This window comes from Vespula vulgaris, chromosome 3 (genome assembly GCF_905475345.1).
Source record: "Vespula vulgaris chromosome 3, iyVesVulg1.1, whole genome shotgun sequence".
Classification (NCBI taxonomy): Eukaryota; Metazoa; Arthropoda; class Insecta; order Hymenoptera; family Vespidae; genus Vespula; species Vespula vulgaris.
This window is the reverse complement of record NC_066588.1, coordinates 9,929,712-10,073,890: the sequence shown is the minus strand read 5'-3', so window position 1 is coordinate 10,073,890 and position 144,179 is coordinate 9,929,712. Positions and strand designations below refer to the sequence as shown.

The 144,179-nt window shown below is 32.7% G+C and overlaps 9 protein-coding genes and 3 long non-coding RNA genes across 20 annotated transcripts in view; 5 read left to right on the top strand and 7 right to left on the bottom strand.

Moving 5' to 3' along the window:
- Positions 1–64,069: 64,069 nt before the first annotated feature.
- On the top strand, positions 64,070–67,762 carry LOC127062097 (uncharacterized). Of its 2 annotated transcripts, none has more exons than XR_007781060.1 (2): positions 64,070–66,729; positions 67,330–67,762. It is a non-coding gene; the product is annotated as an uncharacterized LOC127062097 (long non-coding RNA). The 2 variants fall into 2 exon arrangements; XR_007781061.1 differs by having other exon boundaries at positions 64,070–66,956.
- A 1,457-nt stretch (positions 67,763–69,219) lies between these two features.
- Positions 69,220–88,198, bottom strand: LOC127062098 (uncharacterized). Its single transcript, XR_007781062.1, has 3 exons — positions 87,228–88,198; positions 70,183–70,220; positions 69,220–69,403 (listed from the first exon to the last, which is right to left on the bottom strand). It is a non-coding gene; the product is annotated as an uncharacterized LOC127062098 (long non-coding RNA).
- A 1,211-nt stretch (positions 88,199–89,409) lies between these two features.
- Positions 89,410–91,134, bottom strand: LOC127062190 (uncharacterized). The gene is made up of 6 exons (XM_050989943.1): positions 91,034–91,134; positions 90,773–90,945; positions 90,554–90,702; positions 90,351–90,492; positions 90,157–90,278; positions 89,410–90,072 (listed from the first exon to the last, which is right to left on the bottom strand). The coding sequence occupies exons 1-6, from the start codon at positions 91,039–91,041 to the stop codon at positions 89,632–89,634; spliced, it is 1,035 nt and encodes a 344-aa protein (XP_050845900.1). The 5' UTR covers positions 91,042–91,134; the 3' UTR covers positions 89,410–89,631.
- A 277-nt stretch (positions 91,135–91,411) lies between these two features.
- Positions 91,412–91,847, bottom strand: LOC127062165 (uncharacterized). Its single transcript, XM_050989915.1, has 2 exons — positions 91,773–91,847; positions 91,412–91,680 (listed from the first exon to the last, which is right to left on the bottom strand). The coding sequence occupies exons 1-2, from the start codon at positions 91,845–91,847 to the stop codon at positions 91,456–91,458; spliced, it is 300 nt and encodes a 99-aa protein (XP_050845872.1). The 3' UTR covers positions 91,412–91,455.
- Positions 91,848–93,907: 2,060 nt separating this feature from the next.
- Positions 93,908–121,492, top strand: LOC127062377 (protein big brother-like). Of its 5 annotated transcripts, none has more exons than XR_007781125.1 (6): positions 93,908–94,446; positions 94,712–94,906; positions 114,763–114,836; positions 115,177–115,846; positions 116,953–117,054; positions 117,212–121,492. XR_007781125.1 is itself a non-coding variant. In XM_050990433.1 (3 exons), the coding sequence occupies exons 1-3, from the start codon at positions 94,240–94,242 to the stop codon at positions 100,067–100,069; spliced, it is 762 nt and encodes a 253-aa protein (XP_050846390.1). In that variant the 5' UTR covers positions 93,929–94,239; the 3' UTR covers positions 100,070–103,407. The 5 variants fall into 5 exon arrangements, 1 of the variants encoding a protein (XP_050846390.1); XR_007781124.1 differs by having other exon boundaries at positions 115,177–117,054; positions 117,212–117,748; positions 118,020–121,492; XR_007781123.1 differs by having other exon boundaries at positions 115,177–117,054.
- Positions 94,914–96,873, top strand: LOC127062384 (uncharacterized). Its single transcript, XR_007781126.1, has 2 exons — positions 94,914–95,509; positions 96,553–96,873. It is a non-coding gene; the product is annotated as an uncharacterized LOC127062384 (long non-coding RNA).
- Positions 121,013–128,522, bottom strand: LOC127062365 (katanin p80 WD40 repeat-containing subunit B1). Of its 3 annotated transcripts, XM_050990412.1 has the most exons (16): positions 128,374–128,522; positions 127,956–128,086; positions 127,516–127,860; positions 127,253–127,443; positions 127,019–127,169; positions 126,785–126,942; positions 126,586–126,707; positions 126,309–126,362; positions 126,142–126,158; positions 125,618–125,808; positions 124,919–125,216; positions 124,652–124,834; positions 124,495–124,571; positions 124,331–124,405; positions 122,676–122,795; positions 121,013–122,581 (listed from the first exon to the last, which is right to left on the bottom strand). In XM_050990412.1, the coding sequence occupies exons 1-16, from the start codon at positions 128,405–128,407 to the stop codon at positions 122,449–122,451; spliced, it is 2,280 nt and encodes a 759-aa protein (XP_050846369.1). In that variant the 5' UTR covers positions 128,408–128,522; the 3' UTR covers positions 121,013–122,448. The 3 variants fall into 3 exon arrangements, with proteins under 3 accessions (XP_050846369.1, XP_050846366.1, XP_050846368.1); XM_050990409.1 differs by having other exon boundaries at positions 125,618–126,158; XM_050990411.1 differs by lacking the exons at positions 121,013–122,581; positions 122,676–122,795 and adding an exon at positions 123,832–124,064 and having other exon boundaries at positions 125,618–126,158.
- Positions 128,523–128,656: 134 nt separating this feature from the next.
- LOC127062381 (UPF0598 protein CG30010) lies at positions 128,657–130,238 on the top strand. 2 transcript variants are annotated; one of them, XM_050990443.1, is made up of 5 exons: positions 128,657–128,796; positions 129,214–129,427; positions 129,497–129,545; positions 129,648–129,868; positions 129,942–130,238. In XM_050990443.1, exons 2-5 carry the CDS (start codon positions 129,266–129,268, stop codon positions 130,182–130,184), a joined length of 675 nt encoding a protein of 224 aa, XP_050846400.1. In that variant the 5' UTR covers positions 128,657–128,796; positions 129,214–129,265; the 3' UTR covers positions 130,185–130,238. The 2 variants fall into 2 exon arrangements, with proteins under 2 accessions (XP_050846400.1, XP_050846399.1); XM_050990442.1 differs by lacking the exon at positions 128,657–128,796 and adding an exon at positions 128,892–129,115.
- LOC127062372 (angio-associated migratory cell protein) lies at positions 130,226–132,713 on the bottom strand. Its single transcript, XM_050990422.1, has 8 exons — positions 132,236–132,713; positions 131,842–132,096; positions 131,499–131,755; positions 131,275–131,419; positions 130,968–131,167; positions 130,711–130,875; positions 130,448–130,629; positions 130,226–130,385 (listed from the first exon to the last, which is right to left on the bottom strand). Exons 2-8 carry the CDS (start codon positions 132,020–132,022, stop codon positions 130,313–130,315), a joined length of 1,203 nt encoding a protein of 400 aa, XP_050846379.1. The 5' UTR covers positions 132,023–132,096; positions 132,236–132,713; the 3' UTR covers positions 130,226–130,312.
- Positions 132,714–132,848: 135 nt separating this feature from the next.
- LOC127062378 (glutathione-specific gamma-glutamylcyclotransferase 1) lies at positions 132,849–137,945 on the top strand. Its single transcript, XM_050990434.1, has 5 exons — positions 132,849–133,070; positions 133,155–134,117; positions 135,676–135,711; positions 135,974–136,236; positions 137,134–137,945. Exons 2-5 carry the CDS (start codon positions 133,965–133,967, stop codon positions 137,414–137,416), a joined length of 735 nt encoding a protein of 244 aa, XP_050846391.1. The 5' UTR covers positions 132,849–133,070; positions 133,155–133,964; the 3' UTR covers positions 137,417–137,945.
- A 2,320-nt stretch (positions 137,946–140,265) lies between these two features.
- LOC127062369 (prolactin regulatory element-binding protein) lies at positions 140,266–143,170 on the bottom strand. Its single transcript, XM_050990419.1, has 4 exons — positions 142,710–143,170; positions 142,249–142,628; positions 141,422–142,116; positions 140,266–141,326 (listed from the first exon to the last, which is right to left on the bottom strand). The coding sequence occupies exons 1-4, from the start codon at positions 142,845–142,847 to the stop codon at positions 141,241–141,243; spliced, it is 1,299 nt and encodes a 432-aa protein (XP_050846376.1). The 5' UTR covers positions 142,848–143,170; the 3' UTR covers positions 140,266–141,240.
- A 102-nt stretch (positions 143,171–143,272) lies between these two features.
- The window catches only part of LOC127062363 (mutS protein homolog 4-like), a 5,128-nt gene continuing 4,221 nt past the window's right edge, over positions 143,273–144,179 (bottom strand). The window contains exon 17 of the mRNA XM_050990407.1: positions 143,273–144,179. This exon is cut by the window's right edge and continues 78 nt beyond it. Coding sequence (XP_050846364.1) covers positions 143,382–144,179 — 798 coding nt within the window. The 3' untranslated portion in view covers positions 143,273–143,381.

Below are 144,179 nucleotides of genomic sequence, written 5' to 3'. Positions count from 1 at the left end.
TTTAAGAATATTTTTCTCCGACACGGTAGCACCTAGAGCAACCGGACCGGGGTCATTGGAAAGGGTTCTTCACACCTTCTAGGACCATATTTTTTTCGTCCAGGTCGGACCAATAGGAGCCAAGTTATAACGGTTTAAAAGGAACAAAGGAAAAAAACATTTTTATTAAACAATTTTTTCTCCGAAACGATATCACCTATTGCAACCGGACAGGGGTCTTTGGAACGGGTTCTTTGCGCCCTCTACGACCTTTTTTTTCGTCCAGATCGGATCAATAGGAGCCGAGTTATAACTGTTTAAATGTAACAAAGGAAAGAAATATTTTTATTTAACAATTTTTTCTCCGAAACGATAGAACCTAGAGCAACCGGACCGGGGTCGTTGGAAAGGGTTCTTCGCATCCTTTACGACCATATTTTTTTCGTCCAGATCGGACCAATAGGAGCCGAGTTATAACGATTTAAAGGGAACAAAGGAAAAAAATATTTTTATTTAACAATTTTTTCTTCGAAACGATAGCACCTAGAGCAACCGGACCGGGGTCATTGGAACGGGTTCTTCGCACCCTCTACAACCTTTTTTTTCGTCCAGATCGGACCAATAGGAGCCGAGTTATAACGGTTTAAAGGGAACAATGGAAAAAAAATTTTTCTTTAACAATTTTCTTCTCCGAAACTACAACACCTAGAGCAACCGTAACGGGGTCATCGGAAAGGGCTCGTCGCGCCCTCTACGCCCATATTAGTCGTCCAGATCGGACCAATAGGAGCCGAGTTATAACTGTTTAAAGGGAACAAAGAAAAAAAATTTTTATTTAACATTTTTTTTCTCCGAAACTATAGCACCTAGAGCAACCGGAACGGGGTCATTGGTAAGGGTTCTTCGCCGCCTCTACGACAATATTTTTTTCGTCCAGATCGGGGCAATAAGAGCCCAGTTATAACTGTTCAAAGGGAACAAAGGAAAAAAATATTTTTATTTAACAATTTTTTCTCCGAAACGATAGCACCTAGAGCAACCGGACCGGGTTCATTGGAACGAATTCTTCGCGCCCTCTACGACCTATTTTTTCGTCCAGATCGAACCAATAGGACCCGAGTTATAACTGTTTAAAGGGAACAAAGGAAAAAAAATTTTTTTTTAACAATTTTTTTCTCCGAAACTATAGCACCTAGAGTAACCAGACCACGGTCATTGGGAAGGGATCGTCGCGCCCTCTACGCCAATATTTTTTCGTCCAGATCGGACAAGTAGGAGCCGAGTTATAACGGTTTAAAGGGAACAAAGGAAAAAAAAATTTTTCTTTAACAATTTTTTTATCCGAAACTATAGCACCTACGAGAACCGGACCGAGGTCATTGGAAAGGGCTCGTCGCGCCCTCTAGGCCCATATTTTTTTCGTCCAGATCGGACCAATAGGAGCCGAGTTATAACGGTTTAAAGGGAACAAAGGATAAAAAAATTTTTCTTTAACAATTTTTTTCTCCGAAACGGCGGCACCTAGAGTAACCGAACCGGTGTCATTGGAACGGGCTCGTCGCGGCCTCTATGCCCATATTATTCGTCCAGATCGGACCAATAGGAGCCGAGTTATAACTGTCTAAAGGGAACCAAAGAAAAAAATATTTTTATTTAAGAATTTTTTTCTCCGAAACGGCGGCACCTAGAGTAACCGAACCGGTGTCATTGGAAAGGGATCGTCGCGCCCTCTACGCCCATATTATTCGTTCAGATCGGACCACTAGGAGCCGAGTTATAACGATTTAAAGGGAACAAAGGAAAAAAATATTTTTATTTAACAATTTTTTCTCCGAAACGATAGCACCTAGGGCAACCGGACCGGGTTCATTGGAAATGGCTCGTTGCGCCCTCTACGCCCATATATTTTTCGTCCAGATTGGACCAATGGGAGCCGTGTTATAACGGTTTAAAAGAACAAAGGTATAAAAAATTTTTCTTGAACATTTTTTTTCTCCGAAACTGTAGCACCAAGAGCAACCAGACCACGGTCATTGGAAAGGACTCGTCGCGCCCTCTACGCACATGTTTTTTACATCCAGATCGGACCAATAGGAGCCGAGTTATAACGGTTTAAATGGAACAAAGGTAAAAAAAATTTTCATTTACCAATTTTTTCGTCCGAAACGATAGCACCTAGAGCAACCGTACCTGGGTCATTGGAACGGGTTCTTCGCGCCCTCCACGACCTTTTTTTTCGTCCAGATCGGATCAATAGGAGCCGAGTTATAACTGTTTAAAGGGAACAAAGGAAAAAAAATTTTTCTTTAACAATTTTTTTCTCCGAAACGATAGCACCTAGAGCAACCGCATCAGGGTCATTGGGAAGGTTTCTTCGCACCCTCTACGACCGTATTTTTTTCGTCCAGATCGGACCAATAGGAGGCGAGTTATAACGCTTTAAAGGGAACAAAGAAAAAAAAATTTTTCTTTAACGATTTTTCTCTCCGAAACTATAGCATGTACTGCAACCATACCGGGGTCATTGGAACGGGTTCTTCGCTCCCTCTACGACCATATTTTTTTCGTCCAGATCGGTCCAAATGGAGCCGAGTTATAACGGTTTAAAGGGAACAAAGGAAAAAAATATTTTTATTTATCAATTTTTTCTCCGAAACGGTAGCACCTAGAGCAACCGGACCGGGGACATTGGAAAGGGTTCTTCACACCTTCTAGGACCATATTTTTTTCGTCCAGATCGGACCAATAGGAGCCGAGTTATAACGGTTTAAAGGGAACAAAGGAAAAAAATATTTTTATTTATCAATTATTTCTCCGAAACGGTAGCACCTAGAGTAACCGGACCGGGGTCATTGGAACGCGTACTTCGGGCCCTCTACGACCTTTTTCTTCCTCCAGATCGGATCAATAGGAGCCGAGTTATAACTCAATAAAAGGAACAAAGGAAAAAAAATTTTTCTTTAACAATTTTTTTCTCCGAATCTGTAGCACCTAGAGCAACCTGATTAGGGTCTTTGGAAAGGGCTCTTCGCGCCCTCTACGCCCTTATTTTTTTCGTCCAGATCGGACCAATAGCAGCCAATATATAACGGTTTAAAAGGAACAATGGAAAAAAAATTTCTCTTTAACAATTTGATTCTCCGTAACGATAGCACCTAGAGCAACCGGACCGGGTTGATTGGAATTGGTTCCTCGCGCCCTCTACGACCTTTTTTTTCGTCAAGATCGGACCAATAGGAGCCGAGTAATAACGGATTAAAGGGAACAAAGGAAAAAAGTATTTTTATTTAACAATTTTTTTCTCCGAAACTACAGCACCTAGAGCAGCCGTAACGGGGTCAACGGAAAGGGCTCGTCGCGCCCTCTACGCCCATATTATTCGTCCAGATCGAACCAATAGAAGCCGAGTTATAACGGTTTAAAGGGAACAATGGAAAAAAATATTTTTATTTAATTATTTTTTCTCCGAAACGATAGCACCTAGAGCAACCGGACCCGGGTCATTGGAATGGGTTCATCGCGCCCTCTACGCCCATATATTTTTCGTCCAGATTGGACCAATAGGAGCCGTGTTATAACGGATTAAAGGGAACAAAGGAAAAAAATATATTTATTTAACAATTTTTTTCTCCGAAAAGGAAGCACCTAGAGCAACCTCACCGCGGTCTTTGGAAAGGGTTCTTCGCGCCCTCTACGACCGTATTTTTTTCGTCCAGATTGGACCAATGGGAGCCGAATTATAACGGTTTAAAGGGAACAATGGAAAATAAATTTTTTTTTAACAATTTTCTCCTCCGAAACGATAGCACCTAGAGCAACCGGACCGGGGTCATTTTAACGGGTTCTTCGCGCCCTCTACAACCGCATTTTTTTGTCCATATCGGAACAAGAGGTGCCGAGTTATAACGGTCTATAAGGAACGAAGGAAAAAAAAAATTTTTCTTTAACAAATTTTTTCTCCGAAACTATAAAGCTAGAGCAATCGGACAGGAGTCTTTGGAAAGGGCTCTTGGCGCCCTCTGCGCCCATATTTTTTTCGTCCAGATCGGACCAATAGCAGCCGAGATATAACGGTTTAAAGGGAACAATGGAAAAAAAATTTTTCTTTAACAATTTTATTCTCCGAAACGGTAGCACCTAGAGCAACCGGACCGGGTTGATTGGAACGGGTTCTTCCCGCCTTCTACGACCTTTTTTTTCGTCCAGATCGGACCAATAGGAGCCGAGTTATAACTGTTTAAATGGAACAAAGGAAAGAAATATTTTTATTTAACAATTTTTTCTCCGAAACGATAGCACCTAGAGCAACCGGACCGGGGTCGTTGGAAAGGGTTCTTCGCATCCTTTACGACCATATTTTTTTCGTCCAGATCGGACCAATAGGAGCCGAGTTATAACGGTTTAAAGGGAACAATGGAAAAAAAATTTTTCTTTAACAATTTTCTTCTCCGAAACTACAACACCTAGAGCAACCGTAACGGGGTCATCGGAAAGGGCTCGTCGCGCCCTCTACGCCCATATTAGTCGTCCAGATCGGACCAATAGGAGCCGAGTTATAACTGTTTAAAGAGAACAAAGAAAAAAAATTTTTCTTTAACATTTTTTTTCTCCGAAACTATAGCACCTAGAGCAACCGGACCGGGGTCATTGGTAAGGGTTCTTCGCCGCCTCTACGCCAATATTTTTTCGTCCAGATCGGACAAATAGGAGCCGAGTTATAACGGTTTAAATGGAACAAAGGAAAAACAAATTTTTCTTTAACAATTTTTTTATCCGAAACGGCGGCACCTAGAGTAACCGAACCGGTGTCATTGGAAAGGGCTCGTCGCGGCCTCTATGCCCATATTATTCGTCCAGATCGGACCAATAGGAGCCGAGTTATAACTGTCTAAAGGGAACCAAAGAAAAAAATATTTGTATTTAAGAATTTTTTTCTCCGAAACGGCGGCACCTAGAGTAACCGAACCGGTGTCATTGGAAAGGGCTCGTAGCGCCCTCTACGACCATATTTTTTTCGTCCAGATCAGACCAATAGGAGCCGAGTTATACCTGTTTAAAAGGAAAAAAGGAAAAAAATATTTTTATTTAACAATTTTTTCTCCGAAACGATAGCACCTAGAGCAACCGGACCGAGTTCATTGGAAATGGCTCGTTGCGCCCTCTACGCCCATATATTTTTCGTCCAGATTGGACCAATGGGAGCCGTGTTATAACGGTTTAAAAGAACACATGTAAAAAAAATTTTTCTTGAACATTTTTTTTCTCCGAAACTGTAGCACCAAGAGCAACCAGACCACGGTCATTGGAAAGGACTCGTCGCGCCCTCTACGCACGTGTTTTTTACATCCAGATCGGACCAATAGGAGCCGAGTTATAACGGTTTAAATGGAACAAAGGTAAAAAAAATTTTCATTTACCAATTTTTTCGTCCGATACTATAGCACCTAGAGCAACCGGACCGGTGTCATGGGAACGGGTTCTTCGCGCCCTCTACGACCTTCTTTTTTCGTCCAGATCGGACCAAGAGGAGCCGTGTTATAACGGATTATAGGGAACAAAGGATAAAAAAAATTTTTCTTTAACAATTTTGTTCTCCGAAATGGTAGCACCTAGAGCAACCGGACAGGGGTCATTGGAAAGGGTTCTTTGCGCCCTCTACGACCATATTTTTTCGTCCAGATCGGACCAATAGGAGCCGAGTTATAACTGTTTAAAGGGAACAAAGGAAAAAAATATTTTTATTTAACAATTTTTTTCTCCGAAACTACAGCACCTAGAGCAGCCGTAACGGGGTCAACGGAAAGGGCTCGTCGCGCTCTCTACGCCCATATTATTCGTCCAGATCGGAACAATATGAGCCGAGTTATAACGGTTTAAAAGGAACAATGGAAAAAAATATTATTATTTAATTATTTTTTCCTCGAAACGATAGCACCTAGAGCAACCGGACCGGGGTCATTCGAAAGGTCTCACCGCACCCTCTACGCCCATATTTTTTCGTCCAGATCGGACCAATAGTCGCCGAGCTATAACTGTTTAAAGGGAACAAGGGAAAAAAAAATTTCTTTTTAACGAATTTTTTTCTCCGAAACTATAGCATGTATAGCAACCACACCGGGGTCACTGGAAAGGGCTCGTCGCGCCCTCTACGCCCATATTTTTTCGTCCAGATAGGACCAATAGGAGCCGTGTTATAACTGTTTTAAGGGAACAAAGGGAAAAGAAATTTTTCTTGAACATTGTTTTTCTCCGAAACTGTAGCACCAAGAGCAACCGGAACACGGTCATTGGAAAGGACTCGTAGCGACATCTACGCACATGTTTTTTGCATCCAGATAGGACCAATATGAGCCGAGTAATAACGGTTTAAAGGGAACAAAGGTAAAAAAAATTTTCATTTACCAATTTTTTCTCCGAGACGATAGCACCTAGAGCAACCGGACCTGGTTCATTGGAACGGGTTCTTCGCGCCCTCTACGACCTTTTTTTTCGTCCAGATCGGACCAATAGGAGCCGAGTTATAACGGTTTAAAGGGAACAAAGAAAAAAAAATTTTTCTTTAACGATTTTTCTCTCCGAAACTATAGCATGTACAGCAACCATACCGGGGTCATTGGACAGGGTTCTTCGCGCCCTCTACGCCCATATTTTTTCGTCCAGATAGGACCAATAGGAGCCGTGTTATAACTATTTTAAGGGAACAAAGGGAAAAGAAATTTTTCTTGAACATTGTTTTTCTCCGAAACTGTAGCACCAAGAGCAACCGGAACACGGTCATTGGAAAGGACTCGTAGCGACCTCTACGCACATGTTTTTTGCATCCAGATCGGACCAATAAGAGCCGAGTAATAACGGTTTAAAGGGAACAAAGGTAAAAAAAATTTTCATTTACCTATTTTTTCTCCGAAACGATAGCACCTAGAGCAACCGGACCAGGGTCATTGGGAAGGGTTCTTCGCTCCCTCTACGACCATATTTTTTTCGTCGAGATCGGTCCAAAAGGAGCCGAGTTATAACGGTTTAAAGGGAACAAAGGAAAAAAATATTATTATTTAATTATTTTTTCCTCGAAACGATAGCACCTAGAGCAACCTCACCGGGGTCAATCGAAAGGTCTCACCGCACCCTCTACGCCCATATTTTTTCGTCCAGATCGGACCAATAGGAGGCGAGTTATAACTGTTTAAAGGGAACAAGGGAAAAAAAAATTTCTTTTTAACGAATTTTTTTTTCCGAAACTATAGCATGTATAGCAACCACACCGGGGTCACTGGAAAGGGCTCGTCGCGCCCTCTACGCCCATATTTTTTCGTCCAGATAGGACCAATAGGAGCCGTGTTATAACTGTTTTAAGGGAACAAAGGGAAAGGAAATTTTTCTTGAACATTGTTTTTCTCCGAAACTGTAGCACCAAGAGCAACCGGAACACGGTCATTGGAAAGGACTCGTAGCGACATCTACGCACATGTTTTTTGCATCCAGATAGGACCAATATGAGCCGAGTAATAACGGTTTAAAGGGAACAAAGGTAAAAAAAATTTTCATTTACCAATTTTTTCTCCGAGACGATAGCACCTAGAGCAACCGGACCTGGTTCATTGGAACGGGTTCTTCGCGCCCTCTACGACCTTTTTTTCGTCCAGATCGGACCAATAGGAGCCGAGTTATAACGGTTTAAAGGGAACAAAGAAAAAAAAATTTTTCTTTAACGATTTTTCTCTCCGAAACTATAGCATGTACAGCAACCATACCGGGGTCATTGGACAGGGTTCTTCGCGCCCTCTACGCCCATATTTTTTCGTCCAGATAGGACCAATAGGAGCCGTGTTATAACTATTTTAAGGGAACAAAGGGAAAAGAAATTTTTCTTGAACATTGTTTTTCTCCGAAACTGTAGCACCAAGAGCAACCGGAACACGGTCATTGGAAAGGACTCGTAGCGACCTCTACGCACATGTTTTTTGCATCCAGATCGGACCAATAAGAGCCGAGTAATAACGGTTTAAAGGGAACAAAGGTAAAAAAAATTTTCATTTACCTATTTTTTCTCCGAAACGATAGCACCTAGAGCAACCGGACCAGGGTCATTGCGAAGGGTTCTTCTTTCCCTCTACGACCATATTTTTTTCGTCGAGATCGGTCCAAAAGGAGCCGAGTTATAACGGTTTAAAGGGAACAAAGGAAAAAAGTATTTTTATTTAACAATTTTTTTCTCCGAAACGGAAGCACCTAGAGCAACCTCACCGGGGTCATTGGAATGGGTTCTTCGCGCCCTCTACGACCATATTTTTTTCGTCCAGATCAGACCAATAGGAGGCGAGTTATAACGGTTTAAAGGGAACAAAGAAAAAAAAATTTTTCTTTAACGATTTTTCTCTCCGAAACTATAGCATGTACTGCAACCATACCGGGGTCATTGGACAGGGTTCTTCGCGCCCTCTACGCCCATATTTTTTCGTCCAGATAGGACCAATAGGAGCCGTGTTATAACTATTTTAAGGGAACAAAGGGAAAGGAAATTTTTCTTGAACATTGTTTTTCTCCGAAACTGTAGCACCAAGAGCAACCGGAACACGGTCATTGGAAAGGACTCGTAGCGACCTCTACGCACATGTTTTTTGCATCCAGATCGGACCAATAAGAGCCGAGTAATAACGGTTTAAAGGGAACAAAGGTAAAAAAAATTTTCATTTACCTATTTTTTCTCCGAAACGATAGCACCTAGAGCAACCGGACCAGGGTCATTGGGAAGGGTTCTTCGCTCCCTCTACGACCATATTTTTTCGTCGAGATCGGTCCAAAAGGAGCCGAGTTATAACGGTTTAAAGGGAACAAAGGAAAAAAGTATTTTTATTTAACAATTTTTTTCTCCGAAACGGAAGCACCTAGAGCAACCTCACCGGGGTCATTGGAATGGGTTCTTCGCGCCCTCTACGACCATATTTTTTTCGTCCAGATCGAACCAATAGGAGCCGAATTATAACGGTTTAAGGGAACAAAGGAAAAAAAATTTTACTTTAACAATTTTTTTGTCCGAAACTATAGCATCTACAGCAACCGGACCAGGGTCATTGGAAAGGGCTCGTCGCGCCCTCTACGCCCATATTTTTTCGTCCAGATAGGACCAACCGGAGCCGTGTTATAACTATTTTAAGGGAACAAAGGGAAAAGAAATTTTTCTTGAACATTGTTTTTCTCCGAAACTGTAGCACCAAGAGCAACCGGAACACGGTTATTGGAAAGGACTCGTAGCGACCTCTACGCACATGTTTTTTGCATCCAGATCGGACCAATATGAGCCGAGTAATAACGGTTTAAAGGGAACAAAGGTAAAAAAAATATTCATTTACCTATTTTTTCTCCGAAACGATAGCACCTAGAGCAACCGTACCTGGGTCATTGGAACGGGTTCTTCGCGCCCTCCACGACCTTTTTTTTCGTCCAGATCGGACCAAGAGGAGCCGTGTTATAACGGATTATAGGGAACAAAGGATAAAAAAAATTTTTCTTTAACAATTTTGTTCTCCGAAATGGTAGCACCTAGAGCAACCGGACAGGGGTCATTGGAAAGGGTTCTTTGCGCCCTCTACGACCATATTTTTTCGTCCAGATCGGACCAATAGGAGCCGAGTTATAACAGTTTAAAGGGAACAAAGGAAAAAAATATTTTTATTTAACAATTTTTTTCTAAGAAACTACAGCAACTAGAGCAGCCGTAACGGGGTCAACGGAAAGGGCTCGTCGCGCTCTCTACGCCCATATTATTCGTCCAGATCGGAACAATATGAGCCGAGTTATAACGGTTTAAAAGGAACAATGGAAAAAAATATTATTATTTAATTATTTTTTCCTCGAAACGATAGAACCTAGAGCGACCGGACCGGGGTCATTCGAAAGGTCTCACCGCACCCTCTGCGCCCATATTTTTTCGTCCAGATCGGACCAATAGGAGCCGAGCTATAACTGTTTAAAGGGAACAAGGGAAAAAAAAATTTCTTTTTAACGAATTTTTTTTTCCGAAACTATAGCATGTATAGCAACCACACCGGGGTCACTGGAAAGGGCTCGTCGCGCCCTCTACGCCCATATTTTTTCGTCCAGATAGGACCAATAGGAGCCGTGTTATAACTGTTTTAAGGGAACAAAGGGAAAAGAAATTTTTCTTGAACATTGTTTTTCTCCGAAACTGTAGCACCAAGAGCAACCGGAACACGGTCATTGGAAAGGACTCGTAGCGACATCTACGCACATGTTTTTTGCATCCAGATAGGACCAATATGAGCCGAGTAATAACGGTTTAAAGGGAACAAAGGTAAAAAAAATTTTCATTTACCAATTTTTTCTCCGAGACGATAGCACCTAGAGCAACCGGACCTGGTTCATTGGAACGGGTTCTTCGCGCCCTCTACGACCTTTTTTTTCGTCCAGATCGGACCAATAGGAGCCGAGTTATAACGGTTTAAAGGGAACAAAGAAAAAAAAATTTTTCTTTAACGATTTTTCTCTCCGAAACTATAGCATGTACAGCAACCATACCGGGGTCATTGGACAGGGTTCTTCGCGCCCTCTACGCCCATATTTTTTCGTCCAGATAGGACCAATAGGAGCCGTGTTATAACTATTTCAAGGGAACAAAGGGAAAAGAAATTTTTCTTGAACATTGTTTTTCTCCGAAACTGTAGCACCAAGAGCAACCGGAACACGGTCATTGGAAAGGACTCGTAGCGACCTCTACGCACATGTTTTTTGCATCCAGATCGGACCAATAAGAGCCGAGTAATAACGGTTTAAAGGGAACAAAGGTAAAAAAAATTTTCATTTACCTATTTTTTCTCCGAAACGATAGCACCTAGAGCAACCGGACCAGGGTCATTGGGAAGGGTTCTTCGCTCCCTCTACGACCATATTTTCTTCGTCGAGATCGGTCCAAAAGGAGCCGAGTTATAACGGTTTAAAGGGAACAAACGAAAAAAGTATTTTTATTTAACAATTTTTTTCTCCGAAACGGAAGCACCTAGAGCAACCTCACCGGGGTCATTGGAATGGGTTCTTCGCGCCCTCTACGACCATATTTTTTTCGTCCAGATCAGACCAATAGGAGGCGATTTATAACGGTTTAAAGGGAACAAAGAAAAAAAAATTTTTCTTTAACGATTTTTCTCTCCGAAAATATAGCATGTACTGCAACCATACCGGGGTCATTGGACAGGGTTCTTCGCGCCCTCTACGCCCATATTTTTTCGTCCAGATAGGACCAATAGGAGCCGTGTTATAACTATTTTAAGGGAACAAAGGGAAAGGAAATTTTTCTTGAACATTGTTTTTCTCCGAAACTGTAGCACCAAGAGCAACCGGAACACGGTCATTGGAAAGGACTCGTAGCGACCTCTACGCACATGTTTTTTGCATCCAGATCGCACCAATATGAGCCGAGTAATAACGGTTTAAAGGGAACAAAGGTAAAAAAAATATTCATTTACCTATTTTTTCTCCGAAACGATAGCACCTAGAGCAACCGTACCTGGGTCATTGGAACGGGTTCTTCGCGCCCTCCACGACCTTTTTTTTCGTCCAGATCGGATCAATAGGAGCCGAGTTATAACTGTTTAAAGGGAACAAAGGAAAAAAAATTTTTCTTTAACAATTTTTTTCTCCGAAACGATAGCACCTAGAGCAACCGCATCTGGGTCATTGGGAAGGTTTCTTCGCACCCTCTACGACCGTATTTTTTTCGTCCAGATCGGACCAATAGGAGGCGAGTTATAACGCTTTAAAGGGAACAAAGAAAAAAAAATTTTTCTTTAACGATTTTTCTCTCCGAAACTATAGCATGTACTGCAACCATACCGGGGCCATTGGTAAGGGTTCTTCGCTCCCTCTACGACCATATTTTTTTCGTCCAGATCGGTCCAAAAGGAGCCGATTTATAACGGTTTAAAGGGAACAAAGGAAAAGAATATTTTTATTTATCAATTTTTTCTCCGAAACGGTAGCACCTAGAGTAACCGGACCGGGGTCATTGGAAAGGATTCTTCGCGCCCTCTACGACCATATTTTTTCGTCCAGATCGTACCAAGAGGAGCCGAGTTATAACGGTTTATAAGGAACAAAGGAAAAAAAAAATTTTTCTTTAACAAATTTTTTCTCCGAAACTATAAACCTAGAGCAATCGGACAGGAGTCTTTGGAAAGGGCACTTCGCGCCCTCTACGCCCAGATTTTTTTCGTCCAGATCGGACCAATAGCAGACGAGATATAACGGTTTAAAGTGAACAATGGAAAAAAGTATTTTTATTTAACAATTTTTTTCTCCGAAACGGAAGCACCTAGAGCAACCTCACCGGGGTCATTGGAATGGGTTCTTCGCGCCCTCTACGACCATATTTTTTTCGTCCAGATTGGACCAATTGGAGCCGAATTATAACGGTTTAAATGGTACAAAGGTGAAAAAAATTTTTCTTTAACAATTTTCTTCTCCGAAACGACAGCACCTAGAGCAACCGGACCGGGGCCATTGGAAAGTGTTCTTCACACCTTCTAGGACCATATTTTTTTCGTCCAGATCGGACCAATAGGAGCCGAGTTATAACGGTTTAAAGGGAACAAAGGAAAAAAATATTTTTATTTATCAATTATTTCTCCGAAACGGTAGCACCTAGAGTAACCGGACCGGGGTCATTGGAACGTGTACTTCGGGCCCTCTACGACCTTTTTCTTCGTCCAGATCGGATCAATAGGAGCCGAGTTATAACTCAATAAAAGGAACAAAGGAAAAAAAATTTTTCTTTAACAATTTTTTTCTCCGAATCTATAGCACCTAGAGCAACCGGATTAGGTTCTTTGGAAAGGGCTCTTCGCGCCCTCTACGCCCTTATTTTTTTCGTCCAGATCGGACCAATAGCAGCCGATATATAACGGTTTAAAAGGAACAATGGAAAAAAAATTTCTCTTTAACAATTTGATTCTCCGTAACGATAGCACCTAGAGCAACCGGACCGGGTTGATTGGAACGGGTTCCTCGCGCCCTCTACGACCTTTTTTTTCGTCCAGATCGGACCAATAGGAGCCGAGTAATAACGGATTAAAGGGAACAAAGGAAAAAAGTATTTTTATTTAACAATTTTTTTCTCCGAAACTACAGCACCTAGAGCAGCCGTAACGGGGTCAACGGAAAGGGCTCGTCGCGCCCTCTACGCCCATATTATTCGTCCAGATCGAACCAATAGAAGCCGAGTTATAACGGTTTAAATGGAACAATGGAAAAAAATATTTTTATTTAATTATTTTTTCTCCGAAACGATAGCACCTAGAGCAACCTCACCGGGGTCTTTGGAAAGGGTTCTTCGCGCCCTCTACGACCGTATTTTTTTCGTCCAGATTGGACCAATGGGAGCCGAATTATAACGGTTTAAAGGGAACAATGGAAAATAAATTTTTTTTTAACAATTTTCTCCTCCGAAACTATAGCACCTAGATCAACCGTAACGGGGTCATCGGAAAGGGCTCGTCGCGCCCTCTACGCCTATATTATTCGTCCAAATCGGACCAAGAGGTGCCGAGTTATAACGGTCTATACGGAACAAAGGAAAAAAAAATTTTTCTGTAACAAATTTTTTCTCCGAAACTATAAACCTAGAGCAATCGGACAGGAGTCTTTGGAAAGGGCTCTTGGCGCCCTCTACGCCCATATTTTTTTCGTCCAGATCGGACCAATAGCAGCCGAGATATAACGGTTTAAAGGGAGCAAAGGTAAAAAAAATTTTCATTTACCAATTTTTTCCTCCGAAACTATAGCACCTAGAGCAACCTCACCGGGGACATTGGAAAGGGTTCTTCGCGCCCTCTACGACAATATTATTCGTCCAGATCGAACCAATAGGAGCCGAGTTATAACTGTTTAAAGGGAACAAAGGAAAAAAATATTTTTCTTGAACATTTTTTTTCTCCGAAACTGTAGCACCAAGAGCAACCGGACAAGGGTCACTGGAAAGGACTTGTCGCGCCCTCTACGCACATGATTATTGCATCCAGATCGGACCAATAGGAGCCGAGTTATAACTGTTTAAAGGGAACAAAGGAAAAAAATATTTTTATTTAAGAATTTTTTTCTCCGAAACTATAGCACCTAGAGCAACCGGACCAGGGTCATTGGAAAGGGATCTTCGCGCCTTCTACGCCCAAATTTTTTTAGTCCAGATCGAACCAATAGGAGCCGAGTTATAACTGTTTAAAGGGAACAAAGGAAAAAAAATTTTTCTTTAACAAGTTTTTTCTCCGAAACTATAGCACCAGGAGCAACCGGACTAGGGTCATTGAAAAGGGATCGTCGCGCCATCTACGCCAAAATTTTTTTCGTCCAGATCGGAACAATACGAGACGTGTTATAACGGTTTAAATGGAACAAAGGTAAAAAAAATTATTCTTGAACATTTTTTTTCTCCGAAACATTAGCACTAAGAGCAACCGGACCACGGTCATTGGAAAGGACTCGTCGCGCCCTCTACGCACATGTTTTTTGCATCTAGATCGGACCAATAGGAGCCTAGTAATAACGGTTTAAAGGGAACAAAGGTAAAAAAAATTTTCATTTACCAATTTTCTCCTCCGAAACTATAGCACCTAGAGCAACCACACCGAGGACATTGGAAAGGGTTCTTCGCTCCCTCTACGACCATATTATTCGTCCAGATCGGGCCAATAGGAGCCGAGTAATAACGGTTTAAAGGGAACAAAGGTAAAAAAAATTTTCATTTACCATTTTTTTCCTCCGAAACTATAGCACCTAGAGCAACCTCACCGGGGACATAGGGAAGGGTTCTTCGCGCCCTCTACGATAATATTATTCGTCCAGATCGGACCAATAGGAGCCGAGTTATAACTGTTTAAAGGGAACAAAGGAAAAAAATATTTTTCTTTAACAATTTTCTTCTCCTAAACTATAGCACCTAGAGCAACCGTAACGGGGTCATCGGAAAGGGCTCGTCGCGTCCTCTACGCCCATATTATTCTTCCATATCGGACCAATAGGAGCCGAGTATTACCTGTTTAAAGGGAACAAAGGAAAAAAATATTTTTATTTAAGAATTTTTTTCTCCGAAACGGTAGTACATAGAGCAACCGGACCGGGTTCATTGGAACGGGTTCTCCGCGCCCTCTACGACCAAATATCTTTCGTCCTGATGGGACCATTAGGAGCCGAGTTATACCTGTTTAAATGGAAAAAAGGAAAAAAATATTTTTATTTAAGAATATTTTTCTCCGACACCGTAGCACCTAGAGCAACCGGACCGGGGTCATTGGTAAGGTTTATTCGCCGCCTCTACGACAATACTTTTTTCGTCCAGATCGGGCCAATAAGAGCCCAGTTATAACTGTTCAAAGGGAACAAAGGAGAAAAATATTTATATTTAACAATTTTTTCTTCGAAACGATAGCACCTAGAGCAACCGGACCGGGTTCATTGGAACGGGTTCTTCGCGCCCTCTACGACCTTTTTTTCGTCCAGATCGGACAAATAGGAGCCGTGTAATAACGGATTAAAGGGAACACAGGAAAAAAGTATTATTATTTAAAAATTTTTTTCTCCGAAACGGAAGCACCAAGAGCAACCTCACCGGGGTCATCGGAAAGGGCTCGTCGCGCCCTCTACGCCCATATTATTCGTCCAGATCGCACCAATAGGAGCCGAGTTATAACGGTTTAAAGGGAACAATGGAAAAAAATATTTTTATTTAACAATTTTTTCTCCGAAACGATAGCACCTAGAGCAACCGTACCGGGGTCATTGGAACGGGTTCTTCGCGACCTCTACAACCTTTTTTTTCGTCCAGATAGGACCAATAGGAGACGAGTTATAACGGTTTAAAGGGAACAATGGAAAAAAAATTTTTCTTTAACAATTTTCTTCTCCGAAACTATAGCACCTAGAGCAACCGTAACGGGGTCATCGGAAAGGGCTCGTCGCGCCCTTTACGCCCATATTATTCGTCCAGATCGGACCAATAGGAGCCGAGTTATAACTGTTTAAAGGGAACAAAGAAAAAAAATTTTTCTTTAACAATTCTTTTCTCCGAAACTATAGCACCTAGAGCAACCGGACCGGGGTCATTGGTAAGGGTTCTTCGCCGCCTCTACGACAATATGTTTTTCGTCCAGTTGGGGCCAATAAGAGCCCAGTTATAACTGTTCAAAGGGTACAAAGGAAAAAAATATTTATATTTAACAATTTTTTCTTCGAAACGGTAGCACCTAGAGCAACCGGACCGGGTTCATTGGAACGGGTTCTTCGCGCCCTCTACGACCTTTTTTTTCGTCCAGATCGGACAAATAGGAGCCGAGTAATAACGGATTAAAGGGAACAATGGAAAAAAGTATTTTTATTTAACAATTTTTTTCTCCGAAACGGAAGCACCAAGAGCAACCTCACCGGGGTCATTGGAAAGGGTTCTTGGCGCCCTCTACGACCGTATATTTTCGTCCAGATTGGACCAACAGGAGCCGAAATATAACGGTTTAAAGGGAACAATGGAAAAAAAATTTTTCTTTAACAATTTTCTTCTCCGAAACTATAGCACCTAGAGCAACCGGACCGGGGTCATTGGAACAGGTTCTTCGCGCCCTCGACAACCTTCTTTTTCGTCCAGATCGGACCAATAGGAGCCGAGTTATACCTGTTTAAAGGGAAAAAAGGAAAAAAATATATTTATTTAAGAATTTTTTTCTCCGAAACTGTAGCGCCTAGAGCAACCGTAACGGGGTCATCGGAAAGGGCTCGTCGCGCCCTCTACGCCCATATTATTCGTCCAGATCGGACAAATAGGAGCCGAGTAATAACGGATTAAAGGGAACAAAGGAAAAAAGTATTTTTATTTATCAATTTTTTTCTCCGAAACGGAAGCACCAAGAGCAACCTCACTGGGGTCATTGGAAACGGTTCTTCGCGCCCTCTACGACCGTATTTTTGTCGTCCAGATTGGACCAACAGGAGCCGAATTATAACGGTTTAAAGGGAACAATGGAAAAAAAATTTTTCTTTAACAATTTTCTTCTCCGAAACTATAGCACCTAGAGCAACCGTAACGGGGTCATCGGAAAGGGCTCGCCGCGCCCTCTACGCCCATATTATCGTCCAGAACGGACCAATAGGAGCCGAGTTATAACGGTTTAAAGGGAACAATGGAAAAAAATATTTTTATTTAATTATTTTTTCTCCGAAACGATAGCACCTAGAGCAACCGGACCGGGGTCATTGGAACGGGTTCTTCGCTCCCTCTACGACCATATTTTTTTCGTCCAGATCGGACCAATAGGAGCCGAGTTATAACTGTTTAAAGGGAACAAAGAAAAAAAATTTTTCTTTAACAATTCTTTTCTCCGAAACTATAGCACCTAGAGCAACCGGACCGGGGTCATTGGTAAGGGTTCTTCGCCGCCTCTACGACAATATGTTTTTCGTCCAGTTGGGGCCAATAAGAGCCCAGTTATAACTGTTCAAAGGGAACAAAGGAAAAAAATATTTATATTTAACAATTTTTTCTTCGAAACGGTAGCACCTAGAGCAACCGGACCGGGTTCATTGGAACGGGTTCTTCGCGCCCTCTACGACCTTTTTTTTCGTCCAGATCGGACAAATAGGAGCCGAGTAATAACGGATTAAAGGGAACAATGGAAAAAAGTATTTTTATTTAACAATTTTTTTCTCCGAAACGGAAGCACCAAGAGCAACCTCACCGGGGTCATTGGAACGGGTTCTTGGCGCCCTCTACGACCGTATATTTTCGTCCAGATTGGACCAACAGGAGCCGAAATATAACGGTTTAAAGGGAACAATGGAAAAAAAATTTTTCTTTAACAATTTTCTTCTCCGAAACTATAGCACCTAGAGCAACCGGACCGGGGTCATTGGAACAGGTTCTTCGCGCCCTCGACAACCTTCTTTTTCGTCCAGATCGGACCAATAGGAGCCGAGTTATACCTGTTTAAAGGGAAAAAAGGAAAAAAATATATTTATTTAAGAATTTTTTTCTCCGAAACTGTAGCGCCTAGAGCAACCGGACCGGGGTCATTGGAAAGGGTTCTTCACACCCTCTGCAACCATATTTTTTTCGTCCAGATCGGACCAATAGGAGCCGAGTTATACCTGTTTAAAAGGAAAAAAGGAAAAAAATATATTTATTTAAGAATTTTTTTCTCCGAAACTGTAGCGCCTAGAGCAACCGGACCGGGGTCGTTGGAAAGGGTTCTTCGCATCCTTTACGACCATATTTTTTTCGTCCAGATTGGACCAACAGGAGCCGAATTATAACGGTTTAAAGGGAACAATGGAAAAAAAATTTTTCTTTAACAATTTTCTTCTCCGAAACTATAGCACCTAGAGCAACCGTAACGGGGTCATCGGAAAGGGCTCGCCGCGCCCTCTACGCCCATATTATCGTCCAGAACGGACCAATAGGAGCCGAGTTATAACGGTTTAAAGGGAACAATGGAAAAAAATATTTTTATTTAATTATTTTTTCTCCGAAACGATAGCACCTAGAGCAACCGGACCGGGGTCGTTGGAACGGGTTCTTCGCTCCCTCTACGACCATATTTTTTTCGTCCAGATCGGACCAATAGGAGCCGAGTTATAACTGTTTAAAGGGAACAAAGAAAAAAAATTTTTCTTTAACAATTCTTTTCTCCGAAACTATAGCACCTAGAGCAACCGGACCGGGTCATTGGTAAGGGTTCTTCGCCGCCTCTACGACAATATGTTTTTCGTCCAGTTGGGGCCAATAAGAGCCCAGTTATAACTGTTCAAAGGGAACAAAGGAAAAAAATATTTATATTTAACAATTTTTTCTTCGAAACGGTAGCACCTAGAGCAACCGGACCGGGTTCATTGGAACGGGTTCTTCGCGCCCTCTACGACCTTTTTTTTCGTCCAGATCGGACAAATAGGAGCCGAGTAATAACGGATTAAAGGGAACAATGGAAAAAAGTATTTTTATTTAACAATTTTTTTCTCCGAAACGGAAGCACCAAGAGCAACCTCACCGGGGTCATTGGAACGGGTTCTTCGCTCCCTCTACGACCATATTTTTTTCGTCCAGATCGGACCAATAGGAGCCGAGTTATAACGGTTTAAAGGGAACAAAGGAAAAAAAAATTTTTCTTTAACAATTTTTTTCTCCGAAACTATAGCACCTACGAGAACCGGACTGGGGTCATTGGAAAGGGCTCGTCGCTCCCTCTACGATGACATTTTTTCGTCCAGATCGGACCAAGAGGAACCGAGTTATAACGGTTTATAAGGAACGAAGGAAAAAAAAAATTTTCTTTAACAATTTTTTTCTCCGAAACTATAGAACCTAGAGCAACCGGACGAGAGTCATTAGAAAGGGCTCATCGCGCCCTCTACGCCCAAATATCTCTCGTCCTGATGGGACCAATAGGAGCCGAGTTATACCTGTTTAAAGGGAAAAAAGGAAAAAAATATTTTTATTTAAGAATATTTTTCTCCGACACGAAAGCACTTCGAGCAACCGGACCGGGGTCATTGGAAAGGGTTCTTCACACCCTCTGCAACCATATTTTTTTCGTCCAGATCGGACCAATAGGAGCCGAGTTATAACGATTTAAAGGGAACAGAGGAAAAAAATATTTTTATTTAACAATTTTTTCTCCGAAACGATAGCACCTAGAGCAACCGGACCGGGTTCATTGGAAAGGGTTCTTCGCGCCCTCTACGACCTTTTTTTTCGTCCAGATCGAACCAATAGGAACCGTGTTATAACGGTTTAAAGGAACAAAGGTAAAAAAAATTTTCTTTGAACATTTTTTTTCTCCGAAACTGTAGCACCAAGAGCAACCAGACCACGGTCATTGGAAAGGACTCGTCGCGCCCTCTACGCCCATATATTTTTCGTCCAGATTGGACCGATAGGAGCCGTGTTATAACGGTTTAAAGGAACAAAGGTAAAAAAAATTTTTCTTGAACATTTTTTTTCTCCGAAACTGTAGCACCAAGAGCAACCAGACCACGGTCATTGGAAAGGACTCGTCGCGCCCTCTACGCACATGTTTTTTGCATCTAGATCGGACCAATAGGAGTAATAACGGTTTAAAGGGAACAAAGGAAAAAAAATTTTACTTTAACAATTTTTTTCTCCGAAACTATAGCAACTAGAGGAACCGGACCAGGGTCATTGGGAAGGTTTCTTCGCACCCTCTACGACCGTATTTTTTTCGTCCAGATCGGACCAATCGGAGCCGAGTCATAACGGTTTAAAGGGAACAAAGAAAAGAAAATTTTTCTTTAACGATTTTTCTCTCCGAAACTATAGCATGTACAGCAACCATACCGGGGTCATTGGAAAGGGTTCTTCGCTCCCTCTACGACCATATTTTTTTCGTCCAGATCGGTGCAAAAGGAGTCGAGTTATAACGGTTTAAAGGGAACAAAGGAAAAAATATTTTTATTTATCAATTTTTTTCTCCGAAACGGCGGCACATAGAGTAACCGAACCGGTGTCATTGGAAAGGGCTCGTCGCGGCCTCTACGCCCATATTATTCGTCCAGATCGGACCAATAGGAGCCGAGTTATAACTGTCTAAAGGGAACCAAAGAAAAAAATATTTTTATTTAACAATTTTTTTCTCCGAAACGGAAGCACCTAGAGCAACCTCACCGGGGTCATTGGAAAGGGTTCTTCGCGCCCTCTACAACCGTATTTTCTTCGTCCAGATTGGACCAATAGGAGCCGAAGTATAACGGTTTAAAGGGAACAATGGAAAATAAATTTTTCTTTAACAATTTTTTCTCCGAAACGATAGAACCTAGAGCAACCAGACTTGGTTCATTGGAACGGGTCCTTCGCGCCCTCTACGACCTTTTTTTTCGTTCAGATCGGACCAATAGGAGCCGAGTAATAACGGATTAAAGGGAACAAAGGAAAAAAATATTTTTATTTAACAATTTTTTTCTCCGAAAAGGAAGCACCTAGAGCAACCTCACCGGGGTCATTGGAAAGGGTTCTTCGCGCCCTCTACGACCGTATTTTCTTCGTCCAGATTGGACCAATAGGAGCCGAGTTATAACTGTTTAAACGGAACAAAGGAAAAAAAATTTTTCTTTAACAATTTTTTTCTCCGAAACTACAGCACCTAGAGCAACCAGACCAGGGTCATTGGAAAGGGATCGTCGCGCCCTCTACGCCCATATTTTTTCGTCCAGATCGGACAAATAGGAGCCGAGTTATAACGGTTTAAAGGGAACAAAGGAAAAAAATATTTTTATTTAACAATTTTTTCTCCGAAACGATAGCACCTAGAGCAACCGGACCGGGTTCATTGGAAATGGCTCGTCGCGCCCTCTACGCCCATATATTTTTCGTCCAGATTGGACCAATAGGAGCCGTGTTATAACGGTTTAAATGGAACAAAGGTAAAAAAAATTTTTCTTGAACATTTTTTTTCTCCGAAACTGTAGCACCAAGAGCAACCAGACCACGGTCATTGGAAAGGACTCGTCGCGCCATCTACGCACATGTTTTTTTACATCTAGATCGGACCAACAGGAGCCGAGTTATAACGGTTTAAATGGAACAAAGGTAAAAAAAATTTTCATTTACCAATTTTGTCTCCGAAACGATAGCATCTAGAGCAACCGGACCGGGGTCATTGGAACGGGTTCTTCGTGCCCTCTACGACCTTCTTTTTTCGTCCAGATCGGACCAAGAGGAGCCGTGTTATAACGGATTATAGGGAACAAAGGATAAAAAAAATTTTTCTTTAACAATTTTTTTCTCCGAAATGGTACACCTAGAGCAACCGGACAGGGGTCATTGGAAAGGGTTCTTTGCGACCTCTACGACCATATTTTTTCGTCCAGATCGGAACAATAGGAGCCGTGTTATAACGGTTTAAATGGAACAAAGGTAAAAAAAATTTTTCTTGAACATTTTTTTTCTCCGAAACTGTAGCACCAAGAGCAACCGGACCACGGTCATTGGAAAGGACTCGTTGCGCCCTCTACGCACATGTTTTTTGCATCTAGATCGGACCAATAGGAGTAATAACGGTTTAAAGGGAACAAAGGTAAAAAAAATTTTTCTTGAACAATTTTTTTCTCCGAAACTATAGCACCTAGAGGAACCGGACCAGGGTCATTGGAACGGGTTCTACGCGCCCTCCACGACCTTTTTTTTCTTCCAGATCGGATCAATAGGAGCCGAGTTATAACTGTTTAAAGGGAACAAAGGAAAAAAAATTTTAATTTAACAATTTTTTTCTCCGAAACTATAGCACCTACAGCAACCGGACAGGAGTCTTTGGAAAGGGCTCGTCGCGCCCTCTACGTACATATTTTTTCGTCCAGATCGGTCCAAAAGGAGTCGAGTTAGAACGGTTTAAAGGGAACAAAGAAAAAATAATTTTTCTTTAACGATTTTTCTCTCCGAAACTATAGCATGTACAGCAGCCATACCGGGGTCATTGGAAAGGGTTCTTCGCTCCCTCTACGACCATATTTTTTTCGTCCAGATCGGTCCAAAAGGAGTCAAGTTAGAACGGTTTAAAGGGAACAAAGGAAAAAAAAATATTTGTTTAACAATTTTTTTCTCCGAAACTATAGCACCTACAGCAACCGGACAGGAGTCTTTGGAAAGGGCTTGTCGCGCCCTCTACGTACATATTTTTTCGTCCAGATCCGTCCAAAAGGAGTCGAGTTAGAACGGTTTAAAGGGGACAAAGGAAAAAAAAATTTTTGTTTAATAATTTTTTTCTCCGAAACTATAGCACCTACAGCAACCGGACAGGAGTCTTTGGAAAGGGCTCGTCGCGCCCTCTAGGTACATATTTTTTCGTCCAGATCGGACCAATCGGAGCCGAGTTATAACGGTTTAAAGGGAACAAAGGAAAAAAAAATTTTTGTTTAACAATTTTTTTCTCCGAAACTATAGCACCTACAGCAACCGGACAGGAGTCTTTGGAAAGGGCTCGTCGCGGCCTCTACGCCCATAATATTCGTCCAGATCGGACCAATAGGAGCCGAGTTATAACTGTCTAAAGGGAACCAAAGAAAAAAATATTTTTATTTAAGAATTTTTTTCTCCGAAACGGTAGCACCTAGAGCAAAGGTACAGGGATCATTGGAACGGGTTCTTCGCGCACTCTACGACCTTTTTTTTCGTCCAGATCGGGCCAATATGAGCTGAGTTATAACGGTTTAAAGGGAACAAAGGAAAAAAATATTTTCATTTAACAATTTTTTCTCCGAAACGATAGCACCTAGAGCAACCAGACTTGGTTCATTGGAACGGGTCCTTCGTGCCCTCTACGACCTTTTTTTTCGTCCAGATCGGACCAATAGGAGCCGAGTTATAACGGTTTAAAGGGAACCATGGCAAAAAAATTATTCTTTAACAATTTTCTTCTCCTAAACGATAGCACCTAGAGCAACCGGACCGGGTTCATTGGAACGAGTTCTTCGCGCCCTCTACGACCTTTTTTTTCGTCCAGATCGAACCAATAGGAGCCGAATTATAACGGTTTAAAGGGAACAATGGAAAATAAATTTTTCTTTAACAATTTTCTTCTCCGAAACTATAGGACCTAGAGCAACCGTAACGGGGTCATCGGAAAGGGCTCGTCGCGCCCTCTACGCCCATATTATTCGTCCAGATCGGACCAAGAGGAACCGAGTTATAACGGTTTATAAGGAACGAAGGAAAAAAAAATTTTTTTTAACAATTTTTTTCTCCAAAACTATAGAACCTAGAGCAACCGGACGAGAGTCATTGGAAAGGGTTCTTCACACCCTCTGCAACCATATTTTTTTCGTCCAGATCGGACCAATAGGAGCCGAGTTATACCTGTTTAAAAGGAAAAAAGGAAAAAAATATATTTATTTACGAATTTTTTTCTCCGAAACTGTAGCGCCTAGAGCAACTGACCGGGGTCGTTGGAAAGGGTTCTTCGCATCCTTTACGACCATATTTTTTTCGTTTAGATCGGACCAATAGGAGCCGAGTTATAACGATTTAAATGGAACAAAGGAAAAAAAATTTTTCTTTAACAATTTTTTTCTCCGAAACTATAGCACCTAGAGCAACCGGACCAGGGTCATTGGAAAGGGATCGTCGCGCCCTCTACGCCCATATTTTTTCGTCCAGATCGGACAAATAGGAGCCGAGTTATAACGGTTTAAAGGGAACAAAGGAAAAAAATTTTTCTTGAACAATTTTCTTCTCCGAAACTATAGCACCTAGAGCAACCGTAACGGGGTCATCGGAAAGGGCTCGTCGTGCCCTCTACGCACATATTTTTTGCATCTAGATCGGACAAATAGGAGCCGAGTAATAACGGATTAAAGGGAACAAAGGAAAAAAAAATTTTTCTTTAACAATTTTTTTCTCCGAAACTATAGCACCTACGAGAACCGGACCGGGGTCATTGGAAAGGGCTCGTCGCGTCCTCTAGGACCACATTTTTTCGTCCAGATCGGACCAAGAGGAACCGAGTTATAACGGTTTATAAGGAACGAAGGAAAAAAAAATTTTCTTTAACAATTTTTTTCTCCGAAACTATAGAACCTAGAGCAACCGGACGAGAGTCATTGGAAAGGGCTCATCGCGCCCTCTACGCCCAAATATCTCTCGTCCTGATGGGACCAATAGGAGCCGAGTTATACCTGTTTAAAGGGAAAAAAGGAAAAAAATATTTTTATTTAAGAATATTTTTCTCCGACACGGTAGCACCTCGAGCAACCGGACCGGGGTCTTTGGAAAGGGTTCTTCACACCCTCTGCAACCATATTTTTTTCGTCCAGATCGGACCAATAGGAGCCGAGTTATACCTGTTTAAATTGAAAAAAGGAAAAAAATATATTTATTTAAGAATTTTTTTCTCCGAAACTGTAGCGCCTAGAGCAACCGGACCGGGGTCGTTGGAAAGGGTTCTTCGCATCCTTTACGACCATATTTTTTTCGTTCAGATGGGACCAATAGGAGCCGAGTTATAACGATTTAAAGGGAACAAAGGAAAAAAATATTTTTATTTAACAATTTTCTTCTCCTAAACGATAGCACATAGAGCAACCGGACCGGGTTCATTGGAACGGGTTCTTCGCGCCCTCTACGTCCTTTTTTTTCGTCCAGATCGAACCAATAGGAGCCGAGTTATAACTGTTTAAAGGGAACAAAGGAAAAAAAATTTTTCTTGAACATTTTTTTTCTCCGAAACTTTAGCACCAAGAGCAACCGGACCACGGTCATTGGAAAGGGTTCTTCGCGCCCTCTACGACCATACTTTTTCGTCCATATCGGACCAAGAGGTGCCGAGTTATAACGGTCTATAAGGAACAAAGGAAAAAAAAATTTTTCTGTAACAAATTATTTCTCCGAAACTATAAACCTAGAGCAATCGGACAGGAGTCTTTGGAAAGGGCTCTTCGCGCCCTCTACGCCCATATTTTTTTCGTCCAGATCGGACCAATAGCAGCCGAGATATAACGGTTTAAAGGGAACTATGGAAAAAAAATTTTTCTTTAACAATTTGATTCTCCGAAACGATAGTACCTAGAGCAACCGGACCGGGTTGATTGGAACGGGTTCTTCGCCATCTACGACCTTTTTTTTCGTCCAGATCGAACCAATAGGAGCCGAGTTATAACTGTTTAAAGGGAACAAAGGAAAAAAAATTTTTTTTAACAATTTTTTTCTCCGAAACTATAGCACCTAGAGCAACCGGACCAGGGTCATTGCAAAGGGATCTTCGCGCCTTCTACGCCCAAATTTTTTTCGTCCATATCGGAACAATAGGAGCCGTGTTATAACGGTTTAAATGGAACAAAGGTAAAAATAATTTTTCTTGAACATTTTTTTTCTCCGAAACTGTAGCACCAAGAGCAACCAGACCACGGTCATTGGAAAGGACTCGTCGCGCCCTCTACGCACATGTTTTTTACATCTAGATCGGACCAACAGGAGCCGAGTTATAACGGTTTAAATGGAACAAAGGTAAAAAAAATTTTAATTTACCAATTTTTTCTCCGAAACGATAGCACCTAGAGCAACCGGACCGGGGTCATTGGAACGGGTTCTTCGTGCCCTCTACGACCTTCTTTTTTCGTCCAGATCGGACCAAGAGGAGCCGTGTTATAACGGATTATAGGGAACAAAGGATAAAAAAAATTTTTCTTTAACAATTTTTTTCTCCGAAATGGTAGCACCTAGAGCAACCGGACCGGGGTCATTGGAAAGGGTTCTTTGCGACCTCTACGACCATATTTTTTCGTCCAGATCGGAACAATAGGAGCCGTGTTATAACGGTTTAAATGGAACACAGGTAAAAAAAATTTTTCTTGAACATTTTTTTTCTCCGAAACTGTAGCAACAAGAGCAACCGGACCACGGTCATTGGAAAGGACTCGTTGCGCCCTCTACGCACATGTTTTTTGCATCTAGATCGGACCAATAGGAGTAATAACGGTTTAAAGGGAACAAAGGTAAAAAAAATTTTTCTTGAACAATTTTTTTCTCCGAAACTATAGCACCTAGAGGAACCGGACCAGGGTCATTGGAACGTGTTCTTCGCGCCCTCCACTACCTTTTTTTTCTTCCAGATCGGATCAATAGGAGCCGAGTTATAACTGTTTAAAGGGAACAAAGGAAAAAAAATTTTAATTTAACAATTTTTTTCTCCGAAACTATAGCACATAGAGCAACCGGACCAGGGTCATTGGGAAGGTTTCTTCGCACCCTCTACGACCGTATTTTTTTCGTCCAGAACGGACCAATCGGAGCCGAGTTATAACGGTTTAAAGGGAACAAAGAAAAAATAATTTTTCTTTAACGATTTTTCTCTCCGAAACTATAGCATGTACAGCAGCCATACCGGGGTCATTGGAAAGGGTTCTTCGCTCCCTCTACGACCATATTTTTTTCGTCCAGATCGGTCCAAAAGGAGTTGAGTTAGAACGGTTTAAAGGGAACAAAGGAAAAAAAAATTTTTGTTTAACAATTTTTTTCTCCGAAACTATAGCACCTACAGCAACCGGACAGGAGTCTTTGGAAAGGGCTCGTCGCGCCCTCTACGAACATATTTTTCCGTCCAGATCGGTCCAAAAGGAGTCGAGTTAGAACGGTTTAAAGGGAACAAAGGAAAAAAAAATTTTTGTTTAACAATTTTTTTCTCCGAAACTATAGCACCTACAGCAACCGGACAGGAGTCTTTGGAAAGGGCTCGTCGCGCCCTCTACGTACATATTTTTTCGTCCAGATCGGACCAATCGGAGCCGAGTTATAACGGTTTAAAGGGAACAAAGGAAAAAAAAATTTTTGTTTAACAATTTTTTTCTCCGAATCTGTAGCGCCTAGAGCAACCGGACCAGGTTCATTGGAACGGGTTCTTCGCGCCCTCTACGACCTTTCTTTTCGTCCAGATCGAACCAATAGGAGCCGAGTTATAACTGTTTAAAGGGAACAAAGGAAAAAAAATTTTTTTTGAACATTTTTTTTCTCCGAAACTTTAGCACCAAGAGCAACCGGACCACGGTCATTGGAAAGGGTTCTTCGCGCCCTCTACGACCATATTTTTTCGTCCATATCGGACCAAGAGGTGCCGAGTTATAACGGTCTATAAGGAACAAAGGAAAAAAAAATTTTTCTGTAACAAATTATTTCTCCGAAACTATAAACCTAGAGCAATCGGACAGGAGTCTTTGGAAAGGGCTCTTCGCGCCCTCTACGCCCATATTTTTTTCGTCCAGATCGGACCAATAGCAGCCGAGATATAACGGTTTAAAGGGAACTATGGAAAAAAAATTTTTCTTTAACAATTTGATTCTCCGAAACGATAGTACCTAGAGCAACCGGACCGGGTTGATTGGAACGGGTTCTTCGCCATCTACGACCTTTTTTTTCGTCCAGATCGAACCAATAGGAGCCGAGTTATAACTGTTTAAAGGGAACAAAGGAAAAAAAATTTTTTTTAACAATTTTTTTCTGCGAAACGGTAGCACCTAGTGCAACCGGACCGTGGTCATTGGAAAGGGTTCTTCGCCGCCTCTACGGCAATATTTTTTTCGTCCAGATCGGGCCAATAGGAGCCCAGTTATAACTGTTCAAAGGGAACGAAGGAAAAAAATATTTTTATTTAAGAAGTTTTTTCTCCGAAACTGTAGCACCTAGAGCAACGGTACAGGGGTCATTGGAAAGTGTTCTACGCACCCTCTACGACCATATTTTTTTCGTCCAGATCGGGCTAACTGGAGCCGAGTTATAACGGTTTAAAGGGAACAAAGGAAAAAAATATTTTTATTTAACAATTTTTTCTCCGAAACGATAGCACCTATAGCAACCGTACCGGGTTCATTGGAACAGGTTCTTCGCGCCCTCTATGACCTTTTTTTTCGTCCACATCGAACCAATAGGAGCCGAGTTATAACTGTTTAAATGGAACAAAGAAAAAAAATTTTTCTTTAACAATTTTTTTCTCCGAAACTATAGCACCTAGAGCAACCGGACCAGGGTCATTGGAAAGGGATCGTCGCGCCTTCTACGCCCAAATTTTTTTCGTCCAGATCGGAACAATAGGAGCCGTGTTATAACGGTTTAAATGGAACAAAGGTAAAAAAAATTTTTCTTGAACATTTTTTTTCTCCGAAACTGTAGCACCAAGAGCAACCGGAGCACGGTCATTGGAAAGGACTCGTCGCGCCCTCTACGCACATGTTTTTTGCATCTAGATCGGACAAATAGGAGCCGAGTAATAACGGATTAAAGGGAACAAAGGAAAAAAGTATTTTTATTTAACAATTTTTTTCTCCGAAACGGAAGCACCTAGAGCAACCTCACCGGAGTCATTGGAAAGGGTGCTTCGCGCCCTCTACGTCCGTATTTTTTTCGTCCAGATTGGACCAACAGGAGCCGAATTATAACGGTTTAAAGGGAACAATGGAAAAAAAATTTTTCTTGAACATTTTTTTTCTCCAAAACTGTAGCACCAAGAGCAACCAGACCACGGTCATTGGAAAGGACTCGTCGCGCCCTCTACGCACATGTTTTTTGCGTCCAGATCGGACCAATAGGAGCCGAGTTATAACGGTTTAAAGGGGACAAAGGTAAAAAAAATTTTCATTTACCAATTTTTTCCTCCGATACTATAGCACCTAGAGCAACCGGACGAGGGATATTAAAATCGGCTCTTCGCGCCCTCTACGACCATATTCTTTCGTCCAGATCGGACCAATAGGAGCCGAGTTATGACGGTTTAAAGGGAACAAAGGAAAAAGAAATTTTTCTTGAACAATTTTTTTCTCCGAAATAATAGCACCTAGAGCAACCGCACCGGAGTCATTGGAAAGGGCTCGGCGCGCCCTCTACACCCATATTTTATCGTCCAGATCGGACCAATAGGAGCCCAGTTATATCGGTTTAAAGGGAACAAATGTAAAAAAAAATTTTTCTTTAACATTTTTTTTCTCCGAAACTATAGCACCTAGAGCAACCGGACCTGGTTCATTGTAAAGCTATCGTTGCGCCCTCAACGCCCATATTTTTGTCGTCCAGATCGGACCAATAGGAGCCGAGATATAACGGATAAACGGAACAAAGGAAAAAAAAGTTTTTTTTTAACTATTTTTTTCTCCGAAACTATAGCACAGAGGAAAACGTGAATGAGTTCATTGGAAAGCACTCGTTGCCCCCTCTACACCCATGTTTTTTCCGTCCTGATCGGACCAATAGGTGCCGCGATATAACGGTTTAAAGAGAACAAATGTTAAAAAAATTTTTCTTGAACATTTTTTTTCTCCTAAACTATAGCACCGAGGAGAATGTGAACGGGGTCATTGTAAAGCTCTCGTTGCGCCCTCTACACCCATATTTTTTCCGTCCTGATCGGACCTATAATGGCCGAAGTATAACCATTTAAAGAGAACAAGGGAAAAAAAATTTTTCTTTAACAATTTTTATCTCCGATACTATAGGACTGTATCTCCAAACCAATAGGAGCCGAGATATGGCCATTTTTGTAAGAAAGAACAAATATTTTGGAAAATTAATATCTCGGAATCTGCAACATCTATGGGGACGTTCTAAAGGTCTTTGGAAAGCACTCGTTGCGCTCTATACGCCCATATTTCTCCAGTGGTGTCGGACCAATAGAAAGAGAGATAGGGCGCCATTTATTAAAACAGTTAAGTCCGATTATCTCCCCAACTACGCCACATAGCGAGACCTTATTCAGGCCGTTGTAAAAGCTCTTGTTGCGCCCTCTGCGCAGATATCACGTTCGCCAGGTTCAAGCCAATATGTGAAGAGATATGGCCAATTATGTAAAAAAGAACAAAAATATTTGAGAATTATTATCTCGGAAACTACGCCATCAGTGTGGACGTTCTACAGGTCCTCGGAAAGCAATCATTGCGCTCTATACGCTCATATTTTCTCCGGCGGTGTCAGACGAAGAGGAGAGGAGACAGGACGCCATTCTTGAAAACTGACAAGTTCGATTATCTTGCAAAATACGCCATATAGATGGTCGTTGTTTAGGTCGTTGGAAAGCTCCCGCTTCGCCATCTATACCCATATCTCGCTCGCGAGGATCGGACATATAGCAGCCGAGATATGGTCATTTATGTAAAAAAAAACAAAAATATTTGAAAATTAATATCTCGGGAAACTGCACGATCTATGGGGATGTTCTAAAGGTCTCTGGAAAACGCTCGTGGCGCTCTATACGCACATATTTTTTCCAGCGGTATCTGACGAGCAGGAGGGGAGGTAGGGCGCCATTTATTAAAACAGTCAAGTTCGATTATCTCCCCAACTACGCCACCTAGCTGGACGTTCTTCAGGTCGTTAGAAAGCTCTCGTTGCTTCCTCTACGCAGATATCTCGTTCGCTAACAACGAGCGAATATGAGGCAAGGTATGGCCATTTATGTACAAAAAAACAAAAATATTTGAAAATTAATATCACGAAAACTACGCCACATGTGTAGACGTCCTAAAGCCCGTTGGAAAAAACTCCTTGCGCTCTATACACTCAAATTTTTCCGGCGGTGTAAGACGAATAGGAGGGGAGATAGGGCGCCATTTATTAAAACAGTCAAGTCCGATTATCTCCCCAACTACGCCACCTAGTGGGACGTTCTTCAGGACGTTGTAAAAGCTCTATTTGCGACCTCTACGCACATATCTCGTTCGCCAGAATCTGACCAATATGAGCCGAGGTATGGCCATTAATGTAAAAAAAAAGAAAAATATTTGAAAATTAATATCTCGGAAACTACGCCATCAGTGTGGACGTTCTACAGGTCCTCGGAAAGCAATCATTGCGCCCTATACGCTCATATTTTCTCCGGCGGTGTCAGACGAAGAGGAGAGGAGATAGGACGCCATTCTTGAAAACTGACAAGTTCGATTATCTTGCAAAATACGCCATATAGATGGTCGTTGTTTAGGTCGTTGGAAAGCTCCCGCTTCGCCATCTATACCCATATCTCGCTCGCGAGGATCGGACATATAGCAGCCGAGATATGGTGATTTATGTAAAAGTAAAAAAAAATTTTTTGAAAATTAATATCTCGGAAACTGCGGCACTTAGTGGGACGTCCTAACGGTCGTTGGGAAGACAGCGTTGCGCTCTGTAAACAACATACTTTACGGCACTGATGTACCAATAGGAAGGGAGATATGGCGCCATTTTTTAAGTCAGTCAAGTCCGATTATCTCCCAAACTACGCCAACAAGCGGGACGTTGTTTTGGTCATTGGAACTCTTTCGTTGCGCCCCCAATGCCCATATCTCGCTCGACAGGATCAGACAAATAGGAGACGCGATATGGTTAATTATGTAAAATTACAAAAAAATTTTTCGAAAATTAATATCTCCGAAACTGCGGCACTTAGTGGGTCGTTCTAAAGGTCGTTGGAAAGCATTGCGCTCTATACGCCAATATGTTTTCCGGCAATGACGGACCAATAGAAGGCGAGATACGGCGCCATGTTTGAAAACAGTCAAGTCTGTTTATCTTCCAAACTACGCCACCTACTGGGACGTTCCTTAGGTCGTGGAAAACCCTCGCTGCGCTCTATATGCCCATATCTCGCCTGCCTGGATCGGATTAATAAGAGCCGAAATATGGTGATGTATGTAAAATTACAAAAAAATTAGTTGAATATTAATATCACGGAAACAGCGGCACTTAGTGAGACCTACTAATGGTCGTTGGAAGGAAGCGTTGCGCTCTATACGAACATATTCTTTTCGACAGTGTCAGATCAATAGAAGGGGAGACCTAGCGCCATCTTTGGAAAGAGTAAAGTCCGATTATCTCCCAAACTACGCCACCTACCGGGACGTTCTTTTGGTCGTTGGAAAACTCTCGCTGCGCTCTCTTAGCCCATATATCACTAGCCTAGATCGGACAAACAGGAGCCGAGATTAGGTAACTTATGTAAAATTACAAAAAAATTCTTTGAAAATTAATATCTCGGAAACTGCGGCACGTAGTGGGACGTTCTAAAGGTCCTTAGAAAGCGAGCGTTCCGCTATATACGTTCAAATTATTTCCGGCAGTATCGAACCAATAGGAGGGGAAATGGGGCATCATACTTGAAAGCGGTCAAGTCCGATTATCTCCCAAACTACGCCACCTAGCGAGACGTTCTAAAGGTCGCTGGAAAGCCCTCGTTGCGCTATATACGCTCATATTTTTCCGGCAGAGTAAAACCAATAGAAGGGGAGACCTAGCGCCATCTTTGAAAACTGTCAAGTCAGATTATCCCTCATACTACATCACCTAGTGGGACGTCCTTTAGTTCGGTGAAAACCTCTCGTTGCGCCATCTACCTACATATATCGTCCGCCAGGATCGAACTAATAGGAGCTGAGATATGGCGATTTATGCAAATTAAAAAAAAATATATGCAAATTAATATCTGGGAAACTATGCAACCTAGGGGGACGATATAATGGTAGCGGGAAAACCCATGTGGCGCTCTATTCGCCCATATTTTTCCGGCAGAGTCAAACCAATAGGAGAGAGATAGAGCGCTTTCTTTTAAAACTGTCAAGTCCGAATATCTCTCATACTACGCCACCCAGCAGGACGTTCTTCCGGTCGTAAGAGATCCCTCCTTACGACCTCTATGTCCATATCTTATGATCCAGGATAGGACCAATAGGAGTCGAAATATGACGATTCATGTTAAATTGAAAACAAATATTTGAAAATTAATTTCCACGAATCCGCGCCACCTAGTGGGACGTTCCTAAAGTTGTTGCAAAGCACTCGTTGCACCCTATAAACCTATATTTTTTCCGGCAGTGCATGACCAATAGGAGGGGAGATTGGGCGCCATATTTGAAAACAGTCAAGTCCGATTATCTCCCAAACTACGGCACCTAGCTAGACGCTCTTCATGTCGTTGGAAATCTCTCGTTGTGTCCTCTACGGCCACATCTTAACCGCCAGGATCGGACAAATAGGAGCCGAGAAATGACAATTTATGTAAAATTAAAAAAAAATTTTTGAAAATTAATATCTCAGAAACTGCGCCACCTTGTGAGACGCTCTAATGGTGGCTGGTAAGCCCTTGTTGCGCTCTATAGAGCCATGTTTTTTTCGGTAATGTCGGACCGATAGGAGGGGAGAAAGTGCCCTATCTCATCCCGGATTGTTCAGATAATGCCGAACCAGATATTCACGTATATGGCGCAACGAGGCCTTTCTAACGGCCATTAAATCGCTCGTCTAGGTTTCATAGTTTGAAAGATATAAATTATAAAAGAAATTTTTTTATTTTACAAAAAGCGGCCTATCTCGGCCCCTATTCGTCCTACACTGCGGATCCAAACATCGGTGTATAGAGCGCAAAGAGGGCTTTCCCACGACCTGCAGAACGTACGGCTAGGTGACATTATTTAGGAGATGATTAATTTTAAAGGAATTAAAGAAAGCGCATTATCTCGTTCCCTATTAGGTAGACACTGCGGGATAAGACAAAGGTGTAAAGAGCGCAACGACAACTTTCCAACGACCATTAGAACGTCCGGATAGGTGGCGTAGTTTGGGAGATATAAGTTTTTAAGTAATTTTTAAATATATTACATAAAGCACCCTATCGCGGCCCCTATTAGACCGATCCTGGCGAACAAAATATTGGCGCATAGGGCGTGACGAGTGTTTTTCAATGACCATTACAACGTCCCTCTCAGTGGAGTACTTTGGGAGATAATTAATTTTAAATGTCTTCACAAAAAGCGATCAACCTCGCTCCCTATTAGTCCGACACTGCGGAGAAAAATAGGCTTATAGAGCGCAATGAGAGCTTTCCAACGACCCTTAGAATGTCCTGCTAGGTCGCCTAGTTAGAGAGATATACATTTTTTAAAAATTGAAAAAAAATTTTACATGAAGCGCTTTATCTCGGCCCCTACTTGTACGATACAGACGAGCAAAATATTAGCGTATATGGCAAAACGGGAGCTTTCCAACGACCTTAAGTTCTTGCCGTCAGGGTAGTATAGTTTGTGTGATAATTAATGTTACAGGATTTTACAAAAAGCGCCATTTCGTTCTTCCTGTAGGACCGACCCTGCCGAAAAAACATAGGAGTATAGAACGCAATGAGTGCGTTCCAACGATCTTCAGAATGTCCCGCACGGTGGCTCAGTTTGAGAGATAAAAACTTTTAAACATTGTTTAACAATTTTATATAAATCGCTCTATTTTGGATCCCATTGTTCCGATCAAGGAGAAGAAAATATTTGCGTAGAGGGCATTACGAGCGATTTCCAACAAATTTTAGAACGTCCCACCAGGTGGCGCAGTTTGGGAGATAATTGAACTTGTCAATTTTCAAAGATGGCGCCCTATCTCCCCTCTTATTGGTCCGACACTTCCGGAAAAAATATAGCCGTTTAGAGCGCAAGGAGAGATTTCCAACGACCTTTAGAACGACCTGTGGTGGCGTAGTTTCGCAGATATAAATCTTTAAATAATTTTTTTTTAATTTTACATGAATAGCTATATCTCCGCCCCTATTAGTGTCATCCTGGCGAAGAAAACATGGTGGGAGAGGTCGCAACGGGAGCTTTCAAACGACCTATAGAACGTCTCGCTAGGTAGGATAGTTTGGGTGATAATCGGACTTGACTGGTTTCAAAGATGGTGCCTATCTCCCCTCCTATTGGTCCGACACTACTGGAAAAAATATTGGTCCATAGAACGCTACGACTCCTTTCCAAGGACCTTCGAAACGACCCATTAGGTGGCGTAGTTTCGGAGATATTAATTTTCAAAAAATTTTTTTTAATGTTACATAAATCGCCATATCACGGCTCCTGTTGGACTGATCATGGCGAGCAAGATATGGGCGAAGAGGGGGCAACGAGATCTTTTCAACGAACATCTTGCAAGGTGGAGTAGGTTGAGAGAAAATCAGACTTGACTGTTTTCAAAGCGGAGGCTCTATCTCCCCTCCTATTTGTCCGACACTACCGACAAAATATGGACCTATAGACCCCAAAGCGGTCCTTCCAACGACCTTTAGAAAGTCCCACTACGTGGTCTTAATTTCGGAGATATTAATTTGCAAAAATTTTTTTTTAATGTTACATAAATCGCCATATCACGGCTCCTGTTGGACCGATCCTGGCGAAGAAGATATGGACGAAGAGGGGGTAAGGAGAGCTTCCAAACGACCTAAAGAACGTAACGCTAAGTTACGTAGTTTGGGAGATAATCGGACATGACAATTTTCAAAAATGGCTCCCTATCTCCCCTCCTATTGGTTCGACACTATCGGAAAATAGATGGGCCTATAGAGCGCAAAGCTATCTTTCCAACAACCTTTAGAACGTCCCACTAGGTTGCGTAGTTTGGGGGATATTAACTTTCAAAAATTTTTTTTAATATTACATAAATCGCCAAATCTCGACTCCTATTAGACTGATCGTGGCGAGCAAGATATGTGCGTAGAGGAGGCAACAACGGCTTTCCAACGATCTAAAGAACATCCCGCTACGTGGGGTAGTTTGGAAGGTTATTGGAGTGGTCTGTTTTCAATGATGGGCCCCTCTCATCTCTCCAATTGGTCCTACATTGCCGGAGAAAATATGGGCGTATAGAGTGCAACGAGGGCTTTCCAATGACCTTTAGAACGTCCCGCTGGGTAACGCAATTTCCTAGATATTAATTCTCAAAAATTTTTTTTTTAATTTTACATAAATCGCCATATATCGGCTCCTATTGGTTCAAAACTGGCGAGCAAGATATAGGCGTAGAGTGCACAAGGAGAGCTTTCCAACGACCTACAGAACGTCCCGCTAGGTGCATAATTTGGGAGTTAATCGTACTTGACTGTTTTCAAATATGGCGCCCTATCTCCCCTCCTATTCATCTGACGCTACCGGAAAAAATATGGGCGTATAGGGAGCAACGAGTGCTTTCCAACAACCTTTAGGACGTCCCACTAAGTGTCGTAGTTTCCGAGATATTAATTTTCAAACATTCTTTTTTAATTTTGCATAAATTGCCATATCTCGGCTCCTGTTGGTCCGATCCTGGCGAACAAGATATGGACGTAGAGAGGCAACGAGCGCTTTCCAACGCATAAAGAACGTCCCGATAGATTGCGTAATTTGGGAGATAATCGGACTTGACTGTTTTCAAAGATGGCGCCCTTTTTGTAAAAACATTTAAAATTAAATATCTCTTAAACTATGACAATCAACCAATTCATTTGTACGTCATTAGTAATCTCTTATTGCGGTCTATACATCAGTAAAGTTTTGTCCTTGTCCGACAAATGGGAGGCGTGATATGGTACTTTTTGTAAAATATTTAAAATTAAAATTTAAATTATCTTCTAAAATATAACATGAACCGAATCATTTGTACGTCATTAGGAAGTTCTCGTTAAGCTCTAAATACGTCTCTAAACTTTCGGCCGCGTCGGACAAATAAGTGGCGTGATAGGGTGCTTTTTGTAAAGCTTTTAAAATAAATTATCTTCTAAACACTAACACCGTACCGAGTCATTTATGTCATTAGAACGCTCTCGTCCAGTTGTATGCGTCTATAAAAGTTTCGGAAGTGTCGGACGAATAGGGAGCGAGATAGGGTACTTTTTGTATATTTCTTTAAGATTAATTATCTACTAAACTATAACCTTAGCCGTGGCCTAAGCGTGGTATTAGATTGCTCTCCTTGCACTCTATAAGTGAAAAATGTTTGGACAGGTTCAGATCAATAGAGGGCAAAATAGGGTGCTTTTTGTAAAATTTTTTAAAAAGTTTTTATAATTTTTATTTCCTAATTAATAACTTCAGCTGGGGCATATGGGTGTCATTACATAGCTCTCCTTGCGCTCTATATATGAAAAAAGTTTGGGTTAGAAGGGGATCAATAGGGAACGAACTAGGGTGATTTTGTAAAATTTTTAAAACTTTTTTATCTCCTAAACTATGATCTTAGCCGTGGCCTAAGGGTAGCATTAGATTGCTTTCGTTGCGCTCTATATGTGAACAAAGTTTGAGGAGGTCCAGATCAATAGGTAGAGAAATAGGGTGCTTTTTGTAAACTTTTTAGAAATTTTATATCTTTTAACCTTGAATCGAGACCAAAGGATGGTTTTATACAACTCTCGGTGTGCGCTACCTGACCAAAAAGTATGGGCTGGACCAGCTCTATTGCGGTCTTTTTGTGTAATTAATATAAAATTCATTAAATTTTAATATATCCAAATCGTCGGCAAAGAGCCAGGGTTTAAAGGTGGTTTTATAAAGCATACGGTGCTAGAAATATGTCATAAAAGTATCGGAAGGGCCGGCTCAATATGGGACGATTTAGGCTGCTTAATAAAAATTTCTATATATTTTTATATCTACGAAACTACGTCAGAGAACCGGGACATAAGGGGGGTTTAATGAAGGACACTGTGAGAAAAATATGTGTTAAAAATTTCTGCTGGGCTGGCTCAATATAAGACAATGTAAAGTGCTCATCACAAAATTATTAATTCTTAATATTTCCGAAACTACGGCAAAGAACCGATACCTTAGGATGGTTTTGTAAAGCTCACGTTGCTTGAAATTTGTTGGCAAAAGTTTTGTCAGGGTCGACTCATTAGAGGCCGATTTAGGGTGCTTAATAAGATATTAAAATTTTAATATCTGTTTAACTATGGCAAACAACTGGGGCCTAAGGGTAGCTTTATGAAACTCACTGTTCTCGGAATATTTGATAATAGTTTCGGTAGGGCTAGCAAAATAGTTAGCGATTTAGAATGCTTAATATACAATTATTTAAATTTTAATATCTCCGAAACTACGGGAAAGAACCGCGACTTAAGGGTAGCTTTATGAAGTTCACGTTGCGCGAAATATGTGATAAAAGTTTCAGCAGGACTGGCTCAATAAGGGCCAATTTAGGATGATTGATGAAAAATTATTTAAATTTTAACAACGGCAGATAACGGGGGCCGAAGGGTGGTTTGATAAAGCTCCGGGTGCGAGGAATATGTGATAAAAGTTTCAGCAAGGTCGACTATATAGAACACCATTTGAAATGATATATATATATAAGAAATTAAAAAAATTTTCATATCTCCGAATCTTCGGCAAAGAACCAGGGGCCTAAGTGCGCGGAATATGTGAAAAAAGTTTTTGCATAACTGGCTCAATAAGGGACGATTTATGATGCTTAATAATAAATTCATTAAATTTTAATATCTCCAAAACTACTGCAAATAATCTGAGACTTAATGTGGTTTTATAAAGCTTACTATTCACGATATCTATCATAAATATTTCAACAAAGCCAGCTCAATAGATTTAGAGTGCTTAATAGAAAATTATTTAAATTTTAATATCTACAAAATAACGGTAAAGAACCGGGGCTTAATAAAGCTTACGGAGCACAGAATCTATTATAAAACTTTCAGACAAGTCCGCCTCAATTAAAGATCATTTAAGATGCTTAATAAAAAAATTTTTTTGTTTTTAATATTTCAATTAAAATCGGGGATTCCGGTATTCAATTAAAGTACAAAAGATTCCAGGTGGTTTTGTTAATTTTACGATGCACAGAATCTATTATAAAAGTTTCGGACAGGTCCGGCTCACTTCGAGCAGAATTAGTGTGTTTCCAAAAAAATTTACTAATCCCGTTAAAATTTGGTTTTGTTAAATTTAGGTGTACTCGGCCTGATTTAAAAATTTCGGATAAGTCCGGCTCAATTCAGCATGAGTCAGAATGCTTCAAAGGGAATTAAACGATTCCGTAAACATTCTGGTAAATTCGACTAAGTTCTAATGTTTCTAGGTGGATTTATTAATTTTCTGGTGCACCCGATCTAATTTATAAATTTGACCATTGTCTGCACTTTCATACACTTCCGTGCAACCCATGTACTATTATTCATTTTCGTGAATCTTATAAAAATATATGCACATTTGCACATCATATGCACTCTTGTGCATATTCTGCACTTGTTTACATCTTATACTCTTTCATACACTTTTGTGGTTCCTATACTCTTTTATGGTCTTTTGAGTATCGTATGCACTTTTGTGCACATTCTGCGCTTATATGTACATTTGTATGTCATATACATTGTTGTATAACCTTCATGTATATTACTGTACACTTTCGTACATCCTATTCACTGTTATGCACTCTTTTGTGTCCTTGGTACTTTTATGCACTTCCGTACATAACATGCACTTGTATGCAATATTGTGTATCCTATGCATTTTTATACTCTTTTGTGCATCATATGTACTTTTATGCTTCTTCTGCACTATTATGCATCTTATACACTTTTTAGGCACTATCGTTTATCCTACACACTTTTATGCAATTTCATACGTCCTATATACTATTATACACGTTCGAATGTCCTATAGACTTTCATGCACTTTTGTCCTTTTCTTGCACTTTTATACATATTCGCAGGTCCTATGTATTTTTACACATTTTCATTCGGCTTGTGCAGTTTTATGCACTTTTGTACACTTTTGTGCATTTTATGCATTTTTGTGCATTAAATGCACAAATTTTCACAACGTAAAAACTCCTCAAAGAAAATTTAATTTTCCAAGGACCGTGCTTTGTGAGATGTAACAATTGAAAGTAAAATTCTGGTGACAGCGGTGCAATATTCAAACAAAATGTCAAGCGATCGTACGAATCTAGGTCAATCTAAATCTATCATTGAAATGGAAACGTGCAGCGGTATTAGGCGTTTAAACGACACATACATCTCAGACAAGACATTACTCAGAGGCTTAGTCAAAAAGAACTACTCCTACAAGAACGAGAACGCACAATGCGTGAATGTGAAAACATTTTGAGCAAACGTGACAAAACGACCCAACTCCTGTAGTTCTAAAACAATACGTTAATACTGTAAGAACATAGACCATACTATAGACGAATGCCGAAAAAAACAATGGCACGATAAGAATTCGGGAAACGAGAATACCCCTCCGAGGAAAGGCACAACTTTGGAGGCAAACCAACAGCAGCGTCCAATGATGGCAATAGCAGCAAATGTCCTGTCGATGTCCGCACAATTCACCTGAATAAATATCCGGGTACTCCTTTATCGTTATCAGTCGTTATCATTTCAAAGGACCTAAAACAAAAATCAATATTCTTAGTAGAAACGAATTCCGAACCCAATATTCTTAAAATCAATAGGGTTGACGATTATTTGCTATTTAATAAAACAAACAAACTTAAGCTAAGTGGTATCACGAAAAAAACAATAACGACTTATGGTTCTTGTATTATCGACATCTACGGACATCCCGTAGAATTTCACGTAGTAAAACTTCTTCCCCATCCGAACTCCTTCCTCAACCCTCATGGTGGTATACTCGGAGCAAATTTCTTTAAGAATTCGATTAAGATTTTTTGAAAAAATTTTATCGTGGAAAGAAATAATAATACCGTTTGTAGGGGTAGAACAGAAAACAATCACAGGAAGAACTTACGACGTTGTAAAAATAAAAGTAATCAACGACAAAGTCAAAACAGACTATACTCCGTCTCTGAAATTGGAGCGATGGTATCTACGCCGGTGAAACCATTGTTGGCAGTACGAATGAATGTGCAAGTATTAAGATATTTAACACAAACGAAGAGGATGCGAAAATAGCGATTCCAACGATTCAGTTGGAAGAATTCAAAACGTGCCGAATATGATGTGCCATTCCTAGGATATGACACACACGTGGTCGACACGCAGTGACTTTCCCCAGTATTACTTTTCCTGTGCACATGTTTATTTAAAGAACGATAGTAAAGATCTGATATACATTGATACGCCAGAATTACCTTCGCTAGGGCAAAGTAAACGCACGACCGAATAAATTCCAGATCACCACTCCGTCATCGATAAAACAAGGGGAAATCCAAATTCAAGTAAAACCACAAATCCTATCTCCCTCTCCTTCGAAACCAATCGTCCCTGCAAGACGATTATCAAGGCTCCTGAAAACCGATTCGGTCAAGTGCTTCAACACGTAAAATTAGACTCATTAAATAGCGAAGGAAAGGAAGTGGCGAAATATATGATTAGAGACTCGATCGATTTATTCCATTTACCAGGAAACGGCAATATCAGAGCTACTGACTACATACTGGTCTGAGATATCGATTTCCATCGATCCATAAAGAAGAAATAAATAAATAAATCGATAATCTCATTAAAGACGATGTAATCACCTTATAATTTTCTTTTATGGATCGTTCCTAAAAAAACAGATGTGAGCGGAAATAAAAGTTGGAGACTAGTGATAGACCATCGCATGCTTAATAAAAAGACAATTGAGGACAGTTATCGGTTATATAACGGAAATTTTAGACCAACTAAATAGCGCAAAATACTTCAACACATTCGACTTAACATCTGGTTTCCACCAGATATTCCATGAGTGAAGAAAAATGGTGTTCACTATACCATACGAGCATTGTGAGTTTACATAAATGCCGTTTGGGTTAAAAAATTCGCCATCCACATTTCAGCACCTGATGAATTCAGTATTATCGAGCCTATAGGGGAACAAATTGTTCGTCTACTTGGATGACATAGTCATCTATTCAAGTTTTCTAGACGAACACGTGACGAAGTTTAGAAAGCTATCAGATAGACTCAGAAAAGCAGACTTGAAACTACAACCAGATAAATGTAACATTCTGAGTAAGAATCCAGGATAAATAAAAGCAGTAAAAAAATTTCCGAAGACCACCAAAAACATTAAACAATTTCTAGGACTTGCAGACTATTATCGACAATTCATTTCAACTTTTCATCCATAAGTAAACCTCTTACAAATTTCTTAAAGACATGTCTTTCAAGTGGGAAGAGATACAAGAAAAAGCCTTCACTCACTTGAGAGATCTTTTATGTTAGAAACCATTGCTACAATACCCCGACTTCACAAAATCATTCGTCGTCACGACCGATACTTCAAATTATGCGATAGGAGGCATTCTTAACAAAGGCGAAATAGGAAAGGACCTCCCAATAGTATATCCGTCGAAACTTCTAAATCAGGTAAAATAAAACTATTCAACAGTAGAGACAGAACTCTTAGCTATCGTATACACAGTAAATTACTTCAGGCCTTATATCCTTATTAATTACATCTCTAGGGCGTGACGCATCATGTCCGTCAGCTGTTTCGAATTCTTCCAGTCGAACCGCTGGAATTGTTATTCTTGCTTCTTTTTCATTAGTAGTGAGTATTTTTATATTTGCTTGTCCATTCATATTAGAGACAATGGTTTCACCAGCGTAAATGGCATCGTCTAAATTCAGAGAGAGTATATAACCCGATTTGACCTTGTCATTGCTTACTTTTATCTTTACGATATCGCGATCGTTTTCTCTTTTAGCCCTACAAATGGCATTATAATTCTCTTCCAAGATACATTTTTTTCCAAGAAATTAATTTTGTCTGAATCTCTGAAAAAATCTACCTCGAGTATACCGCTATGAAGATTAGGAAAGGAATACGGGACTATATGGAATTCCACGAGATGTCCACACATGTCGAAAATGCACGAACCGTAAGTTGTAATTGTCTCGTTAGTGATGCTGCTTAATTTAATTTTGTTTATTTCATCGCAAAAGAGATAGTCATCGGCCTTATTAATTTTAAGGATATTGAATCCCGGTAGGGGATCCATATTCACTAGAAATATTATTTCTCCCTTTGTCTTTCGAGGACATAATTACCGATAGCGTTCCCGAATCTTGATTTTTAAGTGGACGGTTCGGATGTTGACAGAACGTCCGTCGTGACTACCGTCGGTCATTATCGGACGAGGTTATCGTTTCACCTCGGAAGTCGCATCTTGCTTCGGAGGAGTGTTCGTATTTTCCGAGTTCTTATCATACCAATTTTTTTCAGCATTCGTCTATTGTCTTGTAGTATCGGCATACTTTTTTTAGACCGTATGAGTAAGACTGGAACCGAAGTGGAGTAGCGAGAGATCAAGGAGTGGGAAGACGGTCCCTGCGAAAACTAATCTGTTATTCCTATTTGCGCTTATGGCATTTGTCTTTATTGTGCCCTAATTTATTGCAATATGTACATGATGTCGATGGCGGATTTGAATTTATCGTACGTGTATTTCTATCCCTGTTTCCTGTTTTATTGCGGTTAAAGATCGTCGGTCTGTCCCGGAGATTTCGCGATTGCCGATATTCTTGGTGTCGGAGTCTGTCTAGTTCTATCTCCACGTAGAATTTCCGTGCTTTGACATTAAGGAGGTCTTCGCACGTGTCGGGAATTATTGTTAACTTATAGTCTCGAAAAAAGCCGTAACAGAAGCAAATTAACTCTACTCGTCATGTACTCGTCGATCTTCTTTAGTTGGTCTTCTGTTAACTCGTGCAATCGGTATCGTTCTTCGTCGCAGATGACTTGACAAAGGTCTTTTATTCTATCTATAAAGTCGAGAATATGTTCGTCTCGCCTCATATAGATGCTGCTTAACTCGTATCGTATCGTATCGTATCGTATCGTATCGAAGCGTTGAGAGTTCTTAACAGATAATGTGGAAATGAACTCATGTTTTAATTTGGATTAAAATAACATAATATATAAATATTCAGTAATTATTTTTAAGAAAACATTCGACAAAATCTTATTTTTATCGCAAATTTATATACTAATTCTTATGTGTCAATTATATTTATTATTTTCAATATATTTATCGTGAAACAAATGCAACTGACGTCGTTTCAAACACAGATCACTGTGAAATGACACAAAATAACTATAGCCATCTTGTCATTCATCCCCTTATCAAGGAAGTTTGTGAAAGGAAAAATGTATATATTAATAACGAACTGTACGTTCAGAGTGTTAAAGAAAGTAGAATAGACATCCTTTATAATGTAATATTCTGTAACTTTGAGTAATATTGGAATCTTGTCCAGTGTATAAAGAAGGGTGATAATTTGGCAGATATTTGCATGTATCATAAGAGAAAGGACTTGCTCAAATGGAGAAAACTAATTTATGTATTTTGAATCTTTTGTTGTAATGTCATCCTTATTGTTTATAATAGATTATTCATGTTTATTTTCATACTCCTTTTCATATTTTTCATTTTCCTTTTCATTCTCTTTCACACACTCATACACTTTTCTCAATTCTTCTACTATCTTCATCTTCTGTATTCCTATCACTAATATACTAAATATCTCCTAACTTCTTTTTCTTTCTTCTGTATATTTTTTATAAGTCTATTTCAATAAACTTCTTTTCTTTCTTCTACTTACAGGCTTCTCTAGTAATCCTCTCACTACACACTTTTGATATGCTTTACTAATTCTACTATCTTATTCCTCATCTTACTTTCTGTCATTTTCTCCATACAGTACTAAGCTATCAGATCTTCAACTCTTACCAGTTCCCTCTTCCAGATTATTAATATATTTACTAAAGATATATTGATTAAAAAGTTGGCAATAAGAATGAATCTACATAGATCACACAATATTCTCTGGTATAAGATATTTAATATGAACAATTATTTCATCTTGTCTGACAATCGATGATTGGTCTTTGAGGAATGGATATATTTAAGGATAAAGGATTCTAGAATGTTTTTATTTAAATTCTTTTATATTCGTATTATTCTTTGTTACTTTATTCTTTCTTACATCTATATTCTTTTTTATATCTACATTTATTCTTATCTTTTTTAGTTGATGTTATTTTCTCCTATACTGTATTTAGTAATCCTTACAAATCCACTTCTATCTTCTGTACACTTTCCAATACACTTAATGACTTCTTCATCTTTTAAAATGCTTTTCATACACATATCTATCAAATTATACTTCAACTCTGAAGTTCTTACTGTTGAAGTACTGAGTATTCACTGTGTCTACTGTTATATTCACAAGTGTATCTTTTATTCTATCAGTAATAGCTGTTTTTTTATCTTTCAGTCTCTGTATTTGTCCACTTACTATTCTACCTATCTTAATCTTCAATACATACAAAATATAGTGTACCATAAAAAATATTTGATTATTAGAATCACTGATTTTACTCATCAGTGTATTCACTATATTAATGTTATTCTTTTTGCTCTTACACACTTTTCTCAGTACTTTCAGTCCTTCTAGTCTGATATTCCATCTGGGGTCATTAATCTTCTCATAGGGAATATCTTGAACTGTCTTTATATACTTCCTCCATCTTGTATTTAATAAATTCCTCTTCTAACTCTTTCATCTGTAATGGCTTAATATCTAAATACTTTTTAATTTCATTCCCCATCTATTTGTATAGTTCCATTGTTACTCAGGTCTCCTCACTCCTGACTGTCTTATGTGATTAAATATAAACGTGTGATTAAATATAAAATTCAAAGACTTGAGTACTTCTACGTGTGTGGTGTTTACATTTGCCAACACATTAACAGTATCTGATACTACTTTGAAAGACTTGTAATGTAGTATATTACATAAACACAATACAATATTCTCATGAACAAAATGCACCAGTTTGTATATCCACTTTTTTACAGATGTCTTGTTATTCCCGATATTCAAAAATATCTTCTTTGTAGCTGACGCATCAGGAATAATAAACGACTTAAGGATAATATCTATAGCGGACTCAAGGGCAGAAATGTTAATCTCGTTTGCCAGTAGAGGAATTAGATCAAGATGCTGTCCTGACTCGAACTTATTCCCAAGGTCTATGTAGCATTCCTGTCTTTCTTTTCAGTTCTTACTTTTTATTTATATAATGAAACCTTTTCTTTATTCATGCAGAAGAAAAGTAAAAATATATTTAAATAAAATAAATAACAAGAATTAGAGACGATAAACATTATCAAATATTATTGAATATTCTCATCAGAATGAATATTTGAGATTGAACTATAAAAATCAATATTATTAACTTTTAAATATATTTATGTACTAAGAAATAAATGGTACACTATCTTTTATACTTAAATATTTAGTAAGAAGGAACTTAGAATAAATCAACTTTATTAATTGGCAATTATAGAGATCTGTAAATATCTTTTTATTTCCAGGAAAATAGAAGGATCTTTCATATTTTCATTCATATTACAATATACAATAAATACATTTATTGATTGAATAAAGAAATACTTTATAAATTGATATGTTAAATAAAATATTTTATAAAGAATTATCAATGCTGTGAATCTTAATTCTTTTATCTTAACAATTCTTATTCCTTTATCTTTAAAAAAGTTGAATCCTTATTTCTTTATCTTAAATGATTAGGATAGAAGCATTTCTTAAACTACTTTATAATATAAGGAAATATTAATTAATTATTAGTTTAATATCTATAACTTAATATTTTTTACTCTTCTCTCTTGTACACTCTTACTTTGAACCCCTTATATGAATCTTGTAAACATTCGCAACCAGAACATTAAATCTACATTGAGTATATTTACTCATACAATAACTGAAGAGGATTATTATCTGAAGGGAATATGAAAGAGTATTAAAGAATATTAAGAGTATTAAAGTATACAAGTTGTTATGGACAGGAGGATACTAGTACAAAGGAGATTAAATTTATAATCGAGTTTAATCTCTTAATTGTTACATGTAATATTAAGAAGATGAAAGAGTTAGTTAATTCTTCATTATTGGATGATCTCAAATACTTGGTCAGGAAGGTTGTTAATAATCTTAAAGAACAGTCTGTTATGGAGTATAATGAGTATAATAGGAAGAATAGGGAATACTATGAGAAAGTCATAAAGGACTGCATGTTTATTGTAATTAAATCAAGTGTTTTCTCATTTAACTTTTATATTTGATTTCATGCAGATGTCTCTTTATATTTCGTCATTAAATTGTTATACATAAATATTTTCTTACCCCTAAAATGATAAGTATAAATTTATTTTAATTTGGGTAAATATTCGTAACGGAATAGTAAAAAGAGCAGATAGACAAAGAGTGGAAAAATACTTTTTAAATTTAGATATGACATTCAAAGACAACTTGCTGGTAGTACAAGATATAGCAGTTATCCAATCCAAGAGAGTAAAGAATCAAAATACCAGGTATATCATTAACTTATACGAGTGTATACTGAAAAGAACAGTCAAAAATTGATACATCTAGTCCAATGATAAAATTTAAAAGGATATAGATCCATATGATAAAATTATAAAGTAAAATGTATGTATAAAAAAAAAATTAATGTATGTATAAAATATAATAAAGTTAAATGTCCAAAATATATATAATTTTTTTAATCCCCAATTTCCAATGGAGTACTATATAATTCTTAACATGATCATTTGCGTGATGATGGAAATCTGAATCTAAGCCATGGTATACATCATCATATTTTATTACACTGTCATGCATTTCATGTGACTGGAAGTTCTTTATTATCAAAATCTTAAAGATTATCCACTACATATTATTTAAGCATAGGAATTTATAAACATACATGTTTTAATAGTAATCAATGAGAAAAAACATGGTACATGTACATGTTTCACAGATGTACACTTAATATCCTCCCTTTCATAGCTGCTATTATTTATTTAGGAGAGCATGAATATATTCGAATATATTCTGACTGAGTCATAGAGAACACCGTATATAACTTAGAGTCTACTAAATAAATTAATAAATTCGACTTCTGATTATAAATTAAATATTATTTGAATAAGAATAAATTTATTTCATATTATACAAAAGAGTAATTAACTTTATTTTGAAGTCTTAAGTAGTCAATTTGCTATAATTCCAGCCGAATTTGTTGACAACTTGTGAGTTTGCTAGTTCAAGATCAGAGCCTCGCCTTCTCTGAGATCTTTATAGTATTACTACTTCTTCTATAGTCTAAAGAAATACTCTTCAGTCTCTTTTTTAAGAGAGATCACTGGATATATGCTTTTACTTATATTTTTTTCAGTTTTTATCATGGTAGCTTGTTACCACACAATTTTAAATTAGTACACAGAGCATTATAACACATTTATAGCTATGTAATTGAGTAAGTTCATTAGCTAATAAGTTGTATTTTCTTACTTTTTCTGTCTCAATTGTACAAAGGAATATTATTTTACATTCTAAATACTGTAAATATATAAAATATCTTTTATGTTTTATTTTCTCAGTTATAAAAGAATATTCTATCAATTTATATTTAATGTATACACTTTGATTATAAATAATAAAAGAATGAAATGATAAATAAAAATAAGCATATAAAATGACTTAGTGACTGCATCATAATTAAATAATATTAAATATTTCTATTAATGAAGAGTAAAAAATACTCTGAAAGAAAAAACTAAGATGAGAAAAAAACAGAGAGAAAGAATACTGAGATAGAAAAAGATACATTCAGTTTAACTGAACCAAAGGAAAATAAACAGAATACGAAAATGGCAAATCTTAAAACATTGCTGGAATCAATAAACATTCTCAAACCAGATTAAATGAAATAGATGAGAACCACTTAGTAATAGGTAATACAAACAAAAGAGTAATAAAAGGAAAAAAACTTTAATTGATACTATTGACACGCCAATAGCTAGAGAAATAGAAAAATACTATAGAATTAAAGAAAGTGATTTGGCTAAGGAAAATACAAAAAGAAAGATATTAGATTTTAATCGTATAAATGAGACCCCATATGATATATTAGACTATGAGATCTTAGATAAAATAAAGCAGTTGGAGATTTCACAAATATTTACCCACCGAATGATATATCGGATATAAAATTATCAAATTGCACAACAAATATATAAAGAAATAACAAAATAACATGAAAAAAATAGAGGAATTTAAACGCAAGAAAGAGATTTTAGACAAATGTAATTATATCAATATTTCCGAAGACGAAATAAAGGAGGCAAGAAGAATCATATGAAAACATAATAAATTAGTGTGCAAGAAACTAGACATAATAGAGCTTCAAATTGAATCTGAATAAGATTAAAATCTATGAGAAGAAAATAGAAATGTAGAAGAATAGGGTAGAATATAAAAGACAGAACAGAGTATACGAATTAAACATAGGAAGATTTTATAAAGGCTTGTTAGCTAAAGGGCCAATTGAATGCAGCATGCATACTGAAGAAATAATCATATTTTTGGACAACATGTGGACTAAAGACAAAGATATAAACAATGACTATTTTGATGAATATGTCTCTGGAAAAGAACAAGAATATTTTTATAGTCTGGAAGAGTTCACTGAAGTGATATCAAAATTATCTAATTGGAAAACAGCCGTCCCAGATAGCATTTTCAATTTTTTTATCAAGAAATTAACTTCTCTGTATATATATCTTTATGGAATTGTGAAAAAATATACATTAAAGAATGTAGTATGGAAAATTAGATTTATAGAGTATCTACTTTCTTAATCCCTAAAGAAAATTGTAAAAGAAAAGAAAATTTTAGGCTAATAACATGCGTGTTTTACTTGTATAATTTGATTATCAAGTACATAACATGAGTAATGCAACTCGAACTTAGCAAAAACAAGTATTTTAAACGAGAATCAATTAGGATTCAATTAAGAACTATGAAAAAGGTACAACGTGCTAAGGATCGGGCCATAATCAACATTACATTGAATAAAGAGTAATTTAATAAAATGAAATCTATGTGGATCAATGTAAGGAAAGGTTTTGATTCGATAGAAGTATTTAGAATGAGTATTTAGAACACAAGTGTTTAGAAAAGTTAAACATTCTAAAATAGATTTATAAATTTATGTTATGTTAAGTTAAGTCATGGAGGAGAGATATTATTACAAAGAACGAAAAAGTACAAGAGAAGATCAGACAAGGAATACTCCAAAAGGATAATTTATCCCCATTATTATTAGTAATATGTATAAACCCTATAAGCAAAAGGCTATACATGCAATTTTAAACTCCAAATTAAGCTTGATGAAAATGAGTTATACTCCAACACTTACTTTTTATTGATGACTTAAAACTTTTAACAGAAAAAAAAAAATTAACATTAGAGGAAATGAATATCTAAATCAGCTATTAATGTAACGAGCCTTAAAGAAGAAGCTGAGTTTATATACAACAAAAGCGAATATAAGTATTTTAGAGTGATAGAGACAAGAGAGTGTTACCATTACAAATATGTTAAATAAGATAAAGACTAAAATATATAAAAGAACTTTAATGCTCTACAAGATAAAAAATAATGGTATTAGGCTATTTATATCAATAAATGATTAGGTTCTCTCGAAATTTAACTATTATATAGACTTGCCCACAAGAAGAAGCAGACAATGAAATCTTTATGATTGAACCACAAAAATTAGTAGACAATTAAATTCTTATGATCTATAAAATACATCTACAGCCCACCTGTAAAAAAGGATTGTATCTACCTTAATAAGAACTTGCATATGGATTAGGAAATATAAAATATAAAAGTAAAATGATGCTATTAAATATTAGAATAAATTTTGAGAATACAAAACAAATTTATAAGAGACAAGCTGCCATTCTAGAGTTCCATAGAAAAAATAAAACACATCTATGACTTATAAAAGAATATCTAAAGCAGAAATATAAATTCAAACAGAAATAGATTATAGGAAAAAAATACTAACATAAATTACCAGTTTACGTAACGACATAAAGATAAAAATGTGGTAAAAAGAAGTTATATAATATAGCTGATAAAGAAAACATGTAAAAAAGAAACTCGACTATTTGGTTGAGAAAGAATAATGTATTTGCATATGTTAAAGGAAAGCTATGCTGGCTATAAGATAGAAATATATTTAAAATCGGTAAAATGAAATGCTCTACTTACCTACTTAACCTATCTACCTAACCTACTTATCTACTTATTTATCTACCTCTTTACGTACCTATTTACCTATCTAACCAACCTACATACCTACTTACCCATCTATCTACGCATTATTTATCAACCTACCTACCTACTTACCCATTATGTACCTACCTACCCGCCAACCTATACACCTTTCTACCAACCTATTTACTTACCTATTTACTACTTATCCTATCTACCTAACTTATCTAACCTGTCTAACTATCTACTTTTCTAACGTAATCTACTAATCTAGCTACCTACTCCAAATATTGATCCAGATAAATTAAATTCGATAATATTACGTCTATAATATATAACAAATTTATTAAAAGTATCTATTATAGATAATATAGAAACCAAATACACTCAAACCAATAAATATTATTGAGATAAGTAAAGAAAATACTGTAGAGTTTCGAGAGCTATATGATATTTTAAACAAAAAATTATTTAGTACTTAATATATTATGAAATTAATCTAAATACTAATCTAAAAATTAATAAACTTTTTGTATAAGTATTTATTAGAGTATCAGATATGCGAGACTGTTATACAATTGGTTTTTCAGTGGGATAGTAAGTTAAATTATGAAACACTTTAATTGACGGCAATAAATCTGAAAAATAAGTCGAATTTATCCCAAAAATTTCATTTAATGATGCAGTTTTTTATTATTTATATTAAAATATAAATTATACATCAAGTATAATTTCTGGATTAAAAATGTTTAATCTTTTTGTATTCAAATTAATATTCGCCATGCTCGAGTTTCTCTTGTACACGATAAATTTTGATGTCTTGAATTATATTTACTAGATAAAGAGAATCTATTAATTGAATAAACAGAATTATGTCGATTATATGCATAACTATTAGCAATTTGACTTGAATTTCCTATATTAGAATGAGGAGGTATATAAGATAGTCTTTCATTGATCCTCTCAAAAATTACGTGTGTTGAAAATGTTTCAATAGGTTTATATATTTTAAAAAAGAACATTTCTTGCACAGAATATTTTATAATCTTCAGATCAAGATTTGGAAATAATTCATGATATAATTGATTTCTGGAAGACATTTAGTGCATATAAGATCTCCAATTTATATTTCTGATTCACCTTCTTCATTTTTTTTATAAAATGATTAAACAAGAAATACCGTACACCTAAATCATTAAATTTGTACTTTTTTATAAAAATTTGCAATTATCTATCCACGAGTTCCTAGGAGTTCTCTAATATTAATGACCATATCGTCGTTTTTTATTAATTCTAATAATTCATCATGTTTAAGACAATATAAATAACTAATTAATTCATAAACTATTCATATCTCATAGTTTACATTCTCTATCAAAATGACCATAGATGAATATCATTATTGTATATTATTGCATTACCATTTTTGTCTAATAATTCGTGACAGGCATTTTAGATAATTCCTTTGAGCATTATATCAAGATTTATCTGAGTATGAATCAATACACATTCTATTTTGATTTTTCTCAGTGAAATTTAATTTATATTCTAAAATAATATTAAAATTCGATTCAATTGACATAAAACAGTAATAGTTACACTTGAGTTCTAAATAATAATTCACTGACTAAATAAATTACATGATTATATATTAAGAGGCAATACACATTTACAATTTTTTCGTAAATTTTCATAGTATAAGTCATAATACTTTAAGTACTTTAATGAAACATTGATTATTTTGTTTATTAAAACAAACAAAAATTACAATTGGAATATAAAAATAATTGACATTTGATATAATATAAATTATGATAATTGCCAATCGTTTTATTAATTATATTATTGTTATATGACATTCTTCTCTTTTAACGTTTCTTTTAATTTTTTATTTCTTTTAATTTCTTTTAAATTTTTTATAAAGATTTTAGAATGACTCCACCTCTTCTTAAGCTTTTTATATTTTATATTATTTATAAAAAAACCTTGATTAGAAATAAACTTGCAGCAGATTATCAAGGGTTACTTAAATTCAGCGCAGCCATGCTCATTGGATTTTGACTCTAGGGAACCATACACGACTGGCCATGTTCTTTTTTTAATCTAGAAGTAATATCCATAGTATTGTTACGTCTACGAAGAACAGGCCTCAGGAAAATAAATTCTCTTCAAGGAGTTCCTGCTAGGTGAGATTAATGTGCTTTTTTTGGCCTTCATCTGCTGTATGCAGTCTATGGCACGGGACTGGACAACGGTGTGCCAGACGGCGTATGCAAACCAATTAAATGACGCCTACCTTTACCTAATGACGAATAGGAATGCTACGATTTATCTCGTTTCGGTGATGAGGATTGGCTGAGGACTCGACGTTGGAATTCACTTTTTTGATTGGTGGATTGAATATTTATCACTGGGTAGGCCGATTCCTTTATCCTCGGCTAAATTGGCTTGATTCAAGAAAAGAGTAGAATTGATTGGCGGTGATTGATTGGTGGAGAAATTGCACAAAAGAACTTGTCGACTGTGCCGCGAAGAACAAATTCCTCCATCGTATTTAAGCAATTTATAAATAGAAGTTGAATTGAGATTTATTCAATTTATTTAAAACAATAACAATGAATATAACTGAAAAAGAATGATGATCAGTTTAAGACAATAGTAATAATTGAGAATCGAATAATAATTGTAACAAAGATTGAGTCGAATAAATCGTATATTGGAATAATAACTAAGTAATAACCTGAGCAATAATGTAGTAATTAGTACAGCGATATGATTTAAACAACAACTGTCGAGATGACATGTGTAGCTGGTTAAATAAGAAACGTTATCTAATCAGCGAGGGGTAATTTGCCGCGATGTCGTCATTGGCTCGTCGAGCTCTCCTCCTAGCTGGCGGCGAAGATGTCCAATGGTGGCTGTCAGTCGCCGTGCCAGAAGGAATCTCTTTAGACACCTCGTCACCACCTAAAGGTAAAGCCACAACGAGCCAATGACGACATCGCGGCAAATCATCTTTCGCTGATTAGTCAACGCTCCCTACTTAACCGGCTGCACACGCCTGTTCTACGATTTTTCTTCTAGTTCTCGCGGTACAAGATTATTACTCCGATATACGATTTATTCGATTCAGTCTTTGTTACGGTTATTCTTAATTATTATTCATTTTTACTTGTTCTTTAGTTATTATTATTGTCTTGAACCGGTCATCATTCTTGTATCTATTTGTTATTGCTATTTTGAATAAATTAAGTATTGTTGAAGCAGTCTACATTAATAATCTCAGTTGTGCCTACGGAAACGACTCATTTTTTTAATTCATATCGAGACGAATCTCAATTTTACTTCTATTTCGTTCGATTACAAGTTGCTTAAACGCGATCAAAGAACTCATTACCGCGACACAGTCGACAAATTCTTTCGTACAATTTCGCCGCCTATCATCTCTACTCCTTCTGGAATCGAGCCAAACAAGTCAAGAGTAATCAACCTATCCAGCGGTAACTACATTCCATCCACCAATCAAAAGAGTGAATTCCAGTGACGAGTTCCCGTCAGCCAATCCTCTTTGCCGAGACGCCTCATGATCTCAAGTAAATCGCAGCGTTCCCTTTCGTTGAACTTAAGATAAGTACTACTTTAGTTGCATACTTCGTTTGGCATATTGTTAGGTACCAGTCTTGTGCCATAGAATTATACCATACCAATTGTGCCATATAATAACCCGGGAGAAAACCATCGTCGTAATGATCTAATTGATCCCTATATTCACTATTTAAACACACTTGCTTACATTACTAAACCTTTGAAGTCCAATCTTCGAACCGTTTCGATAAGTATGTTAAATTCTATGTATAGGTAATAGAGAAGACATCTGCGAGACTTTTCGAAAAACTATAGATTCCATCCGAAAAACAGTTATTGATTACGTCTCTCTATTAACTTAAGACTAAAAATGTTTTTATTTTATAACACATTCAAACCATCGACGCGTATCTATTACATACTAGAAATGTATATTCCCCCTATGGCTGAAAATTATAGATTTTATAAAATACGACCTAATGAATCTTTATACCGTGATCTTAACAATTAACAATAACATTTTCTAAATAAAAAAAATAAGTAAGTAATCGGTAGAGAACAAATCCTGTTTCTTCCTTTATAAAGTATGCCTTTTTTCACGAAGGTCATGTTTTTTTAAATTCTGTGTCAAAAACAATAAGAGTATACAAAAGTAAATATTATATTTTCGTTCGTTATATTTATGTTTTTCATTTATTTTCATATAGTTTGTCCAAATGTCTTGCATATTTGGCAATGGATAATTTTCACTTAAAAAAAAGATATATAATGTTAAGGAACACTTCTAAGGATATCAAAAAGATACCAGTACTAGGTAAAGATGCCAACTAATAATAATGAGATTGTATTTGTTTAATTATCTATTTAATATTATTTTAATATATTGATTTATTTGTTTAATTTTATAAATTATATAAATTAATTAGGAATCTGTTTTTAAAATGTTTGTAATCTGAAGTTAAGTGTAATAGTGCAGTTTGTTTATTGATTATTCTGAAAACAATATTTTATCTATTTTAATTGTAATTAAAATAAAAATATAAATAGTGAGAAATCCCTGGAAGCATGAAATAGAAAAACCAAAAAGATATAAACAAAAACCAATTAAACGATATATTAAATAACTAAGACTTTACACAGGCAGAGGCCAGGCTAACATGACATTTTAAATTAATTAAAAATGTATGAAAATACTAAAATCTTTTTTATAAGTAAAAATCATTATCGTAATTGGCTTTTGTCCTATATTTCAAAAATATTTAAATAATTAAACATTTACACCAAAAATGTTTAATTGCAATACTTATGATTGATGTAATTAAGGTATACAAGCATTTAGAACTCAATAAATTAGCCAAAATTTTCTTAAAGAAATAAACATTTTTTTATTAATTATCACAATTTTCACCGATTAAGAAATCATTAATTTTATATTAAACTTTTTTTCTTGACATATACCTATACATTTTATTTAAAGGATTAAAAGAATCAAATATCATGATTAAATGTTATATTCAAGAAAAATAATACCACTAAATATAAAAATAATTAAGATATCTTCCATTTTAAGTTTTATATCTTTTATATGATATAAGCTAATAGAAGTAAGCATAAGGAGAGAAGAAATTTTACAGATGGTAAAGCCAGAGAAGGCTAGAAATATGATCTTGCTAATGAACTGTTTAATTTACAAATGCAAGACAAATTATTTCTTATATCATAACATGGGATAGGCTTGTTGTTACTTATTACAAAAATTATATACGAATTATATACGAAAAAATATACGAAAGTTAAACTGGTTAAAATAAGTAAAATACAAATTTTAAACATTAACAATCCCTATGATGTTTTGCAAAGTATTAAATTAAAAATTATATCTAATGTGAACATAGCAAACATTAGCATATTATGCATAGTTTGATTGCTAGCGATACTACATGTATCAGCTATATTTAAATCTGTATCATTTTTAAAATAGCTAATATTGGTTGTAGTTAACTCAGGAATTGTAGTTGTTTCATTATCGATATAATTTAAACAAATCTAAATAGAAAATTCCTAAAAAAAATATAGCAAAAATAAGAAATAAAAACTAAACTTAAGCTTAACAAAATTCTGTGTTTTTCAAGATGTTTTACACAAATATTAGATTAAAATTCATGTAGCCAAGCTTATCACATTTACTTATCATATTTACTCATATTACTTTATTGGTTCTTATACAGCAAAAGTATCTTATTTTCTCTCTTTGATAATATATAAATTATCTTTATAAAAAGATGCAGGAAGAAAAGTTGAGTTCATATAATTATGAACCGAATTTTGATCATTTTAGTGAGATGAAATAATATATTGTCACTGGTCTTTCTTTTCATAAAACAATATACAAGAGGAATAATTCGATCTTTACGTGACATTATACAGTATATAATTGCTCAAAACTTGTTAATGAACTTTTTAAGAACTAATTTAGATATAAGAGTGTTGAAAAAATAATTATCTAATTGTCAAAATCAATCCTTGAATCTTATTCTAAAAAATTTTCAAATGTTTTTATCGCAAAAGCTCTAAATATATCGTAATCATTTTAGTCGTATAATTATTTGCTGTTCTATAATGGTGAACGATGTTGTAAATCTTTTCATTACACAAGAAATCGAGCTATCTTTAATTTTATCTTTAGCATCTAAAATCACCATTCTGCTGCTTACATTAGATACCAAAGAAAGTTCTTTCAATTTAGCGCTCAAAACAACATGAATAAATTTCTTAAAATTAGATAAGACATTAATAATAACTACACTTATAGCATTTGTATGTTATCGTTAGAATTTATAAAATTGTAAGAAAAAACCATATAATGCTATCTTTTGTGTACTCAAAATGAAAATAAATATCTTGCCATGTAAGGTTCAAAATAATAAATAATAAATAATAAGAAATAATGAATCATGTAATTCTTTTGTTTCTTTTTATTTTTAACTCCTAAAACTGTGCTGTAAAATGGCCTCTTTTTCCTAGGATTTGAAAAAAATTATCACGAATATTGATATCTAAAATCTTTTTTTCATCATAAAATTTATTTAAATACATGTGTAATCTCATTACTTGTTTCATTCTCGACATATTCATTTTATTCGCTTGATAAGAGGTACTTTTATTAAGATGTTATTATGGAACATATATAAGAACATTTTTAACGACTATTGATTTATTAAGAATAGCTCTTATCTTTCTTTTACGAAAGATCAGAATAAAATTTTTTATATATTTTCTCGAAGGAAAAATATAAAATCAGCTGTCAAACATACCAAAACAGTCTACAGGACTGATCATACAATTCTATCGCATGATATATAAACATCGAATTACTCCTTGTAGTATTTTCACGTTTTTTTTTTTTTTTTTTAAATTAATTTATTAAAATTTTACAAAAAATAATTTTTTCTAAATATAGTAAAACAAGCTAATCAAAACCTTTAGTAAAAAGTATTTTAGAATTATATTTTAAAAATGGGCAAGTTTCCATAAATCACATCACTCTTAAATATAGCTTACAACTATCACTTTTACTGCACGTTATTCTAACATTATTCGCGGCACATCTTATTTTATTAAATTGATAATTCACGTTTTCTTTTTTAAAATTATCCAATGCATATAAGTTTTACTTTTATTTATAGCTTTGATATTTATTTATTTTATAATTTTTTGATACATTTTTAGTAGTAATCATTTTATTGTCTTTACTACATTTTAGATATTTATTGTCAATATATAAATTATGTAAATTATAATGTTTACAATTTTCATCAAAAACAACATCCTTAAAAATATATCTTATACATTTATCATTCCATTTACATTTTTCCTATATTCAGTAAAGATTAATTTCTCTATATATAGTATAGATAATTCTATCTTAATTTTGTTATCTCATATTTTCATACAAATGAGTTTTTTTTATAAATATTTTCTGAGTTTATAGTAAGATATAATTTCTTACTGAAATAGTTTTTTAATATAACTTTGTTTAATTAATTTTTTATGTATATATTTATTAATAATTTTAAAATAATTTTTCTGTATATATTTATTTTTAATATATCTTTCATAAACATTTTAGATTTTAATTGATATTTGAAAACAATATTTTTATATTATTACCATCTAAATTATCAATTAATGTTCAGTAATTCAAGTTTCAGTTCAATTAATTCAGTTCAATTAATTATTAATAAATGTTGGGATTTACAATATACACTAATTTTTATTTATTTTTAAACTACTATAAAATTTTGTATTTTAATTAACTTAAAAAAAATATAAATCTGAAAAAAATAAGCTAATGAACAATAACAAGATAATAAATTTATTTTAATTATTATAAATATATTAAATTTTTAATGGGTCTGACAGATATTAAGTTTTAATTATAGCACGACTTCAATACCTTAAACACCTTATTAACCATACCATATTTTTTAAGTAAAGAAAAAAATACTTTTTACAGTTCTTTCTATATTATAAGTCTTCTTGAATCAAGGAACAAGGCTAATTGATATCATTATTAAAGTTTTCATTTATACATGAATCTTAAGTATTTACAAAATAAAAAGTAATATTTTTTTACATAACAAAAAAAGATATATTCACAAAATAATAAAAAATATATTCACGACCAAAAAAAATATTTTAACTTTTTACAATCACTAAACCTTCATCTTTATTAGCTAAAAATAATTTTTTCTATCTTAATTATAAAGATATCTAGATTTTTATATAACTATATTTAAATTTAGATTTAATTGATGGACCAAGAATTATTTGATATTTGATAACATAACATTTATATACCAACTTTTACAACTGGCATTATTCTTAACTGAAGATTTGATGAAGAATGAAAAAATATTTAAATTAGAATATAAAGATGACTAGAGAACCTAGTTATGAATAGTCAAAGGAGCATAAGTGACAAGTATTGTATCTAGAAGTATATTAAACTGAAAAATTATTACCAATTTAATTAGATAATCTTGAAGTTTATAAATAGTGAAAGCAAAAGTACAATTATACCAAAATTAGAATTAATTTTTTTATGGTAAAGAAATTATCAATCTAAAATCTTGTTTTTTTAGAATGCTATAGGTGGGGCATAGAGAAATGCCAAATTGAATGTGGCCCAATCACTTGAAAAATACTATAAGATTCTTATAGTATAAAACTTCCTCCTTGTAACCTTACACAATCAACGGTACTTAAACCTAGCATAACAATACTCATTGGTTTTGACTCTAGGCGACCATATATTACTAGTCTCATCTTAATCTTAGTACAGATTAAGATCCACAGTAGACAGTTTCAACAGGAATGGTTGGTAAACTCAGGGAAGAAGTATCATCATACTGATCTAATTAACCTCTAATATCCATTGTTTTCATACTCTTTTATATTAACAATCATATCTTTGTACTCGAGACCCCCAATTGTTTCAATAAGGGTGCGTATCTTCTGGAAGGAAAGTATGCGAGACCTTTCGATCCTACTTTGTCTATCCTCTTTTATTTACCTTTCAAATTTCATTTTTTCCATAACTCAAACTGGAATGTTTTTGCCTTATAACCACCTTTAAAGTATCAACGCATATTTACTACTACAGATATGTCCCTTATGGTTGGAAATCATAAATTTCACTAATAAATAATGACCTAACGAATTTTTATATCGAGCTTTTCACGAAAAGTCTTCCTTCTCCCTATCGTATACATTGCACCAGATATTATTACAAATCTTTAATCTCTTTATTTAATGTTATGTTTTTTATTAGATATGCATCAAACCTCTTGGTAGCTTATTACGTGGATTATATTAAAATGAACTCATTTTGACAATTTTTAAGTGTCTCTATTTTTCTTTATTTTATATATCTAATAATATTATAAAACATTGTCTTCTATCTTTGAATACTGGAACTTATATTTTCAAAACTAAAAAATTTTCTTGTCTTATAGCGCATATAATGACTATATCTAGAATAGGATACATTCCCACCTGTTAGCCAAATTAATGCTCTTTTGGAGCATTTGGATATTTATTGAATTTATATAGTTTATTATACTTGATTTTTATTTCATTATATACAGATTTCAGTTAAAGATTGGCTAATTGTTTCACATCATAGTAATTTCTGAATTATATTTTTCTTTTAGAAAAGATAAAATACACGAATATAATATTTTTGCTCTATCCTGTAATATTAGATTAGATTTTGCAGCGACCTAGGATAAAACTAAGCGTTTGTTTGTTAGGTATAAAGTGAATAATAAATTGTTTTATTTCTATAGGAACTTGTTTTTATCATCTTTATGTTAATCAACCTTTTCCAGCTATTTATAGTTTTAAAAATAAAGGGGACCAATGACCTTTATAGTTCTATAAATAACTTTATAGTTCTGTCAAGAGGAGAGTTCATTAGAATGCTAGCTATAAAAGGAGAACTACTAATGATATTTTGTGTCCTTAATATCAGCCACTATCAATAATTATGTCAGAGTTGTGTGTGCACAATAGAATTGTTTTTGTAGACTTTACGAACATATTCATTAACTGAAAAGGCATTCTCTTGCTTTTATGTTCTATATTGATAATCTCTTGTCCAAGTTCGTTCCTAAAAAAGTACAATCTGTCTTTACAAGCTGGTTGATGATGAATTTATTTATGTGAAGCTTGCTTTTTCTCATCTATTATATCTTAGCTAATTACTTGCTCAAATTACTTACAATCTTAATTAACTAAAAGCATTATTTATGCTTCCTTAATAAAAAAATGCCCATAAAAATATAAGTTTATCTACATTAGCTGATTCTTCCAAATAAAATAATGATAAAAAATTATTTTTCAAATTATATTTTTGATATGATGATAAATATAATAATAATTATTTATTTGGAATTTTTAAAATAAACATAACTCAAAATATGATACAAAACAATTACATAAATATTTCTAACAATAAAATGTATGGTTTGATATTTTATAAATTCAGTTATTTAATAAATGAAAATATCTCAATCAAAATCAAAGATATTAAAAGAATTATACTCATAAAACCATATATGTATATTTTCGATGTTCTGTATTCCCTCTGATAATAAATATCCCCAAATTATTTTTCTCAGTAAAAAACCAGCTATTACAGAAAATTTACAATAATAATTAAAAGAATTTTTAGACTGTAAGAGATTATTCTTAACTATTCTAAATTAGATATAAAATTACTATTCTTAATGTCTTTTTACAATATAAAATTAATATTCTTTATAGACAAATCTGCTTCAGATATTGATTTATTATCGTTAAATGAAAAATTTGGGAGCATCATAATTCTATAATCTCGTAGATTATCAAAATCTATCACACTGACTAACTAATTTAAAGAAGCATTACAACCTTTATTCATATCATAATAATAAGGCCAAACAGGGTCACTGTAAACTTTTAAGTAAGCTAAATAAAATTTCCTAGATGTTTTATTATCTATGAGTATTTTATTAAATGAATAATAATTAACTTCATTTTTTATCTTTTCAGGAACACATTTTGATAAATACCATCCATTTTCCCAAACTGCTTTTTTACAAAATTATACTATAATTCTTTCATATATTGTAAATTATTAAAAAATTTATTTAAATAAAGTTTATTTATATCTTCCTTAATACAGTCCATATTAAATACATAAGTATAATCCAAATACTTTTCTATTATTAATTTCTTGATTCTTGACATTGATTTATTACTATTTTTAATGTAATTATTAAATTGAAATGAGGGTTTGAATAAAATCACAAAAAGGACAATAGATATAATCTTCATTTATAAAGACATTTTTAAGATCCCGATATTTACAATTCTTATCAAAGCTGATTTCTTTAAACAATTCTGTAACACAATTGTCCAGGCATTAGCATTTTTGCTTGATTTGCTTTATTAAGCATTTTAAAAATTTAGTTCCTTATTAAAAATACGTTTATTTGAGTTAGGATTTAAACATACACGATTTAGTCTTAATAGTTCTTCTTATTTTTGATTTCTCATGCATAAAATCTTTTTTATTATGTATAATTTCTAATGTTATATGGGTAATATTTTTTTAGCTTAGATATTTAAAGAAAAATATAATGTAAAATAATGTTTAAATCAGATAAATACAATAATTTAGCTATTTAAATATACTTATATAAGATATCTATTACGTCATCTTTAATTTATAATTATAAATGAACTTATATACAATAAAATACTGAATAAATAAGATAAAGAATAAATGGTAGATTTTATATAATTCATTTTTAAGAAATACTATAAATTAAACATAAATTAAATATTAAAAATATTTAGAAAATATTTTTGATAATTTAAAAAATTTTCTATATATACTTTAAAATACAGATAAAGATTCTTTAAAAATTTTATAAAATATTATTTTATTAAATATTTTATAAAATGTTAAATATTTTGGAATTTTGAATTCGTATTAGCAATTTGTTGAAAATTTTATAATTAAATTCCAATTTTGATTTTGTACATATCTTACTAGTATTTAAATCTACGTGTTATCTTATTATAACAACTCAATAGATATAGATAAATTGTGAAGAAACAATGAAGAAACAGTGAAGTTTTCTACTGTTTTTACTCAACGGTAAAAAAATGAATAAGATTATATTTTTTTCATATGGTATGCTTTTTTGTAAAATTTGATGCAAAAAAAGATTTTAATCAAGAATTGGATGAGCGAATTACCTTTAAACAGCTATAAATAATCTTTTAACTTATATCTCCTTTATGTTTCACGTCAGAGTCATTTCAAGTCAAAATAAACAAAATTTTAAGGAGTATCTTATTAGACATAAGCCAAAACTTAGGAAGAAGGAAATAAAAACAGGAGCCGTAGAAGCTGATGAATACTTATGTTTGATGCAGAAAGTAATAAGGGATACAGCGAAATGATCTAAACAACAATAGTCTAATAACAACTTAAGCAGTAATAATCTAAATAATCGTCGAGATTAATACAGCGAAGTGGTTTAAGCAATATCGTCGAGATATGTGCGGCCGATCAAAGGAAGGAATGTTGCCCAATCAAGGAGAAGCAATTTGCCGCGGTATCGTCATTAGTTAATCGTAGCCCTCCCCCTAGTTGACGGCAAAGATTTCCAATGGCGGTTCCGGAGTTTAGCCTCCTGCGTGCTGCTGGGGATGAGGCTCTATGGACCCAACGCACGTGCTCACATCTGTGTTGGCATCTGGTATTTCCTGCTTTCTATTTGTTGGGCACGTTTCTCTTTGTATAATGATAGGAGGCTTAGTGCCTATTTATTATAAACATATGTCTAATCCTTAAATTGGTTAGGATTTTTAATGCCCATTTTAATTCTACGAAAAGGAAGATATTACTTATTTATGGTTACATAGTTCTGTCTTAAGTTGGGTCGACGCAGGACGTAACATAGAACATATCCCTGGGGAAAATCCTCAAGATCTTTTTTATCATATATCAAATTTTGCAAAATACTATAACACTTGCCAAACTGGAAAACAACGAAAAGTAACAGAATCTACAACTTCTTTATCAAACACATGATTAGCACCCACAAAATATTATTCCAAGCCATAAAAACTATCTGCATAAAAGAAGAAGAGATAGAAATATGGTTTTATAAGGGAATCATATATTTAATTTCTAAGGGTAAACATACTGGTGGGAAAGACTTCAGGTAGATTACCTGCGTGTCTAACCTCTATAAGTTGACTATGAAGTGTATAACCAAAATATTACAATTTGACGTAGAAAGTCGAGAATTGTTGGCAGAAAACTAACTAGGTACAGTTAAAAGAGTGTAAAGGGTCAAGAGTAAGCCTTATTAAATCTGATGATTAATAAGGATAATCAAAATATATTTAAAATAGTTTGGATTGATGTTAAAAAAGTCTATGACTCTAGAACATAAATATTTAATTATCTGCCTGGAAAAAATAAGTATGCTAAATTGAATTATAAAATTTTTAAAAATGTATTTAGGAAATGTAAAACTTTCTATAAGGAACAATGGAAAATAATTTTTGAAAAAGAAGATAGAGAGAATATACAAGAAGATAGTCTTTCTCCTTTATTATTCATTCTATATTTAGATCTGTTAAGAGAACTGGATAGGAAATACTCAAGTATTCATATGGATAATTTGTTATACTCTATGATTATATCACCATTTATTGTTTATTGATGATTTAAAAATATTAGCATAAGAAGAACAACATTTAGAATCTATGATAAATGAAACAAAAATGTTTTTTGAATATGTTGGATTAGAAATGAACAAGGAAAAATCAGTAACTAACTCGAAAATAATTGAAGATAGTGCGACTTGTCTACGTAAACTGAAGGACTTGAGTATCTTAACATAACAGAATCAGTACAAAGTAGGATAAATAAGGAAACAATTGATTAAGTAATTAAAGAGTTGATAAGTTCTGTAAGTCTAAGTTGAACGGCAGAAATCTTGTAAAAGCGATTAATGAGCATTCGATCTTACTAATAAATTACTATATAAGGGTGATTAATTTAGAATTTCTGATATATAGCAATATCAATAAATAAATCAGACAGATTTGAATAAGGAATAACATTCACAGATAACTTGAATTTAAAGAAAAGCTGCCCAGAGATGAACTAGGCAGAGGATTCAAAATATAGAATTTAAAAGTGAAATAATGCTGTTAGAACTAAAAACGCAATTAAAACAGAGTTCCTAATCATTCGATCATTAAAAAGAAAAGTAATTTTAAAAATAGATGAGAAATGTAGTATTCATCTATTCCATATAGAAAAGTATGTTTGGATTAAATATAAAATAGAAGACAATATTTATTGGATAACTATATAGGAAGATAATTACCAAAAAGCAACACAAAAATCTCTATAATGATATTAAAAATAAAACGAATCACCCGATGTTATACAAGCTTAAGAACTCTTCTGCCTTTTCAATAAAAGGATCCTTAATATGACTAAAGAAGAGCAATATTAGAGCCATGGAAGAAATAGCGTTATGCTACATATAAGATAGAAATATTTTCATTGATGAGATATAAAATTGGAATCACTGGAGAAGATGGCAATAGTGGAACATCTCGCAATGAGATGCAATAGAATGTTATCCTTTGATTACGCCAGGAGACATACTAAACTGATGAGATGCATACATTTACAATTATGCTTAAAATATGACCTCAAAAAGTTCCAAGAAAATAAAAAATCACAGTGCAGGAAATATTGAGTACTGAAAGTAGAATGGATACAATAAAGACAAATGTCAAAACTCAGAACACTAAACCTGACATATCCGTCTTTGATAATGTAAAAAAGAATATAACTTTAATTGGAGTAGGAATAACATTAATTGGTAGATAATTTACAAACATTGGAAGTAGAAAAGACAAGAAAATATGACCTGCTTACTAATGAATTAGGTCTGTTGTACAGATGTAAAATGTGAATTATTCCATATGTTATAACCTAGAATAGGTTAATTACAGTATATCACAAGAATTGCGTCAAAGCACTTGACATCTAACATTAAGATATACATCCAAGCCCAAGTAATTAAGAAGACCTTGAAGAATATCTCATTTGACTATAAACGAGGACTTTAAGAAGGAAGAAATAAAATAGAAGAACTAGAGATGTTGATGATTAAAACATGTTCAAGACAAGATGTACAATCGTTAATTATAAACTCTACAAAAGAAAATGGTAACTTCATTAAGTTTTATTTTATTTTTGTGTCCAACTTGAGTTACTAGAATCAGATATAGTAAATTTCTTTATAATTTCATTATTTCTATTATTATAATATCTAAATAGTAATCAGTTTCATAATATCAGTTTATGGTTACAATATGGAAATTTCTGATCATGTATCATAAATTATAGTTATGTCTCATGCCCAACAATATTATTTGGGGTTTATTAATAAAAAAGTAAGTGTTAATGGTCACTATCCAATATAGTATCCAATATAGTATTTTTAAATATATCAATTCTTGTTTTGATTGTTAAACGGTAAATAAAAATTCCTGAAGTATTTGTCTAAATAAATTAACAACTTAAAATAATAAATCAAAATTTCACTGGAATTTGGTTGTTATATGTAAATAATTTACAATTAATTATTAAAATTTACAGTCAATTAATTATTAAAATATTAGATAGACGATTCATCAGAACACAATGACTTGATATAGATATAAATGTAGTAATGACGTTTTTGGTAAATTCCGAAAAGAGTATTGCAAGTCCTTTAAATGGTGTCAAAAACCTTATAAATACATTTTTACTTATTTTATTTTGTAGGTTTCTAAAAACTTTACATAAATTATTAAGATCATTATAGAAATTTCAATGGAACAAGTTAGGTGAAATAAAATACAATAACGAGGATAAAAAAATAATATAAATATGTGAAATATAAATAAGGTGATTAAATCGTTAATATAAATGGAACACTTATACTTCGAAATAAAGAAAAATGTCAAAAACATGCGACATTGTTTTTAAAAGTGGCTGAAAAAGAACTTTAATTTAGATAAAGATGATAGAAAACTGTCATCAATGAAAGAATATTTTAAAAACCTTATGGATTTAAATCAAATCCCGAATTTGTTTCATTAAAAAAGGAATAACACAGTTATACTCATGAAGATAATGTTTTAATAGGTATACACTGAATACTGTAGAAACCATTTGTATTTTTATAATACAAATAAATACTATGAATATAAAATTATCCTAGATTACCAAATTAAAATAAAAAATATGAAAAAGGAGAACATTATAGAAAGAACTAAAAAACGAATTTTTTAGACATTTTTACGTATATTTTGTGGTATCTCATCACATTTTTATTCCTTTTACTAATTTTTCAATTTTATTTTCTTTTATGTTAAAAATTTCAAAAATTAATTTTCTTCAAATGTATGTTTTATGAATAAAACTTCTAGGAGAGTTACACACATACATATAAAAGATGCATGAGAAAACTACCTATCATGATTACAAAAATAATCAAAATACTAATACACCTATTAATAAAAAACACTACTAATATTAGTTCGATACTAAAACATTATGTTAAATATATTTTAAATATGGTTACTTCCCATAAAGTTACCTCAATTTGTAACAACAAATCATTATTACACTTTTTATTTTTTTCTTAAAGATTGAGATAGAGTATAAATTCTACTTTTTTTTCATTTAGTAATAAAACATTTTAAACATTTTAAGTTTTTGATTTAATGTCTACTATCACATTTATTATGTTCTCTATGTTCATAATCTTATTCATTATTAAGACATATTTAAGGGTTTTATAATTTAAGTACTCTTTAATAACTTACAACATTCCAAGATATGTTATTCTGATCATCTTTAAATATTTTCGATCATATCATCTACATAAAGTTTTCATGCTCATTTTCTTCTCTTATGAATTAACTCTGTTACATACGAAATTTTATTTTACCTAACAAAAACTGTATTTTCGATTAAATTCGTATTACGAATCCTCTGCAGGAAGTTTGAATGAGAGCTAATTAAGAATAATCTACTGTTGATTTTTATTATAATAAAAAATTAGATAATGAACTGAATTTTCCGAATATAAATATTACAAAGAAATAACCAGAAGGATCACCACTGAGTCAATATCAAATCATACTTTTTATTCTTTTTATTTGAATACAATTACTTTCATTTTATTATAATAAACTATGCTTTACTTATATTTGTCTTATTTATTCTCAGCTTTTTTTAATAAATTTTAATAATTATAATGATTATAAATATCTATAAATATTATATTATGTTTAGAAGATATATGAAGCACCTTATAAAACCTTATATACTTCGAGTTTGTTTTTAATAAATCTTAAATATAAATATTTATAATTTATAAAAATAAATTATTATACCTACGAATTTTATAGTAATAATATTATATAAACAAAGAAAAAATGTTAAATATATTCTATAAATTTTTTTATGTTTAAAATTTTGATACAGCAATACAGGGTGTATTTTCTATTTTCTCAACTAGTTTAGGCTTATCTTCTTTATTTCGTTCCAATTCAGATTTTTGATTTTTTTTATCATCCGTATAATCTTCCTTTTCTTCTGAATCGGCTTTTTGATCTTTTTTATCTTCAGTACAATCTTTCTTTTTTCTGAATTGGTCTTTCAACATTTATTTTCTTCTGAATCAACCTTTTGGTTTTTATTTCTTTTTATTGGCTTTTTAATCTTTCTTTTTTTCTCCACCTTTTCTTCTGATTAGACATCTCTTATTTAGTATGTTTATATTACATAACAGTATTAGTATCTTTCGGCTCACTGATTCTATACCACTTTACTAGTTGCAAATTTAATACTAAAAACAAGCAATAGGATATATTAGATTTATGAGATATATAAAAATAAGCAATAAAATATATAAGTACAGGATGTTCCTTAAATACTTTTAATATCTTGTTTCTACTAATTATAAAATATATCATCAACACAATAATTATTAATATGATAATAAATAATGATGGGTATACTGATAAATCGTTATACTTATTATTAATATCATGTATTTAATTAGAAATTAATATATGAAGAAATAAACGAATATCTAATTTATCAAGTGTATTTTAAAATTTTTGAATTTTTGATATTATATGCTGTATAAAAATTCACTTAAAAATATTATTAATTAACAAAATATGAATAAATACTTATATTTATGACTTATATAATATCGTTATTATTAATAAAGACAAAAAGGAAATAGTAATATTAAAAATAAGTATCATATCAGAAGAAAATCTGAATCAGGTGGAGTTCGTAAAGTTAAATAATGAGCTACATGGATATAAATCTAAAATTAAACTTTATCTATTACAAAGACACTTAAGAGTCTTCCATTGCACTATAAAAAAGGAAAAATATTGTGAACAGTAGCCACAAAAAGGAATCTAGGCACAAAAAGGTAGCCATAAAAAGGTCTAATCATAGCTCAAGAAATTTGTAAATAAATGTACAATAAGTATGAAAACTTACTTCATAAATAAACAATCTATATTTATGATTTATAGAAATCAAAAACCATTCTGCTAAAAAAATTCTATATCATGAGAAAGTCGATATAAGGGTAGAAACTCTTACCTTATCTATGAAATAACGTTGAGAAACTTGACATACTTCTGTTGGACAAAATCAAAAAAAACAATTATGCTAATTAAAGTAAATATTAATAATTTACTAACTGTAATAATAGAAAAATCTAGGAAATATGACTTGCTGTCTAAGGAGCTTGAATTGATGTATAAGTGTAAGACTGATATAATTATGTTTATGTTAACTTGGACTGAATTAAAATAGCTTATCATAAAAACTATGCTAAGCTTTTAAAATTGATATTTATTTTTGAGGCTAATATCCAAATTAAGATATCAAATCTTGAAAGTATATAGACTACAAGTGAGGATTCATGAAGGAAATAGTGCGATAAAGAAGAGTGAATTACTGTTGAGCAAAATAAACCAAGAAAAGTGGATCACTTTAAATTAATCGAACGAAGAAAACAAAATAAGCTTCAATTAAATTTTATTAAATAAATGAATTATAATATAAATTGAAATGATGAGATAATTAAGAAAATTTATTTGAAAATTATTAATTTGGTTGTTCATTAATTAAGTTATATAGGATGTGTATTAGATTTTGCCTGACCTTGGATTGTCTTTCTAGACAAGTTATTAAACTTAGCATTGTAAGTAATAAAACAAATATCTGGTCTAATAATATTCAGAACAGTATTTATAGCAACATTATTTATTTTTTATAATTCTCTTGTCGTTCCCTAGTCTTGTCAATGGTGAATAATATTTATAGTAAAATATTAATATCAAAGAAATAGACAATAACTATGCGCATAATCATATTTACAAATATTTAAAGGAGATATTTATATCACTTACTACTTATCTATGCAACATATCTAGGTAGATAATAGCTCCAACTTAGCAGATGACAAGTAGTTGCCTGACAGCATTACATTCAGAATTTTTTTCTATTGCTTAGAATTGTTAATACTTAGACTTTTTAATGGCTTTTTATCTTTAAGGAATTATCTCTAAGGAATGTAAATGTATAATAATATAAATTACTATATTTATAAATCAGATTAAAAAATGCGTCAATAAATAAGTTTATAAATTGTTATTGTTATATGTTGCAATATGGCAGTTGTTAAAGAATTAAAACTCCAGCTATAGCAAATAGCCGTCGCTAAACGCAAGAACAACATACATTTTTTATATGTGAAATATGTTAAGATCAAATACAAACTTGATTATAGGTGAATTGATTAGAAATTCTCAAAGGTAATTAAGAAAACATTTATAAGTATATCGTCTGATTATAAGCGAGTACTCGTGGAATCAGTATGGATAGCTTAAATACAAGGAACGAATAAATATATCAATGAGTAAAAAAATTTGTTTAGTTATTAATTTACAAAAAAAGTTTATAACAAGAAGTTAAATAAAAATATCACTGAATAAATCATATAATACACAAATTAATGAAAAAAGAAATATAATTTTCGTGAAAACTTGTATCATTCTAACTTTAAAAACTTCTTGTTAAAGTATTTCTTAATTTAAGCATTAATATTTATATTTCAATTTATTTAACAATTTAGTTGTATTTTACTTGCTTAATTAATTAATATAAATTAAAAATATAAAGTTAAAGAACTTTATCATTACTATAGTGTTTTTTTAATAAAATTCAAATTTAAAAGGAATTAGTTTATTAATCAATATAATAATATATTAAAAAGTTTTTGATGAGTAATTAAAATATGGAATTAAATTTGTAATTTATTTGATTTCATATGATTTAATCCTGTGTCTTGGATTTTTTATTCTTTTTTTTTCAGTTTTAATTATGTTTATATTTATACATCAAAATTTTGATATCGTATTATATATTTATAATTGACATTATATAGGCAACAGTTTATTATAATTTTATTTATTATTATGTTATTTAGACATAACAAAGATTTATATAAATACACGTTCTATTTTTTGACTATTCTTAAAAAATTATATCACGACAGTTAATGGATTTTTTTGTAGGTAACGAATTAACTTAATAACAATTCAAAAATATTAAAAAAAAATTTAATACCTACATGAATTCTACTATCATATTATACATATTAGGGATACTAAATACTAACCAGCTTGATTTATATATCAATTTACAAGATGGACATCTAATTGGTAACGCTTTAAATAATAGAATAAATTTCAATAAGAAAATAAAAAAAAAAAAATTAATAATGCGTGAGACTTACTAATTGACAATGAAGAATCTGAAAAATTATTTATAGAAAACTTGATAGTAGAGAATTTTTTCAACTTTATTTTAATCATGGCAAACAAGTATACTTTCAGAAGATATAAATTTTCTTGGACTAGAAGATACAAACAATTATGATATGTTTATTAATAGTCCTTACAAAAATTTTCTAAATAGCTTTGCATTTGAAACTTATAATTTGATCAAAATAGTTTGTCTCTATGAGTAAAAATGAATATATTACAATAATAGAGGAAAAAAGTAATATTTGATAAGAAAATTAAAACTGAAATAAGAGATTCTTATACTAAAAGTGATAATGGTCCTCCAGAAACAAATATAAACAATATTTAGAAGAGAATTTCCTGAAAGAAATTATCTCTGATAAAAAGTTTGTAAGCATAAACTTTATCAGTATGGAGCAGCCAGTTACTAAATCTATACAATAGAAGAAAATGAAAATAAAAAAAAGTTCATTATATTTTAATGAAGATGTTGAAAGTTTAAGATCTCTATTAAATAAAAACAATACAACTCCAAATATCGCAGAAGAGGAAGAAGTTATTAAACTATATTCTGTTACTGCAATTGCTAATAATATAACTTTTAATAATGAAAAAGATTTAAACAGCACAGAAATTTCTCGTAATCTTAATAAGAAATCTAATGCAATCCTTACAACAACTAAAAATTATATAAAAAGTCTAAAACCATTTAAAAATTCTATATTTGATAAAAATGTAGTACATTGCCTGAATATGATTCAAATTATGATATTAATGATTATACTTTTCCTGTAACTAATAGTAATAATCAAACAGTTAAATTTAATTTATCTGATAATTTATATAAAATCTTTCCATACTGTAGATATTTTAATGAATCTAATGGTTTCATTAACAGAACTGATTTTATAGACACTCCAATCAATGCTGTAAATTAGTATGGAGTATAATAATCTTTAGGATTTTGTTTTGTTTTTGGTTTAGTATTACTAGATTTTTGTTTAAGAAAGAAAAATTTGATAAAAATAACCAAAAAAAAAAAAAACCAAGAACGTTTTTAATTATAAATGCTTTGAGATGCTAGAAAGGAATAATTCTTGTGCAGAAACATTACATCCCATTAAAGGTAATGTTTTAAAAAGAAATATATAGTTTATACAGTAATCTCTTCTTATATGATACATTTTTTAAGACAAATTTTGATTAATCTAGTCTATTGTCATAAGTTTCCTTTTATAATAATAAGGATAAGACAACATTTCTTTTTTTTTCATGTTATAACTATAAAGAAATGTTAAGCAGAACTATAGTTCAACAACAAACATTGTGAAATTCTTACTCACTAAAAATCCCTCTTTGCACAACAGACTTAATCTTAATATTACCATATTCATTGGGTTTTGATTTCAGGAGATCATATACTTTTAGCTTTGTCCTAATTTTATCCAGAAGTAATATTCACAGTAAACCATTATAACAGATATGATTGATATAATTTGGAGAAGAGCCTTTATCATGTTGATCTAATCAGCTCCTGACATCCGCAGTTTTACATACACTCTTTTATACTACCAATCACATCTTTGTATTTGAGATCCTTAATCGTTTCGATAAACGTGTACAACTTTTGAAAAGGCAGTCCCATGAAACCTTTTGACCTTACTTTTCTATTAATTATTCTCTTTTAATTAGCTTTCAGATTCTACGAGAATGCGCCATTCATGGTATTCGAACCCATATCTTTTCATAACTCAAACTGGAATGTGCTTACATTACAGCCACCTTTAAATTATCAACCTAATACTAAAGATACGTTCCTCTATGGTTGAAAATCATAGAGTTTATACAAGAATGATCTAACGATTCTTTATACGGACATTTCAGAAAAGGTCATCCTTCTTCTTTGGAAATAAATACAAATAATTGATCGGCGAAAATCGAACTCTGGTTATTTGTTTAAACAAACGATGCTTTTGATTATTATTACTAGCACCTAGTATTTTCTTTTCATATTATAAAATTACTTAAAGTTAAAGAACACTAAAACTGCCAATAATGTAAAAAATTAAACTTTTAGTGTTAGATATTATCACATTATCAGCCTCTAGGAGAGATTGAGAAAGTTAGCATACTTGACTAAGGGATATTCCAGATTAGAAAGATTAGTCATACTATAGTAAATACTGATAGAATAATATAGCTACTTTGAATTTGTACTGAAGTTTCTTTTAATCTAAGAAGAAACTATTTAATAACAAATTATATCCCTAGGATAAAAAAGTAAGATCATAATAAAAACAACAAACAATCAGAAGAAACGGGTGAACAACAAATAATAAACAATATTTATTATTAATTATTATTATTATTAATTGATATTATAATTTATTATTGTTAATTAATATATCAGATTTATATAAGAACTTATTCCCAATCCCAAACTCTATAGATGGACCTGTGTACTCTTAATAATTGCCAATACTTTCTTCTAAGGGCCATATATTAATATCTAGAATATTTCCCCAAGGGAATTTGTTGGATATTCACCAAGAGAAACTAAAGATAAAAAATACATTGTTACCTTTATTTGAGGCATCTTTAGTCACACATGTAATTTTCAAATGTATAGAGTCGGTCAATAAATAAACAGTGGAGGTAGACTTCTAAACAAAATGAGCTATGGAATTGACCCCCTACCCTTTAAATATAAGTACAACACTCCTAGGTCCATACAATTACCAGGCAAAGAACTACACATGAAATTGTTTAAACATTTCGAACAAACAATTCCAATAAGCTTACAGCCAATAAGAATATATCTATTATTTTTCCTTCCAGGCACTTTTTACTTAAACTCCTTTCATTTTATTTCACTCCTAATTCATTATCACTTTCACGGATAGTTTAAGAGAAATCAAGATTCAGTCGCATTAAAGTATTTGCACTCCGAGTCTTACCAACATCATTGGCTATGCTTCAATCCAAAGCATCAATCAAAATCTAAATCGTAACAAGTCAATCTATAACTTTCAGACTCAAATCATCAAGATCTCCTAGTCTTGTTAAACATTACTGGCCATTCCTTTTTCAGAAGAAGTCAACATAATTAACTACATGTAACGAAAGACCCAAAAAAATTTGAATATCTTTATAAAATTGGGTACAATAAATATTTTACTAAACTTGATTTAAAAATTGAATTTAATCAGATCTTATTAGACGAAAAAAGCAGAAATTTAACTAATTTTACGATATTCGGATAACAATATCGACACAAGTGAGTTCCATTCCGAATAAAATCGAGATCAAATCTTTTTCAAAGAGCCATCAATAAGATACTTGACATAAATAATTGCATGATATTTTCATATATACAAAGGATATTGAGGAGAATAACAGAGTAGTACTTGAAGTATTTAATAGATTTCGATATTATGAAGTAAAGATAAATTTTGATAAAAACAAATTTTTAACGATAAAATTTGAGATATTAGAAAACATGATTAAAACGTGATTGAAAATGGAGAAATAAAAATTGATATGAATAACATCAAACAACTAATTGGTCAAAGTACAGAATTAAGTAGTAAAAAAGAAATATAGAAATTAGTAAACATCATTATATAGTATATAAATTTTATACCGGATAGCTGAAAAGTAATCTTTATAACAAAAGTTCTATAAAACGACTGTAGAGAAAAATGATTAAATGATTGTAGATAAATAAAAATAGTACCAGAAATTAAACACGATATACAACACAAAGCACAACTAAAATTATTGGATTTCATAAGAAAGTTCTATTTACATTGAAATGCCTCATTAGATAGAATGGGAGTAGTACTATTTCAAGAACATGAAGTGCTTGACTATTATAGTAAGAAATTCAATTTGATTGGACAAAATTATTCTATAATGGAAAAAAAATGTTTGTTATTGTAAAATCATTGGTACTCTATAAAAATTTAATCCAGTTTTATAGAAATAGATAACAGAAATTGCGTATTTGCAAATAAAGTAATTTCATGGAGAATAGAGAGATGAAAATTGATAATTAATGAATTTAACATCACATTGAAGAGTATTAAAAGTAAAGATAATAATATAGCAGATAGGTTATCTAAATGTTATGTCACTGAAACCGAAGAATGGATAATCATAAAAGATATGATAAAAGATTATATATACGAAGGTATAATAAACGGAATAAAAGAAATTGAAAGAGATGAAAATGGAAAAATAAAAATACGAATAAAGAAAACAGAGGAGTTTATAAGAATGATCCATCAGTACGGAATTTACATAGAAATATCATTCCTATTTCAAAATTTGTGCAAATTCTATAATATAAAAAATATTAGAGAAATGATAAGAAATATAATCGAATGTTATAAGATATGCGTCAAGTGGAAGAATAAGACAAAAAGACATAAATGCAAGATAAAATCAAATCATAAATTTACAGTACTTTCCATCGATGTATTTGGACTATTTGATTTGGATAATTATTAATATAATGAAATCAAAGAAAAAGAATATTGCAGTAAGGTTTTTAATGACGGTCACAACAAATATCTTAATTACAATCTTGGATGCATATATTGATAAAAGTGGAAAGCCAGATATGATAATATGTGTCAATGGAAAGCAGTATACTAGTAAACTATCTACAAACTATTTGAAGAATCAAAATATAAAAAGGATTTACAAAAAGGATTTATGTATCATCCTGCCTTGAATGGTATAAGTACAATTGAATAAAATCGTACCAGAGGTATTAAAAACATATAAAAAAGAACACATTGTAAGAATTGAATGAGTAATTATTAGAAGATTTTTATAAAGGAGTAGAAGTGATACCGACAGTAATTATCAATGGTTACTCAGATATGGAACAAATAAAAAGCCTGTTCATGCCAAACGAATAATATGTTAAAGACGAAAATGAAAATAGGATGATTGAAGAACCTGACAAAAATTGGTGACAAATTGTATATAAAAAATGTTAATAGCAATAAATTGAATGGTTTCTATAAGACATTTTGAGACAGCGAAAATAAGCGAAAGAAACATAAGATAAATGAAAGAGATAAACGGATACACTTTAATGATATATAGATAACTGTGAAAGATGAGATAGAAAAGAAGATTTAAATTTTAAGGAGGGGTAGACTGTGGTATCATACAAGAATAGTGAATGACTCAAGATTTTATATAACTAAGAAAATGACTAATATGTTTGTTAATTCATATTTTAATTTACTATTGTTTGTTTTTAATCTAATTTAGATGTTTAATTAATGTTGAATTTATAAGCTTTTATTTATCACAACAAATAAATCTATAAATAAAAAATTGAGGATCATTTCAGACAATGAACTCAGAATGAAAAAAGCACAGATATCAAACTACAAATCGACAGTACAACAGATCATGCACACGAATGACAAACGACAACTACTTAAATAAAAAAAATAATAATAAAAATATTTTGGAAAACTATTTTGAATATGGCTAAGTCATAACTCATTAAATTACATGCAACAGCTGCCAAGTAATAATTAACTACAAATGGGATACATGAAGACAATTAAGTTTATGAGAAAAGTTTTCGAATAATCTACTTCTTGAGTCTAAATTTCTTAAATTAATTTCTAAATTTCTCCTATCTTCAATTTTAACTTATGAAGTGGCATGTACTTACTGAAGGCTATTATTTACTTAACAACTCTAAGAAATCTCAAATGCTCATTAATCTTCATAGAGTTAATCGAATCAGCACTTATTTTAGAAGTGCCATCAAATAGATTAAGTATCTTTTCAATTATTTGATTACTCGTTGTTTATAATTCTTTGTTGTGAAAATATTCTTATCGAATAAAGATTAGTATGTCCTTATTTTTTTAGTACCCCATATTAATTCTACTAAAGTTCCATCCTCCAAAAATTCATCTGAAATTTGTTTTTTTTTCATTGGTTTCATCATTGTCAACGGTTCGTACCCCACAAGAATAAATGACTGTTCGATACGATTCACAAATTCAACCCAAACACAACACAAAAACCTGCAATTCTAAAACTAATCACTAAAGACACCAATAAATACATCAGAAGTTGAGCTAATGTTCTGAAAATATTAAAAATCGATCTTGCGATGTCCGATACCAAGATATAAATGTGTATTTTCGCAAGGATTCTAGACGTAATCCAGAAGTAACTCGGACGAAAGCCTGACGCAACTGTGTGCCAAGTCAGACAAAACCAATATTTATACACTTTCGCAACCAGTCGCAAAGTTCGAAATAATTACCTCAGATAATATGCTACAGTTTTGAAAATATTACCAATCGTTTTATCAGAATGAAATGCATAAGAAAAATACTATATGGAGTCCGGATTTCTGTCGTAACCCGGACATTAGGGAAAAGAAACACAGACGCAACCCAGAAATGTGCAATTCTGAAACGTATCGCTAAAGACATCAATAAATGCATCAAAAATTGTGGTAAATTTCTAAAAATATTAAAAATCTGTCTGACTAATCTCGGTAGAGAAGTAAAAAGTCTTTTTGGACGTAACGGGAAATAATAAAATAAAGAACAATAATACTTACATTATATTTGAAATTATATATCATTATAAAGAATGTATAATGTGAAATTTACATTATCATTTACACAAATATAGCTGATATTTAACAGATATTAAATGTCGGATATGAAGTAATAATGAATATTGTATTAAAAAAATAAAATAACTAAAAATGAAATAAATGAAAAAAAAAAGATATATAAAAATGTGACATAAAAGGTATATGGGGTTATAGAAGATTAAACAAAAGAGAAAACAAATGCAAACTTGTACTTACGTATGTACGGTATCATTTAGCGTGAATCTTTGATTGTACTTTCATGGTCAATAAAGACATCGAGCCGGATAAGAAGATCGATCAAAGGTGACGTATGCAAAGTGTTATGTTATGTTTTTTCTGTCTTGGAAAGGTGCTGTCAGGCTACACGCATGATTTCACGGATCTTTATCGAGTCGCAAACTCGATATACTATTATCCTGTTCTTCATTTACAAAAAGGAAGAGCGTAAAATTTAAGTAAATGTACATGGACAGAAATCGTCAATTATGCTAATTCAGTTGACATATTAATCACGATAGGACTTTATCATCTGAGCATATGTATGAATAATCGTTATCTTTAGAAATTGTTTCCATTTGAATTAAATCTAATTTTCAAAATAAAATAAATAAATTCTGGGCTTGAATGTACGTTTTACTGCACGTTATCCTTTCTTTTCTACTACTATTACCATTGTTATGATTAACATCATTCTCATCTATGATCAATATCTCCACTCTTAAATACCTTCTATTCAACTATCATATGTAATAAAATGCTCATCTGAATATACTAACTCATATTACGTCCTGGTTACTTCTAACCCGGTACGTAGAATTCGATAGAACAGATATTATTACAAAATAAAAATTATTATTTTAACGATATCCCAGGCAAGAATGAGTAATGGAATACTTTGCGTCTTTGTGAGAATGAAATCATGTAAAAAATTTCTGACTTTCAATTTTTACGAAGACAATGTTTCGTCATCTGGCCGTATCTGAATCTAAAAGGATTTCAGCAATCACTTGGAAGAGATTAGTAGAACCAATCGAAAATGAAGTAAATGATCTTTCTTGACGTTCCCCCTTTTTTAGCGATTAATTCTTTAAATCCTTGCTTTGTCTATGCATCTACAAACAAAAAATTTTCATTTGAGTGGAGACAACCCAAACAAATGTAGAAATGTTGTAACTTCTCGATTATTTTCGCGGCTGGATTGGCTATAAAATATGATAAAACAATTCGGTCACGTACTAATGTGCAATTTTTCTATATTTTCTTTTTTTAATTAAACTTCAGAAATTTTAATCAATAAAAAAATATTATATTTCAATTAATATTTCATATGAAATATTATCTTTTTTGGATTATTCTTGGCTCTGAACAGAATCATTTATATATTATATATACATATTATCGAGTTAAAATTATCTACGAATAAATAGATATCGAACGTCGATATATAACGTAAATGCGTAATTACCTGATTAAAAAAAAATGGGATGATCCTGGAAGAAGTATCCAGGATGTTTCATTATAAAGCGTGCTCTGATAATATTAATGAAGTATACTTACTACAATAAAATTGTCTTAAGTCACTTTACACATTTCCAAATACATCCTTATGCAAAGGGTATTCAATTGAAAATGACACAAAGAAAATACAAGAAAAAAAAGAAAGAGACGTCTAATCGAATGACGTTCTAATCGAATGGCGGCGCAACGTATTCTTGCATATATTTTCAATGAACACCCAAGCTCTTTGTTTGCAGATAGTAGATGATAGAACAAAATGTGAACTATAGAAACTCTTCCATCCCATACTATTTATAAAATGAGAAGACATGTATTGCCGACATCTTATTTTTTATACATCTCTGATATATATGTACGAATATCTTAACATTATTTAATTCCTTTTTCTATATTCTATATATATATATATATATATATATATATATATATATATATATATATATATATTTGTTTTTATATAAGGAACCTTTTTATAAAAGGAACTAGGCAAAATATATACTCAAAGAACAAGGATCCTCGATAGTTTGAACGATCAATGTGAGATTCGCTTATCCGCATCTCCTCTCTAGTATCTATGTTGATTAGCGATTGCTCCCGGAATATTGTGGCCTCTGAGTTGGTGAACTTGGTGTAATTGAATTATTTGTTAAAATTCCGTTGAATTAAAAAGAAAGACATTTGACTTTGATTAGCGCCTTTATTATAATCCTCTCAATATACTCGATATTTCCTATTGTTTCTAAAACATTACATTCTGCTAGAGGAAAAAAATAATGAGGATTCTCAAAGGCATTGAAAAACTTTCGTTCTGTGTTCCGATGAAAAGAAATGAAATAAAAAATGAAAAAAAGAAAAGCTTCTTTCTCGAGGAGTTTCGATTACATGGTTACTTTTCTTGTCAATAGAAAGCAATCATATCGACATAAAACAGGAAACGAGATCACGTCTCTTATGAGGATCGAATATTTTTCGGAAATACTGCAAGAGAAATTAAGAAAAAGAGCATGGAATATAACGTATGTACAAAACCGCACAAAGGAAGTTTCGCGGAGCGAATTGCAATGACTGCTCGAGAGAGCCCCTCTTCCCATTGTTTTTTTTTGTCTTTTAATTTTTTTTTTTTTTTATTCTATTTTATGGATTTGCTGGGTCATACCATAGCACAGATTTATTCAGACATAGTTTCTGCTCATTCACAACAAAAAATGAATCAACATAAATTCAAAAGGATATATTCATGCTCTTGATTCGTTGAATCATTCGTGAATATTTAAAATGAAATTATATTTCAGGAATCACATGCAGAATGTATTTTTATTGTATTTGTATATTTCATTCAATATTGTAAAATTTTCTATTACTTTTTTTCTTCAATCACTGTTATATAATAGTTTTTAATTTTGATGTTTAATGATAAATAACAAGTTTTCATATTGATTTTCAGCTCCTCTGTACAATATGCAATTCTTTTTCGATTGTCCTTCAGCTTTTCGAAAAAATCGCACAACTTTTTTCTCCTTCAAAATAGTGTATTATTTAATATCGATAACGTAATCTTACACGAAATGGGCAAGCAATAACATGTTTTGCGATATCGTTCGTCGACCATGTACAACGTTTTAATTATGTTGTTATGGTTTGCTTTGCATATTTGTCGTCATCGATATTTGCGGTGAATTTACTGAAAGATAGTGATCGTCAATGAGGATGAATCATGTCATAGAAGATTATCTTAAAGCTGCACTTAAATAAATTGAACAAGAACGTATTAAGTAGGCTTAATTATAATAATCAATATAAGATCGAGTGAACCAAGCTTACATATCTTGTTTAAATATCCCTTCCATCTTTTCTTTTTTTGTCGTTAAAATTTCTTTGCATTTTAAAAAATTAAACAACTAAATTAGTTATATTTTTATAAAATACAAAGAACTCTCTTTCTCTCTCTCTCCCCCCATTCCTGAGATGTTCTTTGCTCTTGTCCTTGAAAGAAATGAACAGCATTACAGCTTGCTAGTGACAAAATTCGACAAAATCAAACAAACTCATGGTATTGGAGAACGCGAAATCCATGTATATAACCTCCTTTAATTATTCTAATCCTTTGCACTCAACGTTCCAAAGTTTGGGCTTGATTCAACTATAATTGTAATACGAAAATAATTTTAGTGTCCTTTCAAAGCTTCTTTTCATTCATCTTTGTCATAAATATCCTTTTTTTTTTCATTAAATGGGAAAGTATTATTGATTTATTCTGGAGATTATCAGCCCTTTTTGTTTCCTTTTTCTTTTTTTTTTTTTTTCTTCAATATTCTTTCAAACTCATCTACAATTCTAAAAATTGACAGTAACGCGCATATTTTTTACGATTGGAGGACGGATTAGTTTTGTTCAGATGTCAAGAAAATCCTTCTTTCCATTAGCCAATCAGCATATAAACAAACTCCATAATGTCACATACATTCTTTGAATCTATAATTAATTAATCTAATCGTGAGTTATTCTTTGCATCTCTTGGTTGATTATATATACGAATTATATTTACGAATGATTCTTGTTCTGCTCGGTAACTCCTATGAAAACATTCAGATTTCAGAAAATTTGATTCAGAGGAATTAGAATAGGGCGAGTATAATAATCTCTCCTTCTTTTTACAATTTCCGATTCAGTACAGTGTCTCTCTCTGTTTCCCTCTTTTTATATTGATGTTCTCGCAAGTATAAGCTTTTTTTTTTTCTTTCTTTTACATTCCATTATCCTTCTTTGTCGAATACCAACAACGAAGAAAGAGAAAAAGAGCAAAAGAGATACAAAAAGCAAGATACTTTCTCTTCATAATAATATATAATAGTAGATATATATATTTAGGTAATAATAAAGTGATAATTTAATACACTATTGTTTTTCCATCATTCACAAATAACAAATTATAACATGATATATACAAAAATAAAATCTCCTACATTTGATAAACGATATATGTATAGATATATAGTAATGCTAAATATAAAAAAAAGACATTTAAGGTAGCTCACTCAGGTAAATTATAGCGAGAAGAGAAAGAGGAAAAGGATGAGGAAAAAAGAGTATGTTAAAACAAATAATTTAGAGGTTGAAGCAATCAGAAATTTATTAATTTAATGTATTTTTAAAAAGATAATTAATTAATTTTTCTGTTCCATTATTAAAATATATTATAATCTTTTTATTTTGTTTTATGAAGATAGACAAAAATTGTACTATCTATGTAACTAAAAAGCATCAAAGTTTCATTACATAGATAAATATATAAGAAATATTTATAATATTTAATAAATTTCTTATAATAACAGATAGCAATGCATAATCAATTCCAGTTTTCTAAAGGATTTGATCATACATCAAAAATAATTAAATGTTTGCAGATTAAGCTTGAGTGATAATGTACCATATATTTATAATGGATATCAATAAATATAATACTTTTAGAAGAAATAAATTTGTAATTAAATCTGGAACAATTATTTTAATGTTTATGACGAATCCTCTTGTCATACAATACAAAAATAATTATCATCGGAAGCATTCATAAATGTGACTGACAATTTTGTCATATGTAAATATATTTTGTTGAATATTGAAAATAAAGTTGAAGCTAAATCTAAAAATATTTAATATTCTGAACGTTTTTATTAGAAATAGTAACAATTTGTTCATTGGTTACTACAGTTATAAAATTTGATGTTTTTTTATATTTCTTTTTGTATATCACCATTATTGAAATTCTTTATTTAAAATATAATAAACATTGTAATTATATACAATTTAAGAAAAGAGTAATAATAACTCATGTTTATATATATTGTACCATAAAAATATCTCCATTTCTTTATCATTCTTTTATTCTTCAAATAAGATTTTAAGTCTTGTAAAGATTTAATACGTTTTTGACTTGCCCTGTTTGATCTTAGAAACTTTTAATTTGTTGTGATATTTCCTGACGAGACACTTTTATTAACTTATAGATCTTATTAATGGTGTTACAATATCTGCAATTATAATTTTCAAAATATAATATGGTTTAAAGAATATCTATAGCCTTTTAGAAGTATTGTAGCTATTATAATTTAGAGCTAAAATAATAGAAGTAATGGTTAGTTAATACTAAGTTCATAGGAGCCATTAATTTGACAGATTTTGACCTTTATGAGCAAAATTACAAAAACCATTATTATTAATTTCTTCTAATTTTTGCTTTTATTGATGAAACAAAAAGAATATATACTCAAATTTATTTCTCTTTCAGATTTAATACAGTAAATCTAATACATCTATATAGTACTTTCAAAATTCTGTATGTGTATACCTATTTCTCCAGATATCTCTCAAATTGATAGATTGGCTAATTTTATAGTCAATCATAATAAAGCAACTTTATTCATGAAATTATTTTATCAATAATCAAGGTAAAAATAATAAAAACTCAGATACCGAATAAAAATCATAATTCAATCTTTCAAGTTACCTTTTGATAGTGTTGAACGTAATATCGATAGTACTTAGGTTCATCGGAATAAAGAAAGCATATCGAGTCTTGCAAAGAGATTCAACAATTTCAACCGATCAATTATGTGCCTTTATAGCAATTTTGTAGGCTCAAAAAGCATACTAAGCAAGATCATTGGAAGCTTCATATTTATGGTCCAAGAAATGGGGTCGAACTTTATTTTCAAACATTCAGATTCATACGTTTTGATAAGAAAACATATGACGCTTATGTACAGATAAGTTAGCCCTAATATCCGAAATATAGAATAAATTTATAGACTATAGTCAAACGTTATAAGCCATACGAAAATATTTCAATTGTTGAATAATTGTTTCCTACGAAAGCTTGATGCCATTTTACATAATATATGCTTAATAGTTTGCTTAATATATGCATAAATTTGACAAAAAATGTATTATAAATGGTTTTCCAAATTTGGATAAAAATGGAACCTGATCTTCGACACCTTTGAGGGAATTTGGAGTTTTGAAATTAACCGAACCATATTAAACTATGAAATACAAATACAGATAACTTTTTCACTAGTATATCATCAAAAAAATTACTTACAAGAAAGACAACTTTGGTTAGGATCATCCAGGCAAATAAAAAAAGAGTTATCGAAACCAGCAAAAGCATGCTAAGATAAAATGACTCTGTTTTCCTGCATCATAAATCAGACCACTGCATTCTCACCATTTATCAGAGTAAAATAAAAATAAAAGTGTTGTTAGTAAGCATGAAACATACATTTCCGAGAATTGAGAACAATTACGAATGTATTCCAAAAATAATTAGATTTTACAACGAGATTAAGTTTGGAGTAATGTAATCAATCAAATGGCGCACAAATACAATGTGAAAGCAGAATCTTTCCAATGGCATCTTCAAGTTTTTTACAATATTTTAGATTTGACAGTCATAAATGCCTGGATATTATACAAAAAATGATCCGCTTCTAAAGTATCCATAGAAATTTAATGTTTTAATTGACCGAAAAACTTATCAACAAATACTAGAAAAATGAATGAAGGAATCTTCTTCCATCAATTAACAATTCGTATAGTAAAAGTTTATATAAGTTTATTAAATCTGTTAATATTGTATAAAAAAACTAAGTATGTTAATATATTAATTGTTTCTAAATTAAATCGATCGTTTTTTTAAAGAAAATATATTATTTCCTTTATCTGTTAATTTAATGGGTATCTGTGGAAACTAGTATACAAGAAACGTCTATAAACCTAGTGTTAAAATAACTAAAGCAAAAAAATTATAACTATTACACTATTAATCACAATTCTCAAGTAAATTTAATTGTTTGATTTGCTTTATGGAATTCATCTATATTATTGATGTCAACACCTTTGGAAGTACATAATTTATATTTTATGGGAATGAAGTTTGTAATTTTTATCAGAAACTAGAATGAAACAAATTTAATATAAATAAACTACGGAATAAATTATTGTTACTATTTCTACCAAAAATGTTTCCAATGTTAAGAACTTTTAAATTTATCTTTAATTTTAATTTCAATATTTGACAAAATATCCAATGAAATTATCATTTATAACGTAGTTTATCAATGCTTCTGATAATAAATTTTCTAATAACAAATCAATTTTTTCTTGTATGACAAGAGAATTATGTTGTAAACATTGAAGAGATTGTTCCAGGTTTACTTACAGATTTATTTGTTCCAGTATTAGATTTTCTATCAATAAATGTTTTAACAAAGTAGTTATATATGATACATCATTGTTCAAGCTTAATTAGCAAACATTTAACTAATTTTGGTGTACACTCAAATCCTTTATAATACTAAAAATGATTATACATTTGTCATTTATTACAAGAAATTTATTAAATACTACAAATATTTCTTATACATTTATTTATATAATAAAATGTTCCCTGTTTTTGATGTAATCTTAGAAATAGATAACATAATTTCTGTCAATCTTCATAAAAAAAAAATTATTATATTTTAACAGTAGAGTAGAAAAATTATTAAAAATTTTAAAATATATATTAATATATTCTTTACTGTTTCAACATCCAAATTACATATCTCCTTGGTATGTGAGTTAATAATCCCGCTTTCTTTTATTGAAAGAATTATCGCACATACCTATAAAAAACGCTGACGTCCAGTTATGGTAAAATTGAACCACTTCGCGATACCAATTTAGAATCGATTTTAATTTTAATTGAGAAAGATAATGTTCAAATTTTCTTTTCATATAAAAAAAAGGATGAATATATTTCATATTAATACGATTATTTAAATAATTATTTTACATTAATACTATTATTATACTATTATTAATATTATTAGATTAATTATATACAATTACTTATTAATTACATTATTAATACAAAATTATTTTATTGAAGAAGTTTATAACTAGATACAAACCAAAACTCAAGAAAGAGAAAAAACTAAAATTTTTTTTAGCATTACTATAGGCAATGAAAGACAACAAAAGATTCACAGACACGAAAATTGCTAAAATCAGATCGGATGGACGAAATCGTATATTGATTGGCAACTAATGTCAAACACTAAAGCTTTTTTGAAAATTCGGAAAGCTATATCCTCACTTAAATTTTTATCTTTATATTGGGATTTTGTTTATCAGAATTGATCAAAAATTATGTTTGGAATCATGGTTGGTGTAAATAATGTTTCCAAAATTTTCGTCAAATAAGTTTCATATAATAGCGCCACTTAAAATTAGCAGTAAAGAAAAGCTCTTACTCCCACTACTAATTTTCATGTTAACGCTCGGATATGTGTATTTTCCATAAAGGAGACAATTGCTTTTTTATTGCATAAATCGATGGTCAAATTTTCTGATCCATTTCAGACGCAAGGATACATTTTCGAAAAAAATTATTTACAAAATCTCTATAAATTCTCTATTTATTTGCCTAATAAATCACTTATTTTTTTATTATTCTAATGCAAATTTGCAAAAACTTAAATTGTTAAATAATGATTTTTATTTTAAAAACATCAAGTGTTACGTCTCACGAAGCATGGGCCTCAGCAAAATAAATTCCCTTCGAGGAATTTCTACTACGTAAGATTAATGTGCCTTTTTGGCTCTCATCTGCTATGTGCAGTTCTATGAAATGGAATTGGTATCCAACGGTGTACCAAATGACGTACGCAAGCCAATCAAATGACACTTACTTTACCTTCGGTGAATGTAATGCTACGGTATCTCTTTTTCGGTGATGAAGATTGGCTGATGGGACTCAATGATGGAATCCATTTCTTCTATTGGTGGATTGAATATATTCACCGCCGGATAAGCCGATTCCTTTGTCTCGGCTCGATTGGCTCGGTGTCAGGGAGAGTAGAATTGATTGGTGATGAATTGTACAAACAGTTTGTCGATTGTATTGCGGAGAACGAATTTCTCGATCGCGTTTAAGCGATTTGTAAATAAAAGTGGAATTGAGATTCGTCTTAATTAGAATTGAAAGAGTCGCTTCCGTAGACATAATCGGGATTATTAACTTAGACTGTTTTAATAATGCTCGATTTATTTAAAACAATAACAATAGATGTAACTGAATTAGAATGATGATTGGTTCAAGACAATAGTAGTAATAATCGTAGTAATTAATACAGTGAAATGATCTAAGCAACAAAATCGTAGTAATAATCATAATAATTAATACAGCAAAATAATCTAAGCAATAATAATTGTAGTAATTAGCGCAGCGAAAAATCTAAGAAAAGAATCATCGAGACGGCGTGTGCGGTCTGTTAAACAAGGAGCGTTGCCCAATCAGCAAGAAATGATTTGCCGTGGCGTTATCATTGGCCCGTCGCAGCTTTAACTGGCAAGGGAGATGTTCAATGGCGACTGCAGGCGTTTGAAATGTTACGTGTTGGTGAAGATGAGGTTTTATGGATTCAGCGCACATGTCTCACATCTTTGTTGGCGTCCATTGCCCTCGCTTCCCATTGTTTAGACACGTTTCTCTTTGTACATTGATAGAAGTCTTTATTCATATTTATGATAAAACTTATATCTATTTATTATATTGGTTAGGGTAGGTTCCCATTTCTATTCTACAAAGGAGGAGATATCGCTTATCTATAGTTACATAGTTCTACTTTAAGTCTAAGGTCAGCGTAGGATGCAACACAAGTATTATGAAACATTACAAGATGATGCTCATTCGTGATTTTGTAAATTAACGGATTGTTGTATCGTAGAAAATATTTTCTAGCCAATGAGATTAACGATTTAGATATAGGCTTCACGATTAATTACTAAGTCAATTTGACGATATTTAGTTTTGAACTAAGTAACAATATTTAATGGTGAATGAATCTTAATTTAGCTTCTGGGTTATAAATATTTGTTGATTTCTTACAAAAACATAAGTAATGTATGAATGTTCATATTACATATCTTTAACTTACATACACGCATTCATAATTAGTATATATAACGTATCAGTTACAATTGAAATTTGATTTAGATCAAAGTATATTGAAATATTCATATATTTTATTTAATTTCATAGCATACAATGTTATCGTATTTGTCATTGTCTTGACTAGTAATAGATGAAAAAGAAGAAACTTCTTGATTATTTGACTGATGTGAAAGAGGTCTTAACCAATTATTTATTACAATTCCTGTTTGTAAGTCTTTTAACATTGTTTCAATATTTGGACGTACAACAAGAATTGTTCCTTTCTTTAAATTATCTTTCAAAAATCTCCACATTTCTACTTGTATAGATTCAGGTAAATAAAATTCAAAAGGATTATTCATGACAACTACATCGCTTGTCCTTACCACTTCTGGAGCATCTTCAATCTTTTTATGTAAAATTTCAATTCTATCATTCATTTTATATTGATTTACAATGCTACATTGAAGATCACAAAATTCTTTATTCATTTCAATACCAATTATTTTAATAGCATCTGTATAAACATATGCCTATAAAATATACATTATTTTATATTTACTATAACTATAATATTGGCAATATATACAAATAAAACAGCTTTTCTTTCTACTTACACCATACAAAACTGCACCTAATCGTGATCCAATATCCAATATCGTTTTTCCTTTTAAAGTTGGTAATAAGGTATTAAATATGTAATATATAGCATCTCTTGACATCGAATGCGAAATGAATACTAAAAAATAAATAATGTATATATATCAGAGCAATTTTATAAAAAATAAAGATACTAATTTTATTATTTTACTTAATGGTTTTATATCTCGTGATCCGCAATCGATACAATAATACTTTTGTAATTTTCCATTATCTATTAACTCATTCATATCATCATCATCATAAAGAAATTCATCAACGTGCAATGTTACATTAGATTCACAATCGGAGTTCTATAAAAATATATAATTTTAATGAAACATTACAGACTTTGTAAATTTTAATCATACATACCTCTCCTTTTTTAGGAGATTCTATATGTTCTGTAGATAATATTCCATTAAAGGGAACTCTTTTCCTTATATCATATGCAATTGAATTTAATAAGAAGACAGGATCATCTATAATTGCATCTTCCATATCTTTCCTTAAATCACCTATAGCTGCATGCATTTAAATATTTAATAAAATTAATATACTTCTCAAAATGAATAATTTATCAAAAGTACAAACCTGGTCGACATTGAAATACAGTTTCCATAGGTTTCCATTCTTGCAAAATAAAAGAAAAGAATTGTTCTTGATTTTTTTTGTTTAAATTTCGCATCAAATCGGTAAATTGTTTTTTCGCATCTTCTAAATTAACCGTCATCTTTATGCACAGTAATAATTTATCACTGACGTTTCTAAATTAATTATTTTAATATATTTTATTAATCTTTAATCTATTAGTTCTTTAATAAGGTAGCTGAAAATTAAAAATCGTTAAATTACAAAGTCATGTTTTCTCTCCAAATTATTCAATGCAGTCCGATGATCCCACATTTGAAACATAGTTGTTCAAACATCCACATAAAGGTTACATTCTATCTGAGAACAAAACGATTGTAGCGCCAATTAATCTATTATTCTATATTCTGTAATATTTGCAGAGGGTAATGTCTGAACTTAACTTATCAACTGATATTTTTAATTTCTATACTTCCATTTTGAAGATGGCATTTTTGTAACAATTTTTCTTCATTATTACAGGGGTTTGATAGTATCAACATTTTTTTTTGATTCTTAGATTATATGATAAAATAATGCGATAATAATTATTAAAGAAATTAATATTTATTTCTGAATAATTTAAAAAATACAAGGTACGATACACAATTTAAAACTCGAATATTACGGCAATCTTTTTAATAATTTCAGTGTATTTTTATACATTTCGATTCTTGCCATCTCAATCGTTGATATTCATCCTTGATTTGTTTACGATACATAATGGCAGTAAGTTTTTGTAAAAGAATAAAATTATCCTTCAGAATCTGTGCTTGTCTTTCTCGCTCTAATTGCGCTCGTTTTGCATTGAAAATAACATGAGATCTATTTTTGGGAGGACTCATGTCGATAGCTGATTTAATTTGCCTTAACTAAAAATATAAAAAACAAAAGTACAGAAAAATACGTTTTGTCGGCGTAATTTAAATGATTATTTTCCTTTTAGATTATAAAGTATACTGACCTTAAACTGATATCGTTTACAATGATCATCTTGTCCGGCAATTACCGTTTTACGAACTTTCTTTATGATCAACATTGCGCGTCTCTCGAAATTCGTCTGGAATGTTTATTCGATATAGATAGCTCGAACGAAGTTTCTCTAGCAACGAACACGTTCTATCGATTTTGATGCTTTCGTGAACATTTCGCACAATTTTACCAAATGAAACACATTCTTTATATTATACAAAAGAAATATATATATATATATATATATATATATATATATATTATTGTGTGTGTGTGAAAATTATTAACATTTATGTACATTAACAATAAATCAATGTTCAGGCATTACAATTTTATACATATGTAACTTTCTTAAAAATTCTTTTATTTACTATTATCATTTAAATACACAGATTCATATTTATTTTACGAAGTATATTTAATTTATATCTTTCATTTCTTTTTAAGTACTTATCTACGGATGTAGTATTTAATAATATGTCGATTCGTAACGTGATATACCGAAAAAATGAAAGCTGCTTTCGTTGTTAGAGAAGAGTGGTGTATAAACAGCAGGACAAGGGAGAAGAATAGAGGGAGAACGAGCCATGTTTTGTTATGCTGTCTTTCGAGTATCGTTAGGGGGAGATGATACATTCAATGGCGTATACATATATACGTGTATAAATTTCTCGTAACGTCCGAATACGTATGTGTTTTTATATATGTATAAATGGTACCTACGCAATTCTCTCGAGTGTTTCTTTTTAATCTTACACTGTAGAGAATGATAGAATTGGCGAAACTTATGGACCAATTGAATAAGCCAAGAGACGTAAAGGAATATCGCAATGTTTTTTTGATCTACCTAAGAGAAAGAACGTTTAACGAATGTGTATATAATAATACGTGTATACACAAGATGTAGCACGCGCGCGCGCACCACAAACACATCAGTTACAATAGATATACATCTTCTTTTGATGGATTATTCGTTTATCTTGTAGGTATAAGATATTTTTGTTTTTTAATTTCTATATATTGTATCTACATAAATTTATTGTCACCGTGTTATAAGTGTAGAATAATGTGTAAATAAGATTTATTATTTATTTAAAAAATAACAGTTATATAACATATTATTGTTCTATAAATAAATTGTTCTGAATACGTTTCTTCAAAGATAAAAAAATAGTCGTAAACTCATAAAAAAAGGTACAAAACATTATAAAGAATAACGGAATTTTAGTTGTTGTAGGACGAATGTTTTGATATTTGTTACAAAAATGACAGAAAAGAACTTTAATTGGGATTTTACTCTATCGACGAGGAAAATGTTAAAATATCCATCGCTAGAAAATCCAATGTGAAAAACATTGTACGAAATTTTCATCCAACTTTCAGGTAGTAGTTTCTTTTTTGCTCATTTTTTGTTTACCTATATTTGTATCTATTATTTGTAAAAATGTAGTTTGAAGTTCTTTTGATTGATGATATTTTTCGGAAAAATTTCATCGAACTTACCATCACTTCAATGAAAATGATTTAAAATAAAAACAATTAAATATATAGGAATAAATAATTCGAAAATTCATTTGTAAGTAAATGCTTAGTAATATTTTAATACCAATAATTATCCTTTCAAATGGATAAGATACACAATACCGTTTCTCCTGAATATACACGGTACTGTGCACAACCCAACACATGTACGTAGAAAGTTAGGAAAAAATAAAATACCACTATTTATTACTTTTACTTTTACCAAATTTGTCCATATAATTGTAACATTAAACTTTTTTCACATTTCAAAATAACAAAAGTGCTTTGTCTTGCAAACCTTTCGTAGAGGGACACTTCATAAATTAAAGCATGAGTGCATATTACACACACACACACACACACACAAAAGAAAATATATATACACATATATACAAGAAAATATATATATATATAAGAAAAGGTGATGTATGAACATCATGCGTGTACGTGCATGCGTAACAGTTCAGATTCATATATAATACAATGTACAAAGAGGAATATAATATACACATACATACATATAGATGTAATAATGGTAGGGGAACATCTACGTAGTTTCGCGAATCACGAAGTAGTTGAGTGGGGATGGATCGAGAGGCTGGTCGGTAGGCGTGACTTAACATGAGCTCTCCGAAAGTAAGAGGGGACCTTTTTCTATATAAAGTTTTGTCAGTCTCCACTGGGACGTTGTATAGTTTGGAGCTCTGTAACGAGTCAAGACAAATTGGATATTATACTTTCGATCGTGTTACTCGATAAGAAGAAAAGTGACGTTATCGTAATTATAAACGTTCTTAACAAGTTTTTCCCAATCCGCGAAACTCGTTTGTTTATGTGAGCTGTTGATAAAGCATAAATAAAAAATTCGTTGAAAAAGAACGTACGGACAAAGATAAGAAGTAAAAGTATAATAAAAAAAGTGAGGATACAGCCTGTGCATGTACGCCGAAAAAATGATGCACGCAATGAGCGAGCATGCGGGTGGCGCGGCCGGTCTCGGCGTTGGTGTTCTACCCTTTGATGCAATGGCACTTTATGAGCAACCACGACCTCGTTATGCGTTAAAAATGCCACGCGTTGTGCCTGATCAGAAGGCCAAGTTTGAAAGCGACGAGCTCTTCAGAAGACTCAGCCGTGAGAGCGAGGTAAAATTCGATTCATCTCAACATTCAATGTCTTTTTATCGTCGAAGTGTATGGACGAATTTGTTTATTTCTTTTGTTTTTATGTTAACATTTGTGACGTGTTTATGTAAACTAAACGATCGATAGTATTTACATAAAAAATTTCGATACATGAATGTTATTGTAGTCAAACTTTTCGTATATATAATTCCTTTGAAAAATGAATCTATCTCGTCTTCTTGATATACAACTATTTGTAACAATAGAATTGAAATTATTATTACAGGTAAGATACACCGGGTATCGTGATAGGCCGATGGAAGAACGTCAAGTGCGCTTTCAAAATAGTTGCCGTGAAGGCCAAGTAGAGATAGCGTTCGCAGCGACCGGTACAAATCTACAACTGGTCTTTGGTAACGCTTGTGGGACTTATCCTCCTGATCGAAGAGAGGATTGTGATTTTGACAAAGAACACGGCAAGGTAAGAATTCTTAATCCTAATATTGGAATCTATTTTCTTCTTTAACAACAAAATCCAAATGTTTACTTACTAATAATAGTTGTATAGAAGATTATTATCCTCTAACGTTTCTTCTAACAAAGACTTTTATCTATTTTCGAATCGATTAACGATCTATAGCATTTAAAATAATTTATTATTTTTTTCGGCAATGATGTCATCGTGTCACGATTACCAAATACCCGACATATTTACTTCGAAAAAGCGTTTCCTTTACTCTATAATGGATTGTGGCTATAATTGGATACACTCAGTATCTAGTCGAATTTGTCTTACTGTTCCAACAATTCCAAGAACAATTTTATTTTTCAAGTTTCGGAGGTTTACCAAAGAAAATTCACCGAGTTTTATAGGACCCTCTTTTTTTTATTTCTTATCCTTTTTTTTTCTTCTTGCCTTTTCGAATTCTCTTTGTCCTTGTGTCGTACGATGCGTACGTGCGTATAGTTAGAGGGCGGGAGGCAATATTCCAGCTTCGCCATTGCGATCGATAGCATCCCCGGACCGCCATTTTCTTGTTATACTTGCAGATTTTTAAGGACACACCTTTTAATCCGGCGACAAGTAAATATGTAAAAATTTTTATTCATGGAATATTTTTATTCAATTAATGATAATTCTCTCAACGAATTCTCAATTTTCTTATGATTACACTTTCTTTTTTGACAAATGGGATTGGTATATTTCTTTCTGCTTTTTTTTTTTTTTTTTTTTTTTTTTTTTTTTTTTTTAAAGGAGTACTCTGACATGGGCAAATATCTTCGAAAATTTAACAGTCGTTCGTTAATTTGGATGGTCATAAATCTATGTGACACACGGCGCATTCTTTGAATCGTACCTCTCGAGTGTCGTCGGGACATTCGAGAGTCATTCAGTGAACGCAGACTGCTTTTTCTATCTTTTCTGTTGCATTGCATTTCATTGCCTTCAAAGAATAATTTAAAATATCAACAAAACATATTTTATTACGAACTTTAATTAATTTCACAAGATTATGAAAATCGTACCATTTAAGACCTTTTATATTATATTTTATACAAACTAATTATCAGAAATAAAACCTTAATTTTTGTAAAACTTCTAATTATATGTTCAAGTTTTTCCTAAAAATAAATTAATTCGTTATAAGTTTTTTTTATATAACAGTATAGCACACGATTTAAGTAATCGTACTCGTGATTATAAATAAAAAGAACAAAATAAAATTATGAAATTCTGTTGTATTAATAACAAAAGGAAACGTTTAGAAATATTAAATTTGATTAAATAGATATGTAGTAATGTTAATATATATTATAAAAGACAAGAAGATATAAATATTCGATACAGAATAATTATTAAATAACATCTTCATATTAATATTTATTTCAATAATTCATTGTATTTAATGATAATAATACTTCATCTAATAGAGCGTCGAAGTAGATGATATGAAAAAACAATTATCATAGTTATTTATATCGCTTATTTATATCAATTGTTTCAAACAAAGAATGCGTTTTGTGTGCTTATCGTTAAAAGCAAATTTGAGAAGAGAGTTTCGAGAACTCATTAAAGAGATTGAGAAAATGATTCATTAGATATTCCACTTGGTACTTTCTCACTAGCTGCAACGTCCTTTGGCAGAGACCGAAATCGCACGACTACTCACTGCTCCGTGTTTTGTTTTATTCGGACAATGAAAACGCAAGAAAAGAAAGAAATGGCAGCATAAAGAGCGGCGTAGGGCGACACGTGCCTTTGCGTATTGTTTTCGGGTTGTCCTGCAGAGGAGCAGTAATTACGACAGAGATTCGCGATCTCTAGATGAAGTACGATAATATGAAGAGTGTAGGTCCTTTTATCGTATAGGTTTTCGGTAAGAAAAATAACGATAAAAATTCGATGATAGATGTAAAAAAGTCTCATTAAAAATTTAAAACAATTAATACGTTTTTTGCCATTGGGTTCATTATCATACAAAATGTCTTCAAAATTTCTTTAAACCTTTAATGCATGATTTATATTTTAGAAAATGTTAGAAAAGAAATATACTTTCTATTAAGCAAATTTAAAGCGGAAATAATGGAAAAATTATCCTTTTTTTTTTATCAAATTTATTGGAAAATTACATTGTTTTACACGTTATCAATATTGAATGTTAATATGTTACATTTTTGCAGATATATGCATTTAAGGATTAATGACATTTACAAATATATAATAGTTGCAACAAGAATAAGACTTAGCATCTATAATAAATATGATAGTGAAATTCTCTTCATATTTGTTTACAAGAAATATTATATAAAACATTAGATGGATTTATCGATTTATAGAAATCTAGGCTTTTTTTATATTTTTTTACAATTCAACAATCAAATGTAATGTCAAACACAAGTAAAAACTCATAAAAGAGGAATTTTAGTAATTACTTTTTATCTCTCGGAGAAAAATTAAAAGTGAAAGTTTACAGTTTTGTCATCTAGGACTCGTTGTTCAATAAAATTCCAAAAATACAAAAGAGAAAACATACAAAAGAGGAGAAAAGTTTTGTTAGGGTCTCTACTGACCATAGCAATTTTTTGTTGGCCTTTAATTTTTTAAGGGATTTATTCGGAAGAACTGACGAATGTTCGGCCTTTTATGCAGGAAGTGGACCTTGCACAAAAAGGTACCTAGGTAACGCCTACCGAGAAACAAAAGAAAGAACCGTCGTAGGACTAGCCAGTCGTTTATCTTCGTACGTTTAAACCATATTGTTGCTCTTCTCCCTTTAAAATTTTTCTCCCTCATATGCGCGCGCGCACGCACGCACACGCACACACACACACACACACACACACACACACACACACACACACAATCGGTCTACAATTTTTCAACCCTTTTCTCGTAGCTGATTCGTATTACGATGCGTGCCTTCTCTTTTTTTTGGCAGACCAATGCAAATTAGCCGAATGAAAGGGTTGACGTTCGAAGATACGCGTCGTTCCGCTGTTAAACGTTACAGTTTAAATATCGTCACTATTATTTGCTTCTAATGGGTCACGCCCATGCAAGATAGACAGAGAAAGAGAAAGAGACAGCGGTGTTAAAGGAATATAAAAAATCTCGTATATCGCGTGAGAATATAACAAGGGTCGAGAAGCTAATATCGCAGGGAGAGTTTCCTACTTTGTACGTTGTAATTTAGTCGTACTTCGATCGTGAATAATAATAAAAGGATAATTTTGTTTTTTTCGATTTTTTTTTTCATTTTTAAATCAAAAGATCGACTTATGACTCGTGATTGATTCATTAGAAGAAACAAGAAATGTTTTTGGAATTCGGCCGTCGCTTTGCTTCAGCGGTATTAAACATTCTTTCTCTTTTTTTTCCTTTCTAATCCAACATACGAAGGTGATAGACTGTTCGATTGTCGTGTAAATCGAAGTAAAACCACCCGTTGTCAGATGCCATGGTTCAATTATAACTTCATATAGAGCGTCCTACGGTGTCGCTCGCATTGTTCGTGTTACGTTACCAACCAGCTGTAAGATTTATTGTGTATTTCATCATTTGTCGTATGTGTTTAACAGGGATATTTTTTTCTTTTTCTTTTTATATAGACATTTTATTAACACTTCTTTTCTCTCTCGTCTCGTTTCTCTCTCTCTCTCTCCCCCCCCCCTCTCTTTTCCTATCATGTCTGAAAATTATAATTATAGAGTTTATGACGGTGAATGGACTCGATTGAAATATAAAATACGGGCGAATATCAAATGAACAATGAAAGATGTTTTTGGAACGTGACTCTGTAAAACAACATGAAAGATGCAACGACGCATTAAGAATACATTTGAACATTTATAACGCTTCTTCTACGATGAGCGATTTCACGGACGGGACCGGAAACCGTACCATTTGTCAAGAAATAAAATAGCTCTCTCTTTTCTCTTGTTCTCTCTCCCGCTTGCATCAGGCATAGGCTGACGGAAGATAATTGCTCGTTTCGGAGTAGCTTATGGACCGACAGTTCGGATTTATCCTCCTTTTCGTCGAACATTCTTTTTCTCTTTCATTAATGTTTTCTTTTATTTTCTTTTTTTTATATATTTCTTTTTTTTGGAAATGACCCTACAAATTACACAGGACTATAGTATAAAAAAAAATACACAAATTATAACTCTGTCTCTTTTGAAGTAATTTGTATTCTATGTCATTTTATAATTTTAGTATATAAAAATTAAAAAGAGAAAAAAAAGAATCTTAATTGAGAAATCCTTGAGCAATATTTTCGTCGTTTATTGTTTCCTGGATGGGAACGTTGAAGATTGGCACGGCCAAACTCGCAATTTTATCTCGCACACCAAGAACGAAGGTAGACCGATGATCGTACCTTCCAATTTGCGTAATCGTTCTTTCGAAATAAGAATCGTTTAAGAATATTAGTGGCGAAAAGGTAAGGGGAAACGTGATCGTGAAAATATATATGTAATCAGTGAAACAATAAAATTTTTTGTCTTCATTTGCAATAATTAAAAACAAAGGAGAAGAAAAGAAACATTTAGTATATCCAAAATCACATCAGAATTAAGTTTCATAATCATTTCACATCAGAATCAAGTTTCATAAACATTCCACCTATTATCATTTCTTTAAAAAAATTTCTTGAGATTGTTTTGTGGTCTTAGATAAAAAAGAAAGTCAGGGAAGAAACACATTCACGAGTAAAGAACGACTAATTTCTGGAAGAAAAGAAGAAAAGAAGTTGACGTGTACCCGTGTTCGTTAAATTTCTAGGTTCACCTAAGATCACACTTGATAATGAACGGCGTATGTGTACGATGGCGAGGATGGATCGATCTTGATAGATTAGACGGTGTTGGTTGCTTGGAATATGACGAAGAACTAGCTGCCGAGGAGGACGCTCATCTTCGCAATCAACTAGAAGTTTACAGTCGACGTGGTCGAGATTTGCACGAAAAGGCTTATAGGAGTGGAGCTGCTCAACCGCCTCATCTTAATCATCATCACCTTCATCATCATCAGGGACATCACGCAACTGGCACCGGAGGTACAGGTACCACCAGTGCCGGAATCGAGCCTCATATGACACATCGGCAAGACCCAGAGATGGAGGTCAGACTGAGAGCGTATTGAAACTCAACCTCTCAGAAATGAATGTGTCAAGGATACAGTGATAAAGTGGATGAGTGATATCGTTAGTTGGCTATATTCGTAATAGTACGAGTCTTTAACTACCTAAGGGATTCATAATTAATCAATGGTGATGATTTATAATCAATCAATGATGATCGTTAAAAGTCCTTTCATCTATAATAAATGTCAAAATAAGATCTCTTAGGTGATAAGATTAAACTAGATGTATTTTGTATATATTATATATACACTATACATCTATGTATATCTAAGAAGAATATTAACAAAATTGTCAACGCATCGCATATTTGTTCGGACTTTTGATTTTACATTAAGATTTTATATAAATTTTCAATAATATTTTATAAATAATTCTCCGTATGCTTGTGGTATATTTCCTTTTACTTATATAGCTTTTTGAAATGTTGTGATGATACGTTTTTCTGTTTAGATTTTATGCGTTGAAATCTACAACGACGAAGGACATACAAATGCTGTCAGGACATGCATGCGTCTAGAACGATAATTATTTTGTATTCAATTAACACTTTTAGTTTCGATCGTGCGTATATAGTTTAACAATATGATTTATAAACATACGACCTCTTTTTCTAAATCCATGACGAGGGTATTCTTGGTACCGACGATCAACGTGAACCATGCAAAAGTACAAAGTAGTAAGCTTCTCGGAAAAGAAGAAGGAAAACGATTGTATTGCATCAGAGGCTACGTTCGACTACGAAATACATGAATCATGATATGTCCACTCGTATATTCCCAGCTTCCTGATGAATCATCATCGCGCATTTTATTTTATTCATTTCATCGGTTCAGCATTATGCTCGTTGGAAAATTTTCTTTTTATTTAGTTTTTCCTTTTTGTTATCTTGTACATATTTGTAAAGAGTTTAAATATAAGTTTCGATGAAATATAATTCTTATTAAATTACAACCTACCGAATATATATATATCTGAACGCAACAAAAGAAGATACATATATCTTAATACAGGTTGACGTAGAGACTGCACTTTCGATGGACGAACAACGCAACAGCGTGCGAAATTTCTTTGGTAGAACGGCAATTAAGTGCGCTTGATGTTGTAAGATGATAATGTACACGTCGGAATTCTTATAAGAAGCCCTATAGATTCCGGATAGTCGATACCAGTTAGGGAACAAGAAAATACGAAACTTCCCACGAGATCGTGCTGTATTTACGAAACTATATTCATGAAAGACAAAGAAGTAGAAGAATAAGAATAAGAAAAGGAGATTTGTGTTTATTGGAATTACCCTGGCACGTTTTGACGACTTTATATGCCCATGTCAAGAGCGTCTTTTTAAAGAATTTTTATCGTTAAACAGCCACTCTCCTTCTTAACTTCCTGTGGTATGTAGATAAACACCATATCGTTATACTCGTATATTTTACTAAAATGAACTATGTATGTAGATACTACTTCATTACGTCGTTAAAGAATGTGCTCGATATAAGAAAGACTGATAAATGGTACTGATCTACATTTCAGTTAATAACGAAAAACTGCGAAGATTTTGATATTTCTTCGCTGCGAATTATTATTATTACAAAATAATGAAATATTTTATATTTTATATAATTTGCTCAGAATACGATACAAATATTATGTTTTATAAGGAAAAAAGATCAATGAAATGGACATTTCATTTCGATGTCTTACATATAGCAAACGTACGACATAGGAATTTCACAAGACTTTATGTCAGCCAAGATTGGACGCTTTAATGCTAACGTTTTGTATTTGTAGCAAACAGTGCCATTGTCCGTAGGAGGTGAGGGGTGAAAAATCCATCACCCGCGGTGTTAGCCCTGTAGCTACTCGTCGCATCTGCCTTCGATTTATTTCCAATCGTAATTGATGATTCTTCCCCCCAGGGCCTTTCGAGTTCTAACAGAATAACTTTGATTCTTTCTTGAAGTAGTTATAGAAAAGAGAGGAGAGAGAAGGAGAAGAAGAAACTGATGAAAAATCAGTCATTGAACAGTATTTGACATAATAAAATTGGAATCTTACCAAGAATAATAAATTATCTTGATCTTATGTCCGAACGTGAAAATTAATGTTTCATCGTAGAAACATCATATTATTCATAATAATGGCGTTTGTTTGACAAGAGCATAGTGAAAGCTTAGAAAGATAGCTTTAATCGAACTTTTATTAGTATTTCACGAACTTACTAAGTTCTTTCTATTTTCACGTTTGTACACATACAAACATTTTTCACGTATATTTAGATAAGCGAAGTCAAGAAAAAGAGGTGTAAGAACATCTGTTCGACGTTATTCTCTTTTGCTCTCTTTATTTTCCTACTTTTTTTCTTCGATCTTCACAATTCTCTACTTGAACATCCAAGATTTTAAAAGATCGTCTTTGGAAAGAAAGATTCGAACAGAAGGAGCTGATACTTATAGTTACTGTCATGTACAAAATAGGAAAATAGAATGTTGGAGGGTTGAAGTAACCAATCTGAAAAGACGAGAAAAAAGATAGCAAAGGATCTATAATCCCTTGATGATACATCACAGGTTGAAGATTACGTAAATCGCTCCCTTCCTGTTACCTACGTGCTGGCTACAAAAAGGATCGAGATTATCCTTGATTGCATTCTTCTGAATTCCAACAAAATTTTGATATACTCATTACGTTTCTTGTATCAAAAGTATTATTCAAGACATAATCCTTTATACTTATACATTTATTATAGCTACGTACCTATAGATATATTTTCTATACCTTTACTTATCTCAATATTTGTTGTTCTGTAAATGAGAACGCAAGAAAGATTATATTTTTGATTTTAGGAAGCGTCAGGTTATCATTAATTTTGTTGACTACCCACATGTACATGGACGCGTCCGTAAACACAATACTAAAGCACACAGGAGGGCTCTGAGGCTCTGTCCCGTTGAGTTCTGTGTGCCAACAAGCTAAATGCGTTTCACGGATGGCCGCCTTCGATTAATGTAGATTCTACCGGTTAGATTCAACATATTGTAGGAATGGATAAAATTCGAAGGTTCGTTATAAATTGTCTGTGCTTCGAAAATTTTCATGAACGTATATGTAACATATATAATATATAGCAGAAATTTCAAATATGCTATATCCTGTCCAAAGACAAACGTTTATTTCGTGTAATTATTTGGAGTAGATGAGAAGTGGAAGAAGCTAATTACAAGTCAGTTAAATGTTCGCAAGCATTGTGCGTGTGAGAAGCACCTGTGTATTCGATAGTATAATTTACGAATGTAACAGCCCGGCAATTAGGTAATAAATAGTAAGAGAGGATCGTTCACCCCTGTCTCTTTTTCTCCTTTCGTTACGTCTACGAGCACTCGTTCGAATCGTCGGGGAGAGTGAATTAATAAAACGACCCTATGGCTCTGCACGTTTCACAGATGTGCGTTACTTGAAGGGGTATTTCTTTTATTTTATTACAAATAGTTAATGGAATAGTTTGCATACTTTGACTAATCAAGCGATAAAGAATATTGCATTCCTCTCGACAAGTTTCACATTTTTACTCTGAAGGTTTATTAAATCTAAATAAACATATCTACAAAAAAAAAATGATAAATGGTTATAAAATTTATCATTTTATTATTGAGGACAATTAAACATTAGTTTATTTTCTTTTTATATGTTGAAAATTATAATATATGAAAATTATATAAATTAGAAATACGTAGAGGTATGTAGATACGCAAGTATTTCTTCGAACAAGACACGACTCTAATTCGGATATTTAAATTTGAGGTTCCGCCCCCGTTAAATGCAAAACAACCGTAACACTGCTAGGAAAAACCATAAATCACGATAAACGTGCACGTGCTACCCCTTTGTTCGTACATAACCAAAAGAAATCTATTAACGTTCTAAGTGTTATTAACGTTCATCGTTTTTTAAAGAGATAAGGCAAATGTTCGAAGGAGCTAATAAGATTATAACTAATATTAAGTCTCGAATTTACAAATGAAAATTTGGAATTGTATAACGTCGACTACATTTATTCAATCAAAAAATGTGAGATGTTTTTTTCGGAAATATTCATAAAGAAAATATTCGAATAGAGAAGAGGAGAAATAGAGAGAGAGAGGAGGGAGGGAGGGGGGAGAGATCAGTACAATGTTAGAGGATATGAATATTCGAATCTGCAGGACACGTGCCGTTCGTCGAATCGGTATTCAGGACAGCAGGGGGTGGTTGGGGCACATTGGTAAGGTTCTCACTGGCAACGGTCCCTAGTCGACCTTTGCGCTCGGTGTCGCAACAGCTTCAGTTCTATACTAAACCCTCGGTAATTGCCAGCATCACGGGGGATCAGCGATGATCGCGGGAGGACAAGAAGGACGCCACGCGACTTCACGATTTCGCGCGAGAGCATGTTTAATTACACGTCACGTATGTGAGTCTAGAGACATCGACGACATCTCTATTATTCTACGTCGCCTATAGTTCTCTTTAGAACGGTCCCTATATCACTTCCTATCCTCGTATTTTCATTTTTAGCGAACAAACTTTGAGCAACGACGTTGGATGGATAGCATTTTATTCAATGCGAGTTACAAGGGAAGACAATGTGTATGAGACATATGCGATGACGAGACCAAACGACAAGTCGTTAAGTTGGAACATCATCTGGCCTCGTCATCATAACTTGACCTATTTGATGAATCAAGTGCATTTTTAAAACAAATGGCTTTGAATATCTAATCGATATATTATCAGAAGATTTTTTTTGCTTTTTATAAGTGATTGATTATTTCTAAAAGGAGAGAATGGAAAGAGGGTGATAATCAGCACAATCATAGTCCCATGTATAAAATAATTGATCAGTCAACGCTTCAAATAAAAAGTCGGAAAGTCATAGGCATTCTGACGTATAAATGGGCAGAATTTGGCAGAAAACAGCTCAGGTATAGCCTGGTATATATGCTCGTATCGCATTACGAGGGTTTCTCTGTCTGATCGAGCGACACAAAGTCCAGCTCCTCCGTTGAAAAAGGAGCATTAAGTTCTTCGTCAGTACTCCTGATGACCGGCTGTCAATGCGAGCTCAGACTTCCCTTCCGAAATGAATGAAACGCTTTGGCAGTTCGTTTACAGGCGGGGGCGGTGAGCAGTATTATGTTCCATTCGTTCTTCTCATTCCACGTATAGATATATACGGGAGGGTCAATATTGTACGAGCGATTGAGCGTATCCCCGGCTTTTCTGTTTACGTTTCTACTCCTGCACACTGTGAGCTAGCAGGTCTTGGAAATTAGTGCCAATTAGATTCGTATGGCGATTTCTATTCGGCTTTTTCATTAATGACTTATTCGACAACGATAGCTATTATGTATTGTTTATTATTGTACATTACTTTTTTAATTGTTCTACAGAAATTTTGTAGTTTTATAATTCCGTCGTTAATTGAGAGTGATAAAAAGATGATAATAGAATGATTTTTTTACCTCTACTATGATTTATTCGTAGCTATACAAAAATTATATAATGTAAAACTTACAGTATAACTTATACTAATGTAACTATATTAGATACTAATTGTATTTGTAACTTTTATATTCGGCGAAAATTTATTTTCAGATATGAATTAATAAATAATTTTAGGAAGAAAAAAACTTAAAAAATACAAATATATGAAAATGGCAGTTCAAGATTGCATTAAATGAAATATCGCATGTTACTTTGTCAAATACTTACGACAACTGAGAAAAAATATTTCTACATTAAAATAACACCGTTGTATAATAAAATGTGACAGAGCAAAGTTCTCGAAGCATAATTCCAGAACGTATGTTGTTTCACACTGACTGCATAGACGGCAGATCGAGTTATCACAAGTCCAATCATGCGCAATCTAATCCGATCAATCGTAGGCTATCCATTACCGTAATCCACTTTACGTTGCTCTTATTCGCAGGGTAAGGGTGTGAATAGCGAGAAACTACATGCAAATCGTCGGGAATACATAAGATGTCAACTTCGATCGAAATTTCATTTCAATCCATAATCAGATGAAACGATTTATATTGATAAAACAAAAGAAATATCAAGATCAAGATCGTTTTGAATTATCTCTAATAACAGTTATCGATTTCTCAATCGGTTTCACAATTTTTATTCATTTAAAGTTTTCGCGATGTGAACACGTAAACGTAGTATTATCATGTGACATTGATTTGACGTAATTGGTACCAGGAAGGAGACGAACGGGGCAGAAATGATTGGGATAAGCCGGTATAAGCTGGGATAAGCAGACCGTGGATTTGCTGCTAAGCGAGGGTCGGCAGAATTTCGACGTACTTTTCTAACGGAAGGGAGTTCCTCGATTGTTTAGCTCGATCCGGGCCGGATCTTCCAATAAGTCTTCGGATTTTATTCCAAGCTATCTGCTTATCAAGTGATAATATTCGTGTGTTCGTAAACTAAAAAAAAGTAATTTCACTAAAAATAAAGTAGATTTCAAATTTGTTAGATATCTAAATATTAGATCATATTTTAGAATTGAGACAATTATTACGAAGCTTTGAAAATTTATTTTAAATAAAAAAATATGTTTTAGATACAAACACATTACAGAATCATTTATTTCAAAAGTGTACTAGTTGAATAGTCTAAGAAAGATTAAAATTTTTTGTTATTTCAATTTAGCATCGATCGACAAAAGAGAAGGGAGCGAAAAGAAGACGAAGAATAGGAGATAATGTACTTTGACGATGCGTAGATCTTCTATTCGTAGGCGTTCAAATATACCATACAACGAGTGGGTTCCGATGTAATGCGAAGATCAAACACTCAGTAAACCCGGGATTCTGCGTTAGCCTGTGAGAATGGACACCTGAATACGCGAGCTAGAATCCGCTTTAAGCTTGGTAGATTTCCTATTTTCAAATCGCAATACGTTTCAAGTCTTTTGGCACGTATGTACTTATATTTGAAGAATAATTAAATTGGATATAACAGAATATAATAAAATAATATTTACATTTTTATTTGAAATTACATATTGTTATAAGAAATGTATAATGTGAAATTTATATTATCATTTACACGAATATAACTGATACATTAACAAATATTAAATTTTGGATATTAAATATCAGATATGAAGTAATAATTAATTTTGTATTAAAAAAAATGAAATAATACAGATATAAAAGTTATATGGGGTTATAGTTGTACGGAATTAAACAAAGTATATATGGGGTATAAGTTATATGGGATTAAACAAAAGAAAAAACAAGTGCAACCTCGTACTTACATGTACGATATTATTTAACATGAATTCATAAATCTTTGATTTTAATTTCATCGTCAATAAAGACGGATAGGCTAGTCGGATAGGAAGATCGATCAAGAGTGACGTATGCAAAGAGTTATGCGTTATGTTCTTTTGTCCTGGAAGGGTGCTGTCGGGCTACACGTGTGATTTCACGGATCTTTATCGAGTCGCGAACTCGATATACTACTACCCTGTTCTGCATTTACAAAAGGGAAGAGCGTAAAATTTAAATAAATGTACATGGACAGGAATCGTCAGTTATGCTAAATCAGTTGACATACTAATCACGACAAGACGTTACCACCTGAACATACGAATGAATAACCGTTATCTTCAGAAATTGTTCTCATTTGAATTAAATCTAGTTTTCAAAATAGAATAAATAAATTCTGAGCTTCGGTAACATAGATACTATTGTAAAATAAAAATTATTATTTCAAATTATTATTATATCTCTAGCAAGAATGAGCAATGGAATACTTTACGCCTTCGTAATGAAATCATGTGAAAAATTTCCGTTCCTTTCACTTTTCACGAAGACCCAACGGTTCGTCAGCTGCCCGTACCTGAATCTAAAAGGGGTTGAGAAATCACTTGGAAAAGTGGTAGAACCAATTGGAAATTAAATAAATGATCTTCCTTGTCGTTGCCTTTTTTTTCGATGATTAACTTTTTAAGTTTATGCATCGAGTAACGTTTATATATCTGCAAAAAAAAAATTATTATTCGAATCAAGTTAATAAGTTTTTTAACGAACGTACTTAGAAACGTTATGAAGATTTTATTCACAATTTTCTCAATTGTCTTCTCGACCGGTATGGCCGCAAAATATGATGAAACTAACCGCAACAATTCGACCACATAATCGTGATGTACAATTTTTCTAACTTTTTTATATTTTCTTTCTTTTTTTTTTTTTTTTTTTTTATTTAAACTTCAAGAATCTTAACTAATAAGAAAATATTATGTTTCAATAGATATTGCATACGAAATATTATCGAATTATTTGTGAATACGATCATTTATATAGGTATTATCAAATTAGGTAAAACAATCAATGAAAAAATTAGTTTCGAATGTTAACGTATAACGTAAACTCATAATTAATCGAGTAAAAAGAGAACAGGGTGATCCTGAAGGACATATCCGGGACGTTTCATTGTAAAACGTGTCCCAGGTAATGCCAATGTATAGGTATACCTATGGCTGAGATCGACTCGAGTCACTTTACACTTCCATTTACGCTTCCAAATAAATCCTCGTACACGGGGTATTCAATCGAAAACGATACGAACGAAAGAGGAAAAGGAGAGGCAAGAGACGTCGTTCTAATCCAACGGTGGCACAACGTATGCTCATGTTTTCAATGAACGCCCGAACTCTCTCTCTGTTTGCAGACAGTAAATTATGGAGCACAATGTGAACTATAGAAACCCTTTCGTCCCTTACGATTTATAAAACGAGAAGACATCTATTGCCGACATTTTTTTTTACACATCTTTGATATATACCTACGAATATCTCACCTTACTCAATTTTTCTCTCTCTATTTCTCCTCCCCCCCCTCTCTCTCTATATATATATTTTTTTTCTTAATAAAAAAGATCTACGCAAAATGATGAAATTCAAAAATTAACATTAAACACATACACACGCGCGCGCGTACATATACATATATTTGGGAGGACAAGGACCCTCGGAAGTTCAGACGATCGATACGAGATTCGCTTGTCTGCGTCTCCTCCCTAGTATCCATGGTGATGTAGTAATGGCTTCCGGAATGTCGCGGCGCCTGCGTCGATAAACCTGGTGTAATTGGATTTTTTTTTAAAGCTCCTTTGAATCAAGAAGGAAGATGTATGATTTCGGTTATCACCTTTATCGTAATCTTCTCAATATATTCGATATTTCCCATTGTTTCTAAAGCATTCATTATCTGTATATCATTTTGTTGAAGAAAAAAAGATTTCGCATAGATTTTATAGAGAAAAAAATAAGAAGAAAAAATTAGAACATTATTTATCAAAGAAGGAAACGAACGTTTTAAGAAACGAATATCTTCACGATGAGTGTCGAAAAGCATACGTCTCTTTTCCGGGTAACACAATTATCAAGATGCTGCGCTTTTACCAAGCTCTCTCTCTCTCTCTCTCTCTCTCTCTCTCCCTCTCTCTCCCTCCCTCTTTCTCTCTCCAAGCAGGAAGAAGTCCTGTCGAGACCCTTACAACGTGAATTACATTCACTCGCTAGGCTCTTACGCGTTTCGTATTCGGGGGCACGAACGGGGCACGACCCACTGAGCGTCAAAGCGAGTTAACGTCGAATAAATCAAAATAAAAGGGGAAAGAGAGGGGGTAGGCACAAAATCTCTGTAGGGTGACAGACTAGAAAAATCGGCCGACCCGTGCGAGAGAAGTCGTCTGAAAGAGTTACCTGTGAAACGTTCTCTTGAAATCCTACATATTTCTACTCTTTTTTTCTCATCTAGTTTGTCTCTGCTGCTGCACGTGCACGAAACTTCAAATTTGTGTCAATGAAGAGTGATGAAGAGCGATGAAAAAAAGTTATTTAATCGTTTAATTTCCGAATCGTTTTTTGAGATTGTCTCGAACAGATCGCGTCTTTTTTTTTGCTACTTAGAAAAAGGGTGCCGATAAGCGATAATTGATTTTACGCCCCCTGATTTATGATCACGTATGACACAAAACGACGATTTTGGGGTAAAAATCGAGCGAATCTAACCCCATCACTCCCCGTATATTCTCTAGTTGTACCTATCGACATGTGTTACCCGTTCATCTGTTGAATCGAGTCCCATGTTATAAGGGTGGACAACGAATTTCCATCTTTATCGACAAAAATGAGATCTTTGTTCGCGTAAGGCGTCACGCTGTAAATATCAGCGGACAGGAACGGATTCCCTATCGGTTTCTATTATAATAACAATCGAAAATTAATGTAACATAGGTTATTGTATAATGTTGGAAAAAAGTATCTTATCCGACTCGTACTGGTTTATTGTAAATTATTTCATGAAAATCTAGTCCATTTATGTCTTAGAATTTAATTCAAAAATTTATTTGTCATAATATTTTTAACAACACAATCCCATATAACTCAGAACATTGATTTAATTTTCTCACGTTCGTCATTTTTCGGCCATTATACGAAGAATATCAGTTTCGAACGGATAATACCCCTTTTATCGGGTATAACCGATAAACGTCAGAACGTCAGAGGCCAAAATGGTACTTAAGCCGATTCGGGACTTCTATGATCTTATTCTTGTTTACTTATATATATGAATAATATTGAAAAGATTTGTATGTAGATGTATTGTACTCTAGAAAATCATGCATTATATCGAATATGGGAAAGTCAAACAACCGGTAGGAAAAACGATATAATAATAGATACAAACAAAGTCTTCACACATTTGATTTCCTTTCGTTTTTCTCGATAAACATTTTTTAAGAAGGAAGAAAAATTTCTTCGAAGAGTATATCTAGATGCTTTTCTTTTCATTCGACTCCATACTTTTTTCACTATCTAAATCTCGCAAAGAACGGGCTTGAAAAAGTATCCGTTTCATCCGACGGGAGATAACACCATCTGCTCTCTTTGCCAAGTATAGACGAATACTCATTGACAACGTTAGCGGTATCCTTTGAAAATAAGATCATCGTTCTCGTATCCATTAAACATATTCTGTTTCTCTTTTCTTTAAAATACTCTTTTCTTCGTTTTTTGTTTTCTTTGATTTAACTATAATTATATAATAAAAATATTCAATATCACATTTCATATATTATCAAGTATAGATAAAGATTAAAAGAGAGATAAAATAAAGATATTCAAGAGTAGATAAAGATTAAAAGTTTTATTAAAGAGATCATCTAAGTTAAGGAAAGAAAAATTGACCTAGACTAAAAAAAGAAAGTATTCAGTATCGTTATACAAACTTAGTTCAAATGTGTTTCTGGTACGTACTTTCATTTCTCGCTCGTTCTGCTCTCGTTTCTAACATTATCCTTGCTCTTTGAAATATTTCGAAAGAAAGAAGTTATGAATGATACAAAGTTAATAAAGTAACGTTAATTAAATGTGAAATATTATGTAATCGACATTACATGTTTTCTTTTTTTTTTTCATCATTATGATTAAAAATGAGCATTCTAATACGAAATTATTCGTTAGATACTTTTTTCTATTTTTATTAGGAATTCGATTTTTAAGGACATTTTTCAGGTATCACACGTCATGATCATCTCCTGTTACGGTTTTCTAGCTATAAGCTATTGGTTACGCGAAAACGTACTTGGATATCTATTCGTGCATAAACGTTCGCTAGCATAAACGTATAAAATCACGACATGCATATATGATCGATAGGCATTCATAGCTCTTGATCCGTATAATTCTCCCGCACAAGAGGATACTATGACTGCATTGTCTGGCTGTCGACTCCTCGTATATCGCAATTTTGACCGATCCGTTTTACGCTTTATTCGAAAAATAGATATTTTCGCATATCTACCTGCTTCCCTTCTTTATGTCACGATCTTTGATCGAGGAAAGAGAAATGTCTATTCGAGTATCGATTCCATTCGGATATATCAACCCCGCTTCCGTCGGAAAAAGTAAGAAAAGAAACAGAGCAGGAACGCTTAAAAATGGGAAAGGATAACTTTTTTATATCTTTTAAGTGTTAATATGTCAAAATTTGAAATGTGTGCAATTTAGCGAAAGATCAAGATAGTTTAACGAATTCTTATTTTTTTTTGTTTTGTTTTGTTTTGATGGATTCTTTTAACGACTTTCTATATCTATCATCTTTATCAAGAAACGATTATAGTCATCATGAAGTAACTTTGGATTTTATGAAAGTAGAAAGAGCTCAATAAATATAAATAACTAATATGCATCTTGCACGATCATTTCCAATAATAGAGACGTTGCATGAAAGCGTAGGACTATTTGCCAATAAAGCTTTGTCTTCTTCTACATTCGTTCTGCATTCGGGACAACCCTCGAAAGGCCACCGAAAGGGCTTTTGGTCGTGAATGATGGCAAGGGCAACGACGAACGAAGTCGAAGAGGATAAGAACGAAAGGAATGATGAATAAAGGAAGACGGGTGGATATGAACAGAGAAAGAAAGAAAAAGAGAGAAGAACACCTCGAACGGTTGGCGTGAGGGGAAGTCGTTTCGTCAATGGCCACCCTATGTATAGCTGTATATCACAATACAGAACACTAGAAAGAGAAAAAAATTGCCAAAGAAGAAGTCCTATTTGACCTTATTCAGGAAGATTTTCTAGGTGTAAATAGCAATAAAAGGACGTCTGTACTCTCTACCTGCTGGACACTTTCTTTGCTGTCAACGGCCACCTTTTTTGTTCTGAAAGATTGAAATGTAACATTGACGCATCGTCGACCTACTGAGGTCGATGGACAATCGAAACTCGAGAATTTCGATACACTTTAACACATCTTTCTAAGAATTTTGTCCTTTTTGACCGATTCTTCGACATCTTTCAAAAAAATGTCTTTTCAAGGAAAATTCAGTTATTTATGACTTTTTTTATTATGTAGATATTCGGGATGTGTTTATCCTGATAATATTGAAACAATATGATTAAACTTCACAACATTGTAAAGTATTTTTCGAAAAATGTAAGAGGCGCCGATCCCACTTGGAACTTCATTTGGTATAAAAGAGCCTGTATGAAATTTAGCACCTAGAAGACAGTTACGATGCGCATCAGAAACGTTTCTTCTTAGACGGTTGTAAACCGCTAATTTCACAGTCGTTTAAGAGACGATAACTCATAGAGATTTACAATACGTTTTAGTAATAACTGTTCGCTCTCGACACGATATTCCATTAATATTCAGAAAAGTATAGTTTATGGGAATAATTTTTCGAAAGATTTAATGATTTTAATGAAAACTAACAAATCTTCGAAAGAGATAAATTCCATTGATTTTTTTCGAGTTTCGCCGATTACAAAATACTACATTCTATGAAGTGAGAAGAACTGTGACGATTCCACGGGTGGTCTTCGAACAACAACCCTTCAGGGTTCTTGTAAAGTAGTAGCAACAGTCGAGCACCTCTTTAACACTCTACTCTCTCTCTCTCTTTTTCTTCAGTTCGTGATCGAACGGTACGATGATGGCTCAGCTTGACGTCAAAATAACCAAATGTCAACAGTGCGTTGCGTTCCTATAGGGTTCTCGATCGAATTATAGGTGAGCAAGGACTTCTCGATGGGATGTACGAAGTGGCCCCGTCGCGAGCTTTCTTCTCTCAATTAAGCGCGACAGTGTCGAGAGAAACGTATGCAGCTGCCATTTAAACGCCCATCTACACGAGATTTAGTTTTTGCCCACGCGTTCATGAGAAACGGAGAGAAGAAGAAAGAAAGAAAGGGAAAAATACATATGGGTTTTGCTTTTGCAGAGGTAAGACGATAGGGAAAAAACCAATTTGATAGGCAAACTCGACCGCCTACTTTAACGGACGTACCGCCAATTTTCGATAGAAGGTCAATTTCGTGAAATGCGTAAGGTTGACCAAGCAATGGACATTGTCCAGATAGTACCCCAGTGTAGCTACGTTCTCACGAACAAAGGAAGGGACAAACCTTTAGAAGCCTTTCAATTTACAGTTTTGGCTCTCTCTTTGGAATCTGCCTATCTAATTAATCGTTCGCATCATCTTACAGATTATATGGATCGGTTTGTTCATGCAAAAATTTGTTACGAGATAATATTTTCAGATCATTTCCGGTCAAGTAGGCACCATTTTTAATTGATTGAACTCGGAGATAAATAAAGCGTCGAAAGATACGTGATCGTCGTACGATCTTTACGATCTTTCTCTAAACACCAGACATCCTTTACAAGAGACCAAGAAACGTGTCGCGGCGTCTGTCAAAGCGACATTTTATGCCTGCCGCTTCCACCCATTCGTATACATATAAACTTGCCAGGAATTCAAACAATTTTCGTCGCACTAAAACCATACTTCTGTTTATAATAATAGTTATCTCGTATGGTCTATCTCTGTTTGTTTATTCTCTTCTAGCAAGTATAGATTTGACCTCTCTGACTTGCTTGTGAACATCATTCGGGAATTAATGAGATTCTCGTTATTTGTTGATAGATTCGTAAGAAATGTTGTCCCTTTTCTAAGACCTCGATGTAGTCTTTCAAGAATTTCTCAATGTAATCATATAACACGAGACTCTAACTCGATAAACTTCTCTTGTAAATAAAAGCTATTTAATTTTTCTTTATTCGTTATTTTTAAGACATATATATATTTAGGATAGTAAAAGTTATCAATGATTTTTAGATCATTGATATCATGAACAATCACTATAAACGGTTTTTCTACGGACGCCCTGGGAACAGGATTGAAAAGAAAAGGTAGGAATAAGAACTGGTCGGTACGATGACATCGAGATTTTTATGATTCCGCCCAGATAGCGGGACGAATGGAAGACGATTAAATCGATTGATTTAACATGAGTCATTGTCGAAGCAAAAACCAATGAAATAGTGAACTAGCTTTGAAGTAAAAGCGCCGCAAAATAGAAGGGATCTGGCGTGAAAGTTAAGATTAGATGATGTGTAAATGAGAAACCAAATTTTAAGTAATTATGATATACCAATGGTTGTTAAAAACGAATAATATATAAATATTTATTAACGAAGAAGAGACAAAAATGGATATGACTTTTTCTTAATTGATCTTTTTCTTAAACAGGGTTTTAGTTAAACTCTTTCAAAGTTCTTGCAAAGTTTTTCAAAGGATGTCCTATTTTAATGGTTCCGCACGAATACTGTTATATCCATGCAATTTGCTAATGAGCATGAAACTTTTTAAAGAAGACGCTAGCGTGAAATTGTATCTCATGAAAGAGGGGAAACAAGAACGGGTACGTCGTCGCTAAAGTCGGGGGTGATTTTGACGAGAGGGTGCATCACCTGGTAGAACCATCTATCACACGATACGAAAAGGAAGAGGGGACTCCAAAGAAAGTGAGAAACAGAAAGAACATGGACACACGGACACATGCGCACAAAGACGTCTACTAAGCGAGGGAGGAACAAACGAAAGGGACGTATCCACAATTTGTCCTCGTCACGTTTAACGTGGCTGCCTTCGGGAAAAGGGCTAAAAGGGGTTGGAGCTGAACGATAGAACCCTGGCGTTCGCAGTTATAACCTTGTTACATCCACTGTATATTGCAGCACACACCTATCTTACACTCTCACAGCCTGTCCATTAACTTCTCGTCGTAGGATATTAACATTTTGTACATCACTGAAAGAGAGAGAGAGAGAGAGAGAGAGAGAGAAAGAATATAAAGAGAGTAAGAGGAAAGGATATGCATGATCGTAAAACGCAGCCGGTGTTGGATGCTCGCCTACATGTAAGTTCAGACAAATTTTTTACAGTCAAACCTTATGTGGAATCCTTTGATTTGAATATTATTACACAATAATGACGGTTTAGTAATTTATTTGCCAATTTGTTTTACATTTTATCCTATATAAGAAATTTGTTATCAATCTAGGGAATGTGATTTATTACATTAATAATAATTTTTTTTTATTATTTTATTCTTTTTTATAAAAAGTTACAGGAATAAAATAAACGTAAACATAGGAAAATCTAAGGATATCTGAACTATATTGTTTTACGGAGAATAATTTAGTTATATACTTTTATTATATCAAGTTGATAAAAAATATCTATCGACTACCGCCCAGTTATAAGGTATAAAAAAATTATAAAATAAGCCTGAAGTATAAATAAAATATAAATTTTTACAAAACGAATTTTTTTAAATAAAAAGAAAATTACAGACATCTACATGATTCTTCGAATCGCTTAATTACTTTTTTTACTTTAATTACTAATTTTTACTTCGCTTAATTATTAATTAAGTCACACATTTTTTCGATAGAATTCACGAGTGTCGTCTTTAACACCTATGTAAAAATTAGTAGACCCAAGAATTTGATATGTATTCAAGAGAAATGCGAAACTCAATGTGACGTGATAAGTCTCGACAGGCAATTAAGCCTGTCGCTGTAATTCCCTAATTCTCATAATAATCAAACCGATGCTGCCATTGTTCTTGTACGGGCTATTGTCTTAGCCGCACTTCGTACTTTTGTGCCACCCATGCAATATGCCTCTTTGTTCTCTATAATCAGCCGTTACACGTCTTTCAGTTCAAGTTTGCATTAAACCGCTTAAATGGCAGGGTGGTCTGGATCTTTTTCCTATTAAAAGATCGGGATAAAATTAATTTTTAATGGTATCTGGCAACTTATAAAAAATAAAATATCAAACTGGTCCGATTAAAATATTCATCATTGATCAAAAAAATATTGACTAATTAGTAATAACAAATAACATCAATTAAAGGATTCTCCAAAGGTTTTCACGAACATGTGTTTCTTACCAAAAATAGAAAACCATTTTATACTGATTTGTCACATCATGTTTGGAAAATAACTGCCCCTTAAGAGCTCGCATCGGTGGTCCTCGACATTTCCTGGAGAGGATCTCGAAGGATCGAGGATGCAGATGTTTATTTTGACGCAATGGACTAAGCTCACGACTTTTCGAGTGAGTAAATATATCTCTTTTGCTCATTCTAAACTCTATTATTTGTTATTGTGATAGTTATATATATTTCGAAATTCACGGTACGATTAACACAACGAGTAGACAAACTTATTTCTCGATATATTTTCACGAACTTCTTTGCAAGATTCTCTTTTAGGAGGATACTCAAAGCTATTGAGAAACTTTCGTTCTGCATTCCGACAATTTTACCGGATTGACTCGCACGTTCTCAGCCAGACAATGAGCATCCTTCGGTAATATGTGCAATCCTCACGATATAAGAGCAACAGTATCGGCAGCAATAGCAAAATAAAGTAAAAAGAAGTAACGAAAGAAAGGAAAGCTTCCTTCTCGAGGAGTTTCGATTACACGGTTACTTTGGTCTCGTCAATAGAAAACGGGCATACAGAAAGAAAACAGGAGACGAGATCACGTCTCTTATGGTGATCGCGCGTTCTTCAGAAACACTGCAAGAAAAGAAAAAGAAGAAGAGCATGGAGTATACCGTGCGTGCAAAACCGCACAAAGGAAATTTCGCGGAGTGAACTACAACGACTACTCGAGAGCCCCACCTTCTCATTCTTTCTTCTTCGTCCTTTTTTTTGTCTTTTCTTTTTCACGTTTTTTCTGGCTGGTACCGCAACACGAATTTATTCTGCCGTAGCCTCCCTCATTTCGGACTTCAAAGAAAAGGGTAATGTAAATCTCTATAAACAATTTTAAAAGGAAATATTTATGCTTTTGATTTGTAGATATTCGTAAATATTTAAAATGTTTTAAAATTTATTTCAAGTAAACTTTTATTTCAGGAATCACGTACAGAATCTATTTTTATTGTATTTGTATATTTCATTCTATATCGTACTACTACTTTTTTCAATTATTATTGGTACAATTTTTAATTGTGATATTTAACGATGAATAGTAACAAGTTTTCTTAATGATTAGCAATTCTCTTTTGATAGTCGTTCAACTTCTCGAAAAAACCACACAACTTTTTCCCCTTCCCGATATCGATTCAAGACGGCGTATAATTCGATATCGATAACGTAATCCTATACGAAAATGGCACACGCAGCAACTCGTTTTGCAATATCGCTGGATCGACCACATGCAACGTCACTCAAGGATCTTTTCTACGGTCATGTTGTAACGGTTTACCTTGTACATTCGTCATCATCGATATTCGCGACGGACCTACCGATGCATAGTGATCGTCGATGCGGACGAATCGTGTCACGGAAGATTATTTCGAAGCTGCACTTCATCCAGAAATAAATCAAACAAGAATGTTCTAACTGAAGTTAAGAATAATAATCAATACGAGGTCAAGTAAACCAAGCTGTATCTTGTTTAAATATCACTTTCACCTTTTCTTTTTCTCTGAATAAAACTGTTGTTCTTAAAATTAAATATGATCGTCGAATTAAATATATTTTGACAAACTAGGAAGGACCGTCGCACTCTCTCTCTCTCTCTCTTTCTCTCTCTCTCTTTCTCTCTCTCTCTCTCTCTCTCTCTCTCTCTCTCTTTCCTAGAGATGTACTTTATCTCTTGTCCTTGAAAGAAGTCGATAGCACGTGCTAGTTTATACCCGCTTGCCAGCTGCAAATGTCGTGACAAGATCCGGCAAAATCGAGCAAATGCATGGAATCGGAGAACGCGAGACCCATCTGGCGCGTGCGTGACCTCCTTTAATTATCTTAATTCTTTGCACTCAACTGTTCCAAAGATTGCTTCGAGCATCGTTCAACTATGGGAATTCAAAAATAATTTCAACGTCCTCTCGAAACTTCGTTTCATTCATCTTTGTCATAAATATTCTTTATTTCTATTCGACGGGGAATACTATCGATTTACTATGGAGGTCCTCAGCCCTTTTTTTCTTTTCTTTTTCTTCTCCTTCTTTCAACACTCCCTATCAAGCCTGTCTACCGACCCCATTTCTAGGGGTTGGTAGAAACGCGCACACTCTCTGCGATCGGAGGGAGAATTCGCTTTGCCCGGCTGTCTAGAAAATCCTCCCTTCCGTTAGCCAATCGGCATACGAGCACGCCCCATGACGTCATACACGTCCCTTCAGCCTATAATTAGCCAATCCGATCGCGAGTTATCCTGCGCAGCCCTTGGCTGATTATATTTACAAGCCAATGATTTTTGCACTACTCGGAAACACCTACAAGAACGTTCGGATTTCAGAGGGGTTAGAAGAGAACAAGCACAATGGTCTTCCCCTTCTTTTTACAATTTCAGATTCCGTACCATGTCTCTCTCTCTCTCTCTCTCTCTCTCTCTCTCTCTCTCTCTCTGTCTCTCTCTCTCTCTCTATTTTCCTCTTTTTGTATTGATGTTCTCGCAAGTATAAGCATTTTTTTTGACATTCCATCATCCCTCTCTGTCAAGTACCAACAGCAGGAAAAGGAAAAAAGAAAAAAACAAGAAGAAAGATACTCCTCTCTTTTTATATTAATATACAAATATTAGATATATATTTAGATAATAACATAAGTTACGATTCAACATATTTTTGTTTTTCCATCATCTACAAATAAGATAAATTGTAACATGATATTTTATATACAATATATATCTTCAGGTATAAAGTAATACTAAACATAAAAAAGAATTTTCAAGGTGGCTTTCAAGAAGATAAATGATAGCGAGAAGAGAAGAAAAAAATTATCGATCTCTTTTGAAGAAAGATCTCTCGAAGATAGCGATTACATGAAGCAAATAGGTAAGGGGAGTAGAAAACGGAATTTTTAAAGAAGATAGGAAAAAGAGAAGAAGGTTGGACGGCTCTCGACACAATATAAAATAAGGAAGCTGGTATGCACGTGTATTGGTAAGTATCGCTTTCCGAGTTTTGGGATAATCCGCTTAGGCTAGTCTACGGTTCCGTCAATGCGTCGTCATCGTGTTTAAACGTATTGTTAACGTGTTTTGTGAGAAAACAGCATTTTCGTCGCTCGAGGTGATGGCAAAAAAAGGACTTAACTTATCTTCGTCATAACAGATACGAAGAGGAAGAGCCGGTTCTTTTTTCACGAGGAAGGATTCCAAAGATCAGTCTAATACTTCTCTCAAGTCTCATACACCTGATTCCTTAATTCTTCGTTTGTTGAAATATTTCAAAGAGATTCGTTCATCACCAAATACCGATATATACCTCTGTATATTTTTGTTCCCGTTTTGACGGTTCGTTGACGATGATGATGATGATATCATGTTTGTCCCATTTTGCAGCGAGAGGGAGAGGGGGGAAGAGAGAGGGGGGAGGGAGAGAGAGAGAGAGGAAGAGAGAGAGAGAGAGAAACAGAGAAAAAAGGGTTACCGTAACCACCCTGAAAAGGACCCATATAATCTCATGAATACATAATCCAGATGCAAACAGCCGCCACGCGCACCTCGTTTTAAACGGTCACGATATTTCACGGATTATAAGGATGCAACACGAAAGGATATTTACACTTCGCTTGCACGATACATGTATTTATATATAACATTAGTAAGGATCGATATTTTGCGTTATGTTTACAAAGTATATATTCTGGAAGATCATAAATTGTGAGTATTTAAAATTTTGACAAATACAAAGCAGAAATGGGATTTCAAATTTACTAAAGCGTTCGTATCTAAGATAGCGTAGATTTGAATTACGAAAAAGAATTCAATCGTTGATGCAAATAGAGATAAATCTAATCCTTCAACCTTTTTTTTTTTACTGAGCAAAGTAAACTTCGATAAGGGTACTCTTACGATAAAAAAGTAGGCGTTGATCGATGAGTATACAGATTGGATCGTTCTCTCTCACGATCAAAAATAGAAAAAAAAAAACGGCTTTCTACTTCGTTGCATGTATCAGTATTTTGCCAACATGTGAGACACATAAAAACGAATTTTTTCATTAATAAAAGTTTCAATCGGGAGGATCAAGGAAACATAGAGAATCTCTTAATTTCTTTGTAAAGAAAGTTATTATTTTTGCTGTAATCACACGAAGACATATTTTCGTTTATTTCATTTCTACAGCAATTATTCGCTTCTTTTTTAAGAAAAACTTTTAACCGAAGGAAGTACGATAAAATCGAGATTGCATAACATGCAGGAGCGCTTTAAAATATTTACTTTATCATTTTACAAACGCATACATGCAGACACACACACACGTATAAGGACGCTCTAATCATTCTCTCTCTTTCTCCCCATTTTCTTTTAATTCTTTTCTTTACTTCTTTTTTCCGACTTATAAAAATATATTGGACGGAAGCCGCGACATGATTCTTTATACTTTTTAAGAAAAGAATAAAGTCGTTGTTAGGTACAGCGATCGGTATTTGAGCGAGGGTCTCTGTCCTCCCGTCGGAGATCATCCGTAAATAAAAGAAATAAACTCGTGTGAAACTTGAGCAAAAAAAAACAAAAAAATGAAGAAGAAGGAAGATATAGATCTACGCTGATATTGCACAATATAATTATTTACACGGTATATAGCGATTTTTCACACCTCGCTTCGTATGTACATAAGAGGACAGAATTTTTCTCATTATTGTTAAGATTAATATTGCAGGAAACGCGTCTTCTTTCTTTTTCTTGCAATAATATTAGAGTTCCATTTCATATAAATAAGGTTACGTAAATTACTGACATAATTACAAATATTTTAGAGATACCTATAATTAGAACCCTTTATTAGTAAATGAGCGTAAATAGCTCTTGCAAAAATACAATTTTTATTAAACTAGCTAAGAAAGTTGTTACTCTTTTAATATTCGTTATGACTCGTTAACTTTCTCTCTTTCTCTTTTCTTTTCTTCTTGTTAATCATCATTTATTATAGTGAATTCACCAATGAAGTCACGCAGTATCGCATTTCTTTATCATGAATGAATAACTCACTGCACCCTTCATTCAGTCAAAACTGGCAAGAAACCGAGGACACAAAGTGTCGAAAGTAAGTGTAAAACTATTAATCGTTCTTTCATACAGACGTTCTCTTCGATTTTTTAATAAAACATATTCAAGTACGCAAAATAGAAGCAGCATTATTCGATTTTTTTGTCACTTTGTTTCGTGTTAATTGTTTACAATACTCTTACGTATGATCTTGATCGTTAATTACACGATCAATATAATTCAGTCAATTTTGTTAACAGATATCTCCCATGATTCTCGATACTGTATTCATCACGACACCGGAAGAAAACAAGGACCAAAGGCAAAGATACAAAATCCAAGTGCTCCGTATTTTAGCTTCAGCAAGATGTAATTACAAGAAGCAGGCACTTCAAGAACATGATTGTCTACCTCCTTGGCCCTTCGCCATCGCGAAAAGTGATCGATGATGATGTTATTCAATAGAGTTCATGTACGTCTTAGACGCTGTCGTTTTCGTCACTCGAGACTTCTGATGAGGACACTTAATTCTCGGAAGGAAGCTCCTAGTTTACCCGGAGCTGATTGTTTTTTCAAAAGAATGCTACGTATCGTAGACAATTTCTCGTAACAAGAGAGGCACTTTTGATATCTGTAAAAACAAAATATAATGTGTTAATACATTCATATATATTAAAAAAAGACTTTTTTAGTATATCTTGATAGAAAAAAAATATGTTACTAACCGTTCTTCTCGAGAAACATCGACGCCTATCGTATGAAGAGGTGCTTCTACATTTGACTTTATCACCGAAGCAAAATTACGTAAAATAAGTCTCAATGCCGATAAACCTACGGTTATGTATCTGAAAGAAAATGCTTCTTTTAATTCAATCGTTATAAGATTTATCTCTTTTATAGTCAGTTAACGAAGCATGATCAAAAATGACACGGTTTAAAAAAAAAAATTCGAAGATGTGGGAGCGAGAGAACGCAAGAGCGAGAAAGTTGCGTTACGGCTACTAAGGTGTTACAAAATGAGTTATTGGACCATAACGATCCCAATAAATAACGAAAGCTACCAAAGACTCGTCCAAGCAATTCGACGTGCTTCCTGTTAGCCGACGATAAAGGGTTCGAGAGAACTCCCGTTTGAATCGGCGCAACGAATCATAAGCGAGCCCATAAATGCAGGACGCAACGAAACGATTATTTCTAACGCTTAACTTCACGGACTTCAAGAAATCAAATGCTATTCATCGAATTTTTCAACAAAACTAATTTTGGTATATTTCGTTTATGACATCATTCAATTTCATTTTATCTTTATTTTATTCTTTTCTTTCTCAATTATTCATTTACGATCGGTTTGTTATTAGTACATTAGAATCTTTTTCTTTTACACACACACATACACTTTTCTTTTTCTTAGGAAGATAGAATGTAGATAGTAAGCGAAAAAAGCAAAGGGAGATTGAATAAGAAATTGGAAAATGGAGGAGGAGAAGTTCACCCCTATGACACGTGTACCCAAAAAGGTTTAGATTTTCATCGTATTATTTTTTTTCTCGCATTTTTTTTCTCTACCAAAAGCAAAACCGAATATCGTATCGAATGAATCATGAAAATTAACAAGTATTTACATACAAATTGTGTCGTCTAATATTATCAAAATATGTATATATACATTTTTAGTCTTTTAAATATTCTCTCTTTCTCTCTCTCTCTCCCTGCCTTTCTCTCTCGTTTAATGTTGACCATATTAAATTAAAATTCAGTAATTGAAATAGAAATGAGATTTTAGAATGTAAGTAGATAGATGATTTTTACGTCTTACTTTATTTCATCTCAAAAAGAAACGCTTTTTTAGGGCTTAAAAAAAAGATTGAATACTCAAAGAGATACGTGATAGTTATTGTAATTTATCGAGGGAAAAAGCACGTTGATTGACAAACGAAAATCTATTAACATATGCACGCACGTTTAGCACTTCAAATTTCAATTGAACGAACAATGCGATTCGCAACACCAGGATTGAAATTCAAATTTGCATCTGTCAGTATCTTTCATTGTCTTGGCTAATTTGGCATACCCTCCTTTCTTACTGCACGCTTCGATCCGATGTCCCTGTCTCACTAAATTAGCCATTCCCATAGAAAGCAATAATAGTATACGTAAGTTCTATTGATTCTAACATAATGCTAAAGTATAGGTCCTTATGACATATATGTATTATTTAGTTTTAGGTTTAAGTGAATGGATTTATTTATAAGAAAATTTGAACACAGAGTTTTTTGATTTCGTAAAAAAAATCAAAGTTCTTTTTATGATATATGATAATGTAAAATATTTAATTCCAAAAATTATTTTAAAAAGTAAACTAATTTCTAATAATACTCACATCTCATATTTACTTTGAACAAGTTCAGCAATAGGACCAAGAAGTAAATTACACAGATCCAAATTCCAGATAGTTCTGTAAATAAAAGATCATATGCGTGAAGAAAGATTAATAGGAATAATAATTTCTGCTTGAACGTTCTTTATATAAATAATATTACTTACGGTTTCAACGTTAATATACCCAGGAGATCAACAATAATCGCAAGATCATTCATTGCCACCGCGGAATCTATGGCCGACTAAAATTTTAAGGAGTTTTACATTTTATTGTATATCATGTTTTCTATTACCATTTCGAACATATGACAATAAAAAATACCTTAAGATCTTTATTATGCCAAAGCGAATAAACAATTTGTAAAGAACGATGTCTACTCGTGAGTACTGCCATCATTGGTTCGTGTCCGCGCATCATACTATTTAATACTTCTGCTTCTGACATCTCCGCAAGTACTCCCATTTGTGAATACGCTAATCCAGTAGATCCTGCATAACTACTTTTCTGCAAAACATTAATACATTAAATAAGAAACATTCGTTATAATTAGATCAATAAGCGATGAAAAATAAAAGATATAAAACTTACTGGTAAAAAAGTTTCTACGTCTAAACCAAAAGGCTTATCAGCACTCATTGGAACAAATTCTTCCTTTTCAATATCATCAATCGGTGATCTCAACTGAGTAACTGTATCCACTTTAGGCGTTGGAAGTACTTGTAGTTTATTGTTCTTCTTCGATGTTGACGTTCCTGTAGTCGCTGTATTTCGTGCGGACAGTGAAGCAGAATTAGCGAAATTTCTATTTAACGACGTTGACCTTGATTGCGCCGTGTTTGGTCTATTTAATGCAGGATCGGAGGGACTATGTCTTATATTATTAATTCTGCAAAATATAATATTATATAAAATATAAATATGCAAGCTACGATTACTAAAACGATTCGTTTTACATCAAAGACGTGCAAACGTCGGAGTAAAAATGATTCTCCCACTATCATTATTCAATTGTTTCCACTCAAGTGTACTTACTTCAACGTTTTCAAATGTTATAATTCAGATGCAAATTTTTCATATGTAAACGAAACATAATAATATCGTGCATAATAATGTAATACAGTAACAACAATAAAAAGTGTTGATAGTGTTGATAGTAAAGTATTGATAATAGAAACAAGAATTGGCTAACAATAAGGAGAAACAAAAGGAAGAGTCAGAATAAGGCTCAATTACCTTCGTTAACAGACCTTGCACATCTTTGTTTCACATACAGAGATGTGTACTTACTGTACAGGATAATCACTTTCATAGCCTTGCTCACTCTCTCTACAACTGTTTTGGCGCTTCAAGTAATGCTTAGGAGAATCTGGACTGGGTACTCTATTTTTTAGCTTTCCATCATCCATAACAGGAATGACAGCCGCCATTGGTGCCACTCTTGGTGTTAATGTCGAGTTTGACCTTTGTGGCCCCAAAGGCTGTGATGGTATTGTTTCATTAGCTTGCACAGCTCTTTTTCCAGGAAAAGGAGTAATGTTTTGTTTAAGCGGTGGTATAGAAGCTAAATTTTTTGAAGATCTGTTTAGCATATTATTTGCTTGTAAATTTGCTCGAATTTGACTCGTTGTAGTAATTACATTCCTTTGTGTTGGTGGTGATGATCTTATTGGTTGAACACGAACTGGCACGGGTTTTGTTAGTGATAATGTTGTAACAGTTGGAGATGGAGATAATGATGATGGTATAGATGACATTTCATTTGATTCTACTGTACTTATATTTGATATAGATGTACATAGATTTTGTAGTACCTGTGGCTGCGAAGGATCTGAAATAGACATTTTCCAATCAATATTATAATCATTTTTATTTTTTTTTATATAATATTCGTGTAATATTTGTAATACAAAATTAGGAAAATGTAGATCAAATATGAGTTAAAATAACAGAGACATGTAGGAAGCTTTTACAGACTCACCTACATCTTGAGGCTCTTGGAAAGCCTCTGGTTCTGGTGGAGGTGTGCGAGACACTGAAACATATCATCAGAGCATGCCCATTCACAAACGACATTCCATATTATCTAAGTTATATATATATATATATATATATATATATATATATATATATATATATATATATGAAAAATGCGGCTGATAAGTATGCTATAAGTGATTAAAGATAAACTAATAGTAGAATCTACTAGGTAAAATCGTATAATGGACTAGAAAAATATGTAAAAAAATAATCATTACGAGCTCTATTTGGCTGAAAGATGTCTCGATATTCAGAAACATTAGGTATATCTGCATATGTCGCCTCATCCTCTGGATCTGTGCCTGACTTGTCCGCCTCCTCTATAGTTCGTACATCTAACCTATAAGTTCATGTTATTTACGTTTAAACCTTTTATCAAAACTATATATAATGCAGATACCATTAAATTATACTTACGTATGTTTTTTCAATTCTGGTGGCCGTTCTCTAGAAAAACTTTTCCTCAATGAATTTCCATGATTAAATGGAGACAATGATACTCCTCCTAATGGTGCAATTTTTTTTAAATCACAGACATAAAGGATAATATTTGTAGTATGGCAACTTGCACCGATCTAAAATAAGCAATTATTCTATTGGTATACACTTATCACACTGTAAGAATAATGTAATTTATGAATGTTTTGTTACCAATTGATTTTGAGCAACAGCTATATCCAGCACTTTGCCCCAGCCGGTTGGAACTGTATCTAAAGTTCTACCTGGCTCCCATCCATAGACCTTTAAAACATCATGACTACCAGCAAAAAGACATTCTCCTCCTTGACTGAAGTATAGGCATCTAGAGAAAATGTTTATAAGAAATATATAAAATATATTTATAGCTTAAATTAATTACTTATAATTCAAATTTATCTTACTCACCTTATTCCTGAAGAATGATTTTGCTCTGTGGAAGATACAAGCTGAAATGATTCCAAATCCCAAAAATGAACTGTTCTGTCTGCACTTCCACTGGCTAATAAAAATTCATGTGGATGAAATTCTACAGTTAATGCTGGTCCCCTATGTTCTGAAAATTCTCTAAGTTGTCTTCCTGCTCTTAAATCCCATAACTACTAAAAATTATTTTGTGATATAATGTGTATAAAATTATATTTTCATTAAAAAAGATTATTAAAATTCACCTTCACCATGCCTTCCTCTCCTGCACTAGCAATCCATTGTCCATCAGGACTAAATTTTAAACTATTTACTGCTAGATTATGTCCTTTATAAGTAAAAATGCAACCTTTTCTTCTTATATCCCACAATTTTATTGCAGTATCTAAGCTTCCAGATGCTAATAGTTCCCCATAAGGATGAAAGTCCATACATTTTATTCCTGCTTTATGTCCTGTTAAAGTACGGGCTAATTTAGCATGTTCCAGGTCCCAAATTTTTAATGCCCCTGTCTGCGAACCAGCACATACTAAATCTTCAGTTTGGCCAAATCTTACACATTCTATTGAGGTAGTATGGCCACTTAGGCTCTATACAAAAGAAATATATGATTACTTTATAATATAAAACAAATAAAATAGCTATTATAAATATATAAAAAATAAATAATATTTTTTTAAAATACCATAATACAATTTGGTTTCCCAACTGCCCATAAATTGACTTTTTTGTCATCGCCACCAGTAACTAAAACACGACCAGATTTATGTCCCAATGCCAAACAATTGACATTTGACGAATGGGCAACAAAATCCTCTGTAAGAAAAAAGATATTTATCATTTTAAAAAGAACACTGTTACAAGAACATTGTTAATTTATAACATTGTATGGCATGTTCATAGAATAACACAAAGCTATGACTATAATTAGAGAACACTGAATATAGACGTGTAGGTGTAGACTTACTATCCTTTAATAAACATTATTGTTTACTTCAAATTTAATCGACGATTTGAAATATCTAAGATCCTCATTCTGTATCATTTCTATTTAAAAAAAGAAGACAACACAAATAAAAACAATCATTGTAAAGAATGCTTACGGAGTTTCCAAGATCTCTTCGTGGACGAAGCCATATTCCGGGACCGACAAGATTGCGTTGTACACGACTTATTTGGGAGGAACAACAGTCTGAGATTTTAGATCGTAGAAGTACGATATCTTTTTACTTGAATTTAAATGTAACATTTTTACTTGTTATATCTTTATCTCCGAGTAAAACATTCGTCAACTTGATGACATCTCCTACTTTAGGCCGGCTCTAATATTACTATTCCCATCAATTTTAACTCTTTTTGGAAACTTGATTTCACCTATTCGTCGTATCTCATTTCTTGAATCTCTGACTGTGTCCGTGAGTAGCGATGTGAAGTGACGTTGAAAAATATCGAATTACTTCAGAATCGAACTTACGCTGCAATCGATTATGCTAAACACCGTCGAATGACACTTTTGCTTAAACAAAGTAAGGACTTAAACAAGCGCGGTTTCTTCATTCGAAAACAAAATAATTATAAATGATGAAATAGAAAATCTTGAAATCGTAATAACACGATAAATTACATATAATTGCCGTTATTATAATATAATTGTACTTGTTTTACGGCAATCGATATGAAGATACGATATCGATTGTTGAAAAACCAACAGCAGACTGATACTATATATAATAATTAGAACATACATGTAAAATGGAAATGTGCATGTATATGTGTACCATGCGATACTCGAAAGATTGCGCAAAATGCACATACACCACGATATTAGAATTAATAAATAATGAGGTTCTAATTACTTTGCGTGGATTGCTTGCGCTGCGTATTAGTGTTTACGTTATGATCATAAAAAATTATTAATTTAAATAATTATATCTTGATTACAGACGAATTAACAGAATCAAGACGGAATTGAAATAAATAATAATAATCAGGGACATGTTTACTTTGTCGAATATATACTTTAATAGAATAGTTATGAATGCGCGAAAATTTTCTTCTTATAAGATATATGAACGAAGTTATATGACTTATATACAAGGCCAATCACCAGAACCACATATACGAGAATACTTTTATTATATTGATCATCAAGGCATGGTATGATGCATTATTTTTTCTAATTTTATCAAATCTATTATTATTAAATCGTTATCTTATTACTTACAGCTGTTCTTAGATGATGTTCGTATAAAAAATTTTACATCCTGTTTTAAAGGTATATTTTTGCATGTTACACCTATGTAAATAAATTAAAAATTTTCTTGATAAGTCAAATGTAGTTCTATTTACAGATGGCAAACATAAAATATCATTTCAGACAAAAAGTTTTTGGCTTTCTTCTTTAAAAGACTCAAAATAAATAATATTGGACGACATACACAAGAATTTCCTTATGTCTCTCTTTGTGGTCCTGAAAGGAACTTTGTAAAATGCGACGATCTTCCTATAGTTTTCACGAAAATTATTCAAAAAGAAAATGTAGAAATTGATAAAAAGGAGAATTGGTTTGGCTATTCGCACGCTGAGGAGTTTTTGATGGTAAACGACACAAATCAGATATGTATACATTCACATCTGAGCATAACGTAGGTTATAAGATTGATATTTATAGGTACCATTTGAACCAGAAAAATTATTTATGGATTGTAATTCAGGTAGAGTATATCATCCTGCACCTGAAAAAGTAGGAGGCATTGGTCTGGTTAGATCTAAGATGGCTATTGAACTGAGTGTTTTTTTCTGTTTTGAAAATGGTGAAGAACAAGGTCCAACTCATTTTCAATGGAAAAATAACAAATACGTAATTGATACTGAGTGGTATAAAAACAGTGTGAAGTATAAAGATTATCCTTAAAAGTTACATTTTTATTGGAAAGGGAATAAAAAAGATGACCATTTTCTTAATATATATATGTGTATGTGTGTGTGTATTTATATTTAAGAACATAACAAATTTTTTAAATACCTAAATATCATATTACATTAAAACAAATTTGCAATATTAAATATTCTTGCAGTAGAATCATCAGATGTTGTTAGTACAATTTGTCCTTCTCTGAAAATGTGTATAGATTAAATCGTTTTATTTTTTTATTAAACATTATTATTAATACTTACTCAGCTATGTATAAGTCAAGAATATCCTCAGAATGTCCTGTAAGTAGTTGTAAACATTGTCCACTTCTTGCATCAAAACATCTGAGAGTACCATCAAGTCCACCAGAAAAAAGCAGTGATGTAGTACCTCTCCATAGAACTTTACTTATACCACTTTCTTGTTCTATTTTATGTCGAAGTACCTATACATTTTTTAAAGACATAATAGGTTTCTTACATAAAACCAAAAAGGTCTTTATTTTTAAATGAAGTATACAACATACCTGTTTTGAAATATCCCAAATAAAAATTTCTCCATTTAAACTACCCGTTGCAGCTACTTGAAATGCTGGATCTTTACAGAAAGCCACTGTTTCTATCCAATTACTATCAGAATCTTTCATGTCAGTTTCTTGTTCACTATTAAGATCTTGTAATATGGATATTATCTAAAGAAATTTATAAAGACATTTATCTTCTTAACAGTAAATTTATTAATCATATAATATAATTATATTAAATAATTGTTTCTTTCAATTACCTTTCCTGTATGTGACATACTAAGAATAGTTTTTCCATCTACTGCTGCAGATAATATCAAATTATTATCTAAATAACAATCAAGTGCTGTTATGGTTGCAGTATGACCTATATTTGAAGGGATACATGATAACACGGTATTTGTTTTTAAGTCAAATACACGGATTGTACCATCTTCATATCCAACTGTAAGCCGTTTACCTGTTGACACATACATGTGTAAATATATATATATATATATATATATATATATATATATATATATATATATATATATTTGTAGATAAAAAGTTTTAAACATTCGTTACCATCAGGTAAGATTACTCCTGCTTCTGCTCTGTATCCATAACCTTGTAAAACTTTGCAATCCCCATCAGGTAGTTTCCACATAAAAACTTCACCATCTACAGACCCTGCGATTAAAACATTAGCTGCCATGTGCCATTTCATCCACTGTAAAAAAGATAATGCAAGTCCTTATATATTAATATAAACTTATTACATGAAAACATTAATGTAAAAGAATATTTACAGTAGTATCTCCCATATTATAATTCCAGACAGAACATTTATCACTTAATCTCCATAATTGTATTACACCACTCATATCACCAGTTGCCAAATAAGTTTCATCAAAATTAAATTCAGCAAATATAACACTATCTTTATGACCGGTGCAATTTAGGATTATTTCTCCAGATGTTGTATCCCAAACATAAGCTTTATCTTCTTCTCCTCCAGTTACAGCAAACTTTCCAGCTTTACTTAAAGAACCGCAAAAGACAGAACCTGATGTTAGAATAAATTTATTTAAATCTTTTATAATCTCTTATACTACAAGTTCATAGAGTTACAAAACCATAACATCTACCAACCAGATTTGTGTCCAATAAATACGAAAGATGCATCTCCTTTTTCTGGATCTTTCTCCATTGCTTCTTCATCATTGAGTGTATCAGAATCTATTACTTCGATTACATCTTCATTGTATATAAAATCCTCTTCTTCTATTTGACTTATTGCATCAGGAGATGGTGAAACTGTGTCTCGTTTCATCGTGTTTTAAAAAAGTACTTATCAATGTAATAATAATTTTTTAGAAGAAAGATTTTTTTAGAAGTTAGTGGAATCTGTATTTGTAATAAGAAACACAAATGACAGAATTACTAAACACTGCAAATAGATTTAACGTGATATAACAAACAATCGTTGACATTTAAATACGTCAACTTATCATGCTTGATTTTATATATCGAGATTAAAACTCACTATTTATATGCTATATAATAGTATGTATATATAATTTGTGTATGTGTAAAGTCGCGTTTACATTTAGTTGATATCCCAAGTTGCTTGAAGTTGCTATCTGATATATGCCATAAAAAAAATTTCGATAGTGTTATCAGAGCTATCTGGCGACAAACCGAGAATTTATTTATCATTACAAAACAAATAAACTTTTGTTCGTCGATAAGTTGGATCACATTTAGTAGAAAATCAATGGAAATTTAAACGTTTTTTAAGTTGAATAAATGTTTTAATTTTTTTAATTCAACATACTTAATTTGTCTTCGAAATGTATAAAAAATAAAGACCATTATCAAAATCACAAGAAGTAATTATATGTACATAAAAAATGAAATCTCATATAATCTTAAAAAGAAGATTTCAATTGATCACTTTATTTTTATAACCTAATAACTATTCCCCCTATAATTTGATTTTATTGCTCGGAGATTATCAATGAATGACTAACGACTAAAATGCGTCAATTGTTCGAAATGTTTCATCATCCTTCCGGCTTTCCTCTCTTACTCTGATTTTCTATCCACCCTCTCTTTTTTGCGAATTCCGCTTCTCTTTCTGTTTTTCTCCCTCTTACTGAAGAAGCGCAGAAGCATTCAATGCTCAAACTAGTCGACAGTCTTGGCTCGTCCTCCGTGCTGCGTTTACATAGAGTGAACTTTTGTTAATATTTTATTATATAAATGTACAATATATAACCTTTCAAAATACGAATGAAAGAGCCTTGAGTGTGCTTTGTATTTGATTGTTTGTTTGAACTTTTGTATTTCGTAATCGGTCAAGGATCTTTAAAGATAAGGTAGGTATCTTCTTTAACAGAGCATCGGAGTACATTTAAAAAAAAAAAAAAAAGTACTTTTTACAATAAATGTCTTCTAAATAGCAATTGGAGGTTGCAAAGCCGGATCAGCAAGCAATATATAAAACAGTTTAGTGATGAGAAAGATAGAAAAAAAGGGAGACAAAGAAATAACATAATTTATATTTCGATAAGAGCTCGTTGATAAAAATACATACAGTGCAAAGAAGAAGAAGAAGAAGAGATTGAAGGTCGACAATTCATATCGAAGATAAGAGAGTTAAAAGCACGTGGCACGTGTGGACTTGGAAAGTTTTCGATTACCGGTACAAGTGATCGACATTGGATCGATGGAAACGAGCGTAGGGAGCGCCTCTTACGATATTCATTATTCGCGAAATTCAAAATTATCGTGTAAAGGAAAAAAAGAAGAAATAGAATTAGAAGTAGCAGAAGAAAAGATTCAAAGTTCATCAGTCGAAATAGATCAACGAATTGTTATTTACGTTTTATCATTAAGTTGAAGTTATGGGAAAGTTCTCGCAAAATAAAAGAGACATTTTAATGAGTAAAAAGAAAGACAATTATTTATTTTATTATTTTTTAATAAACCTTTATCCATTTGCAACAGCGATGGAATGGCCAAAGTTTATATATATAGTTTATTCGCCGTTTTTATTCACGTATAATAATTAAAATGAACAATAGAATAAACGCAAATCCAAAAAGATCGTTAATATTGAATAAAACAAAGTTTTCGATTTGATGATGATAAGTATTTCTGCCGACAAAGAAGGGGAAAATTATTGAATTAAAATCTTGATAGTTATCGGAAGATGACTGAACGTTTGTCTAAATCTATACTGATATTACGATAAATAATTATTAATAACGATGGATAACAACAATGGTCTTTGGATTTTTGGTTACGGGTCTCTCTGCTGGAATCCCGGTTTCGAGTATACTAAGAGTACAACTGGTTTTGTAAAAGGATTTGCCAGACGATTTTGGCAAGGAAACACAACTCATCGTGGTACAACGGAGAAGGTAAGTTTGGTAACTATTTCTACAACGTAAATACTTTTATCATCTTATGACGTCAATGATCACGCTCGTGAATATTTTGCGAATATAATGTTCTCTTCTGAGAATTTGTATAAAGGTCGATTCATACATAATAATTCATTTCGATCAAAGTGATTCTAACATCATTATATATAAATTAAATGTATACGTTCACACATTTACGTTCAGTCTCATTGTCAGTTCAATCACCGATCCGACTATACACAATTCTTCTAATATAAATTACGAAGATCGAGTTGAAACCGAACTGAAATGTATGAATCGATCTTAACGTGTTACTCGGCATCTAATTTTTTTTTTTTTTCTTGTAAATTAATACTAACGTTTCTTTTTCAAAAGATAATAATAACGATTATTTGTTCAAATGCTTTGCCTTTGTGTACATGATCGAATTGTATAAAAAATAATAATTAAAATTCTATCGCATCGGAATTCTTTTATCAAATTTATTTCCTTTGTTTCTTCGATGTATTTTTATATAATTTCTTATCGAGACTTTTTAAAGTGTATGAGATTAATTAGAATATTGCCTGTGATACGACTTTTATATATATATATAAACATTTCATATATAACAAAACATTTCAGTTTTACATGATAACAATAATTTTCATGAATATCTCCTATGATTCGACTGTTACATATATTTTTTTTTAATATATAATTCTGATAAAACGTTTCAGTTTTACATGATAACAATAATTCTCGTAAAATTTGAGAGAATTTTGTTCATAATCTGACATTATTCCATGCTATATCACGCGGCCTTTCGAATGATAAAATTAATCTATATAAGATTGATTGAAAGTCCAAAGGTACATTAATAATTAATGAAAAGATTTTTTTTCTTTCTTTATTATTAAACAAAGATAAGAAATTGTATATATTTTCATAAATTATAAAAAAAATTTATCATAAATTAATTTATTAAAATTATTTATAAACTATAAAAAAAATTTATTATATTAGAAATAAAAATCACGACACCAATATCGAGGTAATTAAAATATCATTTGTATTTGTTTAACAATATCATTTTCACATTTCCATTAGATATTTAATATTATATTACAAATATAATAATGCAAATAGTTTTGATAAGGGAGTAATAAACTTAAATAAATCAATAATGTGCATATTAAAATTTTTTGCACAAATTTTCATATCAAATAAGGAGAAAGTTGTCTTTTGATAAATATTATAAAATTACCTCTCGTTTATACTAAGTTTAACCAGTTAGAAACCGGTATAAACTGATATCTATATATGTGTTACGTTTTACATTTCCACAGAATATCATACATACGTGTGTGAACCTACCCGTGTATGTTCACAGTAAAACGATATAAAATACTGCCTATCTTTAACGTTTTTGCATGTATGTATGTACATACATATTTTATTTAGATAGTTGATAGATAAACCCATATGGCACCACGAATGATAGTTAAAATTTATAAAAATAAACAAAAACATTTGTTTAACAAATTGTGTAAATAAGACGTATTTATTTTTTCAGCCCGGTCGTGTTGCTACTTTGGTAGAACAGAAAGAGGTAAATGAAATTTTATTTGTTTTTTTTTTCTTATTTTTCTTTTTTTAAATATTTACAATAGTTTGTTTTTATTTCTTTTTAATTGTACATATAGTTTTGACAGATGTTCAACAAAAAAATTTGACTTTTACAATTTTAATAAAACATATTTATTTATATAAAATAATATTATATTGTAAATATATTTAATTTTAACTTGAAGCAATGATTATCGTATAAAATTTCTCTATCATAATTATATATTTTATTTATTAATTAACAGGGTATCGTTTACGGTCGAGTTTTTCAAGTAACAAATAACACGGCTTTACCTTATTTACAAAAAAGGGAATGTTCCTTGGGTGGATATCTCACAATTATTTCGACGTTTCACACTCGTGATGGTAACAGAAGCTTTCCGGTAATCATTTATATAGCCACTAAAGAGAATCAACATTGGCTTGGGGAAGCATCGCTACGTAACATAGCGAAACAGATTACAGAATGTTCGGGATCAAGTGGACACAACGTTGAATATCTCTTGCGGTAAAAAAATTTTTATCGAAGTTTATAGATAAAAATATATTTTGTTTATAATAATTACAAAATAATTGTTTTAGCAATTACATTAAAAAGTATTTATACACATATATACAGGGTGTTACAATTTTTTTTCCCGCCAAACTGCTAATATGTTTCAGAAATAAGAAAAAAATGTGTATATAAATAGAAACTACAAATGCTTTATGAAAAAGTTGTAACAAAAATTATATTTTTATTATCAATATGATATTGTAAAACGACGATCTATTGTATTTTCCTTACTATTATTATTCCATTGTATTATGGTATTTCGAAATGTCCACCATTTACGTTGCATTTGAATTGCCGTTGAAAGATTTAAATCTGTGTAGATTTTTTTATGACCTTAATAATATCCTTAATGAGAAATTATTATCTTTATGAATTGGATAAAGCGTGCCATTCACAAAAATGTAATCTCTTTTATTATATCTTTTAATGCTACTGTACACACGACAAGTATACTACGTATGAATAATAAGAATACATAGTTATCATTTTATTTAATTTTTGTTATAACTTTTTAATAAAGTATTTATATAACATTTATTTCTTATATCTACTCGTAAAATATATTGGCACAGTTTGGTAGAAAAAATCTGAAATAATCTACACACGCGCGCGCGCGCGCACACACACACACCACTATTCTCCTAATTATTAAAAAAAATCATACTAGCTTATATTAAAAAGTAATTGCTAGTATGTTTAAATAATACATTTATTTGTTCAAATAAATTTGTTTATATAAATAATAAATAAAACAATTATTTAAAATTTACTTTTTCAATTTAAATCGCGATGCAAATATGTCATTAGCAAAGTAATTTTTTTTTTAATTATTTTTACATTTCATTACAGATTAGCAGATTTTATGCATAATTATATACCCGAGGCACAAGACGAGCATCTTTTTACGTTGGAATTGTTTGTACGATCGATTATAAAGGAGCAAAGTATGTGTTTAACTACCCTAATGGGAAACAGAGAATTCATTATTGACCTTGAAAATGCCGAACAGGATCAGTTGGAAGTAGATCGTGACAATGCGAACATTCACAATGATGTCAATCGTGTTATGGAAAACTCTTTCCAATATGCATCTAGAGTACCACCTCAGACATTGCGTTGTCTTAAAATGTAAAATGTGAATTAAAGAATTATTTTATTTAACGATTTAACAACAATTTAATAAAGAATAGAGATTTATTCTCGTTACGCCTAATAGACAATAATACTTTTATACATTTGACAAACAATCATATTTATTTCATTATATATAATACATATAACCGTTTTCTTTTTTTTCCCCCCTTTTTTTTTAAATAACAAATCTATTCATTACCGATAAGCTTTATACACATACGCGCGCTAACACACGCGCGCGCATACATACACATTTGTACATAAATTATAATTTAATTACAATTTATGTACAATTTAAATGATAAATATTTCTGGCAGCTAACAATTAAATATTAATTCTAATTTTATACGAATTATGTATTGCTTCTACATTTTGAAGTTGAAAATAATATTGCTATTATACAAATATACAATTTTGTATATTGATATTTTGTATATTGAATTTATTGTACATCATCACAATGCAATACGAAAAATCTTTTATGAAATAATATTGTAGTTGAAAATAAAAGCAGACGTGAAATTTACATTGGTTACAATCTCTATTGATACCTACTCCATTTTTCATTTTACTTGACATTTTTACATTTATTCACTTTACGTAGTTGTAAAAGAAATTTTGTATATACACTAACAGATTTTACGTATCCATCAAAATAATCAATATATGAAGCATTTAAAAAAGAGAAAAAGACAGATTTATTTAAATATTACATCAATATTAATGCAACATGAATACAGAATATTCTGTTGTTTTATTTTAATCTGCAATTTTGATAAGAAAAAATGTCAAAGTCAGTCAATTTCAACCGTCACTATTTTACTGATAGAAGCAACGGAAAAACGTAGTAACTTTTTTATACTATAAATGTACTGCTTGTAGAATTGTATGTTATAATTCATAAATGCATAGAACTAATATTTAAATTAATTCAAGTTGTAAAAATGCATACATAATGCACTTGTTTAAACACTATGTATTTTTAAACAATTTCTTTTTAATACTTTATTTTTAATGGATTTACATTGATGAAATGATAAATAGAAATAAATTATTAAAAAAATATTGTAAAATTAATCTTTCAGAAAGAATATATAATTTTAAAAATCTTAAATGATAAAATATTAAAAAGTTAATAAAAAAATCTCAAATAACATAAATGCAGTGTTCATAAAATTATCTTTTAACCAATATTTCCATATACTTACGCGTGTCTACCAGGGTCAGCTGTTTTGGCGAAAAATGAGTTTTATTAACAGGAAAACATTAGAAACAAAAGGGATAACTCTTCTATTATGTAAACAAGACCGTTAGATAGCGTCTTTGAATTGTAGCTAAGTTTAATAATGTTGATTTTTATTACTAAATAACTTTATAAGCACATTGCAATGAACATCGTGATTTTGATTTCTATTACTAGATGGCGCCATGACTTGATTATAAGATGGTCTATGTGATACTAGTAGCGTTTTTTTTTTAATAAACCGCTCTAGTATTTTATATTTTTATTCTCATACTTAATTCATTCATTATCTTTCGTTCAAAGCATGTGTGACTTCAGTGACAGATATAGAAAAATATGAATTATGAGCATGAATATAAGCAAGAGAATACAGCACCTATTATGTCGACGTATAAACCTATCCTAAGTCATAAAAAAACTATAGATGTGTTTCTTATCGCTATCGTTATTTTCATTTGCAATGAGCAAATGATTACTCCGTAATTGTATGTATTATTATTTAAGTATAACTCAGTTATATTTCATTTACTTTAGAGATTGTTTAAATAATTATAAAATAATTATAAATTATAATATATTTTTTAATAAATATAAATTATAATATATTGTTAAATATATTGTTTCAGTTTAGTTGGATAGAAAGCACTAATTTGATGTTTACTCATCGGAATACAAAAGAATACTAATCAAATGTTATAGTTCGGTCAAAAGTTCATTTTTGTTAATAACTTTTTGGCAATTTTAAGTTTGAAATTTAAGTATACCGAAATATTAAATTAAAATTACTTTATATTCATCGTATTTTACGAGTTATCTAAAGTTTAAAAAAATATACAGACCTGATTATTATAATTTATTGTTATATATTATTAATAACTAGTAGAGTTTACTATAGGACTGTAAATATCTTCAATGAATGTTAAATAATCGAAAGAATGGTATTGTAAAACACTATTAAAGCATGATATGAAAATCAGTAGTGAGGTATAAGCTTCTCTTTTTTATTACAAATTTCAAGGGGCGCCACTTTGCAAAATTTATATTTCATGAAAAATAAAAATATCATTTATGCCAACAATGAATTAAGGCATAATTCTTGACTGATTTTGATAAACAAGATCTTATTTTAAAAATGATGGTTTAAACGTGAAAACGACTTTATCGAATTTTTGACAAAACTTTATTTTTATGTATAAACTATTCTCGAAAAAATTTTATTTTTTCTTACAATATTTTTTTAAAGAAAATAAAAAATTTGAAAAGTCGTATTCTCGTTTAATCTTTACGTCTGGGTTTGTTATTAGTGTAAACTATTATAAAATTAGGTATAATAAACAGTCTTAATTTTTACTGCAAAATGGTGAGCTATTGCAACTTACATACATTTTGTGTGTGTGTGTATATATATATATATATATATATATATATATATATATATAGACTACATAAATAAATACAATAAATCTTTAGAATATTTTCCTTATAATTTCTAAGTATTTCTTATGCACTTTTACAATATTATATATTTCTAGACATATTACAGAATATTTAAAATATTACAATGTATTTTTTTGTTAAAAAGTTATACAAATAATATTTTGTTAAGTGATATTTCGAAAAATGGCTCGTTGGTTACAAATAATGTGTTTATAATTAATAATTAAATTTTAATGTTAATTCTCTTTTTTATAAAAATAGTATATAGATAGAACCTGTTAGTGCTTATGGTTTAATGATTGTAAAATTCCCTTTAGTCTTTATTTTGAACAACTACATTTGAACATATCATTTAACAAAAGACGTTATACATTTATATATGTTATTATAAATGCATTTTTCATTGCAGATCAAGTTCTAGAATTAATTAGAGAAATTATGTTTTTTATAAGTACAGTACACCCGGCATTAAATATATATTATGGATTATAAACGTATTTATCTAATCGATTATTATTTAATGAAATAAATGTAATATAATTAATAGCATGAAAGTGTGTAATCTTGTGTTAGCTTGATTAAAAATATTTTTGTGTAGGAGCATCTATTGTGATAAAAATATTGTAATTAAATTATTTAATTAAAATTGGGAAACTATTACCTATATATAATAAATAGTAAAGCATTTATATATATTAAAATTCAATATCATATGCTATTGAACAATCTTCATATATCCAAAGAACATAAAGACTTCTGATCAATTTCAGGTCTATATTTACAATATTCGTGCGCTTTCTCTTATTAAACCATGGAATATTTGATAAACTCCGGGATTATTCGAATGTTCATATAAATGTGTTTGTATAAGTTACTATATATATTATAAACAAAATTAATACAATTTATATAACGATTAGTGAATAATTCTACCTGGTTTTTCTTATATATTATATATAATTTTTAGATACTTTATATATTTTTGATCAATCCTGCAATTTATCAGATATTACATATATGTTCATAAAATTTAAACTCTGAAGTGAAAAATAATTGGCGTTAGATTGTAATAATTAAAATATTTGTAAATTTTTTTGAAATAAACAAATGGATGTAATATTTTGACAATAAATTCTGTCAGTCAAATACCAAGATAGCTACAAAATATAAATGCTGCACAAATACTCAGAATTATCAACAGCATGCCAAGCCAAAATGGTATTGTATCTGAAATGCATACGTAAGATAACAGTTTACGTAAGATTATGAATTCTTCTTATTTAAATTGAAATTACAAAGTTAATAACTATTTTGCTACTTACGTCTAAATGGTATACTATGTATACAAATTCTGTTATCTATAGAAATGCTAATTACTGCAGTTTCTGAATTACTAGTGATGGGTGGTCCATCTAATTTTGTTGGTAAGAACTCTAAACCAGTTACAAACATATTGTGTGCTCCAGATACATGTAGTACTCTTCTTAAGCTGAAAGCTACGTATATGTCTACACTACCAGAAAACATTGTTCCAACAGCTACAAATTTTCCATCATCAGAGACTGTTAAAGCAGATAAAGTTTCCTTGTAAGTAATAAATTTAATTATATTTCCAGATTCTGTATCCCATAACTGAAGAAAACTTGGATCTTTTCCCATAGTTGCATTAGAAAGAAGAAATAGCTGATTCAATAATTTATTTTCCTCTGATATTCTAAATCGACATCTTTTGTACATATATTTTGTATTATTTGGAGTACTCCATGTGAGTTCTTTTCTTAATGAACCACTGGCAACATTCCATAAAATAGCTTTGCCATCTTTAGCTATAGTTATCAATGAATTATTATCTGAGCTAAAATCGATATCATCTATTTCTTTTTGATGTGCTTTTAAATCATGCACTTTTTGCAATTGTGGAAATTTCCATATTCTTATGCAACCATCTGTACCACCAGTAGCCATAAATTTTCCATTGAAACTTATACGAACTATTCTTTGTAGCGATTCGTCTTCACTAAATTAATAAAAAAATAAATATATTAGATATAAAAACAAAATAAAAAATATGATAGACTTAATAATAATAATAATAATTATATATATATATATATATATATATATATATATATATAAAGAAATTAATTACCTAAAATCTGTTTGAACACTATCAATAGGTTTTATAATTAACTGTAACTTTTTACACTTAATATTATAATTATCATTTTTAAGTTCTTGTACTTTTCCTTTCATTGTCTGCTCTTCTTCGATTTTATCATTAACTTTTCTATTTCTGACATTATCCTTTGTTATATTGCCAGCCTTTTTAATTACTTCTCCATTTTCTACATTTATTATTTTAGTGTTTACATTATACAACTGACAATGATTTTCTTGACCAGCAAGTATCCAAGACCTTTTCTCATTATTATACGTAGCACAGTTCATGACTACGGTAGGACCTGTTTCATGTCTTGTAACTTCTTCGGCAAGAAATTGTACTCCGTCATGAAGAAGTTCAAATATTTCCTACAATATGATAGATTTTTATATATTTTAATAATATAAATTATATTATAAGAAAAGAAAAATATAGAAACTGAATCTTACAAATCCATTTGCAACTCCAGTTTTTGAAGATCCACCACCACCTCCAACTAGTATATGTCTACTGGTCAACATTTGCAAAGTGTAAAGGGGAAAGTTAACCCTAGCCAAGAGACCACCTTTATTTCTTCTAGAAGGCATTGTGTATTTATATCCTTTTTTTAAATTGATATTTTTTATAAAATTTCACCACTAACTATTTAATTATCTATTAAAATATATAATTAATAATGTTATAAGTTCCACGTTTCATAGATGTGACCCATTGCATTCAATTTGTGAAGATTTTAACCTAGTTTAACTCACAATATAAAGACAAACTTTAAAAACAATTTCAGATATAATCAATTAAACATACAATTAAATATAAATAAATATCGTTTAATACGTTTTTTATAAGAAAAATATTGACAAAATATTTTGATATGAACACGTATTCAATCTTTTATTAGTTTTATCATTTCATCAAAAGATCGCGACACTAACAAGTTCTCTTTAGAAAAAGTAGGAAAATAATACGAATAAAGTAATAATTAAATATAGATTAGTTTTTTTCAATAATTAATAAACTGTGATTTATTATTTAACTACAATATTGTTTAATTATATTAAATACAAATTTTATTTCAATTATTATTATTAATTTTAATAATATCGTTTGCACGATTTATTTGATTAGGAAAATTCTAATTTTTCAAATTTGTTATTTTCACTGTTTTCAAAAATATTTAGCTGTTTATCATAAGTATTAATTTCTGCTATATCTGTTATGATAGACGCTCTTGATAAAGAAGGATCAAAATCTGATTCCATTAAAGAATATTTATGAAGTTGAGAAACTTGTGAAGATCTGAAAGAAATTAATGGGGACATCATTGATATAGTTTGAATAGATAAGGAATCTTTCTTATCGACGTTATTCGATTGTTCAATTCGTAAAGAGGTTTTAGAAGTATTTGAATCTGTTTGCTTTTTTGACGATTCATCTGAGTTAAACAATAATTTAGAAGTTGTATTTATCAATGTTGTTAATTTGCGACCGGCTTCATTAATTTTAAAAGGAGACGTATGTGTCAAGCGTGTAACATAGTTCGGATTTTGTTTAATTGCACTTAAATCAGTATTTTTTCTGAACCAAGATTGTCCTGCAAATATTTCTTTTCGATTTTTATCAGTGATATCTTCAAATTGTTTATTTGAATTCTGTACTATATTTGCTTCTTTTGTCAAATTTATTTCCATCATAAAATTTGTATTAACGTCAAAGTAAGTTGCTACATCATTTACTCGATTTGTAGGAGAGACCTCTATATTGTGCCAATTTAAATTAGGTGTTTGAACTGATTCAAAACTTTCCAAAGCTTTACACAAATCTTTGTCTTCTTGTTGCATTTTTCTAAATTCGTCTGTTTTACAAACATCAAGTTCATGTATAAGACTAACAATATTTTTACGATTGAATTCGTTATTTTC

Excerpts from the sequence above, each read along its gene's own strand:
- LOC127062190 (XM_050989943.1), bottom strand. Across the intron at positions 90,703-90,772 it reads TGTATTTCAATGTCGACCAG|CTATAGGTGATTTAAGGAAA; the intron begins GTTTGTACTTTT and ends AAATGCATGCAG. Across the intron at positions 90,073-90,156 it reads TAGGTGCAGTTTTGTATGGT|GCATATGTTTATACAGATGC; the intron begins GTAAGTAGAAAG and ends TATATTTTATAG.
- LOC127062165 (XM_050989915.1), bottom strand. The coding sequence starts at position 91,847 with ATGTTGATCATAAAGAAAGTTCGTAAAACGGTAATTGCCGGACAAGAT. Across the intron at positions 91,681-91,772 it reads GTAAACGATATCAGTTTAAG|TTAAGGCAAATTAAATCAGC; the intron begins GTCAGTATACTT and ends TTATATTTTTAG.
- LOC127062377 (XM_050990433.1), top strand. The coding sequence starts at position 94,240 with ATGTACGCCGAAAAAATGATGCACGCAATGAGCGAGCATGCGGGTGGC. Across the intron at positions 94,447-94,711 it reads GACTCAGCCGTGAGAGCGAG|GTAAGATACACCGGGTATCG; the intron begins GTAAAATTCGAT and ends TTATTATTACAG. Across the intron at positions 94,907-99,709 it reads TTGACAAAGAACACGGCAAG|GTTCACCTAAGATCACACTT; the intron begins GTAAGAATTCTT and ends TTAAATTTCTAG.
- LOC127062365 (XM_050990409.1), bottom strand. The coding sequence starts at position 128,407 with ATGGCTTCGTCCACGAAGAGATCTTGGAAACTCC. Across the intron at positions 127,170-127,252 it reads AATCATTCTTCAGGAATAAG|ATGCCTATACTTCAGTCAAG; the intron begins GTGAGTAAGATA and ends CATTTTCTCTAG. Across the intron at positions 124,835-124,918 it reads ACGTAGAAACTTTTTTACCA|AAAAGTAGTTATGCAGGATC; the intron begins GTAAGTTTTATA and ends AATGTTTTGCAG.
- LOC127062381 (XM_050990443.1), top strand. The coding sequence starts at position 129,266 with ATGTTTACTTTGTCGAATATATACTTTAATAGAATAGTTATGAATGCG. Across the intron at positions 129,546-129,647 it reads TTTTACATCCTGTTTTAAAG|ACAAAAAGTTTTTGGCTTTC; the intron begins GTATATTTTTGC and ends ATATCATTTCAG. Across the intron at positions 129,869-129,941 it reads ACGCTGAGGAGTTTTTGATG|GTACCATTTGAACCAGAAAA; the intron begins GTAAACGACACA and ends TGATATTTATAG.
- LOC127062372 (XM_050990422.1), bottom strand. The coding sequence starts at position 132,022 with ATGAAACGAGACACAGTTTCACCATCTCCTGATGCAATAAGTCAAATA. Across the intron at positions 131,420-131,498 it reads ATAATATGGGAGATACTACT|TGGATGAAATGGCACATGGC; the intron begins GTAAATATTCTT and ends TCTTTTTTACAG. Across the intron at positions 130,630-130,710 it reads TTTGGGATATTTCAAAACAG|GTACTTCGACATAAAATAGA; the intron begins GTATGTTGTATA and ends AAAAATGTATAG.
- LOC127062378 (XM_050990434.1), top strand. The coding sequence starts at position 133,965 with ATGGATAACAACAATGGTCTTTGGATTTTTGGTTACGGGTCTCTCTGC. Across the intron at positions 134,118-135,675 it reads ATCGTGGTACAACGGAGAAG|CCCGGTCGTGTTGCTACTTT; the intron begins GTAAGTTTGGTA and ends TTATTTTTTCAG. Across the intron at positions 135,712-135,973 it reads CTTTGGTAGAACAGAAAGAG|GGTATCGTTTACGGTCGAGT; the intron begins GTAAATGAAATT and ends ATTAATTAACAG.
- LOC127062369 (XM_050990419.1), bottom strand. The coding sequence starts at position 142,847 with ATGCCTTCTAGAAGAAATAAAGGTGGTCTCTTGGCTAGGGTTAACTTT. Across the intron at positions 142,629-142,709 it reads CTGGAGTTGCAAATGGATTT|GAAATATTTGAACTTCTTCA; the intron begins GTAAGATTCAGT and ends ATCATATTGTAG. Across the intron at positions 141,327-141,421 it reads ACATAGTATACCATTTAGAC|ATACAATACCATTTTGGCTT; the intron begins GTAAGTAGCAAA and ends TATGCATTTCAG.